We start from the raw sequence: 115,379 nt of genomic DNA on the forward strand, positions 1-115,379 counted from the left end.
GCGGGGAGAAGTTCAGCAGAGATCTCTCGGAGAGGTAAGAGAGAATTGGAGTTTGGGTTCACACAGAGGGTTGCCAGATGAAATAAAGGATGCCTAGTTGAATTTAAAGTTCAGATCAATAATAAATGATTTTTTTTTAGTACACCTTATATCACACAAGATATTTAGGACATATGCATTCTAAAAGAATTGTTTTGAAGTTCAGATTTAACTTGGCATCCCATATTTTCATTCCCTAAATCTGACAAGCCTAATGTACAGCTACATTTTGTAAAAGGAATAAGAAGTACATGCACAAGAGGAGAAGGTGAAAAAGTGATGATCAGGAAGAAACTACAGAACAATTGGCTTAAAATGCTGTCCAGTCAGAAGGTTCTCATCTCAAATATAAGGACATTAAGAAACAATATTTAGGGGCTTCCCTGGTGGCGCAGTGGTTGAGAGTCCGCCTGCCGATGCTGGGGACACGGGTTTGTGCCCCAGTCCGGGAAGATCCCACATGCCGTGGAGCAGCTGGGCCCGTGAGCCATGGCCACTGAGCGTGCGCGTCCGGAGCCTGTGCTCCGCAACAGGAGAGGCCACAACAGTGAGAGGCCTGCGTACTGCAAAAAAAAAAAAAAAAAAAAAAAACAGTATTTAATGTCAGAATTTCTACAGCTTCATGAACTCCCTATGTTATAAGGGATTTTACCTTCTCCATGTTTCCTTAGAAACTTTAAAAAATAATTTCCACAACAGAATGAATGTCATCAATGTCTAAACTGCAAGTACCTGGAATTCTTCTTTAAGAATCTCTAGTAGGATATCTTCCTTTCTTCTCATCTTTATTTAAAATCTGCTTTTTTTTTTTGCGGTACACGGGCCTCTCACTGTTGTGGCCTCTCCCGTTGTGGAGCACAGGCTCCGGACGCGCAGGCTCAGTGGCCATGGCTCACGGGCCCAGCCGCTCCGCGGCATGTGGGATCTTCCCGGACCGGGGCACGAACCCGCGTCCCTTGCATCGGCAGGCAGACTCTCAACCACTGCGCCACCAAGGAAGCCCTAAAATCTGCTTTTTGATAGTTATTTCTAGTTATATTTTGTTTTCTTGGCTTTGTTAAATTACTAATATTGCAGCCAGTTTAGGATCCCATTTTTATCACAAATAGAGAAGATTGGGGGCTACATTACCAGTTAAATGACTTGTGGATGCTGAGGCTGAGACCCCAAACATTCTCAGTATGTGGTCAGCCATCCTTCCCTTGAATAATTCCAGCACAGGAAGTTCACCATCTCCTGTGACATTCCACTCCGTTGTCAGAATGTGTTTTAGTCTGTTTGGACTGCTGTGACAAATTACCACAGGCCGGGTGGCTTATTAACAGCAGAAGTTTATTGCTCACAGTTCTGGAGTCTGGAAGTCTGAGGTCCTAGTGCCAGCGTGGCTGGGCCAGGGCCCTCTTCAGGGTCACAGGCTTCTTCTCGTATCCTCACATGGTGGAAAGGGGCCGGGAACTCTCTGGAGTCTCTTTTATAAGAGCTCTAATCCCAGTCATGAAGGCTCCACCCTCATGACCTTAACATGTCCTAAAGAGCCCACCTACTATTACCGTCACTTCGGGGAGTTAGAATTCAACTTATGAATTTTGGGGGATGCATTCAGACCACAGCAGAATGGGATTGTTTAAAAGGCTCATTTCCTTTGTTGAGCTGAGACCTAGTTCCTGACAACCATGTGTAACAGAGGAAATGACACACTGGACTGGCCGGGCTGGAGGTGGCCAAGGCTGGAGTCCTGGCACCATCACATTCTAGCTATGTGACTTTGACTTAATTACTTAACCTGTCTGAGTCTCACCTTCTGCTCATGTAAAATGGGGTTAATTATTCCTTCCTTTCTTACGGGGTTGTCATCAGTCTCAAATGTGATAAAATGATATAAATGTGCTTTTTAAATAATTTCATTTAAATGGCAATGAACTGACAGGGGACAGGTGAGTTACATCAATTACCTTAATTAATCATCACAAAGTAGGTATTATGGTCCCCATTGTCCGGTGGAAAAATTGTGCTTCATAAAGATTCATGCACATGTACTACAAGATCCTACTGTATAGCAGGAGGAACTATATTCAATATCCTGTGATAAACCATAATGGAAAAGAATATTTTAAAAAACTAATGTATCAATATACATATGTATAACAGAATCACTTTGCTGTACAGCAGAAATTAACACAACATTGTAAATCAACTATGTGTCGATAAAAAAATACTATGTGCTGAAACTGAAAAAAAAAAAAAAATTAACGTGCATGTTAATTTCCACGTAAAGGAAACAGGCCTCAAACTCAAGTCTGTTTTGACCCCCAAGCCAGTAGTGAGGACTCTGCCCCTGCGCTTCCCTCAGGCATGCTGGTGGCGATACCTTCTTCTTATGTCCCATGTGTGTACTTTATCTAATAGGAAGAAGAGGCTGGCGCAACTTTACCAGCAAACCACTTGCTTCTCCTTACTGTGGCAGATCTATAGCTTGAATTATTTTTTTCACTACAAGTATTATTGCCACCTGGCAGCTCTGATGCAAGTGAATACTGCCCTGGAAACTCAAGATGATTTCCAGGTAGGGTATTTTTGTAGCTGCTTTTTACGTTTCTGAATCTCATTTGGAGAGAAAAGCCTAGTGAAAAGCCAATCAAAATTCAAAATCATGAAGATTTAATAAAAACCTTCCAGACTAGATTGTTCCGCTGAGGCTAGCAGTTGTCAAACATTTTGGTCCCAGGATCCCCTTATACTCCTAATAATTGAGGACCTCAAATAGCTTTTTATATGGGTTTATATATTTATATTTTTTATATGGGATCATATATTTTTATGGGGTATATCTGTTGATACTGTCATATAAGAAACAAAAACTGAGATACTTCAAAAATATTTTTTAGAGAAAATAAACCCATGACATATGAACATAATTAACATTTTCATGGAAAAAACTCTATTTCCCCAAACAAAAAATTGTGTGAGAAGAATGGCATGTATTACATTTTTGCAAATACCTTAATGTCTGACTTCACAGGAGACAGCTAGATTCTCAATCTGCTTCTACTTTCACGTCCTTGTAATGTCACATAATTCTCCCTTGGAAAACTCCACATTGTACTTGTAAGAGAATGAGGGTGAAAAAGGAAAATGTAACAGGATAATCCTTTTAAAAAGATAAAATCATTCCCTGGCGGTCCAGAGGTTAGGACTCCGTGCTCTCACTGCCGAGGGCCCGAGTTCAATCTCTGGTCAGGGAACTACAATCCCACAAGCTGCGCAGCATGGCCAAAAAAAAGTAAAAGTAGAAGAACACCCATCAAAGATGTTATTGAGCTCATTAAAGTTAGTGAGAGAACTAGTAAGATGTTACAACTGGTTCCCAGGAGAATTTAATTTATGAATGTATACAAAACTAGTCTAGTCACAGGGCAAGAATAGAATCACTTGTATCCAATGAACATTTCTATTTCTATGAAAAAGAATCATTTACATTATTACCAGTTTCCCAAAGGCAGTGAAAGGCAGAGATATAACCTTGATGAGTGAGCTAGACAGGACACCCACTGAATTTTTTTTGTTTTGGCCCATTTCAAGTTCTTTCACTGTTTTTCCTGAAAAACTGCTACACACAAAACAAATGGTCCACAAAACATTCTCCCTTCTTTCTGAAGGTTTTACCATGCATTGTTATTAACCAGTCCTTTGCTATTAAACTTAAATGGCCAGTTAAAACAAACAGTTCTAAGACTGTTCTTCCACCACTGGTTAAGACTGGGGTGGCAGGTATTGGGGATAACATTCATTTAGCCTTCTGGGCTTTCTGGGCAGACTTGGTGACCTTGCCAACCCCAGCTGCCTTCTTGTCCACTGCTTTGATGACACCCACAGCAACTGTCTGTCTCATGTCACGAACAGCAAAACGGCCCAGAGGAGGATAGTCAGAGAAGCTCTTAACACACATGGGTTTGCCAGGAACCATATCAACGATGACAGCATCACCAGACTGAAGAGTTGTTTAAAGAGTAACCAACTTCTCTTCAATCTCCCTGTTAAGTTTAAAACTAGAGTCCTTAACATTATTTTTGAAAGCAAACAAAACCAAACCAACCTTCCTTTATTGTTAAACAACAAAAGCAATACATGCTTGTTGTAACAATAAATTAAACATCACAGAAATGCATAAAGTAAAAAGTCCCTCAAATCTCTACTCCAACTGCAATAAATAGGTAACTGCTTTTTACAGTTACCCATTTGGTAGTTCGGAATGAATCCTTCCAGGCTTTTTGGTATGCAGTCATATATCCACACATGTAAGCTATTGCTTTTATTTTTCACAAAAATTAAAATTCATATATTTTGTTTAAGGACCCTGTGTGGGCAAAAGGGGCCCTTGAGCTTGTCCTGGATCACGCATTAAATAGGCGGCAGAAACTCAGCTCAGTTTCTGTATCTAAGCCTATGGTTTTGCCAAATGTCCAGCCCCATTCCCAAGCTTAATCAATCCATGTTTACTGGTAGATGATTGGTGATATCCTGGGCTTTCTGCTTCGGGTTCCATCCCAGTCTTGCCCCGTCTCTCCTCTTCTCCTCCACTGCTGCCATTTCAGATCATTAAGGCCTACCTGGACTATTCACTGTACCACCACCTAGCCGGCTACCAGGGCGTGTGGTTCAAATATGAGGTCATGACCATGGAGCACATCTTCAACCTCCCCCTGAAACGCGAGGGCATTGAAATCATGACCTACGTGGCCGATACACTTGGCTATATCAAGCTCCTAATGGGTCACTTGGACTTGGCCATTGACTTAGGTAAGCCCTGGTTGGTCAAGAAAGAACTTGCAGATACAGGTAATGCCCAGAAATATACTGGAATTGTTTTCTTCCCAGGCTCTCGAGCCCACAAGATGTGGTCATTGCTTCATAATCCCAACAGACACTATCTGGTCCTCTGCTGGCTTTGTAAATCCCTCTTCTTGAAAAACAGGTATTTATCTCAAGGCATTTTCCAAACCGGGACCAGAGGCACAGGCCAACTTGGCCTGACTCTGGCCACCCTGATAGAGAGGTCCAGGAAAGAACAGTTTGAACAGAGAGCCACCTTGAGATTTAGGAGTGGGTTTGAAGTCTGTTGAAGAATCATAGTTGGTCCTGAATGGCTGGGCAGGACTGAGACTAGGACTGAACTTCCTTCTCTCTGCACACACTATTTTTTAATCCTACCACCTTTTCTTATCCATAGATACAAGCAACTGATCCAGGTGCTGGGGTGGCTGTGGGATCTTTCTGTAGCAGAAGAGCATATCTTCAGCAAGGCATTTTTCTACTTTGTCTGCCTGGACATCATGCTTTATTCTGGTGAGCATGGCCTTGGAATTTATAAGAAACTGGGGGAATAACACTTGCGTTGGTGTGGTGTGGCAGGTGAAAGGGCTAGGGCTTTGAGACCACTGGGTTTCTGGCTAGAAGGTGCGAGGATTGCAAGGGACCAACAAGCAAGAGAATTTAGAATTTAAGCTGCCAGTTAAAGTGTCAGATCATTTGTCACACAAGTGATAGTGACTGACCTTCTACTAGGGCATTTAATTTTTAGCAGGATAGACTTAGAGACTTCCTGCTTGAAAATGAAGGGTAGGGCTGCTAATGGTGAGGTGAGGGTTCCAGGCACTGGCAGCTGTTGGTGATTTGGAAAGCAGGTTCTTTCCTGATAGCCTTCATGTTACACCAGGTAGGCAGGCCTCAGTGTACATATTAAACCAGAGGGGCCAAACTGGGCATTCTTTTTCCCAGCCATGTTTTCAGCGAGGGATGTGGATATTGCTGCCAGCAAGGGAAGTGTGAATGCGAAGACTGAGAAGTCCCAGGCTGCACTGAGGCTGATTCCTTGGGCTCAAGCAGGGAGGGTTGGTTTAAACCCCACTCCTGCCTAGTTGATATTATGGACTTGTATCTTATACACATAAACTTCCACAAAAGCAGGGGCTCAGCAAACACAGGGCAGTGCAGTCACTTGGTTGTTGTAATCCGTGGGACCCTTTGGATTCATAAAGTAATCAGAGACCGAGGCCTGTCCTCACAGTGGGAAATTCTCCTGGGAGCTATTAGGCCAGAAAGACGACACCCCTCCACCCCCAATCTACCAGCCAAGCTCTCCTGTTTCTCTCTTTTTTAGGCTTTGTTTATAGGTCATTTGAAGAATGTTTGGAATTCATACACCAAAACGAAGACAACAGAATACTGAAGTTCCAAAGTGGAATCCTCCTGGGACTTTACTCATGTATAGCTATCTGGTAACAATGTGTTGCATACCACTAAATTCCCAAATTTGAAAATGTTGAATCCTGGAAGAGTTCTATGAGATTTGAAAAAAGGAAAGAAAAGAAAGAGAAAGTACTTTTAATTTATACCCAAGACAGATTGAAAGCGACAGAGCAGATTTATACTGAAAAACACCTTGGGGATCACCTAGTTCATCCCACTCAACTGAGGCCAGTAAAGCGATGCCACTTCAATTGTACTCAATGCAACAAGCATTTATTGCGTACATAGCGTGCAGTATTAATACAGAGATGAATAAGAAAAGCGTACTTGCTTCTGAGAAGTGTTGGGGGTTTGAGGGAGACTAATAAATAGCACTACTTACCCCCTCCTCACCCCCAAGGTGGAATCATAATCATTGTTAATAGAGCCGATGTTGGAGGATATGGCTTGTACCTGCAGGCAAGCGAGCTTCCTAATATTGAACCCCAGGATTAGACTTACCCATCAGCAGCAGGCAGTTCTAGAAAACTCCACCTCCTCCCCACCCCATTGAGGCAGGAAGTACCATGCTCCCCGTGGGTCTCACTGGCTCTCAAGATGAAAGAGAGCTACACCTGCCTAATTTCTGTCCCAAAGTCACCAGCCTACAAAGTCACCCCTTGTCATTGGAGGAGTGAGTGAGGCAGGGAAAGAAATGTGGAGCTTTGCGCCAGTGGAGCTCCCTCACATGGAAGGAAACCAGGAGGGTGGAAGAAGCAGGCTTCCTGTATCCCCATTAACCCACTGAGCCTGAGGCTTAATCTCTTTAACCCATTACATTTTTTAAACTCAATAAGCCTGTAGCTATGGCTTTAGCTTCAAGGAAGTAGATGGACAGTAAGGCTCCAGAACACTAAATAAATTACTTCCACAGCCATCCCCAAGACCGAAGGTCATTCCCTACTCCACTTCCCATCTCAAATTATATATGCAGTCATGTTGTTCAGTATCTAAAGATTTTGTGATGAGATTTAAATGATAATACGAAGACATTCCTATGTAAAGTGCCACAAACTAGAGCAGTTTCAAATCTGAATAGAAATCTCTTATTATAAAACTCATTGGGAGAAATTAAAATCCAAAAACTCAATTACCCTGGCCAGCTAAAGTCTAAAGAAGTGAAAGTTCAAAGTCAAATTAATTTGCCCTTGTGAGTTAAAGTTCAAGGAATCTAAAGTCCAAAAATCACCCTAATTTCTTATTCTACTCTACCTCACCTGAAGCGTTCTTGCAACAGCTGTAGCTTAGGCCAATACTGCTCCCACTTTATGGGCATGGGAATCATCTGGAGAGTTTGTTAACTCGGATTTCTGGCCCCATCCCCAGAACCTGTCTGATTCGGTAGGTCTGGGTTGGACCAGAGAGCTTGCATTTCTAAGGAGCACTCAGATGGTACTGATGATGCCTGTCTGTGGCCCACACCTTGAATAGTGTCAGCCCAGGCTATCTCTCTTTGAAATCAGAGCAATTTCTTCAAGCCCCAGAATTTATAGCTCCAAGTGCCTGATCTGTTTCATTTTTTTCCTGGCCACACCGAACAGCCTGGGGGATCTTAGTTCCCTGGCTAGGGATTGAACCCCGGGCCCCTGGTAGTAAAAGTGAGGAGTCCTAACCACTGGACTTCCAGGAAATTCCCTCACTTTAAAGAGTCCAAAGAATTAAATGGTAGCTAATATTGCCGAAGTATTCCCCCCAATTATATTCATTTGAAATCATCAAACAATTCTATTCTGTCCTTGCTCCATATCACATAATTTTCCCTGAATAGGCCAGTGGCAGGCTTCCAGAGACCAACGTACTAGGAGCTACACCTCTAGAGAGACCCATTTCAGGAAACCAGCCCATTCCAAGGGTGATGGGGATTTTTCTTATTCTTCTGTGGTGATACAGGTATGCCAGACTTCAGGAGTGGGACAACTTTCACACATTTTCCAACAGAGCCAAAAGTCTAGTGTCAAGAAGAACCCCAGCAGCTCTTTACTACATAGGCCTCAGTAGGTACATGGAAGGGCAAGTTCTCTACCTTCAAAAGCAAATTGAAGAACAATCAGAGAATGCTCAGGACAGTGGAGTTGACCTACTCAAGGTAAGGCCTCTTCTCTGGTTTCCCCGGTAAGTCATGCCTTAAATGGATTTTTCTCTACCTCCTGTGATAATTATTTTCTCTGATTACAGAAGTTACACGTGTTTTATAGTTTAAGTTTTTGAAGGCCACTCCCTCCCCATAATTAGAATATAAATTGCCCACAACCTTACTACTCAGAGATAATCACTTTATACATATTAAGATATCACTTTCCAATTTTTCTTCCATGTGTGTGCATGCATTTCCATTTTTTAAACTAGCTACTAAATAAGATATATTTATGAATAATTCCCTGCCGTTAAATTGTTTTCTGCACCACTAGTTAAAAGGAAGCCTAGTATTTTATCTTATAGATATACTATTAGATGATATTGCCAAATTATTCTTAGATAGAATTTTTCTGTAGTACTTTATTGCTGTTGCTGTGATAAACATCTTGGTAGATAAATCTTTGCACACAGCAATTTAAAACATTCAGCTGATACGTAGTAAGGACCTGGTACTATGTGTTGGGGTACAAGAGTGAGCAAATTAAACCTGGTGCCTGACTCCCAGAGTCTACAGCCCAGCATGGGCAAGCCTCCCTAAGAGAATGAAGGGCTGAACCTCCAGGGTCGTCTTAACAAGTGTTTGCCTTGTTCTCTTAGAAACTGAATGCAGGTGAATTCCTTTTCTACTGCTAGGTCTCCAAGTACACAACCTTAACAGCTTAAATGACAGCACTTCTTTTCTCACCTCCGGGCTTAGCAGTCAAAAGTCTGGACGAGCTTGGCTGGGTTCTCTGCTGAGGGTCTTACAAGGCTAAAATCAAGGTGTTGGCCGAGGTATTTTCTCATCTGGGGAAGAACCTGCTTGCAGGTTCCTTCAGGTTGTTGGCAGAATCTAGATGCTGACAATTTTAAGGCACATCCCTATTTCAGAGATGTTAAAAATGTTTCAAAACAAGGCATCTTGAGACCAGTGAAGAATAGTAGCTCATTTAATCTTCGGAGGCGTTGTTATGGGCTGGGTCTTCTTCACTGCTGCTGGATAGAAAAGTCTTGAATTTGCCCAGGTGGGAGCCCACTCCCTACCACTCTCATAGCACACTCAACCTCAGCATCTCTTCCTGCAATTTGTTCACACCAGCTGACTAAATCGCCGCCTCCAAAAACACACAAGTTCACTGTCATCACTGCTTGGAGGTATGTACTCTTTGACATAGAACATGTATTTATATTTCTGATTCATAAAACATTCTTCTGGCTCTCACACAGTATATGGAAATTGGTGATATAAAACATTTTGTTTTATGTAATTATTATGTATTACATATGACTTATGTAATTATTATGTGTATTATGTAATTTATTTCACGTAATTTGATGGAGCAAATGTCTTTCCTTAAGAAAATTACTTGTGGGGGATTTAAAACATGCTTAACTTCATGTTGTTTTTAAAAAATAGATTTTTACCATCTTAAATATGATTTAATTTATTCCAACATTCTCTTTTTCCTTTCAAATACCAGGCACATTACGTATGACATATGGGTTGACTGTCATTATCACTTTTTTTTTTTTTTTTTGCGGTACGCGGGCCTCTCACCGTTGAGACCTCTCCCGCTGCGGAGCACAGGCTCCGGACGCGCAGGCTCAGCGGCCATGGCTCACGGGCCTAGCCGCTCCGCGGCATGTGGGATCCTCCTGGACCGGGGCGCAAACCCGTGTCCCCTGCATCGGCAGGCCGACTCTCAACCACTGCGCCACCAGGGAAGCCCCCATTATCACTTTTAAATACTCAGTGCTAATAAAGGGGTACCACAATTTTGGCCAACCTGATATATGGAAATCCAGGTAGATAAATTAGCAGCTGGTTAAAAGAAAGCACGTCTTTATTTAATGAGTAGTAAAGTATAAAAGTCACCTATCCCAAAGACAGTACAGGTTAAAAACACAATAGGTGCTATTGGGATTACAACAAAGATGTGTAAAATGTTGTCTTTGTACTCCAGGAGTTTGTGCTTTGAGTTCCAGAAGGGGATGGGGCTGGGAAGCCCAGGAATGAGAGGGAGTGGTAGAGGTGGGGGGTAGAAAGAACACAAGAACACAAGAGAACACAAAATCAAACTTAGTACCTCCCACAGTACACAGAGCAATGCCTTTTACACATGTTACTGAACCAAACTTGTGCTCGTTCTCCCACATGCAGCAAAGCTAATCTACTGACACCAGGTGTGGTGAAGGAAAGTGCAGCATTTACTGTAAGGTGCCAGACAAGGAGTCTGGGGCAGCTAATGTTCAAAAAACCCAAACTCCCCAAGAGGTTTCAGGGAAGCATTTTTAAAGGCAAGGTGAGGGAGAAGATTCACAGGGTATGTGATCAGCTTGTACACATTTCTCTGATTGATGTTGAGGTAACAGGGCAGTGTCACAGGGGTTAACGTCATCAATCCTCAGGCTCCAGTAGGTCTGGGGGCTGTATCTCATGGTCATTAAGTAGTTAGCTTCTAACATCTATAAAACAACTCAGGAAATGTGCAACCCGTAGTGTTATCTAGTTACTTCATGGAGGAACTAAAGATTCTGTGACTGCCATATGGCTGATGTACTGTTTAAATTGTTACTAGTGCTCCTGGCCCAACTGCCATTTTTGTCACTACATGGTCGTATCCTTTCAGTCATTCATTCTTGAGCCAGGCTTCTATGACTCAGGGGGCGCCTGGGAGACTACAGCTCTTCTACAAACAGGAGGAAGGCAGAGGACGTGGTGGGAGCGGTCTGTCCCGAGAAGGCCCCACAGGGTCCTGCTTGGTTACACACGGCAGATGTTTAACTTCGTGAATAAATAATTGATAGAATAAACATGTAACAGGTTAGTCAGGAAAACTCAATGTTTCAATGCATTTCTATGAAATTGAAGTAAACGCAATAAAAGAAAAAGACATTGTATTGTTGACCATCAAGTTAGCAAAGACATGAGAGAAGACACATTCATACTCTGAAGGACTCTCATAAACTTTCTAGAGAGCATTCTGGCAAAATGCATGAATATCTTTAAAATATGCACATCATTTAATTGTCCTCCTAGGAACTAACCTAAGGAAATAATCAGATGGCAAACAAAAATTTATCTATAAAGATGTTGATCTCAGGTTTATAGTATTTAAAAAACTAGGGGAAAATAAAAAGCATATGCCTTTCAAAAATATTGGTTAAGTCAGAAATGGTGTATTTAAACATTGGGATTTATTTTTCTTTTCTTTTAAAGATATTTTATTTACTTTTGGCTGCGTTGGGTCTTAGTTGCAGCATGCGGGATCTTTTCGTCGCGGTGCATGGGCTCTTCGTTGCGGCACACGGGCTTCTCTCTAGTTGTGGCATGAGGGTTTTTCTCTCTCTAGTTGTGGCGCTCAGGCTCCAGAACACGTGGGCTCTGTAGTTTGTGGCACGCAGGCTCTCTAGTTGAGGCATGTGAGCTCAGTAGTTGTGGCGCATGGGCTTATTTGCCCCACAGCATGTGGGATCTTAGTTCCCTGACCAGGGATCAAACCCGCATCTCCTGCATTGTAAGGTGGATTATTTTCCACTGGACCACCAGGGAAGTCCCTGGGATACTTTCACATTAAAAAAAAAATCTGAATTTCTTACTCTTGTTTTAAAAATTGGAGTATCTGATGACTCTAGGCCCCAATCCTAAAGGGCAGCTACTGGCTGGAATTGATGAGGGGTGACATTTAGGGCATACCCTCTTCAGTATGACATAATCCCCTCTGCTTCTTATCTTGCTACATTCAGCCTCTTATTTATGTTTCTTGCCCAGCTGTGTCAGCATTTGAATTTGTGAGATCTGATGTAAAAGAATCATGTCGTTTAAAAGAGCCCTTAAAGATAGAACATCTGCATGTCACTTCAGCTTCATCTCCAGATTTTCTTTAACTCCCTTTACCCAAATCTACTCTTCAAACTTTCAGAACTATTTTGAATTCTTGCAGCAACCATCCACCCTTGTCTAGTGCCTTTATATATATAAATCTGCTTTCTTTCAACATTGTTTGTCTGGCCATGTCTTCTTCCTTCAGATCGCACATCCCTTCCACATCTTTCAGGAGAAATTAAGAAGTTCCTGCTTTGTGTTCTCCCTGAGGATCCTCATTCCCATGTTGCCTGCACTGCATTTTAACTGCTTATTTGAATACTCCCTTAGCTGGTGCTCAAGGGATGGTGTCTTGCTCAGGATAAATCGCCCAGCAAAGAAAAATCCAAGATACCAGCCAGATTTTTACCACAGTTGTCTACGCCGTGTGGCTGGCAGGGTCCTGGTGTTTGAGCAAGTGTCAGGCCTGAGCCTCTGAGGTGGGAGAGCCGAGTTCAGGACTTTGGACCACCAGAGACCTCCTGGCCCCACGTAATATCAATCGGCGAGAGCTCTCCCAGTGATCTCTGTCTCAACACTAAGACCCAGCTCCACTCAATGACCATCAAGCTCCAGTGCTGGACACCCCATGCCAAAAAACTAGGAAGACGGGAACACAACCCCACCCATTAGCAAAGAGGCTGCCTAAAATCATACTAAGTTCACAGACACCCCAAAATACACCACCAGACATGGTCCTGCCCACCAGAAAGACAAGATCCAGCTTCATCCACCAGAACACAGCACCAGTCCCCTCCACCAGGAAGCCTACACAACCCACTGAACCAAATTTACCCATTGGGGGCAGACACGAAAAACAACAGGAACTACGAACCTGCAGCCTGTGAAAAGGAGATCCCAAACACAGGAAATTAAGCAAAATGAGAAGACAGAGAAATACACAGCAGATGAAGGAGCAAGGTAAAAACCCAACAGACCAAACAAATGAAGAGAAAATAGGCAGCCTACCTGAAAAAGAATTCAGAGTAATGATAATAAAGATGATCCAAAACCTTGGAAATAGAATGGAGAAAATACAAGAAATGTTTAACAAGGACCTAGAAGAACTAAAGAGCAAACAAACGATGATGAACAACACAATAAATGAAATTTAAAATTCTCCAGAAGGAATCAATAGCAGAATAACTGAGGCAGAAGAATGGATAAGTGACGTGGAAGATAAAATAGCGGAAATAACAAACACAAGCAGAGTAAAGAGAAAAGAATGAAAAGAATTGAGGACAGTCTCAGAGACCCCTGGTACAACATTAAACACACCAACATTTGAATTATAGGGGCCCCAGAAGAAGAAGAGAAAAAGAAAGGGACTGAGAAAATCTTTGAAGAGATTATAGTTGAAAACTTCCCCATCGCATTTTAACTGCTTATTTGAATACTCCCTTAGCCAGTGCTCAAGGGACAGTGTCTTGGTCAGAATAAATCACCTAATACGGGAAAGGAAGCAGTCAATCAAGTCCAGGAGGCACAGAGAGTCCCAAACAGGATAAATCCAAGGAGAAACAAGCCAAGACACATATTAATCAAACCATCAAAATTTAAATACAAAGAAAAAATATTAAAAGCAGGAAGGGAAAAGCAACAAATAACATACAAGGGACTCCCCATAAGTTTAACAGCTGATCTTTCAGCAGAAACTCTGTAAGCCAGAAGGGAGTGGCAGGGCATATTTAAAGTGTGAAAGGGAAAACCCTACAACCAAGATTACTCTACCCAGCAAGGATCTCATTCAGATTCAATGGAGAAATTAAAACCTTTACAGACAAGCAAAAGCTAAGAGAATTCAGCACCACCAAACCAGCTTTACAGCAAATGCTAAAGGAACTTCTCTAGGCAGGAAACACAAAAGAAGGAAAAGATCTACAATAACAAAACAATTAAGAAAATGGTAATAGGAACATACATATGGATAATTACCTTAAATGTAAATGGATTAAATGCTCCAACTAAAAGACATACACTGGCTGAATGGACACAAAAACAAGACCTGTATATATGCTGTCTACATCAGACCGACTTCAGACCTAGGGACACATACAGACTGAAAGTGAGGGGATGGAAAAAGATATTCCATGCTAATGGAAATCAAAAGAAAGCTGGGGTAGCAATTCTCATATCAGACAAAATAGACTTTAAAATAAAGACTATTACAAGAGACAAAGAAGGACACTACATAATGATCAAGGGATCATAATTCTCAATGGTGAAAAATTGAAACCATTTCCACTAAGATAAGGAACAAGACAAGGTTGCCCACTCTCACCACTATTATTCAACATAGTTTTGGACGTTTTGGCCACAGCAATTAGAGAAGAAAAAGAAATAAAAGGAATCCAAATCGGAAAAGAAGAAGTAAAACTGTCACTGTTTGCACATGACATGATACTATACATAGAGGATCCTAAAGATGCTACCAGAAAACTACTAGAGCTAATCAATGAATTCGGTAAAGTAGCAGGATACAAAATTAATGCACAGAAATCTCTTTCATTCCTATACACTAATGACAAAATATCTGAAAGAGAAATTAATGAAACACTCCCATTTACCATTGCAACAAAAAGAATAAAATACCTAGGAATAAACCTACCTAAGGAGACAAAATACCTGTATGCAGAAACCTATAAGACACTGATGAAAGAAATTAAAGGCGATACAGATGGAAAGATATACCATGTTCTTGGACTGGAAGAATCAACATTGTGAAAATGACTATACTACCCAAAGCACTCTACAGATTCAATGCAGCTCCTATCAAACTACCAATGGCATTTTTCACAGAACTAGAACAAAAAATTTCACAATTTGTATGGAAACACCAAAGACCCCAAATTGCCAAAGTAATCTTGAGAAAGAAAAACAGAGCTGGAGGAATCAGGCTCCCTGACTTCAGACTATATTGCAAAGCTGCAGTAATCAAGACGGTATGGTACTGGCACAGAAACAGAAATACAGATCAGGATAGAAAGCACAGAGATAAACCCACGCACATATGGTCACCTTATCTTTGACAAAGGAGGCAAGATTATACAATGGAGAAACGACAGCCTCTCCAATAAGCAGTGCTGGGAAAACTGGACAGCTACATTTAAAGAATGAAATTAGAACACTTCCTAATACCATACACAAAAATAAATTCAAAATGGATTAAAGACCTAAATGTAAGACCAGACACTATCAAACTCTTAGAGGAAAACACAGGCAGAATACTCTATGACATAAATCACAGCAAGATCCTTTTTGACCCACCTCCTAGAGAAATGGAAATAAAAACAAAAGTAAACAAATGGGGCCTAATGAAACTTCAAAGCTTTTGCACAGCAAAGGAAACCATAAACAAGACAAAAAGACAACCCTCAGAACAGGAGAAAATATTTGCAAACAAAGCAACTGACAAAGGATTAATCTCCAAAATATACAAGCAGCTCATGCAGCTCAATATCAAAAAAACAACCCAATCCAAAAATGGGCAGAAGACTTAAATAGACATTTCTTCCAAGAAGGTATACAGATTATCAACAAACACATGAAAGGATGCTCAACATCACTAATCATTAGAGAAACGCAAATCAAAACTACAGTGAGGTATCACCTCACACTGGTCAGAATGGCCATCATCAAAAAATCTACAAACAATAAATGCTGGAGAGAGTATGGAGAAAAGGGAACCCTGTTGCACTGTTGGTGGGAATGTAAATTGATACAGCCACTATGGAGAACAGTATGGAGGTTTCTTAAAAAACTAAAAATAGAACTAACGACCAGCAATCCCACTACTGGGCATATACCCTGAGAAAACCATAATTCAAAAAGAGACATGTACGACAATGTTCATTGCAGCACTATTTACAATAGCCAGGACATGGAAGCAACCTAAGTGTCCATCGACAGATGAATGGATAAAGATGTGGCACATATATACAGTGGAATATTACTCAGCCATAAAAAGAAACGAAAGTGAGTTATTTGTAATGAGGTGGATCGACCTAGAGTCTGTCATACAGAGTGAAGTAAGTCAGAAAGAGAAAAACAAATACCATACGCTAACACATATATATGGAATCTAAAAAAAAAAAATGATTCTGATGAACCTAAGGGCAGGACTGGAATAAAGACACAGACGTAGAGAATGGACTTGAGGACATGGGGAGGGGGAAGGGTCCGCTGGGATGAAGTGAGAGAGTGGCATGGACATATATACACTACCAAATGTAAAATAGATAGCTAGTGGGAAGCAGCTGCATAGCACAGGGAGATCAGCTCGGTGCTTTGTGACCACCTAGAGGGCTGGGATACGGAGGGTGGGAGGGAGACCCAAGAGGGAGGGTATATGGGGATATATGTGTACATATAGCTGATTCACTTTGTTATACAGCAGCAACTAACACAACAATGTAAAGCAATTATACCTCAATAAAGATGTTAAAAAAAGAAAAGAAAAAAAAAGAATCATGTCATTGGAAAATATTCATAACGTGGTACTAAATGAGAAAAAAATGTTACTGTATTGGTGATTAATTTTGAAACTTATGCACCTCAGATTGGGACTAGAACCCATGTGCCGGGGCTCGAACCCGGCCAAAACCCATAGTCTTACAACTGAGATCACACACCTGGTTTCAGGGATTACTGAAGCTCAGGTTTTTGATGTCTAATCGCAGAAAGAACTCAGTGAGAGACAAAGTAATAGGTAAGAAGTGGATTTATTTAGAGAGAAACACACTCCACAGACAGAGTGTGGACCATTTCAGAAGGTGAGAAAGGCCTTGGAAGAAACACACTCCACAGACAGAGTGTGGGCCATTTCAGAAGGTGAGAAAGGCACCAGGGTATGGGGGTTGTCAGTTTTTATAGGGCTGGCTAATTTCATAGGCTAATGAGTGGGAGGAGTATTCCAGCTATTTCAGGGAAGGGGTGGGGATTTCCAGGAATTGGGCCACTGCCCACTTTTTGATCCTTATGGATCCTTGGAACTGTTATGGTACATGTGGGTGTGTCATTTAGCTTGCTGAATTACAGTGAGTGTATACTGAGTCTCAAGGTCTAGTGAAAGTCGACTTGTCCACCACCTTGGACCCATTTGGTTTTAATCCGTTTATGTCCTGTCCTCGGGCTATGTTATTCTTTCAAAGATTGTTCCCTGCCCCCTTCCCTCCTGTTTCAGTATGATCCCAGTTGTGGTGGGTATGAGTGTGTGTGTGTGTGTGTGTGTGTGTGTGTGTAAGTGATAGGCAGTGTCGACTGAAGAAAAAAACAACGTAAAAGTTGCAAGTTAAATTTTCTTCAGGGATCTTACTGAGGACTATAGCTGTAGCCTGGAGGATGGCCTCTCAGATAGCTTTTGAGTAACTGCTCTGAAGAAGTAAGGAAGGAGACAGCATATATAGGAGTTTTTTCCTGGGAAGAACATCAGAAGATTACTGCTAGTCACAAAGAACACATATCTCAAGTTAATGACTTTAGCACTTTTCTATGTACGGAAGATGCAAGGATCTGGGTTCACTGAAATTATTCCTTAGATATGCATCTTAACTATCTATGGCCAGTATCCAAAACACAAAATGCTTCCTGTTTTTCTCAGGCCCCACCATCGGTGGGTGGCTGCAGTGGCTAATGGCTTGATTCTTGTAGAACTGCGATGGTGGGCAACATTCCCTGTCCACAGCAAAGAAATAACAAAACGGGAGAGTATGTATCCAAATGTGGAAATATTTCTTTTTAGGTGTTATGGTTACGAGTGATTTTTTTTTCTATCCTCATTTTTTCCCTAAATTCTGAGTTGTTTTTTCGTTTTTCCCTTTTTTCCCCCCTCTCCAATGTCTACATTTTTTTTTCAATTGAGGTATAATTCTCTAAATTTTGAAAATTAACTTGTATTGCTTTGGTAATCAAAAGAAAATATTGTGGTTTTGTTGTTGTTGTTACCGAACTGAACTTGGGCCTGCTTGCCCACCACACAGCAAAGCCAATTTACTGACACCAGGTAGTGGTGATGGAAAGTACAGCATTTATTGTCAGGCCCAGCAAGGAAAATGGGTGGCTCATGTTCAAAAGACCCAAACTCCCCAAAGATTTTCAGGGAAGGGTTTTTATTTTTTATTTTTTTAATATTTATTTATTTATTTGGTTGCATCAGGTCTTAGTTGCGGCACGTGGGATCTTCGTTGTGCATGCAGGTTCTAGAGTGTGCAGGCTCATTAGTTGCAGCGCGCAGGCTCTCTAGTTGTGGTGCACAGGCTCTAGAGTGCACAGGCTTAGTTGCCCTGCAGCACGTGGGATCTTAGTTCCCTGACCAGGGATCAAACCCATGTCCCTCACACTGGAAGGCGGATTCTTAACCACTGGACCACCAGGGAAGTCCCTCAGGGAAGGGTTTTTAAAGGCAACATTTTGGGGTGAGAGCTGCAGGGTACATGACTTTATTCTGATTGGCTGGTGGTGATGTAATAGGGCGGTGTTTCAGGAATCTTAATCATTAGCTTTCTGGTTCCAACCAGTCTGGGTCTGTATCTTGTAGTCAGCGTGTAGTCACAGTCCTCTACCTGGGTGGGGGTCTTAGTTCCTGCAGAAGAACTCAAAGATAGGTATCAGTTTGTGATGTATTATCCCTTGGGGAGGAGCTAGGACTCTGTTTTATCACTGAACTATTGTTTCTTGACTGTTTTTCTGCATCCCCTCACTTCCCTAATTAGTAACTGCTTGAGTCTACCCTTTGGAACTCAGGGAAGGCCTAGAAGACCAAAGCCCTTTTCTACAAACAGGAAACAGGGGACACAGAAGGGCTTTTGTATGTGGGAGAGCCCTGCAGGGTCCTGCTTAGTTTCAGTCACCCCCTTTCTTTGATGCTCCTCAATCCTGGGGGGAACAGGGAGGCAGGACAAGAAAGAGAATAAAGTTTTAGATAGAAAGGTTAATCATAAACTCAGCAGGGGAACTGAATTTCAGGGGGACCTAGTTTCATTTTTAAAAAGTGGTGGCCAAAAAGGGTTATTGCGCCCACCCATATCACATTCTTGGTCTGGGTAGGCCACTGGGGCTACTCCACCTGACATTTATCATCTAATCTCCACTACTTTCTATGTATGTCTCTGTAATACGCTTTTTTGCTTGATTGCTTATACCCTTGAAATGACCCCAAATCATCTGAGAAGGAAAAATCTTTCCAGTCAAGGACCCGTTTCTGATTCTGAATGTTGCTTTTTTTCTGTAGAACTTGGAGAATCTGGTGGCTCAAAATACCACTGGGCCTGTCTTCTACCCGAGGCTCTACCACCTGATGGCCTATGTCTGTATACTAATGGGAGATGGCCAGAACTGCAACCTCTTCCTGAACACAGCCTTACAGCTCTGTGAAACACAAGGGAATGTGCTGGAGAAATGCTGGCTGAACATGAGCAAAGTATGTAGCATCAGCTAGCAAGCTGGGGAAGGGGATGCTCACAGGGGATGCGAAGGAGCCCCAGAAGCCCACTGCCCGGCTGGGTTTCACCCGGTGTGAAAGGCCATCAGAGGCTTACTGAAAGGGGTGACACGTCCATAGGTCAGGTATTTGCATCTCCTCTTCCCCTTTGAGTTCTCATGGGATCTTCCCCTCCTGCAAATCCCCTTTAGCAAGATCTCCACCTTCTCGTAGGTCTCACCACATTCCACTTTGTGTTCCATGTCTTGCCTCCCTTCAAGAATGTGAACTCTTAGAATGCAAAAACCACTGGGTCCCTAGCATAGTGCCTTATACTCGGTATTTGTTGAATAAGTGAATGGATGTACGCTTCTACATGTTTATTTAAAGAGTCATGTGTTAGTATCCTAGTTTGGGGGGCAAAATTCATTGTTTGCCTGTGGGTTCGCCTGGTTTTAAAACCTCAGGGACATTTGACCATTTTGGGATTACCCCACTCTTGACCACACAAGCTGAGGAGCACTGATGAATTCTGTGTTCTCTTTGTCTCCTCTTAGGAATGGTGGTACTCAAGCTCTGAGTTAACAGAAGACCAGTGGCTTCAGACACTCTTGAGTCTCCCACCATGGGAAAAAGTTGTATCAGGCAAGGTAAACATGCAGGATATTCAAAAAAACAAATTCCTGATGAGAGTTAATATCCTGGACAATCCTTTCTAACATTTCATGAAGAGAACAAAGATTTTAGTAAGACTCTTTCTCTTGTGATTATCCATTATTAACCTTTCTTTATAGGCAGCACCATCCAGGTTCCTGCATATTCCCTTCTGTTCCAGACACAGAACCAGACCTGTGGGTTTCTCCTCTGTCTGGAGGGTTAGAAAGTGTCGGTACTGTCATGCTTTCCTCTCTCCCAGCTTTAACCAAATTCCCTTTGCCTTTCATGTTGTTTTAGCTTGATCTGTTTATTTTCAGCCCATGCAAAATTGTATCAGATCAAAAAATTTTAATATCAAAATGGTACATGTTGCAACAGATACACTTCTAGTTAATCTATTAAACTGAAAATGGTTATTTTTAAATGTCCAGTTGCTTAATCTTTTGTATATAGCCCAGGATTACAAATAGCAAATTCTCCTCACGGTCTGTAAGGGCAAGATTTGATAAGACACCTATTTGCTGTGCGTGACTGCAGCCTCCAAAGCCCCTCTAACCACATGGATCAAATATCTGTGGAAATACTTTTTTTTTTTTTGGCTGCGCGGCTTGTGGGATCTCAGTTCCCCGGCCAGGGATTGAACCCAGGCCACCGCCGTGAAAGCCCAGAATCCTAACCACTAGGCCACCAGGGAACTCCTGGAAATAAATTTTTAAATGGAAAGGTTAGCAATTTTGATGTATCTTTTACATTCTTAGAGTTGATATATTTCTATATTTAGCAAAGTCATAGCATTCAACTTAATTTCCCAGATGTTGGAGAAGCTGCCCTAGAGCCATCTGTGGTCACTGTCTCTCTTTGTTGGCAGACAGAGCATTTCTCATAGGCACTTTGTGCCTCTGATGGTTCATGTGGAACACGTGTAGATTCATCCCCTCTCTGCGTTGCTGCAGCTCCCTCCTGTTCACTCATTTCACAGACCCAGGTGGCCTCCTCAAGCAGGTGCCCCAGGATTTCTATTTTGTTGACTCTAGTCACCTTTTGATCCTGGAAAGAGGTTCTTCTGATGGACATCGACGTGTCCGACTTTAACGTACACCTCAAATTCTCCTAGTGATTTCCACAGGCAGTGCCCCATGTGGGTGCGTTCTTTCATAGGTCTGTATTTCATTGTCCTTCTGCAAAAGGCAAAGCTGTGTTTTTCCTCCTGGTAATGTAACTGAGTTCTACTAAGGAGGTTGGATAATCCCAGTTGATACCAGGAGGCTAGTCAGAGGGGGCCTGGACCCTGACATGGTGGTAAGGACAGCTGGCTAGGAGATCAGAGCATTAGGTTCCAACATGAGCTCTGCCACAAGCATATTCCTGGGGGCTCATCACCTAACCACCCTATTTCAGCGCTGGGTGTGGGTATCAAGTAAGATAATAAAGTTGTAAAAAGGAATTGCAAAATTACACTGCGACATACAAACAGAAAGTTAGTATTAGACAGATGACTGATTTTAAACAAATGCATCAAATACTGAACTTTGCATAAATATTGTCCCCTTCAAAGCTGTCATCCTGAAAGTTGCACACTTGTCCCATGTGCTACATAAAAATTCCTTGCTTTCTAATTGCCTTCATTATTTTATATAACGTTCATCTTAATCATTCACTTATTTACTCATCCAACTAACATTTTTTTTAACTGATCACCATGCATCAGGCATTAAGTACCAGAGATTAAGACACAAAGACATAAAAGACACAATCCTTGACCTTGGTAAACTCATAGGTCCTGTAGAGGAAACAGACACACAAGTCAACCTCACTTAGCCCATATTTCACTGTAATTATACTAGAGGTGTGTACACAGCAAACAGCATGGTGGAGAGAGTAGCACACACAAAACCCAGACATCTCTGAAGACTTAGCTGAACTGCCTCTGACAGGAAGTCATTTTGATTACCCTGTGCCTTCCAGGTGAGGGTGGAGGGCAAGTGTGGGTGAAGATAGGTGAGTGTGTAAGGGAGAGTGGGTGCACATGAGGAGAAAAGTGAGAGCAACGCTTGGCCTATAGCAGAGAGGTGTTTGACGTGGAGCTTATAGGAGATGTCCTCAGCCAAGCATCTGGGGGTCTGTTCTGCAGATGCTGTGCTGTCCTGGAAGTGAAGTGCCGTCCTTCAAACCCCCCCTACACGCCCCCTCCTGGGGCAGAACCTTTCATTTACATTACCAGCACCTCCCAGATGAAGTCCTCCAGGGAGAAGCTGGGGGCTGGGCTGTGCCCACAATCCTTCATCCTCCAACTTCTTTCACTTTATTTTATTGGCCTCTGACCAAGCCAAAGCAAAGACTGGAGGAGGTCGACAGGGGGAGGGCAGCCTGTTACTAGAAGTACAATGAGGTAATTCCCTAAGGACTGATCCAAGAAAGTGAAAACAGAAGGAAGAAGTAGGAAACGGCCAAACTGCAGTTTAGAGATTTTACATTCCACGTGTCTGAACCCGGAGGAGCAGGCATCAGGCTTTACAGGAATCCTGAACTTGCTTTCTGGCCCCAGCTACACCACAAACCAGTTATGTGACCTTTTCGTCAGTTTCCTCACCTCTAAACTAAACAGGTTGTGACAGGTTCCCATCCCTCCCCATCAGGTAGCCATTCCCTCTTCCTACCAACAGGCGGGGTGTGGGTCTTCTTTCTCCGTGGCCAGCAGATGGCAGCACCAGCTCTTTGCTCTGGCCACGGCCCAAGGAACAGTTTCTGGTCAAGCTCCAAGCTTTTGTCTTCAGCTACACAGCCTCAGCCCTGAACAGTTAGAACCATGTCAGCTCCCACGGTAGCGCCCCTCATTATCTACAGGGAGCTTCCAGCATAAACTTCTCAGGAACATCACTTGAGAAGGTAGATTCTGGCTAGAATTCTTTTTAGGAGAAGGCAGATAATTGATGAAGATTTCAGGAACAGAGAGTAACGGAGAAGTGAAGCCCTATCTTTTCTTTCCTCCTTCCTCCCTTTCTCTCTCTCTTCTTCACTCTCTCTCTCCCTCTTTCTTTCTTTCTCTCTCCCTCTTTCCTTCCTTCCTTCCTGCTTTCTTTCTTTTTCTTTCTTTCTTCTTTCTTTCCCCTTTCTTTCCTTCCTTCCTTCTCATTAGCCTGTGAACTCTCTTCCCCAAGTCTATGAGTTCCTAGAGGGCAGAGGCTCTGTCCTCATTCCCTATCTCCAAGCACTATGCTCAGTGCCTGGATATATAGTCAGTGCTTAGGAAATGTGAATTAGTGATTTGACCACATTTTCATTTGATCATCTTAAGTTAATTCTTACAAGCACTCTTAGAAGTAGGAACCTAGTATTTATTGAATAAGTAAACTATATGGACTTTCAGGGAAATCAACAAAAATTACTTATCATCAAGTCTGCTAGCCAGACTCTGTACTCGGGTTACAATGATGAATAAGAAATGGTCTGCACAGCGGTTACAGATGTCTATTTTTTAAAAAAACATGGACAACCTAAGAGCTGTGAGCTGAGTTTATTCAGTGTCTTACTGAGGACGATATCGCAGGAGACAGCCTCTCAGATGTCTGAGAAACTGTCCCATAGAAGTAGGGGAGGAGCCAGGATATATATGATTTTTTTTTGCTGGAAAAAAAACCAAAACATGTAGTTGAACATAGAAAGATTACTGCTAATCACAAAGAACAGACATCTCAAATTAATGATTTTAGTGCTTTTTTATGTATGGGAAGATGCAAGAATCGGGGCTCTTTGAAATTTTTCCATAGATATGTTTCTTAACTATCTAGGGGCTGGTCAGAGAATAATACCAGCTTGGATCAGAGGGGAATTATTAATACATAGGAGAAAATGTATCAGGCCAGTTAGGCTAAACCTCTTATCGATATGTATTTCTCCAGTTAATGTGATTCCAGGATGCCAAACTAGTGCTTAATAATGGATCAGATGTTAGTCTAATGCCCAGGTCATACAGCGGTGAGGTTGCTTTACCAGGCCTTTGCCTCCACAGGAAGGGATTGCATTTTGCAATGACTTTAATGCATGCCGGCTCCCAGGGAGGAAGAGGCCTGAAGGGTGGCTCTGGAAGAGTCATAATCTAAAAGCTTGAAATTAATTGAAATAGACAGAAAATTTATAATGAACCCAAATCTTTCACTTTCTCTTATGGTATTTTTGAGAGAGGTCATGGAAGGAGGCCAGTTATTTCCATCCTAGTGCTAGCTCTCCTCCTCAGTTTATTTCACTTTTCTCCCTTGGGCTTTTTTCTCTCTTGCTCAACCTCAATTAGCCAACATTCAATCATGAGCTTAGCCTCCTGTCTGAGCCTGGCGTGTCTTGAGGTGTCCTGTGTCAGAGGATTCACCCCGTGCCCTCTGCACTGTGTGCTCCTTCCCGATGATACGGTGCTGGTTCTTATCCCTTAACCCGGGAGCTCGGTTTAGCTGCCTCAGCTAAAGGACACAGAGCAGCGTGACACTTGCTGGCTGCCAGCGCCCCTGTGGTCCACAGAAGTTTTACATTCTTTGGGACCAAGATCCTTGAATACGCTTTTCAGAGCCATTTCCCCCTCTGCCAGACCCACTTCCTTCAGGAATGGCTTGTAGGAACACGCAGCCATGTTATAAACAAAGCCCCTAGGGTTCTGCTGGGCCAGCAAGATCAATGACTGGGTTTTGCAAAATGATCCATATTCCTCTGGGTCCATTGTACATTCTAAGAGATTCCCTACAAAATAAGTTTAGATTTTATGTTTCTTTTGTCTAGTTGAAAGAGACTCTGTAATTTAAGAAAACAAAACAAAACAACAAGCCACCCCCCCCACACACACACACCCAATTCTATTCAAAGCAAGAGAAAGAACCTAGATTGAATCTAGATTCAAAACTCAGTCCCCAGGGTGTCCTTATTGGGGGAAGAGAAACCTCAGACCTTAAGCAAGCGGCCCTTAGCCTTGCCATGTCCCCCGTGCCCACAGCAGAGCAGTGATTAGGTACACATGCCTGAAATTACTTAATGCCCCAAAGGACAAAGTGACCACAAATGTGTTAGCCACACAGCACTCGATGGCAGGGTTCGGAAGCAAATGTGAGAATACTAAACCTGTCAAACTTCCTCTTCCCAGATGTTGGGAGATTAAAAAAAAAAAAAAAAATCCCAGACCTTCCTTACATTCTGGAATAAGAAAGGTCAGATCCATAAAGCCCACAGTGAAGGAAAGGATGGACAATTAAACGCAAACCCTGAGCCAAGAAGGGACAATAGTTTAACATCCTGTTTGCAGGAGGAAACAGACGCTGGAAGCAGCTGTTCCCTGGGACTCTCGGAGCTTGAAAGATTTGTGCTTCCTTCTTGTAAACACAGCCGGGTCTCCTGGAGGTTCTAGAGCTCCCTCCTGCCTTCCGCCCCCAGTTGTTTTTCTTACAACCTGACTCAGTCCGACTTGAGAGCAGCCTTTCGTCAGGATGTGAGGAGGGGAGGGGAGCTTGACTGCCGCCATCATCACCTTCAGGCTTAGGTCCCATTTCCAGGTCCAGGAGGACTTGTCTTTCATCTTGAGCTGCGTTTTCGTGGCTGCAAGAGATTTTTTTTTTTTTTTTTTCCGGTACGCGCGGGCCTCACTGTTGTGGCCTCTCCTGTTGCGGAGCACAGGCTCCGGACGCGCAGGCTCAGTGGCCATGGCTCACGGGCCCAGCCGCTCCGCGGTATGTGGGATCTTCCCGGACCGGGGCACGAACCTGTGTCCCCTGCATCGGCAGGCGGACTCTCAACCACTGCGCCACCAGGGAAGCCCGCTGCAAGAGATTTGAATTTGGCTTTTTTTTCTTTAATAGTTCATATGGACAAACAACAACTACAGTACCACTTGTGATAGACAAAACAAAACACCTGGTTGTAGGACTTTTTTTTTTTTTTGGCTGCACAGCATGCGGGATCTTAGTTCCCCAACCGGGGATTAAACCCATGTTCCCTGCAGTGGAAGCGTGGAGTCTTAACCACTGGACCGCCAGGGAAGTCCCAACACAAGACAACTGGAAACAACCTAAATATCCAGAAATGGTTTACAACTTGATGACACATCTGTTACACAAAAACTGGGTTCACCTCTTGGTGGGTGTAGAGCCAATAGATACAACCAAGCCAAAGATCAGGAGGAGAAAGGATTTATTATTACTTGCGGCAAGTAAGGAGAATACCGGGGATTCTTCTCAAAGCTGTATCTCCCCGAACAGCAGAATTGGAGAAGTTTTAAGCTAAGGGTACATGCATATTTATAAGGGGGCTTGAGCAGAGGAGAATTCAGCATAGAATTGGGGCAAAGGTCGACAGAGTCCAAGCTTTAGCTGATTGAAGTCAGGCAGGTCAACATCACCCCACCCTCCACCTGGGTGGGGGCCTTAGTTCCTGCAGAACTCAAAGATATATTATTAAGTAGGGGAAGGAACTAAGAGGAACTAGGACTCTGCTTTATCACTGCACTGGTGTTTGACTGCCTTTTCTCTGTTCCTGCATTCCTCTGTTCCCTAAAGATCATTAATTACTGAGACCTGTTCAAGGGAAAGCACTGTGGCCAGGCTTAGATCACAAAATGGCTTAGGCCAAAGAGGCTTCTCTTATGGCAAGAAAGCCATTCCTGGTTCTCTTTCTCTGGGGACCCCCTAACCTATCTGTTTACACATCTATATAAGAGAAGGCCCTGCAGGTGTTAATAATAATGGCCTAGTTCTTTCCTTACTCAAACGGACGCTTCTCAGACACAATGTCAAGGGGTGAAAGCAAACAGAAGAGCACTACTGACCCATTTTTCTTTTTAAAACAGGCAAGACATCTTTAGTGGAACCATATCTCTATCCTGATTAGAAGAAACCATTTGGAAAAGGGCCATTTTTGAGACAAGGGGAAATTTGAGTATGAACGGGGTATTAGATGAAATCAAGGAATTGTTCATTTAAACGTGTTTTTTAAAAATGTTTCCATCAAATGTGACAGGACGTTATGGTTATGTAAGAAAATGTCCATATTTTTTAAAGATGCACGCCAAAGGATGTAGAGGTGAACTGATACGATTTGGAGATTTGTTTTAAAATAATTCAGAAAAAGGAAAAAGATAAAAGGGATGGATGAAGTAATTACTGAGGATGGGGATATGGAGGTTGATTTTACTATTCTTTCTTCTTTTGTGCATGTTTGTGAGACAGGAAGGGAGCAGGGCACAACCTTGAAAAGAATGACGGCCATTGAGGACATGACATAAACTGGTTAGAACCATAGAACCACCTAGGTCCAAAATGGCAGATAACTGACTTCCACTAGACCTTGAGCCTCAGCGTACACTCATTGTAATACATCAGCATATGATAAATGACCCACCCGTAGGCGCCATGACAGTTCCAAGGCTGACCATAAAAGGCCAAAAAGTGGGGAGTTGTCAAATTCCTGGAAATCCCCGCCCCTTCCCCCAAATAGTTGGAATACTCCTCCCACTCATTAGCCTATGAAATTATCCAACCCTATAAAAACTGACAACCCCGTACCCTGGTGCCTCTCGCCTTCTGAGATGGCCCACACACTGTCTATGGAGTGTGTATCTCCCTGAATAAACCTTCTTTCACTTTACTATGTCTCGCTCTTGAACTCTTTCCTGCACAATGTCAAGAACCTACACTTGGTGGCTGTCCCGTGGACCAGCCTGAGACCTGGGATGTGACCATCCTCTTGTGCCCCACTTTCTTTCCTGCAACATCTGAAATTCTTCTTAATAAAAGATCTTGAATATACAGGAAAAACGTGTATGGGGGAACCTGCTGTATGATCAGGCCACTCAGGATTGCTGTTCTCTCGCACTCTGCGCTTCCCCTACTCCCAGTCCCTGACTCTATACGCGACTGACCTTACCTCTTAATCATAGAGCCTAATTGGTAACTGCCCATGTGCTTGGCCCCCACCTACTCTTCCTCTCCCCCACCCCCAGCTTGTGATTGTTCTAATTAGGCCAGAAGGGCTCCATCCAGATAATTTATCTAAGGGAAACATCTGCCCCAGGAGGCTATGAGGGACTTGCTCCTCCCTGTTTTCCCTGGTAACCAATGAGCCAACCTGATGTCAATTCCCCCTATGACTGGTAGCTTCCCCCTCCCCCTGGTAGAAGACTGCTGCCTCATCCTGCCTGCTGTCAGCCTTCCACGGTGCAGAGCTGCTCCAGGACCTTGCTTCGGACGTGTAAGCTCCCCGCTCCCATAAATCACTGACGTCTCTGTCGGTGCCTCCAGGCTCCTTCTTTGGTCTTGGGGCTGGGCAGCTACAAGCTTTGCAGGCCTGTGAGGTGCACCCAGCAATTGTCTAGACAGCCAGGAGGCCGGGGAAACTCCCGTGAGTGCTGAGATGTCGGGAAATAAGAATGGGGAATGGAAAGTTACCAGGAAAATCCCAGGGTGGCTGTGCGCTAGCATGTGGGACCCTCTGGTGGCTGTTCTTGATAAATGGGGGCCGCCAAGAGAGTACGGAGAACCCATAGATACCCCTAAGGGTATTGCAGAGCTATTGGCCTCCATTACACTGGGAGAAAAGAAGTTAGAGAATAAGGTAGTGGCTGCAGCTGTGGGCTGGCCGTTGCTTGCTGCGTTAAGAAAGGCCATGGATGGTGAACTATCAGCCAAGGCTGAGGTTAGGCGTCTAGAGGAGGAATTAAAACTTGCGAGGGGCTTCCCTGGTGGCGCAGTGGTTGAGAGTCCGCCTGCCGATGCAGGGGACCCGGGTTCGTGCCCCGGTCCGGGAGGATCCCACGTGCCGCGGAGCGGCTGGGCCCGTGAGCCATGGCCGCTGAGCCTGCGCGTCCGGAGCCTGTGCTCCGCAACGGGAGAGGCCACAGCACTGAGAGGCCCGCGTACCGCAAAAAAAAAAAAAAAAACTTGAGAGAAGGACTTCCCTGGTGGCGCAGTGGTTAAGAATCCGACTGCCAATGCAGGGGACACGGTTTTGAGCCCTGGTCCGGGAAGATCCCACATGCCTTGGAGCAGCTAAGCCCGTGTGCCACAACTACTGAGCCTGTGCTCTAGAGCCCACGAGCCACAACTACTGAAGCCAGGGCACCTAGAGCCCGTGCTCTGCAACGAGAAGCCACCGCAATGAGAAGCCCGTGCACTGCAACGAAGAGTAGCCCCCGTTCACCGCAACTAGAGAAAGCCCGCGCACAGCAACGAAGATCCAACGCAGCCAAAAATAAATAAATTAAATAAATAAAAACAAAAACGAGAGAAAACACTAAGCTGGCCCAAACTGAAACTACAGACACATTAGTGGCTAGATTGAGGGAACAAAATGGGACATTAGAGACATTAGCCTGCTGCGTGGCCTAGCTAAAGGGGAGGCAGCTTCCCTGACAGAGAGTCCAGATGGTCATGGTCTGTCCAAATTGGGACCCCAAAGTATGGGACCCTACAAGAGCACACTGATGAGGAAGATTGGGATGAGGTCATAGGACTCCCTGTCTCAGTAAGGCCAGTGGCTGGCCCTTTGATGACCACCAAATAAAAATATCAGCTCAGAGCACAGAGTGTAGATGACGATCTACTGCCTCCCCCAGAGTGGGGCTAACTGGCCACCCTCAGACACTGCACCCAGACTGAACTAGTTGAACTGGGTGACAAAAGGGGAGGGAATCAGTCGTAGCTTGGTTGCTGCATATCTGGGATGTTGGTGGGGAAGGCATGATGTAAACTGGCCTGGATATGTCAAAGACGGCCTCTGTGACTAGGCACCCAGCCCTCTGGGAGCATTTATATGGGGCCATCGATGAGGGCAAAGTGATTTCCTTGCTCTCTTGGATAATGGCCGCCTGCTGTGCCACCTGGCCCAGTGAAGGGGATGTACGAACTCCTCCTCTCCATTGGCAAACCATGGGAAATCTACAAGATGTATTAAGAAAACTAGGCATGAAACCCACTATATATGCCCAGCACCATCGGGGCCCAGACAATGAGTTATTTACAGCAGGCATGAAGAACACAGTCCTCCAGTCTGCTCCTGGGCAATGGTATGGGGCTCTAGTTTGCATCCTGAGTCCCTTCGTAGGGCACCCACTTGCTTGGGAGGTGCAAACAATAGCAGAGTTGGGAGAAATGGAAAAGATACGGCACCAGGGGATCAGAACCACTAATCCCAAAGACGTGGGAGAAGGAAGTAAGGCTCCTCCTTGTTCCTTCTGGGGACTCACCCGAGTAACTAGAAAACAGATGGGGCAGGACCTAGTGGTGGTGGGGAACCCTATAACCAAGATAGATAAGCAGCCCAATGCTATGTTAGTGGAGCTATGGCAGAAGCTGAAGTCTGAACAAGAGTTTACCGAATAAGAGAGATCCAAGACACTCCTTCCACTCCTCCAGAGGAAGAGGCCCTACCATTGGAGGTGGAAGGAATGTGTCAGCCCCCAAGGCCACTAGATTAGGGGTATAGCCAAGGTCCCAGAAGGTCCCAGGTCACAGTAATGTAGGTTTCAGTGAAAGATCCTGGGCCACAGTAATGCAGGTTTCAGGGAACCAGAGGCCTCATGTAGAATTAACCATTTATTGGTCCCTAAAGAACAAACTATCTTAGCCCTGGTGGACACCAGGGCTGAATGGACATTAATATAAGGAAATGTCAGCTGGCCCTGTGGCCCACTCTCTGTATGACAGAGAGCCCTGGGTATGGCGGTGGAATGGTAAGAGCAAAAAGATGTCACTGATGTTACAAACTGGGCAGTTACCCCCCCACCAAATATGAAGTGTTCATAGTTCCAATCCCAGAATATATATTGATACTTACAATGGATGTGATAGCAGGTCTCACCTTACAAACTAGAGTGGGGGAATATTTCCTGTGTGTGCAAATGATAAAACAGGGGACTTCCCTGGTGGCACAGTGGTTAAGAATCCGCCTGCCAATGCAGGGGACATGGGTTCGAGCCCTGGTCCGGGAAGATCCCACATGCTGCGGAGCAACTAAGCCCATGCGCCACAGCTACTGAGCCTGTGCTCTAGAGCCCACAAGCCACAACTACTGAGCCTGCGTGCCACAACTACTGAAGCCTGTGTGCCTAGAGCCCGTGCTCCGCAACGAGAAGGCACCACAATGAGAAGCCTGCGCACTGCAACAAAGAGTAGCCCCTGCTCGCCACAACTAGAGAAAGCCTGCGTGCAGCAATGAAGACCCAATGCAGCCATGAATAAATAAATAAATTTATAAAATTTAAAAAAAAAGATTAACAGAGTCTTTCTCAAAAGGACACTTATCAGATATCCTTAAGGACACAATAGAACTGAAGGAAATTAACTCTTGTAATCATACTTCCCACTTAAGAAGGGCCTCTACATTGGACTGGTCTACAGAGAAGACTGCTAACCCCAGATGAAATCCACACCAAGAAAAAGATGACAACAGTGGTAGGCAATTGACACAAAAATCTGGACCAGGCCTGTTAAGACCCATTCTACTAATTTTTTATTTATTTTATTTTTTTGCGGTACGTGGGCCTCACTGTTGTGGCCTCTCCTGTTGCGGAGCACAGGCTCTGGATCCGCAGGCTCAGCAGCCATGGCTCACTGGCCCAGCTGCTCCGCGGCATGTGGGATCTTCCCGGACTGGGGCACGAACCCGTGTCCCCTGCATCGGCAGGCAGACTCTCAACCACTGCGCCACCAGGGAAGCCCCAAAATTGTATTTTTAAAGTTCAGATTGTATCCAAGTTTCCTGATTTTTCCTCCCTCCTTTTTTTTTCCTTCTTTTTTCTCTTTCGTTCTTTTTCTTTCTTTTTTTCTTTCTTTCTTTCTTTCTTTCCTTCTTTCCTTCCTTCCTTCCTTCCTCCCTTCCTTTCTCCCTTCCTTTTTAATATCTCAAAGCCACTGCACAAAAAAAAAAATCAAAATTAACTATGGCTCAGGCATCCAGAATAGAGCAGGATGGCCACATAGATGTGATTTTAGACACATTCCTGTATTCCTGAAAACTTGAGGTATTTGAACTGTATTACAGACCAGGACAAAAAAACACAGGCAGGAGTGGAATCATTTTTCATTGTGGTTACTGCTTGTATTTTGCTTGATGGTCATGATCTCCCCTGTGTTGTGCCTGTTAGATGCCTTACATTTCATCCTTAGCCTGAGCAGAGGAACTGGGCAGCAACAATGGTCTCACTGCAAAATGAGTCTAATTGCCTGGTCTACAGCGAGATGCTGTTGGTGTCCTCCTCTGGACTTTCACGGAAAATTGACCTGGCTAATGCAACCATGTGGGGACAGCTGGCAATGTGAGGAAAAGACTCTCACCCTCTTCCTGTCCTGCATGCCAATAGGTCAGAAGGACTCTCATTGGTAAACGTTACTGTAAAACACATTTTACACTTTGCCAGGATTATGGCCTATGAATGCCCCCCGGGCTGTTGTGTGTAGCAGAATAGGCTGGCTCCTGGCCACACAGGTCCAACTAGTGGGATTAACTGCTTTTTGTTTGGAAAGACCTAATGGGTCCGTCCCTAATGGCACCCAACACAACATGGGGTGGCGGACCTGTACTGTGACTGCTGACACTTGGCTGGGCCACCAGAATGTTTCCTTTAAAGCTGGGGTCTTGCCCCCCACCCCATGGCTCTGGGTTTGTGGAAGCCAGAGGTGACCTTTCCTTATGCCTGGACAGGATGCTGCTGCCCTTGACTTCCTCTTCATTGACCGGATAATCTCCTGGCTCCATACTTTGCGCACATCCTAGACAGTTACTGTCTTTAGCATACTAGGTGTCTTACTCTTAATCTGCTTTAGCTGCTGTTGTCTGTATTGTACTTGTGGCATCTAGTTGCAGGGCACCTCTGCATACCTGACCCCAGGGATATCACAGAAGAGGGGAGGGCCAAGATTGTGAGGGTCAAGCAGTGTATGTAGGGGTGGAGTGTATGATCAGGCCACTCAAGATGGCTGCTCTCTTGCTCTCTGTACATCTCCTGTTCAACCAGTCCCTGCCTTACCTACGCCCTAACTCACCTGACTCCCTCTTAATCATGGAAACGAAACAGTAACTGCCCATGTGTTTGCCCTCCAACCCCTGCCCCGAGCTCCTGATTGTTCTAATCCTTAGGCCAGAACAGCTCCACCCTGCTAGTTTATCAAAGGGAAACACCTGCCCAGGACAGCCTTAACCTGAGGGCTAGGAGGGACCTGCTCCTCTGCTGGTCTCCCTCATAACCAATGAGCAAACCTGATGTCAACTCCCCCTATAACTGATATCCTCCCTCTCCCCTGGTAGCCAAGACTGTTGCCCTGCCATTTGTTCTGAAATCTGGTTAGCAATGTAATCACCTAGAGAAGTCAGAAGGGGGCCTGTGGCTGTAAGGGGCAAAAGAGTACCCAAAGTTCCCTTTTAAACACTAAGCCAGCTCCCTTGGGGCTGTAGTCACCCTCAGAAATACGTATGTGTTTGGTTGGTGTGTTTCTTGTGCAGCTTGGAAGTCAGAGTCCCAGCAGAAGGAGGAAACTCCCCAATACTTAATTCTAATTTGGGAGGAACCAAGAGAACTTGATTTCATTACTGCTGCCCTTGTGGGCTGGGGGAATTATCTTTCTTTTTCTGCCACATCACACATGACGCGGTTCACAGGACATACACTCCCACAGGCAGCTACAATGTCTCTTCTCTATATATGTGAGTCTGTTTCTGTTTCATAGATAAGTTCATTTGTGTCATATTTTAAATTCCACATATAAGTGATATCATATGGTATTTGTCTTTCTCTTTCTGACATACTTCAATTAGTATGATAATGTCTAGGTCCATCCATGTTGATGCAAATGGCATTGTTTTATTACTTATTAGTATTCCATTGTATATTTGTACCACATCTTCTTTGTCCGTTCATCTCTCGATGGACATTTAGGTTGTTCCATGTCTTGGCTATTGTGAACACTGCTGCTATGAACATAGGGGTGCATGCATCTTTTTGAATTATAGTTTTGTCCGAATATATGCCCAGGAGTGGGACTGCTGGATAATATGGCAACTCTAGTTTTTTGAGGAACCTCCATACTCTTCTGCATAGTGGCTGCACCAATTTACATTCCCACCAACAGTGTAGGAGGGTTCCCTTTTCTCCACACCCTCTCCAGCATTTGTTATTTGTAGACTTTTTAATGATGACCATTCTGACTGGTGTGAGATGGTATCTCATTGTAGTTTTGATTTGTATTTCTCTAATAATTAGCGATATTGAGCATCTTTTCAGGTACCGATTGGCCATCTGTACATCTTCTTTGTAGAAATGTCTATTTAGGTCTTCTGCCCATTTTTCAAATGGGTTGTTTTTTGTTGCTGTTGAGTTTTATGAGCTCTTTTTATATTTTGGAAATTAAGCTCTTGTCAGTTGCATAGTTTGCAAATGTTTTCTCCCATTCTATAGGTTGTCGTTTCGTTTTGTTTATGGTTTCCTTAGCTGTGCAAAGGCTTGTAAGTTTCATTAGGTTCCATTTGTTTCGTTTTGCTTTTATTTCTATTGCCTTGGGAGACTGACTTAAGAAAACATTGGTACAATTTATGTCAGAATGTTTTGCCTGTGTTCTAGGAGTTTTATGGTGTCATGTCATATTTAAGTGTTTAAGCCATTTTGAGTTTATTTTTGTGTGTGGTGTGTTCTTTCATTGACTTGCATGCAGCTGTCCAACTTTCCCAACACCACTTGCTGAAGAGACTGTTTCCCATCATATATTCTTGCCTCCTTAGTTGAAGATTAACTGACCATAGGTGTGTGGGTTTATTTCTGGGCTCTTTATTCTGTTCCATTGATACATATGTCTGTTTTTGTGCCAGTGCCACACTGTTTTGATTACTGTAGCTTTGTAATATTGTCTGAACTTTGGGAGGGTTATGCCTCCTGCTTTGTTCTTTTTCCTCAGGATTGCTTTGGCAATTTTAGGTCTTTTATGGTTCCATATCAATTTTAGGATTATTTGTTCTAGTTTTGTGGAAAATGTCATGGGTAATTTTAGTAGGGACCACATTTGTCTTTTTAAAAATTAATTTATTTTAATTTTATTTATTTATTAATTTTTGGCTGTGTTGGGTCTTCATTTCTACATGCGGGCTTTCTCTAATTGTGGCGAGTGGGAGTTACTCTTTGTTGCATTGTGCAGGCTTCTCATTGCAGTGGCTTCTCTTGTTGCGGAGCACAGGCTCTAGGAGTGGGGGCTTCAGTAGTTGCAGCATGCGGGCTCAGTAGTTGTGGCTCATGGGCTCTAGAGCACAGGCTCAGTAGTTGTGGCACACGGGCTTAGTTGCTCCACAGCATGTGGGATCTTCCCGGACCAGGGCTTGAACCCATGTCCCCTGCATTGGCAGGTGGATTCTTAACCACTGCGCCACCAGGGAAGTCCTTGCCTTTCTTCTTTTTTAATTAAAAAAAATTATTTTTATTGAAGTATAGTCAATTTACAATGTTGTATTTAGTTTCAGGTATAAAGCAAAGTGATTCAGTTATATAGATATGTATATTCTTTTTCAGATTCTTCTCCATTATAGGTTGTTACAAGATGTTGAATATAACTCCCTGTGCTATACAGTAGGTCTTCGTTATCTATTTTATATATAATATTAATCCAAAACTCCTAATTAATCCCTCTCTTTACCTTTCCTCTTTGGTAACCATAAGTTTGTTTCCTATGTCTGAGTCTATTTCTGTTTTGTAAATAGGTTCGTTTGTATCATTTTTAGATTCCACATATAAGTGATATCATATGATACTTGTCCTTCTCTGACTTATTTCACTTAGTATGATAATCTCTAGGTCCATCCATGTTGTTGCATTCCTTTTTATGGCTGAGTCATATTCCATTGTATATTTGTTACACATCTTTTTTTTTTTTTTTTTTTTCTGCGGTACATGGGCCTTTCACTGTTGTAGCCTCTCCCGTTGCGGAGCACAGGCTCCGGACGTGCAGGCTCAGCGGCCATGGCTCACGGGCCTAGCTGCTCCGCGGCATGTGGGATCTTCCCGGACTGGGGGCCATCGGCAGGTGGACTCTCAACCACTGCACCACCAGGGAAGCCCATTCCACATCTTCTTTTTCCATTCATCTGTCAGTGGACATTTAGGTTGCTTCCATGTCTTGGCTACTGAAATAATGCTGCAGTGAACATGGAGGTGCATGTATCTTTTCAAATTAGTTTTCATCTTTTACAGATATATGCCCAGGAGTGGGATTGCTAGATCACATGGCAACTCTATTTTTAGTTTTTAAGGACGAGCCATATGGTTCTGCATAGTGGCTGCACCAATTTACATTCCCACCAATAGTGTAGGAGGGTTCCCTTTTCTCCACATCCTCTCTAGCATTATTCGTAGACTTTTTAATCATGGCCATTCTGACTGGTGTGAGGTGATACCTCATTGTAGTTTTGATTTGTATTTCTCTAATAATTAGCGATGTGGAGCATCATTTCATGTGCCTGTTAGACATCTGTATGTCTTCTTTGGAGAAATGTCTTTTTATGTCTTCTGCCCATTTTTTGATTGGTTTGTTTTTTGATATTGAGCTGAATGAGCTGTTTATATATTTTGGAAATTAAGTCCTTGTCAGTCGCATTGTTTGCAATTACTTTCTCCCATTCCGTAGGTGGTCTTTTTGTTTTGTTTATGGTTTCCTTTCTTGTGCAAAAGCTTATAAGTTTGATTAGGTCCCATTTGTTTATTTTTGATTTTGTTTCTATTACTCTAGAAGACGTATCCAAAAAAATACTGCTGTGATTTACTGACACTGTCTCTCTAAAAGTGGGTTTAAGATTAGTACAACTAGCATTAACTCATAGCGCTATACAGAATAAGAAATGCAAAGTGCCTGGCACACAGCAAGCACTTAGTAGCTATTATCACGGTTACGCCACCTTCTCTCACTTCTAGTGTGGCAACTCCTCGAGGAGCTGTGTCTTCCTTATGCTTAGCACAGTGCCTGACATAGGATAGTTCTCAAATATAGATTTGTTGACAGATAAATCCACCTATCCGTCGGCCATCTAGTCAACGTTTATTGAACAACTGCTAATTGCCAGGCACTGTTCTGAAGATGGATCAGTGAACAAAACAGCAAAGGTCTGGCCTCCCAGTGCTTATGTTCTAGTAGGGAAAACAGACAAGCACATATATAGTTCGACAGGGAGAAAAAAGAGCCAGGTTAAGGGGTTTAGGAAGAGCCAGGGATGGGTGAAGTTGCTCTTTCACATATCACGGAAGGTCTCTCTGAGAAGGTGACGTGTGGGTAGACACTTAAAGGAAGTGAGGGAGCAAACCATACAAATGTGCAGAATGTGTGTTCCAGGCCGAGGGAACGGCAGGTGCAAAGGACGTGAGGCAGGCACAAGTGTGGTGTTTCTGAAGAATGAGAAGCCTGTGTGGCTGGAGCAGGATAAATTAAAGAAAGGGCTTTGATATCTTCTTCACTTGATTAAAAATGAGCACACAACACAGTCCAGTAATTGAAAAAGATGTATTAAAATATTCACAAAAATACAACAACTGAAAAAGAAAAATTAATGAACTTGATGTTTTTGGTTTTTTTTTACCTAGCTGAATACATTTCCATTGAAAAACTACAGATAGATTGAAATTTTAATCTCAAGTAATCCTTTAGGTGCCCCCTTAGAAAAATCATGTGTAGTTTTAAGAGGTCTCATTCTGCCAATAATCAGACATGGAAAGGACAGCCCTGCCATTTGGAAGCAACCCTGCTGTTGTCATCTGTGTCCAGGGACGAGGATGCTGGGACACAGGAGAAAGGGTCAAAAGATCCACAGGAGTTGGTGTGAGGAGTTTTGGAAAAAGCCCCAACACTGAGGTGCTCCACCCAGGTGTGAGCGGCTTCTCTCAGACAAATCAGTCACAGACCCAGAGTAAGAAGCTGGCAGCTGACCACCCTTGCCCCGCAGAGGAGGCCACGGGGAGGCAGGGGAGGGAAGGCCCACGGCTGTGGTTAGCGAAAGTGAGGGTTGGTGCTCTGGGTGGCAGCTTCACAAACATGCAGAGAAATCAGGGCTCTTGCTATCAGGAGTTGTGAGGAAGTACGTATAGTAGATTCACTGGACCTCTGTGAAAGGATAAGGAGGATCCCCCTTTCTCTGCCAAAAACGACTGTAAGGAAGTTACACATATCAGTGCACACACTTGGTCTCACCACAACGTGTCTTCTTTCCCCCTGAAGTCCCGGATGGCTGTACAATTCTCACAGTGGGAGGGCTCACCAAGAGTATCGTCATCCTGGCATCAGCCTGAAGGGTGACATCCCAACACCAACCCCGCCTTCCCAACACACAAAAATGTCTCCTAAAGCTTCCTGGAGTTTTCACCGTGGAGGCAGAGAAGCCCCAGGGCGCAAGGCAAAGTTGACCACTTTGCAGAACTGTCTCGGGTAGAACGCTCCGCGTCCCTGTGTCCTGCGCGGGACCTGTGAGCACAGAACAGGCAGACGCACCAGAGCCGGCAGGTTTTCTTCCCACGCCGCAACACACGCCAGACACACCAGCTTCGGAGACGGCCGGTATGTGTGATGACAGCCCGCTCCCCGCTCACGTACATATCAACGGAATGTAAGTTGGAGCATCATGTGAATAACAACAAATAGTCCCTCAGCAAATAAAAGACCACACGTATGGGGCAGAGTTCGTTTTGTAGCTCACACACCCTTTCTCTATGTAACCACTTCGTGCACACCTTTAAATCCAAATCCTTCTTTGTCTCCTTAAAACTCAGCCTTCAAACTCCCTCACAAAGATGACAAGATGGGGCGGGGTGGGGGGAGATGGCAGCTCTTAGAGGTCCTCAAAGTAAATGAGAGAAAAACTAACATTACCTGTCATCCCTACTTACCTGAACACATCCTGGGACCCTATTGTCAGTATTCTTCCTCTAACTGTGGGCTTTCAATTTTAAATGAAAAACATTATTAAAAAAAAAATCCAGAAAATGAGGGAATGACAATATAAGTGTTTAATGATTTTCACCATGCTTTTCAGTCTGAGTTTAAAAAAACACATAGGTTTGAGATGGGGTGTTGGGGGTGGTGGTCAATGGGAGAAAATAAATTGAGAAGGATGCCCAAATGGTCTAGATTTCTCCTCATCTCATTGTTTATCAAAAGAACAAAGAAACAGAAACAGAAGAGATTCCCAATGTAGAAGTACTAACCTTGTTTGCTGATTTTAAAAATCTAGACCCTTTTTAGCCTCAAAGGCCTTGGAGGCATCATGAATCTATTATAGAAGCCATGACTGATGCTGCCCCTGCTGGAAGCATGACTGAAGCTTTATATAGAAGATTCTCTAGAAAGCACTCTGTGATACTGGAGACTGGCAATCTAACCATTCCATTTCTGCCTACTTAAAAGGAAATGAAACTCAGCTCCTTCAGGTGTATGGGGACTCTTATTACAAGTACGAAGGACTTCAGCAAAGGATGTGACACACCTTTTGCTCTCCCAATGGTACAGTACTCCTCAAGCCAGGCCTGGGTTCTCTACTTCAATTATATATTGATTATGGTATTGATCTAAAAGTACCTGGAAGGAAGTGACTTCCGGCACTGATCCTTTGCTAATCTTGCTATGATGAATCCACAAATTGAGACAATATGCTTACAGGGTGTGATGTTATAGTCTACACAACACTGAAAGCTAAAAACTGCCCTGTATAATAGCAACAAAATCTCTCACACTGTCTCCAAGTGGCATAGCAAATGGATGCTTTCTAAAAACAACCGCCAAATAGGTGGTACACCCTGGGCTAAAGGCCGCCCTGAACATGCTTCCATCATAGCATCTCCACTCTCCAAGTACAATAAACGCGAAGGCGGGTTAAGCCCTTACATGAAAAGGCCATGTCTATTAGAATACTAAAAGATCTGCTACCATCTCCATTAAGGCAAACCACGTCTAAATGATGGTGATAGGAATGTGTCTGAACTTTCTCAACCGTCAATGACCCTGAAGGGAAGTACAAAGACAGACAATTTACGTATACGTAGAACCATACCATCTCTTCATCATGCAGTACTGGCTCCTCGCATCAGGAAGGTTAAATAGAATATTTATACATATTCTTTATGTACTTCTTTTTCTCCCTCTATGAATAAACGTGTGCTTGTCCGTGTCCGGGTTTCCAAGGCCGCACGTGGTTGTGAGCTACGTTTTCCGCACAGGGGCCCGGTGTGGACGGGTCTCTTGCTCAGGATGTGACTGGGGTCCTCTCAGTTTCTCCGGATGTCTGCGTACACCACGGACTCTGACTTGTTGATCTTGTCGCTGTGATGTCCGCCAGAGTGGTCTAGCTGCGCATATATGACTGGGCCCTAGAGAAGAGAAGTAGAATTAGAGGTTTGGAAAAACTGGTGGCCCCATTAGGTGCAGGGACAGAAGCAACGATTAAAGGGTTCCAGAGCAAAGAGTTCCCTCTTTTGAATGTCTTCAGGTACATATGTTCCTTCTTAGGAACCGTATGTCCAGGACTGACTTTATTTTTTTCCTGGGATTGACTTTAAAACAAGATTGGGGGGGCTTCCCTGGTGGCGTAGTGGTTGAGAGTCCGTCTGCCGATGCAGGGGACACGGGTTCGTGCCCCGGGTCCGGGAAGATCCCACATGCCGCGGAGCGGCTGGGCCCGTGAGCCATGGCCGCTGAGCCTGTGCGTCTGGAGCCTGTGCTCCGCAATGGGAGAGGCCACAACAGTGAGAGGCCCACGTACCGCAAAAAACAAACAAAAACAAGATTGGGTATACTTGGTAATTGTTCAAGCTGGTACATAGAGATTTATTATATTATTCTGTCTACTTTTGTATCTGTTTTAAAATTTCTGTAACAATGTAATATTCCTTCCCAGGAGTTACCCTTATCTTAATACCTGTCACAGAATTCCTCAACTCTTGTAATTGGGAGTCTCAGGACAAAGATGGGCACTTCTGTCAACCCGAGACCCACTGAGATCATGACCTTTAGAATGATACAAGAAACCAACATATTCAGTGCTACTCGAAAATACAATCAATTCGAACTGGTCACTTTATACAAACAGGTACTTAAAAAAAACTTCAAATATTCTTCCACGTACCTACTTATACTATAATTCTGTTAGTCTAATCTTATCATAACCAATAAAAATATTGCTTCTTTGATATCTAAGATCAGGTAACCATTTTTCCTGTTTTAAAATTTAAAATAACCCCCAAAGCCACAATCTGCAGAGCTATACGGAAAAGCCCTAAATGGACTAAAGTAGAAGAGGTCCTCTTCTCACCCTTGGCAGTAAGGAAGAGAGCTGTCAGGGTCCCACCCGGGACAGCGAGGCAAAGTTGCCTGGGCCAGAGCAAGTCCTCCGACTCTTGGGGAAGGAGGGAAGGCCGAAGGTTCAAATATCAGACAGGTGGCTGTGCTTCACAGCCCTTAAAGTCCCTTCCAACCCAGAGATTCTAAAATTGTAAACAGCAACAACAAAATAGGCCTGTTTTACGGGTAAAGAAAAGTTAATATAACCCAAAGTCGACTTCTCTCCCAATCCAGGGATTCTCTCTTTGAATAGTCTACTACTGTGCTCAAGCTTTCAACTTTGAAATCATAAGCTCAGTAGCCAAAAGTATGTGGTTTAAAAATAAACATCCTTGCAACTGTTCTGTATGAATCTGTAATGGTGGATACATGACATATGCATTTGGTGAAACCCACAGAAATGTACAACACAAAGAGTGAACCTTAACATAAACCACGGACTTTAGTTAATAATAATGTTTTCTGTATTAATTCATCAACTGTAACAAGTGTACCACAACAATGCAAGTTGTTAATCATCAGGGAAACTTTGGAGAGGAAGGAGTACATAGGACCTCTCTTTACTTTCTGTTAGATTTTTCTATAAACCTAACACTGCTCTAAGAAATAAAGTCTAATAAAAAGAAGAAAAAAATGGAAATAAACAAACATCCTCACTCCCATCTAGGAGTCCCACAACCTGCATCCTTTAGTGTGTAACATGGGATCCTGTGGAGTTCAGGCCCCCCAACTTCTACAGAAGGCGTATTTTAAAACCCCCAAGCATTAGTTTCTTTATCTCTGAAATGGCACTAACAATAGTATTATACATCCTAAGATGGTTGTGAGAATTAAATGAGATGATATCTACAAATAACTTAAGCGGCGTCTGGCAGCACTCAGTACATATTAATCATTATTCTCATGAACATATTGTTATACAAATATACTTGAAAATATATCGAGGTTACCAGTCAAGTAAATCAAGCAGTCAAAGTCAGTGTGTTTGTCTTTAGTCAGTGTGTGACACTCTCATGCCTGTCACGGGTAACACAACAGATCACGCTGTTAATACTGAATCAAACTGAAACCCTCTATATTCATCTCAAAAAGCGGCAAGTTAAATGTGATTCTACAAAATAAAAAGTTAAAGTTAACTATTTTCTACTTCCAGGAAAACAATGAAAAAAGTGTTTTCTAGTAACTTAATGGATCCTTGGTAACAGCCATTTCCAACAGAACAGATCCTGAAATTAAATTACATAACTTCCTAGACAATAAGACCTCATCCATTAGAAGGCTTAGGGTGTATTCATGGGGGAAGGAGTTTACACCGTGTGATAGATGGTTACAAATTCTTTCCCTTGTTGCATCTACACCCTTACAATATAATGCTGCAGCTCCTCCCACCAAGAGTCAGAACCTGCTTCTTAACCCCTTGAATCTGGGCTGGTCTTATCACTTGCTTTGACCCACAGAATGTGGCAGAAGTAACATGTGTAAATTCCATACCTAGACCTCAACAGGCCTTGCAGCTTCCACTGTCTCCTTGATCTTGGAACCCACAGAGCCACCACCACCATGTGAAGAAGCCCAAGCTACTGCTGGCTGATGGGAGACACACAGCCCAGTTGTCCTGTGTCTCTCTGGCCCGCCAACCGCCTGCCAATTGTCAGCCTATGAGTGAGACCCCTGCCGGCTGTCCAGCCAACTGCAGATGCACGAGCGAGCCAGCAGAGGTCAGCTGAACTGCCCTAGACCAGAAGACCTGCCCAACCAACCCACAGAAGTGCGAGCCAAATAACTGGTGGTGGTTCTAAGCCACTATCTTTTAAGGTGGTTTGTTACATAGCAATAGACAACTGATAAACTGTGCGAGTGGAAAAGAAAGAGCACAGAGAAAGCAACAAAGAAAAATAACAGAATAATCTCGGAATTGGTCAGTAAATGTTAAAACACCAGTAAGGTCTTGCACGTGAGACAGTATTGTCCTTCATGGCAAAAGAACGCCAACGATTTGCTGAAAGTAACTGGGAAAACACTGAGGGATAAAAGGAACTCCTTCCTACTGATGGATTTAGTTTCTTCAAATTGCTTCCCACTATCTAATGTCCTCACTCCCCTTCCCCCTTAGAATGTAATAAGGCCCTCAGGTCAGGGGCTTTGTTAAATGCCTAGAACAGTCTTTGGCAGACTGCAGGTGTTGGATGAAGGGGTGGATGAAGGGATGGATCTAAAGGAGTTCTCACCAGAATTGGAGCTCAGGAATCTCTGATGAATCTAGCTCAATCTAACACAGCTCTCTGAAGTTGGGTTCCGAGGTTGACTTGGCAGCTGTAGGTACCCTGGGTCTCTGTGGGACATGCCTCAGGACTTTGACACTTTGAGGGCCAAGAAGACCACTGAGGACTTCAGGAGGGGTCAGTGAACCAAGATCAACTTGGAAATGTACCTGCCATCGCTAAGATATTCACTTTGGGGTGTTCAAGAGTTAAAACAATATCAACGGTAACACCTATATTAACCGAGCTGGGTTTTTTTTGGTTTTTTTTTTTTGTCTGCGTTGAGTCTGTTGCTGTACGCAGGCTTTCTCTAGTTGCGGTGAGCGGGGGTTACTCTTCATTGCGGTGCGTGGGCTTCTCGTTGCTGTGGCTTCTCTTGTTGCTGAGCCAGAGCTCTAGGTGCATGGGCTTCAGCAGTTGTGGCTCACAGGCCCTAGAGCACAGGCTCAGTAGTTGTGGCGCACGGGCTTAGCTGCTCCACGGAATGTGGGATCTTCCCAGACCAGGGCTCGAACCCGTGTCCCCAGCATTGGCAGGCGGATTCTTAACCACTGCGCCACCAGGGAAGTCCCTTAACGGAGCTGTTTTTACTGTACCTCTTGACACTCACCTTTCCCTCATCCTCCATTTTTTTCTTTTTTTGGCGTTGCCACAAAGTATTACCATAACCAAGTGAAAAATTGCTCTGTACATCATTTTCCCCAACTACTTATTATACAAATAGTCTTCACTATTGAAAATGTTTCAAGAGACTAATTGCTTGACACTAGGTCTATTCTTTTAGTTTCAGTTAGAGATGAAATTACCCCTGAACTCCACTTGCATGAAATTTATTCCAATATAAAAACATACTGGTGAAGGTGTGGGAAGAGGGTCCAGGAAAAGAGGGTTATGGAAGAGCAAGGAGACCTATCTCTGAACAGATATTAATTTCTCAGAAGCTATTATGTCCTGAAGTACACTTTCCATGGTCTCTGTAGCCCTTTAGAATCTGAATCTGGTCCTTCAGGCATTAGGGGACTCACACCTGACAAGCTAGCACAAGTATCACTAAGAGAGAACATCTGTTTTTACCACATGCTCACTGACTGTTCACAAAACACATTTTCAGTATTTATTTCACATCACCAAATATAGATGTGAAACAGATGTGTCTTGTGACATTCTTTGAGATAAATGAAACTGATTATCAAAACGAAGTTGAAAAGAACTGGACAGGTGGGATAGAACAAATACATACCTTAGAGCCACACACAGATCGGGGTCTAATACCAGCTCTGCCACTAACTACTGACCTCGAGCAAGTGACTCAACCTAACTAAGCCTCAGTTTCTTCACGTGTAAAATAGGGACAGTAAAAGAACCTGCCTCATAGGGCTGTTGTGAGGACTAAATGAACGAATGCACATGCTGTACTTCTGAAGACATCACATATCTATAGACTATAGTTGACAAATAACTGTTCCCTCACTGTCCTCCATAAATACTTGCCCCCCCCCTTTTTTTCTGACTGTACCACACGGCACGCAAGATCTTAGTTCCCCAACCAGGGATCAAACCCATACCCCCTGCACTGGAGGCATGGAGTCCTAAGCACTGGACCGCCAGGGAATTCCCACTTGTCTTTTGTATACAAAGCATTAACCATTTCCAGAAAAGGATCTAGAAAACCAACTGTTCGTAAGATATATTCACAAAAATTATTTGAAACCAATGTCATTCAAAGCTAAGTGTTACAAAGAAAGATTTGTACTTATCTTTTCCCTAATGCCAGAATACTCCAGACTCTAGGTAGCACCTGCCTAACACCCTTCCCAACTCAACTTCCCTCTCTGTTTGCAGGAAAAGCCCTAATTTGGTTCTGGTGTGCACCTTTCCTCCGCTCAGGTAAACGACCCTACTCTCCCCTGCCCCCAGGGGTGAAGCCGATCTGTCCCCCTGCAGATGACTGGAAGGGGCATCAGCATGTGACCCACTCTGCCAAGGGGACTAGGAAAAGTTTGCTGGGGAGCCCCAGGTAAAGATTTTCCTCCATAATAAAAATCACCTGGGAGGAGATTCAGCTCTAGGAATTCAGCTCAGGTGCTTTTTTTCATGAGCTGCCTGAAACCATGGCAGTCATTCTGAGGCTGAGGGAAGGAGCCTGAGAAAAAGACAATATGCAGAGGAGGAAGGAATAAAATGGAAAGAACCTGAGTCTTAATGACATTGCTGGGCCTCTTGTGAGTTAATAAACATCTTACTGAAGGTACTTTTAGTCAAGTCTTCTGTTACTAGTCTTCCAATTATAACAAAAATAGTGGCCAAAGACACATGAGTAATATAGTACACTTAATGCCCTGCCCGGCTATTATGTTTCATCTTTTGTAAATTTCCTTCCTGGAGCACTAGTATTCTTTCTCTTCTTCTGATAAAATAACTTTGAGTTATTGATTCATCCAAATAGTAATGACTAATGCTATTAGACTCTCAGATGATGCCTGCAGGTAGAAAATGGAAGGTTCTGGTGATCAGGGAGCATGTCATGATAGAACCCTTGGAAGAAAGTCCCAAGGGGTAGTTTGCAAACATCCCTATCATGCACCCATTTCACAGATCTGATTGCAACATGTGGGCAGCAACTGCCTAAACCTCTCCTTATAAGGCACAGTGTACCATGGACTCTTACAATTAGCAATGGAAAAATGAGAAGGGGCTTAAAGATCAACTTGCCCCAACCCATCATTTCAAAGATAAGGGAACAGATGTTGAAGTTAAATAATGCCCCACAAGTTAACACCATGAGCTGGACCCCAGCGTCAATACTAGTTTGTAACACATCACTAACCCTTAAAACACTAAGATGTCTATTTAAATATGAAGATTTCCTCAAGGCTGTTTTGTCAGGATATATACATTAAAAAATTCTCCATATCATAGAAAAGCCTGAAAATGACCTGAACAACCCAGGAGACTCTGAGGTTCTGGAGGGCAGGGACTGGGTGATACTCATGCCTGCATTTCCCACGTCCAGTTTACGCTGTAAGTATGCTGAGCACTCAGATGTGTGTGGAAGTGATCAAAGAGAACATGCAATGGAATGATTGAATTTTCAAAACAATTGCTACCTTTGCTTGTGCTCAACTTACAAAAAGTACTTAATCTCATAAATTACCTAATAAGATGAACATATCAGGTCAAGCCAGTTTTTCCTAAACCGTGAAACCTTTTCTGCCTCAGTGTGAACAACTGAAGATAGAGTATATCAAAAGGATCCTGGTAAGAACAACTTCCATAAAAACCTCCGGTGCTCTGACACAGAGGTGTTTCTGATACACATACTGAAGACGGCGTGTGATGGCAAGTAAGAGCACACGCCAGCATCACCTGAGGCCCTGTAGCGCTTAGGAATTTTGTGGAGTATCTGAAGCAAATGTTTTAACCCCAGGATAGCAGCCCCTGTTCCAAGTTGACCACTGAATGCAAACCGAAATAAAACAAAAATTGGAAGATAAGTCTCCAAGGGAACCACGCAGTCCACTTCCAAGCCTTGTGTGGACCGACAAAGGCTTTATAAGTTCCAGAAACAGGTAAGGCAGAAAATGTCTTTAACAAGTTGTGTAACTGTAAAATAAAAGGTACAGTATGACTTGATGAAAAATAACCAGGTAAGACAAAGGGTGCTCCAGGTACATGTCACTGAACAGAAACCCTGATTTGCAACATGTTAGAGAAGAGGCCTTCAGGGGCCTGTACTGAGCGCAAAGGAAATAACCTAGGAATCAACCGTGAGGCATGCTGCGGCTTTCCTCTCAAAGCTGACCTGGTGTCATACTGCAAATGCTGAAAAATGATAATATAGATTGACACAGTGCTTGAACTGCTTCTCACTAGCCTCCAGAAAATGCCGCAGAGTCAGGCCTGGGCAGAACCCTGGGGGTTTACTCACAGGAGAGCTGAGCCCATCTCTGACTCAGGGACAGCAGTCACAGCAGGGTGGGGTCTTGTGCTGAAAACAGGGCGGGCAAATCCACTTACTGAACAGGGAGACCTCCTCTCTCCTTCCTCTGCTCCATTCCCAAGCATGGAATCAGAGGATTTCTTTCTGGAGAAATCGACTAACCCAAGAGAAAAGACCTTACCAACTGATACTTAGGGGTCCCCCAGTGAAAGCCAGCCAGCACTTTATACAAACAGTGAAGCCTACTACCCAGTAAGCTCTGTCTCTGCACAAAGAGCTCGTGATCAGATCTGAGTGCCTTCAATACAAACAGATAACCAAGGATCGCTGGGCATTTGAGGAAAGCTTTTAACTTGAAAGACAAAAATTATGAAAGAAAAAAGGGAATTCAAAAGAAACAGCAAAATCCAGTAACAGAAGAAAACATTTTTTAAAAATCATGAAACAGAAGAAAAAATGATATGCTCAGAGAGATAATGCATCCATGAAAAGTATGGGTTATCTGAACCAGAGAATAAGCAATGGCTCTTGAAAATTAATAAAAAGATAGCAGAAATTAAATATTTAATAAAAGTTGGAAGATAAAGTTACAGAAATTTTCTAGAAGAAACTGCAAAACAGAAAAAATTAAGAAAACGGCTTCCCTGGTGGCGCAGTGGTTGAGAGTCCGCCTGCCAATGCAGGGGTCGCAGGTTCGTGCCCCGGTCCGGGAAGATCCCACATGCCGCAGAGTGGCTGGGCCCGTGAGCCATGGCCACTGAGCCTGTGCATCCGGAGCCTGTGCCCCGCAATGGGAGAGGCCACAACAGTGAGAGGCCCGCGTACAGCAAAAAAAAAAAAAAAAAGAAAACGAAAGGACTGCTCTAGATGATCTAATTGCTAACAGGAATTTCCAAAAGAAAGGATAGAAAATGGAAGGAGGAAATTTTCCAAAGAATAATGGAAGACAATACTCTAAAACTGAACAGCAGAGTTTTCAGACTGAAAGAGCCCACTGAGTAGCCAGTACAACGAACAAAAAAGGCCCACAATTTTATAAAATTTCAAAGCATGAGGGATAAAGAAGATTCTAAGAGAAGGGGAATAAAACTGGTCCCACCCGAAGGAGGAGGAATCAGAACTGTATCAACTTCTTAGCATTGGAAGCTACAAAAATCAGCAATGCCTCAATATGCTGAAGGAAAATGATTTCCAACCTGGAATCCTACCCAACCAGATGATCAGTCAAGCTTGAGGGAGGAGGATAAAAACAATTTTAGACCTGCTAAAAACAAATGTATTATCTTACAGTTTTGGAGGTCAAAAGTCTGAAATGTGATTCACTGGGCTAAATCAAGGTATCAGCAGGGCTGCATTCCTTCTAGGGGCTCTAGGGAGAATCTGCTTCCTTGCTTTTTCCAGCTTATGGAAGCTGCCTGCATTCCTTGGCTTGTGACCCCTTCCTTCATCTTCAAAGCCAGTAGAATAGCATCTTCAAATCTCTGGCTCTCACCCTCCTGCCTTCCTCTTATAAGAGCCTTTATGGGGCTTCCCTGGTGGCGCAGTGGTTGAGAGTCCGCCTGCCGATGCAGGGGACGCGGGTTCGTGCCCCGGTCCGGGAAGATCCCACATGCCGCGGAGCAGCTGGGCCCGTGAGCCATGGCCGCTGAGCCTGCACGTCCGGAGCCTGTGCTCTGCAGCGGGAGTAGGCCACAGCAGTGAGAGGCCCGCATACCGCAAAAAAAAAAAAAAAAAAAAAAAAACCCTTATGATTACATTCGGCCCACATGGATAATCCAGGAAAATCTCCCCATCTCAAGATCTGTAATCACAGCTGCAAAGTCCCTTTTGACAGGTAAGGTAACATATCCCATAGGTTCCAGGGATTAGGATGTGGGCATCTTTTGGAGGTCATTATTCTGCGTAGCTACCATACGAAGCCTCAAAATTTGTATCTGCTGTGCATCCTTTCTCAAGAAGATTAAGGAGGCCTCCCCAAACTCTGATGTCTGCCCCCTCAAGTGAGACAGGTGAGCTGTTTCTGTTTTCCCCTCAGCACTGTAGCCTGGAAAATGCCTTGAGGAGTAAGCTGGGACGATCACAGGGCTCTCCTTATTTGTTTCCCTTCTCTTAGGAATCATGGTGCTGCACAACCTGTTTTCCAATGTCCAAAGTCCATTGTTTCTTTTTTTTTCCTCCCAGTTTGTTTTCAACAGGAGAACAACGCCCATGGCACTTCAAGGACAGAAGAAAAAGTTTCCAAGGCTTCTTTAGGTATTATGCCTACCTGTAACTCTAACGCCTTTATTCACAACCCTATTCCCATTCACAATCCAAATTAGTGAACTGAGGTATACTACATAATCCGAGAGAGAGACAGTCAGAGAGACAAACAGAATGAGAGAGATGGACAGACAGATTAGGAACAAGTAAGGAGCCTGATGTTGTGAAAGACAATGCCTAGAAATCTAGGTTCTCGCCCCAATTCTGTTGCTAACTGGGTCTGTGCTTTTAGTAATTTAACATCGCAATGCCTCAGTTTCCTCACCACGTAGGACAACTGTGAACTAAGACTGTGGAATACTTCTTCCACAAAACACTGTTATCCTTTACTTCCTCTTAAATCCACCCGCCCCACTACACCCTCAATCCCGCCTCCTCAGGGCAAAGTTATAACTGGCCACATTCCTTCTAATGCTTTCTACCCCAGAAGACCAGAATTGGGACTAAGCTCTGGAATTTCTGCCATTTATAGTTACGCCAGCATGGCCAAAACACAATATTACCCTCAATGCCAGATTCCACGCTAAATTCCAAATGAAAGTTATTTCTTCTCCGTACTTTCTACAAGAAGCAGAAACTAAAGCCTTTCCTTGTTCATCGAGCCTACTAATTATTCAGATAAATGTTTACTTTCAGTTTCTCCTAAAATTGAATTTTTCAATTGAGGAGAAATCAATTTCTCCTAAAGAATTCATACAAAATAACTTTTCTGTTCTATTACCAACACCAAAATCAACATTTTCCTGTGAATTCCATGGCTTATAGAACACCTCAGTATAGAATCTAGTTCACTAGCTTTATTTCTTTGAGCAACGAAGGAAGAAGTATTTACCTCTGACAAAGTCATTTCCTAATTTTGCTTGGGCCAGTCTGTTAGTGGTGGTTTGGTGGAAACCTTTACTCAAGTCAGATTCTTCCCTACATACCTTCTTGTGGTCCTCCGAAACCAGCCCTTACGTTCCCCTCTGTTTCTCTTGCTCTCTCTCTTTCTGTCCGTTTCTCACAGCTCGGTGTTCTTTCCCACACCCCACAATGTGACAGAGCACCAAACTGCAGAGCGTGGCATGGTGGGCGGAACTGCCATCAGCCATTACCTGGTGAGATCCAGAAGGTAGGCTCTTTACTAGACCCTCTGTGTCGGAGGGGGACTTCCGTGGAGCCCGCTTAACCGGTGACACATTCTCTGATGTACTGCCGCTGATGAGTTGGCAATTTGGAGAATGTAAAAAAAAAAAGGAATTAAAATAAATGGAAACAAAAAATATAGAAATGCAAGTGATGACAAAATGAAGCAGAAGATGTATAAAAACAAAACTCAACAAAACAATGAGTATCAAAACAATCACGTATCTTGAAACTATTTTTTTATCCCTGACACTAATTCTTCCAAGTCGGTGAAGCTACTCCAGGGGAGGTACAAGAATCCAATGTGGTGCAGTCTCTTTGCCCCAGTTTACAACAATGATATCTGCTGGATGGGATTCTGGCTACAATGTACATTTATCCTTTTGCTTCTTTGGCTTTTTCCCCTACCATAAATCCTCCTTTGGGATACAGGTTTAAAGGAGCAAGCTATACCTTCTTGATAGCAATTCGCTTTTGTGATCATCAAAGGCAAACCTCTTCTGAATGTGCTTCCAAAATGACAGATACTGATCCAGGCTCATAGTCTTGGCTTATCTCATTCCTTCCATCCCCTAGGTCCCCACAGTTTGTTTCCCCATCAATTCCGCAACCAAACCCAAGAAAATCCAGGAAGTCATGGATGATAAGAAACTGTGGAATGCCACATCACATGGCCTGAACTTTTTCAGGGGCGTCGGGGTCTTCAACAGCAAGCCCTATCTCATAAATAAACCAGGGAAAGTGAATGCCAGGAGGTAACTCGTTAGGGATTCCCTAATGGGATGTGTCTTCAGCAGAGCTTCAATCCCTTATAACGTACTTTTAAAAAATCTTAGGAGTGTGGAGAGAATCACATTTAAAGTGTCGTTACTAAGACCAAAGCATACAAAGCATTCTGCAAACTGTGCCTTCTCTGAACCGGGAGGCTATATGCCACAAACCAAAATGGTTTGAGTATTGTAACACAAAGAGACTAACTCAGTAATAATACAATTCAAGTATAAAAAAACTAAAACACACACACACACAAAGGCATTTTACGTGAAGAACATATATGTTCAGATGACCATAAAACCTGACAACCCAATTTCATTGGGATGGTACACTCAACATGTTTCTAACACAGACACATGACATATTTGTGGACAAACCATGATAGCTGTTGGGTTAGCTCAGAGCTGGCTAGTTAGTTGTCAACAAGGGAGATGGGCTGAATACATACACATGAATATTAACAGCAACGGCCAATGTGATTAGTTACCATGTGTCTAGTGGGAGTGGAAGAGGAGACCCAGCCCTGTTATAGTCCCAATGTGTCGTCTATGTCAGCTTTTCTTAAGAAGTGGAAGATAGGCAGGATCTGATCCCGGCACACCAAGGTAGAAAAGGCAGGGGAGGGGGAAAAAAAAACCAAAGTAAGAAGAATAGCAGCATTCACGATGCCATGCAGAATTCTAAGGCACACTTTTCCGTGCCTTTATTAACCCAAAAAGCGTGAACTGCAGAGACTGGCGTGTCACCATCCTGGATTAGTTTCATGTCGAAAACCAATGCTTCGGTTACATTTCATCATAAACCACTCACCATGCAAGGGGGCAGGTACAGTCAGCAGAATAGAAACATTCCAAGCAAATGATATCTGAATTTGAACACTTAAAACTCCTTAAAACACAGCACTCCTAAAAAGTAGAGCGGCACAGCCCAAAGCGAGAGGTCCCCACCATCCACCAGCCAGGGAGTCCAGGGCATGCAACCCTCAACCACAGTCCCTTCCGTGCACCGGGGACGCAGCTCGTGCTACATCAACTGAAACCCAGCCTCACTCTCAGTCTTACCACACAAGTTCTACCAAGCTTATACAGGCTAGCTTTCCAGCTGGAGTGGCAAAAAGAGAGGGTCCGTCAATTAGACACACACCCTATGCTCAAACGTGTTGTCTTTGAGAAGCCGCAAACAAAACGGAAGTCTACCTTTCTTTATTGCTGGTATATTTTGATGTTCAACTCTTATTAACTCAGCTTGGCAGCTTGGTTGAGTCCAGCCATGCATTCGAGAATGGTCAAAGCAATAAACCTCCTTACCAAACTACAAACAGGAAAAGCCCTGCATCATCACATCAGGTGGGGGTCATTTATCAGCATACTCCTCTTAATATTATTATTATATTTACCTAACTGAAAAGAAGAACCTTATGAGATTATTACCTAGAGATCAAGTTAAACTCATATTAGGTAAGTGATATCTGTGGCTTAATAATGCTAATTGCAGAGTGGATGATACTGAAACACAGAGCACAGACTACTGAGCGGTCCATTTCACCAAACCTAAGAAAGAAACTGAAACAGGGATTAGTGTCATAGTCTACGTTTAACAGCAGGCCACTGATTTCTGCTTGCCCGTGTCAGAACATCTTCTAAGAAGATGGCTCGATTCTGACATGAAAGCTAACAGTAGCTAATTCTTCACAATTCTTTTCCCATAAAGCATACAGAAGTTTTCCTAAACTCTGATTCCTTCCCTCCACCCTTCCCCCCAAAAGCAGAGCTTCTTACCCGGTGTAATCCCGTTTAGAGTTTTTCCTTCTATAGAGGACAGCCAGAATCATGGTGATGAGCAGAGTGAGACCTAGGACCACAGCAGTAACTATACCCACCACCACCCAAACTGGAAACGCAGGCAAAATCTCTAGAGAGAAAGAACAAAATAGGTTTAAGGTACATTGCGACAGAGAGAAGAAATGGAATTGTATTAAGTTAATAAACAAGTGTCTTCCTTTAGCAATTACCATACCCTATTTTATTATCCAAATTATGAGATCCTAGTACCTAATTGATGACATAGGAACATTAGCTGATAAAGAATGAGCTTTAGAACTAAAAACATTTCTATATACATAATCCCTCTCAGTGCTCTAAAATCAAAGAAAAGCTGGGGATGTGAATTTACCTCAATCTATTCTCCAACAAAGCAGACTTTGTCTCGAAATGAGAGAGCAGAACCTGCATTTCCTGCTTATTCTCCAAAAAAGGTGAAGAAATAGCTATACTGTTTCTGCCAATGTTAAAGCTTTCTCCTGGAGAATATTAAAACAATATTAATCTCCTTCTTTCCCAATACTCACCCCATCCAACTATAATGAATCTGGTCTTACTTCTAATTAACAGTGAAAAATTCATACTCCTTTAATCTGATCAATATGCCCCAGACAGCAGGTTTATAAATGGAGAAATCAGCCACTCCGGTTGGAATGAGCTCCCTGACCCACAGGCATGTTCGGTAGAGCCACAGGTCGATGGAAACAGGGAGCATAACTGTATGGCAGAAATACCCCTTTCAAACACACCCTGAAATGTAACTCTTGTTCTCTAACTAAGCATGAGATAAAGGGGACTGAATCATTACTGCAAAAATACTCAAGGAAGTACCTTTCTCTACAACATAAAGCCTAATGTGTCCTGGCTGGACAACAATGTCAGGCGGATTTTTGACATCACAGATGTAGGTGCCATTGTGTATAAACTGCATATTTTCTATGTTGATTGATGCATCTTTCTTGTCGAGGTCTCCAGCCCAGCTGATTCTGTCCTTAAATGGTGGGTAATTCCCGGCATACACTTGCCCTTGGGAGTAGTGGAAAAACTGCAATTAGAAAAAAAGAACACATGAGCTATTCTCAAAGGTAGAAGTTCTAAACTCTATTATAGGCATGCTGTGAAGTTTTTTTAAAAAAAGACGTCATCCGAGGAGCTCCAATCAAGATGGCAGAGTAGAAGGATGTGAAAAAAAGACTTCATCCAGAAAGAAATGCCACATCATATTACAAATCTCAAGGTATAGAACCTAAGCCAGACAGGGATTTAGAAATCATGGAGTTCAACCCTGTTTCAGTTGGAGAAATAAATGTGTACGTTCTCTCTAAACCTCTCAATAGCCCAGTGGTGTAGCAATTACCACCCACATTTTTATAATAAGGAAATGGAGACTCAAAGAAACCATTTGCCCAATGTCACAATGACAATAGGTGGTGGATCCAGAGTTAAAGTCAGGACCACCTGACTCTTCAAAGCCAATGCTCTGATGGGCACCACAATTGAGCCCAGTGAATCCAAAGGTTTCAGCCTTAACTCACAAAGCTTACCATTAAGATATGCAAAGTCCTCAAGAAAAAGAAGCCTAAATATCACAGATCAGTTAATCTGATGGGTTACCCAGTCTTACTTACTGGTTTCCTACAGAAAAGTCATGGACATGTGAAAGGAACACAGCCCAGACAACCCAAAATGTTCTCGTCCGCCTTTGCAGGTTCAGCCTTTAGCCCCTTTCTCTTTCCACTCTCACTCTCTCCTCAGACCTGCTTTCAGCAAAGGAACTCATTTCTCAAAGTAACTTTGTCAAACCCAGCCCCCTGGAAGTAAGGTCAGGCCTGGTGGGTGGGGATCTATCCTGATATGCGGCTTCAATCCAAGCACCTCTGCTAGGGGCTGGATGTCTGTTCATATTCACAGATGCGGCGATAGCGGGGTTGGGGAGGGTGGTGGAAATGAGCATTAGTCAACCACTGAGCTGCACTGGCAATCCAAACACAACATTTTCAGAACCTTTTGTGGAAGCTGAAAACCCCTGTGCAATCTCATCCATTCCTATGATTTAATGGCCATCTACATTTTGTTAACTCGCAAACCTCTCTCACGCATAGTGCTTCTTGGAGCTCTAGACCCCTAATCCAACTGCCTACTCACGCAGCTGCCTCCACCCTCCAAGTCTGCCACCTTCTCCTATCAACTCCATCTTCTACCTGTGTATCTCATCTTGACTGATGGCTACATGCCAGTCTCCCAAACCATAAATTTTGGAGTTATCGTTAATTCCTCTGTCTTCCTCCCCATCCAATTAATTTCCCAATCCTGGGACTTCCCTGGTGGTCCAGTGGTGAAGAATCCACCTTCCAATGCAGGGGATGCGGGTTCGATCCCTGGTCGGGGAACTAGCATCTCGCATGCTGCGGGGCAACTAAGCCCGCGCTCCACAACTACTGAGCTCACGTGCCTCAACTAGAGCCCGCATGCCGCAAACTACAGAACACACACACCCTGGAGCCTGCACGCCACAACTAGAGAAGAGAAAACCCACAGGCCACAACTAGAGAGAGGCCCGTGCACCACAACAAAAGATCCTGCATACCTCAACGAAGATCCTGCATGCCGCAACTAAGACCTGACGCAGCCAAAAATAATAAATAATAAATCATTAAAGAAAAAAAAAATCCCCAATCCTGTCAATTCCATCTCCTAAGTTTCTCTTTTCTATTTAATTCCCACTGATAATACCTGATTTTCATGTCCTCATCATCTTGGGCTATGACCTCTTAACTGGTCTCAAGCTCCTCTAATCCATCCTCCACAATGCCTAAATGATTATTGGGAAAAAAAAAAATTAAAAACCATTTATCAAATATATACCCTGCGTTTAATATAACTAATGCTTGTTAGGAACTATGAAGGCTCTGAGGTTTTACCCTCCCTGCAAGTCTGCCACAGGTTCACAGATGCTGGCAGAAGACACAAGACTCCTGGGAAGTCTTTGTTCTCATGAAGAAGACTTGGAGACAAAGGACCCTATTACTTACAAACAGCCAGCAGCATGTTTTTATCTGTGGCCCCTGCCCCCCAAGGCCCATAGGGACGGCATGGAGGGGCTTGGGTGGATGCTGTGCGTGCAGAGGCTCGGTATCACAGCTGAGGAGCCCCAAGCTTAGGAAACCCAAATCTTTTATAATGGCCCCAAAGGGAGACATATTACTATCTTGGACAGTAAGCAAACCTGTCCTCTGCTACAGAGGGAGACACCGTCTCTGCCTTCCAAAGCTAGTCGCTGAACAAGAAAGGCAGCCAGGGCCTCCGCTTATAAGATGGGCAGAAATGTGAAGTACCATGAAAAATAACATTCTGACACTCATAACCATGCTGCAAGGTGAGATTCACCTTGCCAGATATTTGGCAAGTGAGGAAAGAGGCTCAGAAAACCTTAGTGACTTACTCAAGGTCACAGGTCTCGGAGACAGAATTCAAAGCTTAAGCTATTTCCATTATTTAATGCCTCTCATGTCTGATCATATCTCGCCTGCCCCAAACCCTTCACCTCTCTTCTTAACCAGGAAATAAACCATAAACTCTTAGCTTAGCAAACAAGTCCTTCTGTCATCTGGTCTCTGCTTTCCTTCCTACCTCATCTACAAACGTCCTCTGAAGCAGCAACACAGACCTACACTACACTCTTTCCCACCTATGGGTCTCCGCAAACCTCTCCCTCATCAGACTGGGTGCCCTCTGAAGGCAGGGTACAAGCTGTATTTCTCTCTGTGCTCCTCCACACTTAGCACATCACAGGAACTGTATATGTTTGCTGAACCGCACTGATTAATAACGCTTTGGTCAAACCAGTAAGAAAAAGAAAAATGAAACAGTAGAAAAACACACACAAAAAGGGACTAGATCTCCTTATCAACCAACATTTATTAAGTAAAAGCCACAGTGTTAAAACCATGAGGGACGCCAAAGGTGTAAGGTAGATCTCTACCCTCAAAATGCTTACATTCAAGATAAAAAAGAGAAAAACTGTCATAGCAAGGGACGTTCTCTCACAGGAGTGGCCCAGATAACATGGGCAGGGAGTTTTTAAGAGCTAAAAAGATCAAAAGAGGTCTTACGGAGGGATCACAATGTGAAGATGGGATACAACTTAAATGGCAAGAGTTCAGAAGTGGAAAAACAAAGCATAAAGCACTTTTTACTAGACTGAAGGAGATCACATGAGAGAATAGAAGTGGGGCTATAACAGACGAGCACTGTTTGCAATGGGAAACTCTGAGGATTCTAACTAGGGCAGTGGTGAGGTGAAAGAACTGTTTTAAGGGGCTTCCCTGGTGGCGCAGTGGTTGAGAGTCCGCCTGCCGATGCAGGGGACACGGGTTCGTGCCCCGGTCCGGGAAGATCCTACATGCCGCGAAGCGGCTGGGCTTGTGAGCCATGGCCGCTGGGTCTGCATGTCCGGAGACTGTGCTTCCGCAACAGGAGAGGCCACAACAGTGAGAGGCCCGTGTACCGCAAAAAAAAAAAAAAGAACTGTTTTAAGACAAGGCACCTGATAGACTGTAGGACTGGGTTGAAAGATGGATAATTTGAAGTGGGGGAATAACCAAGGGGGTTGCCGCACAAGTCCCGGCACACAGTTTTTATCACTTAATGGAGAGCGGAGAAGCAGGAAGGCTGACAAAAAGCTAGATGCCAGAAACAAAGTAGGAAGGGCCAGCAAACGTCCTTATTTCTCAGGGTGGGTGTGAGGAACAGAAGGGAAGAGGTAGTGGATGGGGAAGGAAGGACAGCCCCCGCCCCCACAAAGCTCAAGTTTTAAAAAAAAATAAGGTCCCTAGAAGAACATAAATACCCAAAAAGAACTAGCACAGAAGGGAAACAGAGGGGAGAAAAGATGAGCTCTGTTTTAGACATGTGGACCCTAATTCCATGGACCAGAAAACCCATATCTGGTATGTTGGGCTTGATTTTACTTCTCCTGAAAATCTATAAAAATGAAGAGCGTCCTGCTCATCTTATTAACTATGCCCTGACATTTGGGAGGTAAAGGATCCTGTATCAGTGACTGAACATTCTGGAATTAACCATAATCAGATTGGTGTGTAAGTATAAATTGATTAGCTAAAAACATTAATCAGAAATACGGCATGTTTGGACTTCCCTGGTGGCACAGTGGTTAAGAATCTGCCTGCCAGCGCAGGGGACACAGGTTCGAGCCCTGGTCTGGGAAGATCCCACATGCCACGGAGCAACTAAGCCCGTGCGCCACAACTACTGAGCCTGTGCCCTAGAGCCCGTGAGCCACAACTACTGAGCCCATGTGCCACAAATACTGAAGCCCACGTGCCTAGAGCCCATGCTCCACAACAAGAGAAGCCACCGCAATGAGAAACCCGCGCACCGCAACGAAGAGTAGCCCCCTGCTCGCCGCAACTAGAGAAAGCCTGCGTGCAGCAACGAAGACCCAACATGGCCAAAAATAAATAAGTAAATAAATAAATAAATTTATTTAAAAAAAGAAATACAGCATGTTCTTAATATTAAGGCTTGGGGTATGTAAACCTGCTTTGACCCACATGACAAGAATGTTTTGAGCATAAGTAAAACTGCTCTTTGAAGGAAAGAGCATCTGGGTGTCTTCCTGATGACGCTTTACTTTCTATAGATAAAACAATGTCCTTCACTTCTAGTCTGGCAAAAGATGTCAGTGGGAAATCTTCACAAATTTAAATAATTCTTTGGACTCTCCTGGGTAAATCTGTGTGTTTAATTTTGCATCTACAGGATACATGTTCCACGTTGATGCCATATTTATGGGAAGCAAAAGAATGCCTCTGACTCTGCTTCCCCATGACATTTGTACGAGTTCCTGCTCTCACTCACTCTGGGACTCTTTTACCCAGAACCATACCCAATTGGACCCAGTGAGGAAGTCATATAAATTTGTAATCTCTGACTTTACCTCACCTTTCCTTCCTATTCAGACACAACACCCAAGGGGCCTTCCTTTTTATAAATCCTGAGGGACACATGTCCACTCAAACATCTGGAAATCAGGCATACATTCCAACCCAGTATACAGATAGGTAGATAGAGATATCAATATCAGTATCAATATAGATAAGAAGCTGCATTTAAGAGATGCTGAAGCAAAAGAAGGGCCTTGAAGTCTCTGATAACAAACTCACTCATTTTGCAAGTGCGCAATCAGAAGGATGGATCGTTAATCACACTAGAGCAGTAAAGAACCCCGTGAGGTATGACCAGCGGACAGCAGACAAGCATTCCTACCGACACAGTGGTGTCAGTCCCCTCTGGCTGGAAGCTCCAGGAGACTGAGGTCAACGTGCCGGTCGTGTTAGTTGACTTGAACTTGCATGTCAGCTTCCCTTGTGTCCCATTTGCCACGAAGATTTCTTTTGGTGTATACACCTCCAGGGCCGATACACCAGCAGTCACTGGAGAGAAAGGAACAAGGAAAGCTTAAGGGTAGGATTTAGCATGAATACCACTGTGCATGTTTATCAGAGGACAAAGAAAAGATATAAGAACGTTACAAGATGTATACAGTAATCCATCACCACTGTGTACTATACATTTCTGGCGGAATATTATATAGCCAGGTACTTCCTACAAACTAAACCACCGAGAGTCTGGGATTTTTGCTTTCTAATAAGAAGACATTTTTACTGGTTCAGTTATACCTAATATTTATGTTTTCTTTTGAACTAATAGACTATTTTTCAGAGCAGTTTGAGGTTTGCAGAAAGTAGGGAGTTCCCATATATTCCCTCTCACTTCCCCCAAGCCCGTTTCCCCTTTTATTAACATCTTGCATTAGTGTAGCACTAACGTTGAGAATATTCTATATTTGGAATCACTCAGTAAATGTAGCCTTTTCAGATTGGCTTCTCTCACTTAGGAATATTAATTTAAGCTTCCTCCATGTCATTTTGTGGCATGAAAGCCCATTTCATTTTATTGCTGAATAATATCCTTTGTACGGATGTACTACAGTTTATCCATTCATCTACTGAAGGACATCTCATCATGCTTCTCTGATGTTCTGTTTTTAATGATGTGGAGGCCATATTTTTACTTCTTTAAATAGTTCTCATATTCACCTGCTACATTTCAATTTATATCAAGTTGATCTTTTCTCATCTTCCATATATAAAGCAATTAAAACTGTTTTAGGTAAGAAATCACTTTATTTTAAAGCCATGTTTATTATTTAACTAACCCTTTTCCTGTAAGGTATTTAAGGCAAAAATAACATATCTTGCTTTCATTAGTGAAATCTTACCTACCTCTGGATTTTAGTGTGCTAGATACACGTGTACTCAAGAAATAACTGACCACACTGGGTCACATATTCATTTACTCACTGAGTTTTTTCAGTTAGCCCAAGCCCAGGAAGTAGTAATTAAAATGTCTATCACTTGGCATATAAAAATAGCTCTTTTTCCGAGATCTATCAGAGGCAACTGCAAGAATTATTAAGGATTCCTGCTAAAATAAAATAATCTTCACGCAAAAAGAGACCCTTTCATGGCCTAAAGAAGGTTAGAAAGAAACTTATTTGGCCTAAAAGTGGAAACAATTAGAGCTAATATAGAAGAGATTACAAACACCCATTTTCAAAATAAGGTTTTTTTAAAGAAATAGTCAGGAGAGAATCCCTATCTGCAGTGTTCCAATTATTCCTAGAATGTAACAGACAAGCAGAATAAGGAAGGGTATTGTCACCCAGGACTGATGGTCATATTCAGAATTTTTTCTTCCTGAGGTCTTAACTATGACTCCAGGCTAAGGAGAACAAGAGTACTCCCCCATTCCTCCCAACCATCTTCCAAATGTTTATCCTCACGACACAATGGGCACTTTTGGCCATTCTTCTAAATAAACTGATAGCCACACTGCATCAAGCAGATTTTTTTCTTTTAAAGAGGGTGGATTATTATTATAGGGAACAATGGATTATTCTTCGTGGTCCAAACCTCAAAACAAGCCCTTCTTTTAAACAAGAAGCAAACAAAAGACAGTTCCTTGCTATTGTGGGTAGGCAGAAAAGCAGCCCCAGGGCACTTGAGTTCAAAATGAAGGACAAAGCATAAAACTGGACAATTTGACCAGTTTATTCCAGGGAGAAGCACTGGTTTGTAACCCTTATTTACTCTGTGTGATTGACTAGTTTTCTCCACTGGGATGAGCACTGCATGGAAAGCCACGGTCTTTAAAGTCAACAGATAAAGTTTCTCAAGGATTTTCTCAAACCAGATCCCTGCCACAAGGCCTGGCTGCAAGAACTGTTACCCTGAGATGTTATTTAATGATGCAACTAGGCCAAGTGCCCAAGTTTACAGTCATGGAATTTTGACCAAAAAGACCAACCAAATGCCTAAATGGGCTTTTAGACAATCTATTTAAGAATTTAATTATGCCAAAGCTGGTTAATAAACAAGTGGCTTTTAAAAACAACAACATACCATCACTCTTTGGCTAATTTGGACATGCAGCTCTTAGAGCCAGGAAAATGAATTCCGGCTCCAGCCAATCAGCCAGTTGCAGAAAAATAACTCCATACATAGCTAGTTAACTTCCTCTTATCCCTGGCTCTTTCTCCTACTCTTGTCATAATTCTTGGAGCTTCCATTAGTCATAGGAAGAACCTTCCAAAACCCTGATCTCTTTGTTTATCTTATCTTCTCCAAAGATCTTATCCTCAGGCCTATCCCAGCTGCTAATTCCCATAATCACACCCTAGCCCAGGGTTTCTCAACCCTGGCACTATTGACAATCGGGCCAGATTAGTCTTTGCTGTGGGGCTTGCCTGTGTGTTATAGGATGTTTAGCAGCACCCCTGACCTCTACTAGGTGTCCGTAGCAGCTTTTCTCATTCCAGCTGTGACAACCAAAAGTGTCCTTAGACAATTGCAAATGTCCCCTCCTCAGGGGCAAATTGCTCCTGGTCGAGAACCGCTGCCTGAGACCCTATCATTAATACCTGTTCCCCCTCCACAATCTTAATTTTCAGGCTCTCTGCCCTCTGACTGACCACTTCTGACTTTCCAGAACCCTTCCTCCAATACCCTGATTTTATCAATCCTTCAGCCACATCAGAACCCAGAATCCATCAGTCCTCCAATCCTTTTACTGTCTCATCCCCGGCATGTCTCCACTTGTCCCGCTCGGATTAGATCCACGGTGCAGCACAAGACTCATCCCCTGGCTGCACCGTCAGCTCCCCTGCCTCTCTCTCCCGTCAGCGCATTCGCCCGGCCAGACCTCAACTCTGGTTAAGTCCACTTCTCTATCCATTCTGCATCTCTACCAGGGTGGCTGACCACAGCTGGAGAAAAGCACACAATCCCACTGACTGGTTTTACCTTAAATTCATGACCGCTAACTTCAAAGGGGACTCTTAATGGTGCCCAGCAATCCTCCCACATTTCCCTACTCCATCTAGGCTCCACTCTCCTAAATGACTATTTTATACTTTCCTCTCTAACCTCAACTGTGGACCTCCCCCTGCTTCTCTCGCTCAGCTGATGACTGTGCTTCCTGTTTCCCTAAGAAAACAGAAGCAATCACAAGAGAACTTCTCTGTGTCCCCAACTGCATCCTACCGTCACCTTCTGCATCTGTGCCCTGTCTTCCTATGTGGGAAATGTCTGCACTGCTCTCCACTGTGCACTGGATCTCATCTGCTCTCACGCACCTAGGGACACTGACCCAGCAAGTCTCCCTTTCTCTCCTGAATATTTCATTCTCTACTGAGCTACTGCCGTCAGCCATAGAATTATATACATTTATATCCCAACTTTAGGGGGAAAAAATCTTGACCCTGCATTGCCCCACAGCTAAGATCCCTTTGCCCTCCTCTAACTTGTAAATCTTGAAAGAATTGTCTGCAGTCACTGTGCACAGTCTCCGTCCTCCCACTATCTCCTGAAGGAACCCAGTTCAGGCTTTCATCCCCAGTACTCCACTAAAACTGTTCTTGTTAAGGAATCCAACGACCTCCATGTGGCTAAACCAACAGTTAATTCTCAAATCTCATCTTACTGATCTGCCTGCATTTGATACAATTGATCACTCCCTCCTTTTTTTCCAGTTTGGTCTCTGAAACATCACCCCCTTTTGATTCTCTCCTCATCTCATTACCTGCTCCTTTTCTCGTCCCCCTGACCTCTACATGCTGGACAGTCCCAGATCATCCCTCTGACCTCTTATCCAGTCATTCTCTTGGTGACCTCATCTATATATCTATCTATTTTGGCTGCACCATGCGGCATGCAGGATCTTAGCTTCCCAACCAGGGATGGAACCTGCACCCCCTGCAGTGAGAAACCAGAGTCCTAACCACTGGACCGCCAGGGAAGTTGGTAACCTCATCTAGTTTCAGGGCTTTAAATACCTCCTAAATGCCAATGACCCCTGTACACACACACACACACACACACACACACACGTGTGCATACGTATTCAAACGTTTATCCAGCAATGTCACTTGGATCTAGCTGGCATCTTAAATTTAACAATGTCAAGATTGAACCCCTGATTCCCACCTCCAAATCTGCCCTTCCACGGGCTTCTCCATTTCAGTAAAGGACAACTCCAGATGTCCAGTGGCTGAGGTCAAAGCTCTGGACAACTCTCTTTCTCACAACTTACGTCTAAGCCATCACAAAACGTGTGTCTCTACAAAAAACATATATAGAAGTCGATCTCTCCATGCTCTTTCAGTGCTACCATCTTGGTTCAGGCCACCATCATCTTTCACTCAGGTTATTTCCGTGACTTCCTAAGCTGGTTCTCTCTTCCACCTCATCCACTTAACTGCAGCCAATCCACGGAGAGGCCAGAGAGATCTCGGTAAAATGCAAGTCAGATCTTATCACTCCTCTGCTCAAAACCCTCCAAGTTCCCCACGTCAGCCAGGATCAGGTCTAGGTCCTCACAGTGACCCACAGAGCCTGATGTAAGCTAGCCCCCCGGCCACCTCTCAGACTTCATCTCCTACGCCTCCTCCCTAAACATGCTGAGCAGCCACCCTGTCACCTTGTTGCCCCTCTGCCTGTGATGAGAGCCCCCAGGACAGAGAGTGCTATGGACAAGGAGACAGGAAGTCATGATGACATGAGAGCTGAGAGAAGGGCATTCAACCAAGAGAACTCCTGGGAGTCAGGTGCTCTGCACAGCTGATCTCAGGGCGAAGTTTCAGCAGGGACCTGTACTTAAAACTGCATGTGGTTACCATGCACATCATAGAAGCCCTAAGTGCTTACAGCAGTTTCTGATCAACTGCGATGAGCATGAACGCCAGCAAAGTTTCTCCTATGTGGGGAAAGAGAAGGAAAGCATAGATCTCCCCCTTAGACTACATTCCATGCAGCCCAAGCCAGGGATGAATTCACTGGTTTCTTAAACAGTTGGGAATGGTTTGCTTTGTCAGCCTTTTCTTTTTTTTTAAGTGACTAGGGGTATTATGGAAGTACATAGTAAAATTATTGTGAAATTCAGATGGCTTGTCTTCAGAGTCATAAAAGAGAGTTTTAAGGGGCTAGTTAAAATGGCTAAAGAACGCAAATATAAAGAGCACTGAGATGTAGAGAAACTATTGTTCTAATCCATGTCATCCCATGTCACTGAAGACTGGACTCCCAGTCTGAATAAGATATTACATAGTTTTTTTTTTAAGCCTCAGATTTACAATTATGGTATAGTAGCAAAAATCACTGTGAAAAGTATGAAAACTTTAGTTTAAAAACTCATTGATGGGGCTTCCCTGGTGGCGCAGTGGTTGACAGTCCACCTGCCGATGCAGGGGACGCGGGTTCGTGCCCTGGTCCGGGAAGATCCCACATGCCGCGGAGCGGCTGGGCCCGTGAGCCATGGCCGCTGAGCCTGCGTATCCGGAGCCTGTGCTCCACAACGGGAGAGGCCACAACAGTGAGAGGCCCGCATACCGCGAAAAAAAACCCCAAAAAACTCATTGATGGGGGGTGAAATGTCTGCTGTTGAATCTTGGAAAAACCAATTGCCTCAGGAATAAAAACATAGAAATGAAATGAAATAAAAAGATTAAATGATATACACATGTTTTTACAACCGGCCAACTTTGGATTCTGAGTTACATATTAACTTACAGATAAACTTCAGAACGGTAACAGGAGCTGAGCTTACTTTCTTCCTGGGGAAGGAATCTTGCTAAGTTACACTACAGTTCAAAGGGCAAGAAAACATATAAACAAAAACAACTCTTCTTCTGATGTGCTCTGGGAAACAAATTTCTAAAATGCACCACTTTTGTTGCCCAAAAGTATCATTTAGCAGTGGAGTGATAATGACCCTCAAAGTAGGAGATCAATTCAAATGAAAAAGCCTGCAAAATCATTTGACAAGTAATCAAAAAGTTTGTGCAAGCAACTCACTAAGGGTCATTTCTACAGTAGTCAAATATGATACCCCAAACTTGATATTTTTCCATTTTGGATGGAAACCCAAACAGTTTAGGGGAAAAAGGGGGGTAGGGTGCAAATACAGAATACAAACATCCATCAAAAGCACAAAAAAAGCAAATTCAAGAATGGTTTGCCCAAAGGGCTATTTCCTGACATGATCTATTTCAATATTTTGAATTATTGAAGTAATACAATGTCAATCATGTCTCCCAATGTCAATCATGTCTCATGTTGGTACATGTCAGGGTGACCTTTACGCCAGTAAATTCAAACTCTGATACCACAAAATCATTTAAAATATACTGGAGTGGCATTATTACGAATGAACAAACACTTTCATGGCGTAGTTTAAAATAACAGTGTTTTCATTGTTATTGTTAAAGCAATTCCTTGCCGTGTCACTTCTGGATCCATGTGTAATACACCCTGGTTTGTAAAACCCTTACCCTTTTAACAAACCCTGTTAAGGTTTTCCTTGAAATTGAAAGGCTTTTGTTTTGACTTTTTTTTTTTTAAGTACTTTGATGTTACCAGTATATTCTCCTCTTTAAAAGAGTACAATCAAGCAATTTATTCAAACAGTTTTCCAGGCTATTTCTTGTTTGCTGTTGGTACACAGTGATAATCTGATATTGTAATATCTCCTAGCACAAGCGTAAATGTGACCTTTTAAAACATAGTAAAAGAGAGGGACAAAAGAGAACATTGAACACAAAATTCAGACTAGTGGTTCTGTTTGGAACGGGGCTTATGGAGCAGGATGTGTGCAGCACACACTGTTGGTCGTGTTTAATTTCCTAGGCTAGGTAGTGAGGGCATGGGAGCTTGTTTTTTAATGTGTACCTGCAAAGTGTATCGACGCGTGTGCGCACACACTCGCCCACTCTCTTTCTTTTGTATATATTTTATTTTTCATAATAAAAACTGATGTTTTTTAAAGAGAGAAAGGAAGACATCAGTAGGTGTTAAGAGATTTACTTCTTTAATTCCCGAATGCTCCAGTGAAAGCATCCAGCACATGATTCCCTCCCAGCACAGCTGTGACTCCTATAAACAGGCTGAATAAAGGGAAGCCAATGGACGATGCGTGTCGGTGGAAAAACTGCCGGTGTCTAGTCAAGAGGCCTCACGCCCGCCTCAGCACCAGGCCACTCTGCAGCTGAAGGGGGCTGCTTTCTGCCATGCATCAGGGCTATTCTGGACCTGCTTCAGTTGGGTGGCACAAAGTAAGGGGAGGCTTAAAAAATATACTCTATTCAACGAGCCATAAATATTAATAAATTAAGCTTTTCATTTGTCAGGAACACGCTCTTCCATACGCTTTGTCTAAAGTTATGCTTCAGGCCACAGTCTAAAAATGACTTCCTCCCAGTGTCTGCCCCACATCCCTCACCCTGTGCCCCTTTACATCCTGCCTTTCCCGTCAAGGCACCCTTCACACTCTACGGGAGGGACCTGCTGCCCGGAACCAGGGGAGGGCCAGGGGCTGTGTCCACCTTGTTCACCAAACCAACCTCTTTACCTCGCAAATGCCTGCCCCTGTCAGTGTGCTCGACAAACATTTGTCTGAAAGTTGGAAAAAAATGAATGAATGAAAGGACAGAAGAATAAAAGAGACCAACCACAACTCATTTACGCTCAGCCATAAAAAATTATACTTGCTTCACAACCAATGGCTTCAGCATAATGTCCAACACAAAAGGAATTTCAGAGATTACTCAGGATCAAGTTTGAATGCTGACATCATCTTAGAGGAAGTTTAGATAGGTTTCCTCCAAGAGTCACCTTCCTATTTTGATGAGAAAATCCCAAAGGCAACTTATCTTTTGAAATGTTCAATTAAAATTTTAAAAAAAAGTTATGTACTTTTACTAACACACAGGATTACCAAATTCCTCTCAGAGCTGATTCCTTCTACTCAGGATCGATGGCCAGCTGGCCACATCTTTATCCTTAACCTTTTTGTACCAGCAAAGATCTTTCTGTTTCTCAAATGAGAGATATTCAAAAGGTCATGAATCAGGCTAGTCATTGAACTGATCACTTGACTCCCTAAAGCCCTGGTATTTCTTGTGCGCCCTCCTCTATGTATGTACTGTTCATCTTTCTTTTCTGCTACGGCTTTCCTTCTTTCAATCAGCCATTATCCTTTCAAACCATGCTGGGACTCGGCTTCTGCCCTTAATGGACTGACAGTCTCGTGGAGACAAACGAACAAACATCTACAGTGCAGTGCCTGGCCCCTGGGATGCACCCGGGCTGGTGCAGAGACAGGGCACAGTTTCCACTAAAGACCAAAGTCTCCAATCAAGCAGTGAACACAGACGCCACAGTTGTAGTCAACCTGAATTGTATCATCTGTGTCCAAAGGTTTGTCCCAAACTGTCCAAACATTTCTCATTTCTTAGCAAGGAGATGAAAAGGAGACACTTTTGGGAAGAAATCAGATCATTTTACTTCTGACAGATTGTAGTGAACTAAAATGTTCAGCATAAAGAACATGTTGAAAGCTCTGGGGGCATACCCACGGATAACAGAATAACACTCTCACGTGCTTTATGCTTCCCGGGTGCTGAAATGGCATATCAAAATTTCTACTCAAGCAAAAGACCACTGTACTGTAAATCTGTATTGCCGAGCTCTCAAATTTATTTTATCAGAAGGCCTACAGTATGTTAGAAGATATTTGAACAAAAATGTAATCCAAACCAGAAGAGGCTAATACAAAACATTACAGGAACATCAAAACAAAAGATGGTAAAGTATGTGCCTATGTTCGATGGCAAGAAGGGTACTTCTTGTCTCCAAAATAGGACAAAAGGTAAAGAAGCAATGGACAAGCCATCACTTATTAAGTGCTTACCATGGGTTAAACATTATTAAACTATGGCACATTTATTATTTTTCAGCTTCACTGTTGGGTATTACCTATTGGATGGAAGCTCAGAGAGGTTAAGGAACTTGCCCAAGTGACTTATTCAGCAGCTGTGGAGCCAGAAGTTGAATCTAGGACCCTCAGACTCCAAAGCCTAGCTCTTTTCACTATGCTGATTACCAACCTTTAACAGAGTCCTTTATTCAAACAAAATCTTATGGGGAACCCAATATATAATGGAGATAGAGGTAGTTTTCATATACAAGTCAGACAAGAAGTACTCAAAACTTACAGTAATAAAGTCCCAGAAGTAGAATACAGCACAATGGTTCTCAACCTTGGTTATATTTTGGAATCACCTCGAGAGCTTTGAAAATTAGTGATGGCTACTGAAGCTACTCTGTATGATACTGTGTACTGATGGGTATATGTCATTATACACTTGTCCGAACCCACAAAATGTACCATACCAAGAGTGTACAACACCAAGAATGTAAACGATGGACTTCGAGTGATTATGAGGTGTCAATGTAGATTTACCCATTGTAATAAATGTACCACTCTGGTAGGGGATGTTGGTAATAAGGGAGGCTATGCATGTGTGGGGAGCAGAAGGAATATGGGTGTATGGCTATATGACCTCTCAATCTTTCTGTGAAAAATAAAGTCTATTTTAAAAAAATACTGGACTTCCCTGGTGGCGCAGTGGTTACAAATCCACCTGCCAATGCAAGGGACACAGGTTCGAGCCCTGGTCCGGGAAGATCCCACATGCCACGGAGCAGCTAAGCCTATGCGCCACAACTACTGAAGCCCACGTGCCTAGAGCCCATGCTCCGCAACAAGAGAAACCACCGCAATGAGAAGCCTGCGCACCACAACGAAGGCCCAACGCAGCCAAAAAAACACTAAAACTAAAAAAAAAAAATACTGGGCTTCCCTGGTGGCGCAGTGGTTAAGAATCTGCCTGCCAATGCAGGGCACATGGGTTCGAGCCCTGGTCCAGGAAGATCCCATATGCTGCAGAGCAACTAAGCCTGTGTGCCACAACTACTGAGCCCACGTGCCATAACTACTGAAGCCCGTGTGCCTAGAACGTGCTCTGCAACAAGAGGAGCCACCGCAACGAAGAGTAGTCCCCACTTGCTGCAACTAGGGAAAGCCCGCGCGCAGCAACAAAGACCCAACACAGCCAAAAATAAAAACCAATAAATAAATAAATTTATTTAAAAAAATACTGATGCCTAGGTCCTGCCCCTATCCCTAGGGATTCTGATTTAATCAGTATGGGGTGTGGCCTAGGCATCAGGATTTTTAAAAGGCCCTCAGGTGATTCTACACTTGTAACCACTATCCAGCACACCAATGAGATGCTGAACTCTACTTATGATACTATAATAAAAAAGACCATGCCTGAAGCAGATGAGCCAAGCCTTGCCTGGCATTTGATTGAATGTAGATATAGATATGCTGACTTGTAAAATATAAGTTAGTGCACACGTGTGGACCTGAATTTTTCAAAAGACTGGGGCGATGGTCTACTACCCTCTTAATCAAACGCACACTTACAAGTTTAAACGTATACATAGAAATTACAAAAACGTGCTTTATTCTGAAGAATGCGTTGGCTGCCAGAGTTAACATGGTGGTGTTCTCCAAAGTCCCCAAATCATGAATACAACTTCATGTCTGGCACATTGTTCCTTATTATTATTTTAATGGTTAAAAATATACTTTAGAGGACTTCCCTGGTGGCTCAGTGGTTAAGAATCCGTCTGCCAATGCAGGGGACACGGGTTCGGAGCCCTGGTCTGGGAAGATCCCACATGCCGCGGAGCAACTAAGCCCGTGCACCACAACTACTGAGCCTGCACTCTAGAGCCCATGTGCCACAACTACTGAAGCCCGCGCTCCTAGAGCCCGTGCTCCGCAGCAAGAGAAGCCACCGCAATGAGAAGCCTGCGCACCGCAACGAAGAGTAGCCCCCGCCCGTCTCAACTAGAGAAAGCCCACGCTTAGCAACGAAAACCCAACACAGCCATAAATAAATTTAAAAAAAAAATTATTTTTTTTTTTAAAAAATATATATATACTTTTGAAACAAACAAAATGTACATCAAACATTTGGAAATTCTAAAGCACTGTTCCTGAAATCCCCTGGAAGTCTACTGAAGAGAGCTTGAAAACCACTTCTCCGCTTGGATTTTGAGAAGTTCAGGTTTACTGTAAGTGTGTAAAACCAGCATCTGCTGCCATAGCAACCTGAAATTGGACAAACAGACTAACCACATTTTAACCACACGGGGGAAGTGAATTAAATGAGGGAGGAAATACTTCAACCTTTTTAGGTCCATAGGTACTGTCAGAGCTGATCTTCTACCTGGTAATTCTTTGGACAGGTTCTTAATTAAATGCAAATTTCTAATTTCTTATTTAAAATCCAGTTTAAAAGCTCCCTTATTGCTTCCAAGCTTTTCAAAGTAACATCTCCCCTTTCCTGCTTTACGTTTGGCGAGGGCTACTGCTGGTGAGCTGGTATCAGCTTGCTCTTGCTTCCTTCAACATGCTACGCAGTTGGCATACCTCTGGGCACAGTTTGGAATGAGGCCACCTCTGAAATCCTACAGAATCTCGACTCCACCTAAACAGAACTTCAGGAAAACCCTCCCTGATCTGACCACCTCTTGCACCCCACTACTCAATGTTTCTCGTAAGCCTCTTCAGTAGGCTGCAGTCTACTGAAGCTACAAGTGAGAAGCCAAAGCTTTTTGGTATTTAGCCCTGCAATTGTCTTGAACTCCACTCTCACTTGAGACTCTGAGGGATGGAACCTCATCTTATTTGGCCTGTGTGCGCCGAACACATAAGACAATTCCTGGTGACCAGAAAGCTCTCAAGGAGCATTTAAAGAGTAAACAGACCGATAACAGCTGTGTTTTTAGGATTCCTATAACGTGAAGCTTTGGTTAATGAAATGTATAAGCACCTTTAAAAAAAGAAAGAAAGAAACCAAGTTGCCCTTAAATGGAAACCTAATCCTACTCAGTCAAACTCTCTGGCTCTTAGAAAACTCTGGCAAGAGAGTCCAGATTAATCAGCACCAACTTATCAATGCCCGAAAGAGTTCAAAGTGTAAATGCTCACCTTTGGACAGAAGTAGAACATGAGACAAGAATGGAAATGTGTGCCCCCTTTTCTGTTGAGGTGCAGGCTTTGTTAGAATAAAACAAAAAAAGACAATTATATCAATTAAATAACTTTTTTTTTTTTTGGCCACGCTGCACGGCATGTGGGATCTTAGTTCCCCGACCAGGGATTGAACCCGCGCCCCCTGCATTGGAAGCGTGGAGTCTTAACCACTGGACCGCCAGGGAAGTCCAAATTATTCATTTATTGAATAGCAAATAAGTGCTACAGTCTATGGGGGATGCAGTCTCCTTAGATACTATGCATGAACATACACACACACACACACACACACACACACGCACGCAAGAATGTATACAGCAAACACTGAGTGCCTACTGTGTGCAGGGTCTGGGCACAAGGGAGGACGCGGGAGAACAGCCTTCCAAACGAGGCTTACAGGCTACCCAGTCTGTATTTTATTTCTTGTTTATACCACCTTATCGCCCCTAAAAAAGTTCCTACTAAAGCATCTCCGTAAAGTAGCAAATAGACTACATGTAGTTAATTAATGTTGAAGTTTGAAAAATGAAGAGGTCAGGGAGTGTTTTAGGGGAAATACACTTGAATTTTATCTGGAATGCTGAGAAGAATCAAGATAGGAAGAGCATTTTGCAGAGACAAAAACATGAGATGCTGTTTCCAAATGGATTGTGTAGATTACTTTGGCTGGAGTAGAAGAAAACTTTAAAGTTGAAAAGGTAGGCTGAGAAGTTGGAACTTGATCCTGTGGGGAAATGGGCACCAGTGAATGTTTTTAAGCTGGGCAATAAGGTAAAAGTGGGCTTCTTGGCAGAGATGTGAAGAAACACAGAAAAAGGAGGGAAAGGAGAGGCATTTAGAAGATGTTTTTCCTCAAACAATTTTTGTTTGGTTCATTCTGCCCCTAACACTGGACAAAGGAGAAAAACTTCCGAGAATGACTCATCCCCAAATCTTTCAAAAGCAATAATACTACTAAGAAACCAAATTACTTTTACATTTATAAACCTACAAATTGACTTTAGATATGTGAGGGATATTTTTAAAAACTAAGTACTGCATATATCTAATTTCTTTTAAATAATTAATAATAAGGAATTCTACATGATCATATTTGTCATACGGTTGCCACAAGTTCTTTGAAGTTATTTTTTTACCACCACAACCATTTTGATGAAAATCTTGCTAAAATGTATTATTTTTCTTCTGTCTTCATAAAACAATAATACAGTGAGTGAAGATTTGCAGAGAAACAATATTTACGTAGTTTTGAAGCATTCCTCCACAAGATAGTTATTAATTACAAAGGGAAAAGATAGCTCCTTTACAGTGGAGAAATATGGCAGACACCATCTTAACAGAGGATCAAAGTTAATGTCACTAATAATGGAACCCATTGGTAACGAACGTCTCCTTATATGATGTACTGAGAACAGAACATTACTTCTGCAGTATTCCTGCCAAATGTGCATAACCTGAATCATCAGACAAACCTGATGGAGGGACATTCTACTACGTAACTGGTTTGTACTCTTCAAGAATGCTAATTTAAATTAAGGGCAAAAAGACTCAGGAAGTGCTGCAGACTAAAGGTGACTAATGAGACACGACAACTGGACGAAACACACCATTCTGGATTTTCTTCTGCTAGGGTGGACATTATTGGGGCAACTGGCAACACCCGAATAAAGTCAGGTGATTACACTGTGGTTATATAAGATGACGTCCTTAGTCTTATCTTTCTTTCTTTTGGCCGCAAGCCATAGCTTGTGGGATCTTAGTTCCCCGACCAGGAATTGAACCCTGGCCCACAGCAGTGAAAGTGCCGAGTCCTAACCACTGGACTGCCAGAGAGTTCCCGTGTCCTTAGTCTTTAAGAAATACACATTAAAGTATTTAAGGATAAAGGCAGGTGTGCGCGTGTGCACACACACGCACGCACACACACACACACACACACACACACAGTATTTAAGGATAAAGGACCAGCATTTCTGCTGCTCTCACATAGTTGAGAGATACACACGTGAGGATTAAGAAAATGTAATAAAATGTTAACATTTGAGAAATCTGGTTGAAGGGTAGATGGTATTCTTTGCATTCTTTTGCCACCTTTCTGTAAGTCTAAAATTATATCAAAATAAAAATGGAAAAGAAATAATATACTATTTTGTTGAATTTTTGGCTCTTTGGTAACTCAGGACTTGTGTGGACATCAAGAACATAATATAATTTAGTGATACCTTCTGGGGCCACTCAGATATGTAGGGCTATTTGCCCCTACCTAGCTGTCTCCAGCCATGATTATTTTTGAACTTTTGTAAATGCTTTTCATTTTCTTACAATTACCATTCCAATCAGGTAATCAGTTGTCAGCATTGCTGATGGCAGTTTGCCTTCAGCATCCTCTATTCCACCTCCTAATTAATTGCTCTAATCTATTATGGGCTTGGAAACTCATCTAGTTCATGTTTATTCTACAGATGAAAAGATTCTAATCCAGAAAGGGTAAGTAACTTATTGAAGGTATCCATTATCATCAAGAACAGAAAAAGGATTTGAACAATTCCAAAGTTCTTTTTGTGACATCATGCTAATTTAGTCAGTGTATAAATAAGAGGAAACAGTCTCTTAATAAAAAACTGTTACACTGAGATCAGACTTGTGGCTGCCAAAGGGGAGGTGGGAGGGGGGAGGGAGAGGGATGGACTGGGAATTTGGGGTTAGTAGATGCAAACTATTATATTTGGAATGGATAAACAACAAGGTCCTACTGTATAGTACAGGGAACTATATCCAATCTCCTGGGATAAACCATAATGGAAAAGAATATTAAAAAAGAATGTAGGGACTTCCCTGGTGGTCCAGTGGTTAAGAATCTGTCTGCCAATGCAAGGGATGCAGGTTTGATCCCTGGTGGGGGAACTAAGATCCCACAGGCTGCAGAGCAACTAAGCCTGTGTGCTCTCGAGCTCGTGCACCACAAAGAGAAGCCCACACACCGCCGCAACAAAGAGCCCACGTGCCGCAATGAAAGATCCGACGCAGCCAAATAAATAAATATTTAAAAAAATAAAAACAGTATGTATGTGTAAAACTTGAGTCACTTTGCTGTACAGCAGAGATTGGCACAATGCTGTAAATCAACTATACTTCAATAAAAAAATTTTTTAATTAAAAAAAAGAACTGTGTTACAAGTAAGACTCAGGATCTAGAAGGAATGGACTTTGCCATATTAATCTTAGCTGTCCCTTGGCCTTCTCTTTGCTTACTTTCCAGTGGCCAGATAAGCCTCTGCAGATTATCAAAATGTTGGTGTATTTCAAGATTTTCCCCTAACCTTCTTCTTTATTTAAAAAAAAGCCCACATGTTTCAAAATCTCTGGATACTCTATCACTTACTGAGTGGCTGGCAGAATCGCCCAAAGTTTAGATTTTTACCCACTTACATTCACATACGCAAGACACAACAATGCCACAAAACAGTAAAAGGAGGACACATGCTACTAAGTCATCTGTAACTGACTATAGTTTAAAATGTACAACAAAATTTTAGAGCACCTTGTTCCTCCAAAAGTATTTTTACAGATATTTTCAGATAACTGAAAGAACCTTCTGACTCCTGACTTACTGTAAACATCTAATGGAGGGAAAGCTCTTGAAATAATTCCTTGGGGTCATTCTCCCCAGAGGACTGGCATTTACTCAAAGGCTTCTGGATGGCAAGAATTGCTTAGAGGGCTTCCCTGGTGGTGCAGTGGTTGAGAATCTGCCTGCTAATGCAGGGGACACGGGTTCGAGCCCTGGTCTGGGAGGATCCCACATGCCGCGGAGCAGCTAGGCCCGTGAGCCATGGCCGCTGAGCCTGCGCATCCGGAGCCTGTGCTCCGCAACAAGAGAGGTCGCGATAGTGAGAGGCCCGCGCACTGCGATGAAGAGTGGCCCCCGCTTTCCACAACTAGAGAAAGCCCTCGCACAGAAACGAAGACCCAACACAGCAAAAATAAATTAATTAATTAATAAACTCCTACCCCCAACATCTTAAAAAAAAAGAATTGCTTAGAACAAAAAGTCTGTCAAATGATTGAAACTGCCATTTTGAGGAGGCTGGTATGAAATAACGTTTCAAGCCACAGTACATTTTGAAATAATTTCCAAACCCAAATGTTTATGTAAATTTCCATCAACGGGGAGAGACTGCTTAAATAAATTTGATATATCTGTACAGTGGAAAACCCTGGTATTATAAGAAAGAATGAAGAAGTTCTTTAGTGCTGATATGAAATGATCTCCAAGACATATCATTAAATGAAAAAAGCAAAAGGCAGACACACCATATACAAAAATTAACTCAAAATGTACAATGACATTATGTAAGAGCTAAAACTATAAAATTCTTTGAAGACAACATAGATTTTAGGTATGATATCAAAAGCATGAGCAACAAAAGAAACAATAGGTAAACTGGACTTGATCAAAATTTAAAAACCTTTGTGCCTCAAAGGATACCATCAAGAAAGTCAACCCATAGAATGGGAGAAAATATTCGCAAATCATCTATTAATCATCCAACAATAAAATCATCCAACAATAAATAACAACAACAAAAAATCATCCAACAATAAAAAGACAGACTAATTAAAAGATGAGCAAAGGACTTGAATAGATATTTCTTCAAAAGAAGATATACAAATGACCAATAAGCAAATGAAAAGGTGCTCAAACATTACTAATCATTAGGGAAAGGCGAATGAAACCACAGCGAGATAGCACTTCACACCCACTAGGCTGGCTATTCAAAAACACTCTAACAAGTATCAGTTGGGATGTGGAGAAGTTAGAACTCTCTACATCGCTGGTGGGATTGTAAAGTAGCGCAGCCCTTTGGAAAACAGACTGGCAGTTCCTCCGATGGTTAAACGCAGGGTTACCATATGAGTTAGCAGTTCTACTCCTAAGTATATATCCAAGAGAACTGAAAACATGCCCATCAACTGATGAGTGGATAAACGAAGTGTGGCACATCCATACAATGGAATATTTTTTAGACATAGAAAGAAATAACATATCGATGCGTGCTATGTCATGGATGAACCTTGAAAACATGGTAAGTGAAAGCTGGATACAAAAGGCCTCATACTATGTGATTCCACTTACACAAAATTTCCAGAACAGGCAAACCCATAGCGACAGGAAGCAGACTCTGGGGGCTGTGGGCAGAGGGAAATGGGGACTGACCCCACTCATGAATACAGGGTTCCATTATGGGGTAATGAGCATTCTAAAACTGGGTAGTAGTGGTGGCTGTACTATTCTGTGAATTACTAAAAAACATTGAATTCTGTGCTCTAAAAGGGTGAATTTCATAGTATGCAAACTGTATCTCAGTAAAGCTGCTGTTTAAAAAAAAAAAAAAGCAAGCTGTTGAGCAATAATGTATGGGATACTACCACTTACAGATTTGCTCACATCTCCATAATGTATCTCTGGAAAGATACAATGTTAGAAAACTAACATTGGCTTCCTCCGCAAGGGGACTGGAGACAGAGGAAGATTTTTCATTATGTGCTCTTTTTAAACTTTTGAACTATGTCAACATAGTACTATTCAAAATTTTTAGTTAGAAACCAAATGAAATTAGAAAATGTTTTTAATAGACTAGGTCCTTCCACTGGTTTGACAATGCAAAGCTCTATGCAAAACAATACACTGGGGGGCTGTAGACGGTAATGAGTTACTGAAATTAGCCTGAAGTAACAGAAAAATCAGTAGTTTGCTTTTCTATACTGTTTAAATCTGCTTCCGTTAACTTTTCCCTTTTGGTCTTCTCTCTTTATGTCTCAGTGGCTCTTTGATGAAGTAATTTTCTGTACCTCTTTTATTTGGAAACCCAAACTGAACAAATTTCTTCTATATTGGATCAAATTCCCAAACGTGTTTAAAAAAAAAAAAGGAGCAAAAAACCTATTTTAAAAAAATGTATTATAAAACCTCCCTCTACCAGACATTATACTTTAGAGGAAATTAAGACTAATAAATGACCCTTAATTTAGGAATAAATTTAAGAATAAATGACCCTTAGGAAAAAGTCTAAAACAGTTTCAAAACACTACTTCCTACATGCTCCACTCCTAAATTTCCAACCGAGTGGATTAAAACTGCCCTCTGAAAGCCATTCTCTATTTTTCACCAGCGTTGTCATAGAGCTAGTGCAGAAACAGGTTTCCAAAACAGGACACTGAACCCCAACTCCACTCACAACAGGGGCAGAAGGAAGTAGCCCCGCTTGATGAAGAAGTTCTCCCTTCCACTTAATTCCACACTGTCCAGCTGGAATCACAGTGTAGTTCTGCACTTTGCAGAGTTCTGTACTGTCGATCTTATCTGATATGTTGCTTTATCCACGCTCTTCTATTATTATGTCAATGCCACACACACCCTTGATGATGCCGAGAGCTGCACGGCTGTGTCAATACAGCTTGACTCCGTAGCTGGGCACACAAAGCCCTTCAAAGCCTGGCTGCAGGTTACCATTGTGGCCAGTTCATTACTCTCCCCATCTCACCCCAGATCCTACATTTCTGCCACATCAAACTTCTAGCCCTTTCCCCAACACACTACACTCTTTAACAACAATATGCTTTATACATGCTACTCTTTTGGTCTGGAATGCCACCTCCACTAACTCACTCACTCAAACTGGGTCAATGCCTGTGCTTCCTTCAAGGCAACTCCAAGATAATCACCTCTGTAAAGGCTCCCCTAACTTGGGGTCTAATCGTGGATATTTTTTCTGAAGTTTCAATGAATTTATATTAAAAAGACTTATAAAGTAATAAAAAAATTAGGATATTTCATAAACTTGAAGACACCACTGATGACAAGAAACATTATTTTATGTGTCACTGGGAAATAAAAATGATGGCTCTGACTCACCACTGACTGTAAAGTACATCCCAATGTCAGAGATATTAAAATGTACAAAACTGTCTTCAAATTTTTAAAATGTAGTAAACCACAAAGCTCAAAGGTAAAGATGTTGTCTTCCATCTGTCTGTTTACCTATAACACATCTCTTGATTGTTACAGGTAAATTGTTTCCCAGTCTCTCCCAGACCTTTGGCATCTAAGATTTTGGATTTTACTCACATTTGTTTCTTCCCAATAATTAGCTCAGAACCTAAAACCCAAGATATGCAGTGTAAAATAAGAGTCCAGCTTATTTAAATTTAAAAATAAGAGTTCCTGACATTTTGCCAAAGAAGAAACGCAGATGGCCAACAGGCACATGAAAAGATGCTCAACATCGCTAATTATTAGAGAAAGGCAAATCAAAACCACAATGAGATATCATGTCACACCTGTCAGAATTGCTATTACCAAAACGTCTACAAATAACAAATGTTGGCAAGGATGTGGAGAAAAGGGAACCCTCCTACACTGTTGGTGGGAATGTAAGTTGGTGCAGCCACTGTGGAGAACAGTATGGAGGTTTCTCAACCTCCCTTCCATATGACCCAGCAATTCCACTCCTGGATATATATCCGAAAAAACCCAAAAACACTAATTCAAAAACATGCATGCACCCCAATGTTCATAGAAACATTATTTACAATTGCCAAGACATGGAAACAACCTAAGTGTCCATCAACAGACGAATGGATAATAAAGATGTGAGACAGATACACGTGTGCGCGTGCATGCACGTACACACACACGCACATACACACACACACACAGGACTACGTAGCCATGAAAAAGAACGAAATTTGGCCATTTGCACCAACATGGGTGGACCTGGAGAGCACTATGCTAAGTGAAATAAGTCAGACAGAAAAAAAAATCAATACTGTATGATATCACTTGTATGTGGAATCTAAAAAATATAATAACAAACTAGTGAATATAACAAAAAATAAGCAGACTCACAGATACAGTGGTTACCAGTGGGGAGGTGGGGAGGGGCACATAGGGGTGGGGGAGTGGGAGGTACAAACTAGTGGGTGTAAGATAAACTCAAGGATGACACGGGGAATACAGCCAATATTTTGTAATAACTGTAAATGGAAAGTAACCTTTAAATATTGTATACAAAAAAAAAAATATTGTATACAGGTAAATTTTTTTAAAAACTCAGTTAAAAAAGAGTTCCTATTTATTAAGGATCTGTCTAATGAAGTACAAAAAGAATGTGATAAAACTTAGAAATCATTAATGCCATAAAAATAAAGCTTAAAAAAAAAGCTTCTTGGCTTCCCTGGTGGCCCAGTGGTTGAGAATCTGCCTGCTAATGCAGGGGACACAGGTTCGAACCCTGGTCTGGGAATATCCCGCATGCCGCGGAGCAACTAGGCCCGTGAGCCACAACTACTGAGCCTGCGCGTCTGGAGCCTGTGCTCCACAACAAGAGAGGCCACGATAGTGAGAGGCCCACGCACCGCGATTAAGAGTGGCCCCCGCTCAACGCAACTAGAGAAAGCCCTCGCACAGAAACGAAGACCCAACACAGCCAAAAATAAATAAATAAAATTTAAAAAATAAAATAAAATGCTTTAAAAAAAAAAAAAAAGCTTCTTTGCCCACAGTGACTCAGGCAATACCCAATATTTCAGCATCATTTTTTTTTAATTAATTTATTTTATTTATTCATTTTTGGCTGCGTTGGGTCTTTGTTGCTGTGAGCAGGCTTTCTTTAGTTGCAGCGAGCAGGGGCTACTCTTCGTTGTGGTGGGGGCTTCTCATTGCGGTGGCTTCTCTTATTGTGGAGCACAGGGCTCTAGGTGCGTGGGCTTCAGTAGTTGTAGCGCACGGGCTCAGTAGTTGTGGTTCGCGGGCTCCAGAGCACAGGCTCAGTAGCTCCACGGCATGTGGGATCTTCCCGGACCAGGGCTCGAACCCGTGTCCCCTGCATTGGCAGGCGGATTCTTAACCACTGTGCCACCAGGGAAGCCCTTCAGCATCATTTTTAACCCACACATATTGGAGATGTTAAATTTTTCAGTGTTTTTGAAAGATACACAGGATATGCCCTTGTATCCGGGGTTCCAAAAACATTCTCAACAGAATGTGCTGAATCTTCCATTTGCAACATTAGATTAATGGTGTTTACTCAGTACAGAGACAACATTTTTGCCCCACAATATGAACAACGATAAGCACTTAAAAATATATTTGTAATAGAGAATCTGATGTTTGCTGACAACTTTCAAGCTGTTCCAATCCCCTTTCCCCGAGGGGAAGCTGATAAGAAAACCCAGGTTATCCCTCCTTTGGGCCAGATGGGAAGCTAAAACCAAGCCCTGGCCCGAAGCACAGATGGGAGCTCTGACCTCAGGCCCCATCATCTAATCAAAATAAAAGCAAAGCCAGACTTATTTCCCTGTTCTTTCAAGCCACTTTTGGACCAGCTTGAGAAGCCTGCCCTGCCCTTCCCAGAAAGCCTTATTACATGACTAACAAATCTCTTCATACCTTCTTGGTACGTATGTGGCATCATCAATTCTTATATCTGAACCAAATACGGGGTGTGGGGCTGTTGGTGTCCATCTCACCTCTGTGGAGTGATCACAGCAATATTTATTCTTGAATTGATGGCAGCAGATATTATTCTGTTATGATTTCACTCCCAATTTAAAGTAAATAAATTTAATGATAAAAATGGATAAAATGTTCACCCACTATTGCAAAGTAGCCATAATAAGGACTTTTATTAAGGCCTATATGTAAACTTATTTCAGAGGGAGGAAGTGGGAAAACCCATCTGTAGATGTGTAAGTTCTTACAGAACTCTTGGGGGTAATTCCCTGGCGGTCCAGTGGTTAGGACTTGGCACTTTTGGTGCCGTGGGACTGGATTCGATCCCTGGTTGGGGAACTAATGTCCCGCAAGCCGTGTGGCCAAAAAACAAACAAAAAACACCTCTTGGCTTCATTCAGATATACTTTCTAATGGATCTTATTTATCTTACACTTCAAAAATTCTCCCCCTAGTAAGGTAAGTTTTTTACAAGATATCTACAATTTTTCCTGGGAAACCACCAGTGTGGCTCTGTGGTCTGCAACGCTAGCAGCCAGAGAGCTACCTGAAATAACAAGGAATAATGAAATAACAACCTTGGGCAAAAACCTGCTGGTGCTTCAGCTGCTACTACTGTAAATGTACTCTAATAATAGTATCTACGTCGTAGGGTTATTGTGGAAGTGAAATGAGTTAATATTTATAAAGGGCTTATTAGAGTACCTGGCCTATGATAAGCTCCATACATCTATTTGATAAATAAGTAAGCAGCTGCAAAAACATTTAGGTGTATTTGTGCAATGTGATGCTTCTGGACTATAAAAAGTATCTATCAAAATAGACAATAGCCTCTTTTCTCTGAAAAACTATTGCATTAGTAAGGAGTCTAAAAACGTCAGTCCCATTTACTTCATGCATATTAGTTATCTCTCCAAATGGACTCTAAGCACCTTGAGGGCAGAGGTCATTCCCACAGTCCTCTACTGTACCTGCCAAGCACTTTCACAGTGTCAGGATTCCCAGGTGTACACAGCAATGCTAGTGGACTGGCTAGCTTTGAGAATGGTGTAAACAGTGCTGAAAGTAGAGGACAGAAAGGCTGCCCATTCCGCCTCCATGAGATCTACTTTTTTTTTGAAATGGAAGGTGTTCTAAAGTAATCTCTAAGTAAATAATGGTCAACAGTTGTTCATGCAGAGTCCAGAGACAGAGGCCAAGTTAACCGGAATCAGAGCAATGGAAAATAAAACACTATGACTTGACTACTGGAAGCAAGAGGCATCGTTACTTTCATTTATTTATACTCTGCCTAGTTATATGAAGGAGTTGATGTGGCTTCCTAAAAATACGTATGAACGTAAATATTAAATAAAACATGGAATCAGGATAATATCCATTAAAAGATAAATGCTGAGGGTAGGGTAACAGAACACATATATGCAGGAGATATGGTCTATATACTGGCTAAAACAAAGCTTTTCCTGGCCACCGTCTCCAGGAAAGATTTCACATATAGGGCACCCTGAGTAATGCAGGGGGCACGTCTTCAAGAACAACTTGGAGCAGTCCAACAGTGAGTTTTATAAAGCAGGCTCTCCTGACACCCCTTAAAAAAATGCTGATGACATTACACCACAACAGGATTCAAAGAAAACAACTGTGTAAGGATCCAAAGCATGACTGTCCAAGTACAAAGCTAAACCAAAGACAGGACGTGGAACAGCTACAGAAATAAATGGACTGCATATCACTTGAACAGTCCTCTACAAATATCACTTCCCTTAGCTGGGCTCCTGATAAAAGTTGTTCGGCGAAACACTTCCTGTTATATTCTTTGCCAGTGTGGGTCTGTGTTGATTATCAAAGGTAGATCCACATTCTTGACAGATCAAAGAACAAAGCAGGTTGACTGTAAAAACTGAGGTGCCAAATCAAACCTCTCACCTAGATCTGTGGCCATCTCGCCCATGGGTGGGAGGTGAGCCATGGGAATGCCCCGGGCAAGCAAAGCAGCACTTCTCTTAGAGAATGACTTTGGGATTGCTCCAGTATAAAGTGCAAATGATTGGTCACACTGCCAACTCCAGACCATAAAGCATAAGCAATATGATTTTAGTCCAGAAACTTCCCACAGTACTTGCTAACAGTCACCCTACACAGCCAGGAGCTACACAATTTGCAGGGCCCAAGATAGGGGTGGGAGAGGGCTTGGTACTTGGATCAGGAGGGTAAGAGGACACTGCTGAGTTGCCCACCAAACTCACCAGGGTGCTGCCAGCCCAGGGGGAAGGGAATGGTCACCGTGCTGCTCCACCCAAGGATACCCCAAGGCACCTGGGGCTGGAGAGCAGTGGGCCAAAAACCCATCCCTGGGAGGCAAGGAGGCTGCAGGAGGCAAGCTTCCATGTGAGCTCAGGCTCTGAGCCCCACGCACACCCCACTGCCTCATCAGACTTCACTTACAAAGTACACATTCAAAGATAAAATTATTAAGACTTTCAAGACGGTGGCCTCAGAGCAGTAAACGCCAAGCTGGTTATAAGGTCCTTTGAGTGTGAGGTCCTGCGCGACTGTGCTGATTGCCTGCGTATGAAGCTGGCTCCAACAGCCATAAAAAGATCTGCAGAACGTTCTCACAAAGTGTCTGATTTTGAGTGATAAACCCCATCAACAAACCTATCAACTGAATGAGTTAAAAAAGACATCCCTCTATCACACTTACAACTCTCTACCATATCAAACATAGTACACATTGGTTTAAAGTTACCACTATCACCACCACCTAGAAAACGACATATCTAGAGTTTGTGCGCTAGTTACAAAATGAAACTATCTATTATGACTATGGTAGACTGATAACAGACTCCTTACCAAAATTCCTTAAGGCAATCCATGTATATTTATTGTAAAAGTTGGATAGTATCTTTTTCATTTGAAAGTTACTATTAATATATCTGCCCATACTACTACAATTAAGCAATATACTCTTATGCTTATATTCCAGGCTTTTGACATTATGGAAACAAGAATAATTTGATCAGACCAACAGGTTTTAAAACGTTTCAGGTAAATGACGTGCACTTTAAAATAGTTCTAATGGAGGGGAATGTGGGCAAGCAGGAGGGAAATTCATTAAGAATTTACCGCAAGAGGGCTTCCCTGGTGGCTCAGTGGTTGAGAGTCCGCCTGCCGATGCAGGGGACACGGGTTCGTGCCCCGGTCCGGGAAGATCCCACATGCTGCAGAGCGGCTGGGCCGGTGAGCCATGGCCGCTGAGCCTGTGCTCCGCAACGGGAAAGGCCACAACAGTGAGAGGCCCGCGTACAGCAAAAAAAAAAAAAAAAAAAAAAAATTACCACAATAGTTCTGGGATAGAGCGGTGGTGACCTGGACCGGAGGAGAGAAGATGGAAAGAGAAATGGACAACCAACAGGATTTCTTGCTGATAGCTTAATATGGGAATGAAGAAAAAGAATACACCAAGAATAACTCCTGAGTTTCTGGCCTGAGCAACTGAATAAGTAAAGTGCTTTTACAGAGCTAGAGATTTAACTGGGGAGAAGGAATAGAAATCAACCTGCACTTTTGGAAATGTTAAGCTTGTGATGCCTATGAGACCTCCAGATGGAGTCAAGTAGGGAACTGGATACGCAGGTCTGAAACTCAGAGGTCTGGGCTGTGCATAAATTTCTGAAGTTACCAGCATGCAGGTGGTACAGCACTGAAAACCACAGAAGAAAATGCCATCACCTCAGAAAACAATGTAGTGAAAGACGAGGGTCAGGCCTAAGTCTGGAGGAACACCAGACCCTGTAAGGGCAGGTGTGGAGAGAAGGAAGACCCTGCCAAAGGTGGATGAAAGGGAGCAGATTGGGAGAGGGGAAGAAAACTAGAGAATGGGGTGTCAGGAAAGAAAAGAGAAGAGGAATGGCAGGGGGTCTCAGACGATGACTACAGAAAAGGATCTAGCGAGTCTGGCAACTTGGGGTGCACTGGTGACCCTGACGTGAGAAGTTTCAGCAGTGTGGAGGGGGCAGCCTGTGAGAACGGGTGGGAAGGGCAGAGATGTGCACAAAGACAGGAGTACAGACAACTTTTCAGAAATGTAGCTAAGGAGACTGTGGGACCAAGAAAGGACTTTTAAAGATTAGAAATTCTAGAGCTTGTTTGTATTGTACTAAGAATGATCCAAAGAGAGGCAATGACTAAAGCAACAGATCCTAGAGGAGGTGAAAAGAGATGACAGGGTTGGGGGTTGGCCAGCTGATTACAATGGAGGGACAGAAGGGCAAGGGAAGTAGGGGTATTTGAAAGGGAGTGATTACAACAATGGACCACGGACTCCAAGCTGGAGACAGAGAGAGGAGCAGAAGGGAAGTGACTCATGTAAATAAGAGAGTTGGAAAGAATCATATGTCTTAATCAGTTCCAGAAAGTGCTGCAGTGAGACTGTAAGAAGGAGGTCGCACTTGAAGAGAAGGATGAGATTTTGGAGTTGGTGCATTTTCTGGTGATGACGAGGCTCAGAGAAGACAAAAGGGTAAGAGAGATGGCCACGGTAGATGTTCTCAGTAGTAAGAAACAACTCCTCAAGAGACAGCATGCACCCAGGGACCTCCCACAGGTGACTGTGGTCAACAGGGATATGAAGAATGAAAGGGTAAATCCAGATACTCTCGAGAGTAAGGGACAAACAAGTTCTCTGGCTGCATTCCCCAGGTATACAGCTGCTTAGTGGGCTCCCTGGGGCTTCTTAGGGTGTCATGGCAATGCCTATGGGAAGGCAGCACCTACTGAGAATTCCAGAGCTCAATTTCCACAGTTGTATAAGGTAAATTATACCTTAGAGTTTTAGAGAGTTTTATTGAAAAGTTCAAAAAGCTCTCTTATTTCAAAACTTTCAACTAACAAACTTTAATAAAGTACTATAGCAACACTCTGCCCACCCCCAACAAATATATTCAACAAACACTTACTGGGTTCCCACTATGTCCCAGGCACTTTCTGGGCCTTAGTGGAGATTTATACTCTAGTGGAAGAACCGAGAAAGAAGAAACATACAGTGAAGAAATAATGTATTTTCAGCTATAAACAGCAGGGAGAATACAAACTACAGCAATGGAGACCAGCAAATAATGGGGTTAGCGGTTGTATGCTCATTTTATTTTGTGCCATTGCACTGATAATTGACATGAGTGTTCACCGTGTTTGTGTTCACTTTTGTGTACTCTTGACTCCTAAGTCTAACGTTCTTCCCATTCAACATTAGTATATTATATACCTTGAAATCTGGTATAGAACCGATTACTTAAAGAAAAAAAAAAGGTCTACGAATTTTGCAAGAACTATCAACACCCTATAGATGATGTTAGTCATCTGTAGAGAGAATCCACTCTATACGATAGGCTCTCTGTCTAGGAAAACTCTCAAGATGCAGGAAACTATCAAGGTTTCCAATGAAGGTTTCTAGGCTGTCTCCTCATGTCTAAAGTGTCATTGTCAGTATGCGACAGCACTCTCCAGTGAAGAGGACGACTTAACCAATCCAATGTATCTGCCAGTTATAGGCCTACCATGGAGAGAGGGGTGTTTCAGGCTATCATGGCTTGACGATCATAGCCATCATGGTCATTCAACAGACATCCATTGAGTCGATCCCATAATCCCTGGGCAATCTTGTGAGGACAGTCTGTCTTTGGACAGGGAGAAAAATACATTAACAACTCAATCCACTTAAACATTCTAGCACCCCAGCACTTATAATGCTCACTGAAAATCAATAAGCTGACATGATGTTCTTACTAGATACAATGCCCTTGAGAGCTTGGTTAGACAGTTTCCCCCCTGAGCCATATCACTGTCAAATCCAATGTCTGAACTACAAAACTGACATCTGACTGCTCCCTGCGTCTTGAGATTCCAAGTTCCAGAAGGACCTACCTCCTTATTTTCACTCAATCTCTGCTCTAATGTTTATAGTTCCTACATGGGGTTCAATTCAGCAGTTCACCTAATATCTACTGAACACTTACTACGTTCCAGGTAGTGTGCTAAGTATTGGAGACCTAAAGGTGATGAATAAGGCACGGTTCTGCATTCAGAGAAACAATCATATAAAAAGATAATTTCAGATGAAGTGACAGGGCAGAAGCTTAGAGGCAGGGCACTTGGCCTTGCCTCAGAATATCTGCCGGATGAGCTTGCACTTGAGATAGGAAGGCTAAATAGGGGTAGCCGAGTAAATAAATAGGGAGAAGGGTAATCAGGAGGCAGAGTGAACATACCACACAGAAAATCAAGGAGACAAAATAGCGAACCACGCAGAAACGTTGCAAACAATCAATAAAGCGCAAGGAAGGGAATGGCAGGTGACAGGGCAGAACACATGAAGCAAGCTAAGGACCTGAGCTTACCCTGGAGACTACAGGAAGGGATGGAGGGTCTTAGCAGAGGGTAGCACAATTAAGGCTGCCCACGAGAGATCCCTCTGGCAACAACTGGGAGGGTGGACCTGAGCGGAACCTGACTTGCATTAGAGAGACCGGTTAGGACGCTCTTGCAGTCATCCGGACTTAGAAAGATTGGCACTTGTCCAAGCGCAATGGAAAACAAGGGGTGGATTCAGAAATAGAAGGTAAACATTGTCAGGGCCCTGATGAAACCCATGGAGGTGGGGTGAGGGAAAGGAAGGATTCTAAGATGATGTCCAAGTTCTTGTCTGAGAGAGAGGCAAATGGGACAGTGGGAAACAACAAGAATAATGGCCACTGGAGTGAAGTAGAGGCAGAGTTTGGAAAGGAGAGATACATGGAGTGGAGTTTTGAACATACAAAGTTTGAGGTGCTGCTAGACCTTCAAATGGATATGGGCAGTGGGTAAGAGTCTGCAGTTCAGACCACAGGAGATATATTTGGGAGTCACCATTTATTTAACAAACCTTTATCGAATGCCTTACCTGCCAGATATGAACTGCAGTAAAAAGAACAAAATCGGATGAGGTCACCAAAGACGAGCACACGATGAGACTAGCAGATGGCTGAGAGCAGAACCTTAAAATCAACGTTGGGGCACAGGCAGAGGGAGGACGCTTGGAGCAGACAGGGAAGAGGGATGAGAATCACAAGTAATGTCACAAAGACAAAGGAAATAAGATCAAGGTGGTCAAAAATGTCGAGGAAGCAAAACAGTCCAGGAAGAAAAGACCTGAAATACCCATAGGTCACTTGGTTTGGCAACCTCAGGGGACCTTTATCGAAGTGTCAACTAGGTGAGAGGAGGCAGAAGTCAGATCACACTGACCTGAGGTGTGAACAGGAAGTGCTAAACTAGAGCAAGGGAGAGAACTGTTTACAATCAAGGGAAATCAACAATTTGAGATCTCCACTTATGTCTTAGCTTTTATAATTCATTACTGGTGTGGCGGTTAATTTTAGGTGTCAACTTGGCTGGGCCACCAGCTGGACCAATAATCTTTGTTGAAAGACTACTGTGGATGTTTCTATGAAGGTGTGTTTTGGGATGAGATTACCATTGAATTTGGCAGGCTCTGAGCAAAGCAGATTATCCTGCCTAGTGTTAGGTGAGCCTCATCCAATCAGCTGAAGGTCTTAAAAAAACAAAGACTGACCTCTATGAGAAAGAATTCTACCAGCAGACTGGCTTTAGACTCCAACTATACTACTTCCTTAAATTTCCATCCTGCCAGCCTACCCTGCAGATTTTAGACTTGCCAAGCCGCCACCGTTGTGTGAGTCATTTCCTTAAAATATCTATCTATCTATCTATCTATCCATCCATCCATCCATTTATCCTGCTGGTTCTGGTCCTGTGGAGAATTCTGACTAATACAGATTTTTGTACCAAGAATGGTTCTGGAAGAAGAGAATCTTAAGGATGAGTTTTCTGAATTGGTTCTGGGGTTTCTGGAACTGGCTCTCCACTCTGATGAGACTTAAAGACACTAATGACTATTTCCAGTAGTAAAGAGAGCACTGATAGCCCATGACACAATGTGGTCACAGAGATATGCAAAGCATCACCAGTGAATACTCCTAATCAAACACTTACAAAAGGCAAGGTTCTGGATGACCATGTATATAACACCTTTGAACATTTTTGTCAAACGAATGAGGATAATGATATTGGTTAATTGCTCCTAAAGTCACTAGACAAAGTGGGGAAAGGATGAGCTCAAGGATTCAAATTCCCAGCTCAAGTGTTCATAAATGACCAGAAAACTTCTATGTCTACCCTGAAAGGGACCCTTATCTCCTACAGCCACAGGGCTGAGACTGCTAAAAATCAAATCCAGAATTTCATCCTGAGATTGGCTGAATTACAAAGCAATTTGAATTCCCAACTTCACAGGTGTCTACCGTTAAAGTGAGGGCACTGACTGAGAAGGAGTGGGGACCCTGCTGGGAAGACCCTGATAAAGCTGGGGACATTGAACCCCGAAATATCAGAGTCTTCTCTGTCAGTAGAAGCAGACCCCAGCCTGAGATTAACCCTGCTTTGCTGGAGGAAACCTTAATGGCCTCCCCTGAGGCAGGTGCCTTGAAAGACACTGCTGATTGTCTCGACCACCCATCCCACTCTTTGATTCTAGACTTATCACCAGACTCAAGTCATAGAAGGCCCCTACAGGTACAAAGTGTGACCCATGAGGAGATGCACTACACTGCAAAACAACTACTTGATTTTTCTAATTCACACAGACAGAAATCAGGGAATATGTGTGGAATGGATACTAAGCATGTGGGATAATGGTGGAAGGAACAGAAAGTTGAATCGGGCCAAATAGATCGATAAGAGCCCATTAAATAGATATTCTGCATTTAATGCCGCAACTCAGGGCATTAGAAAGAGCTCTAACAGTTTGTTTTGGTTCCTTGGCTACAACGTGGACCCAAAGTGGCCCACAGTAAATGAACTTGGAATGCCAGACCCGCCTTGGCTTAATGTAGAGGAAAGGATTTTTTAATTAATTACTTTATTTATTTATTTTGGCTGCATTGGGTCTTTGTTGCTGCATGCAGGCTTTCTCTAGTTGTGGCGAGCGGGGGCTACTCTTCATTGCACTGCGTGGGCTTCTCATCACGGTGGCTTCTCTTGTTGTGGAGCACGGGCTCTAGGCATGCAGGTGTCAGTAGTTGTGGCATGTGGCGTCAGTAGTTGTGGCACACGGGCTCAGTAGTTGTGGTGCACAGGCTTAGTTGCTCCATGGCATGAGGGATCTTCCCGGACCAGGGCTCGAACCCGTGTCCCCTGCACTGGCAGGCGAATTCCCAACTACTGCGCCACCAGGGAAGTCCCTAGGGGAAGGGATTTAATGAAGGTTCAGGAAGATTGGAAAGTTAGAGTGGATCTGTCACTTAAGACACAATCATCCACCCTGGGAAGGTCCAGAAGACATGCCTTTCAGCATAACTATGAGAAATAAGTTTGTGACAGGAGCCCCAGCATCTTTGAAGAGCCCCGGGACCACTCTTCTCTGTAAGCCAGAACTTACAGAGGGAATTGTTAACACTGATGTGATGCTTCCTAAATGCAATGGAAGGAACTGGATCCTGGAGTGTCAGGGGAAGTGGCAGCACTCAGCTGTTAAAAGCAAGGCAGGTATAGTTACCATAATGGACAGCAGAGGGAAAGCAGCCAACCAGAATAGTCTGACTCACAGGGACACACAACGCTGGTTAGGTGATCACAGTGTTCCTGGAAGTGATACAGACGGGCAGCCAACTAAATTCTTACTTGATCTACATAAGCAGAAAAGCTCTAGGTCACGGGAACAAAAGTCTAACTTGAATCATAAAAACAAAAAGTCATGTCTCCTCCATCAATTCCCAGACTTGTGCCAGTTTACAGATCTAGAACCCCTTGAATAAAGAGGAGGCCGAGTCCAAAGTAGCATAAATTAAGAAAGGAGATTAAAGGCGATTAAGTGGCAAGCCATTAGCTTTATGTATTAGATGTGTTTCAGAAGGTAGATTTTTTCAGATTTCAGAAAATTAATACAATGCATATACTATATATTATATAAACAGCCCCAACCGGGTATAGGGCAGCATCCCATAAACAAACACATAAGTATTTCTGTATTGAAACATATAATTGGTCTTACCAAGTGGATCACGATTGAAAATAGTCTCTCATTAGTTCAGGTCAAATTTTGCAGCCAAAAGAGTTTGCATTGGGACTTCCCTGGTGACACGGTGGTTAAGAATCCGCCTGCCAATGCAGGGGACACGGGCTCGAGCCCTGGTCCGGGAAGATCCCACATGCCACGGAGCAACTAAGTCCACTCGTCGCAACTAGAAAAAGCCTGCGCGCAGCAACGAAGGCCCAACGCAGCCAAAAATAAATAAATTAAAAAAAAAAAGTTTGTATCAAACTTAGGAAAAAACTTTCAGTTTCAGAGCTTTTGGGATTTTGGAATTGCTGGTAAGAGACTGTGGACCTGTAATTTGAAATGAGAATGAGAAATTGCCCCTTAGCATTTTCTGTTCTGAAATCCATATACAAATCAGCATCACCTCTGCTTATTATTGAAATATTTTCTAATTTCTCTAGTGTATAAAGTTCAGCAAGCCTTACTGGGGTTCTTCTATACTTGCAGTCACTGGGGTGGGGGGGGAGGGAGGAATTAAATTCCAAACAGCTGAAAGTGATCAAGACTGAAAGTCCCTACTAGTTAAGAGACAAGGGCTGGAACTTCTGCTCAAGGTAGGCAGCAAGGCAGCAGGGCTACAGAACCTCTTCCAATGGGGTGGAGGGGCCAGGGAAAGGCGGCCAGTGAGAAGCCTCTGGTTTGAACACACTGAGCCTGTCTGGACATCCTGTAGGGCAAGCCTGCCAGGAGTCTAACTGCAGAAGGATCTGCACAGCCTCCAGGGAGAACTCAGCCCAAGTGAAGAGGGAAGGTTCAGCGGCTTGTCAACATGTAGTGCCTCCTGATGAAGGGCAAGGAAACTTGCTGAGCCTCGTATGGTGTCAGACACTTGGATAAATGGATTCATGCTGTGTCCTTGCCAGAGGGAGCAGTATCAGAGTGAGAAACTACAAGAACCACACCCTTAACAATCCCTGAAGAGCAGTCAGAGCACGATTTTGCATCATTAGTGAGGAGGGCTTCAAGGCGCGCAGCTTCATCCCTCTAGGGTGGAGCAAGCAGCATCTAGGCATGGGGTTCTCAGCACAAACATGACCACAGAGATGAGGACATTGGTGGATGCCCTGGGACAGTTAAAAGACTCTTTGCAAACATTTAAGACATCCTGGAAGCCTCCGAAAAAGTGGTTAGAAACTTTGAAGGAGAAATTCTATAATAATGCAGAGTGGTTGCAAATATATGCTTTGGAGTTTTGAGTCCCAACTCTACCATATATTAGCTGTGTGATTTTGCACAAGTTACACAACCTGTCTGATTCTTAGTTTCCTCATCTGTAAAATTAATAAAAATAATGATTATCACACAGAGTTGTAAGGAGATGAGATAATGGATGTAAATTGATTAGCAAAGGCCTGGCACATGGTACACACTCAATAAATGAGGGCAGAACAAAAGAAATAACATGAACCCAGTTTTATATCCAAACTTCTAAGTTATACCTGGCTGAAAAGAAAAAGATATATATAAAGATAAATATATATATAAAATCTGTATCTATATCTAGGCAGATAGATAGATAAAATGTGAGTTAATTAATTCAAAACTTCTCCCTAACTACTCACTTTCTCTCTGCCCTTCTTACCATTTAGGAGATTTCAAATATTTGCATTTTAACACATTTTTCTCTTAGGAAGCTGAGTCCTTTGCTTATGTTTCCTAGCAACACCCTTCAGAGGAAGGTAAATAGCAATTATGACCTGGATGTGAGTAACTGTAGGAAACCGTCTGCCACAGGGTCATATAAGTTCTTACTGAGGCTTAGTCTACAATATGGCACCTTCATCTTTTAAAGTGTTATCTGGAAGAAGCACAGGATTACGTTAAACTTGCATAACTGCACACTGGGTTCTCTAACGTTTGGAGAGCAAAGAAGACATTTCTTAATTCTGATAAAAGCATTTTTAAAATGGTTTTAAACTGCACATAACGAACTCCCCAGATCCCAAAGTAGAATATCAGAGTCTCAGTATAGAAAATGTTCATTGCAAATTCATTGACATTTGCTCAGCTGGTTACAAGTTACAGCACAGTACTAGCAAACTCAAGTCAGGGATTTCATTCTAAGGGGCAATCTTATCTATAATAATAAATAACTCAGGCTCAACAAAGACATACTGCCTCTCTAACACCAATTAGTTAAACCTAAGAACTGGGTACAACACATCACAGTTGTTAGAAAACTATTCAAGCCACAGGCCCTGACAGTAGATCAAAGGTATTACAAAGGATCACAATTTCTAAAGAGAATTTGAGTTTGGAAGGGAAAAAAAAAAAAGAATAAATCACTGAAGAAGAATCTATCAATGAAATTATCCTTTTCATAAAGACCTAATGGGACCAAGGGAAAATTATAAGTGAAAAAAAAAATTACAGCAGTCCACATGCATTCAAAAAGATAATAAATAAATAAAGAGGTTTAAGGGCAAAGATATAAAGGTCCCAGGAGACAACTGCAATTTCTCAATTCAGGCACTACAAATGGTCACAAAGCCAACTGACCTCTGCCTTCTTAGCAGCCAAAATTCCAGTGACTTTGGTCTAGACTCTAGGGCATTGCTAATGTCAAGCACTTGGCAAAGAGTGGAAAAGGAAGAAAGGACTATCACTCAAGATATACTAAGCCTTCATACCTCACCAGCCTTAGGGATCGAGACCCAGAGCCATCTGATACTTGAGACCTCAGGCAATGCTTTTAGTTCTTCTAATAATTAAATTTCCTTTGATGGAGGCTAAAGACCAAACTAACCTAAAATGAATTCCATGTCAAAGCAAACCATTTATTCTCTTTTTTAAAATGACACCAATGGTCTTAGCAAGATTAAAATCTTTGCAAGGTTTAGGTACACGTGAGATGCATGTCCTACACAGAGAATCTAAACTCTCAGATAAAGATACAATTCAATAAAAACACAACTGGGCTCCTGTTAAAAGATTCTAATCATCCAGGAGAAATGTGATTGTGGCTGCACTAAATCAGCCTCAGTGGCGATAGAAAGGAATGTGAGAAATATTTAGCAGGTAGACCAGCATTAACTAGGTGGAGGGGAGGCAGCAATATTTCTGAAAAACTGTGTGTATTATATTTTGTTTTTTGTCTTTTTTTGCGGTACGCGGGCCTGTCACTGTTGTGGTCTCTCCCGTTGGCAGAGCCGCGCAGGCTCAGCGGCCATGGCTCACGGGCGCAGCCGCTCCACAGCATGTGGGATCTTCCGGGACCGGGGCACGAACCCGCGTCCCCTGCACGGGCAGGCGGACTGTCCACCACTGTGCCACCAGGGAAGCCTTATGTTTTTCCCAATTAAATCACATTTTAAACTCAGTAGGAAAGAGCAACCATTAATGAAATCCCACAATGGATCCTTTGAAAGTTAAAAAAAACATCTATTTTGTAATGCCAATAGTATTCCCTCTCCCTCTTTTTTTTTTTTACCGCAGCCTTTCACAATAGGTGAATATCTTAAATGTGGTGACTGTCAGGAATTTAAACCGTCCTTTGGTGTTCATTATTTTATTTGAATAGTCTGTCACCTCCCACTAGAATCTAGGCTCCCCGCTGCATCCACGGTACCTAAAACAGTGCCTGGCACCCAGTAGGTGTTCATTTGGTTGAATAAGTGAATAAAGACTTTGTGAAAACACAAATTTGCATTTTATATACTTTTCACATATATCTCTCTTTCACTTAATAGTGTCTTTATTTCTTTTTTTGGCAGCTTCTGAGCCTAGTGAATACCCTGGAATTAGGGTAAAAATGAGTGGTCGAATATTTTTTAAAAAATACAAAACTAAGTTTTTGTTTTATTATCTCAACTAGTAAATAAGGAGTAAAAGGCTGTGGGAAGTGGTAATTAGATTAGTGGCCTTTCAACTGCAGGGATAATATTTGAAGTCTACATTTGGTCAACAAACATCAAAAAATATAAAAGTTTTATTGATAAAACACTTAGATACTATAACAAACATGATAAAACAATTTTGGTATATAATAAGTAGTAATTCCAAAACTATAGTGCTTAAAGTGGTTGAAGAGTGTTAATTCATTCCATACATTTCTGAAGAAATATGAAATAGTACTCAAAGAGTGACAATTATCAGATAATGTATAAAAATCACACTTGGAAAAAATATTCCTTCTTTCAACAAACATTTCTTGGATACCTACTATGTGCCAGGCTAAAAATACCTACTATGTGCCAGGCTAAATCCTAACTACGTGTGGCAAACTACTAACAAACTGTTATCAAGACACACCTACGCCTCCTTGCCGTTTAATAAACATTTATTAGTATCTATCATATCCGCTACGCTAAGCACTAGGGATACTTCTATAAGCAAGCCCAACACTATCTCTGTCCTGGATTCTAGTGGAGGAGAAAAGAGAAGAACCACCAAATAGTGAGGAATTACAATAAGGACATAAAGGGCCAAGAAATGATAACAGGGGACCCCACTGGATAGGGTGGTTGAAGAAGGCCTCTCTGAGGAAGTGACGTTTAAGCTAAGGCCTCACTGATGAAAAGGAGACAGCTCTGGGCAGTTTTGGGGAAAGAGCACACCAGGCAGCAGGAAAAGCAAGTGCAAAGGACCTGGGGTGGGAATGAGTGTCTAAGAGCAGAAAGATGGCAGCATGGCTTGAATATAGTGAGCAAGGGGCACAAGTTGAAGTCAGAGAGGCAGGCAGAAACCAGATCACATAGACAACTATAGGCCATGGGGAGAAGTTGGGATGTCATTCAGAGTGCAATGGGAAGCCATTAAGAATTTTAAATGAGAAAGCAACATGATCTGATTTGCATTTTTATAAAGTCATTCTTGCAGTTGTGTGAAGAATGGACTAAAAAGAGGCAAGAGGGGAAAATGGGGAGACCAGCTGGGAGGCTATCACAGTATCACAGGCAAGAAATGACAGTGATTTCGACTAAAATGCTAGGAGTGGACCACAGATAGAAAAAAAGTGGGTGAGAGAAAAAAAAAAAAAGAAGTGGTTGATTCCTAGAAGTATTTTGGAGATGGGAGAACTGACTGGATGTGGGGAGTGAAGGATAGGGCATTATCAAGGGCAGATCCCAGGTTTCTGGGTTGAGCAGTTAGATGGATGGTGGTGCCATTTACTGAAATGGGTGATGCAAATTAATGAGATTTATTCTTCATATACTGTGTGTTCATTCCTACCTAAGGGTTACCAAAGACATTCCAATTGCCACATTCAGTGAATCCTTGAAGTACTCACTCTCTCTTCATCTGACACAGTTAAAACTTCTTCCTTAAAACTTCACTCTCTCTCAGTTTCCAAGACACCACACTCTTCGGGTTCTTCATTTACTCAACGAGCCTCCTTGTCAGGCTCTGTATACCCCAAGACTCTGTCCTTGGCCTTCTGCTATTTCCTTCAATACACTCTTCCTTGCTGACCTCATCCAAGCAATCCATAGCTTTAACTACTACCCGCATAAAGCCTCCCAGCTCTCTATTTCCTACCAGAACTTTCTCCTCACCTCTAAAACTATCTACCTAAATGTCCCATTTCTACTGAGATATATCAGCAGCATATTAAACTCAACATATCCAAAAGTAACTTTACCATCCTCTTCTTCCAACACTCCTTTCCCCTCATCCATAATCTTCATCTGTAAAAAGCCCTACTTTCCAAAACTATGCCCAGCTTTCCAAGCTCAAAACCTTAGGGTCATCTTACACTCCTCTCTTTCCAGTCCACATCAAACTGATTTCCAAGCCCCACCAAATTCACTTTCTAACAAGCTCATGGATATGTCCTCTCTTCATATCCCACTGCTTTAATTCAGGTCTTCAATCCTCCTCCTCTGGATTGTTACAATAACCCTCTGGTTTCTTCAGCCTCACACCATTCTATCTCACACTTCACACCTCGATAAACACAGAAATCCTTCACAGGCTCCCCACAGCCCTTAGGATAAAATTCAGCCTTATGCATGGCAAACAAGATCCTTTAGGAGTTCGTGCCTCTGGCTGGCTCTCCTGCCTCAATTCCCACCATCTCTCCTATACACACTCCAACTTCTCACGACACTGACCTACCAACAGGTTCATTCATGACTCTGCCTATACTGTTTTCTCCCAACACCTACTTAGCTTAAGCATCCCTTTCTCTAGCAGCCTGAACTTCAGTCTGAGATGATGACTCTCCTTAGTGCTCTCACAGCAAACCATTAATGAAAGACTTCTCATATTGTTTATCACACTTTGTTTCTCCCACTGAATGATACATTATGTGAGGCCAGGGACTGTCCTTCCTAGAATACTTTTGGTGCTTAATACTTAAAAAATGCTTAGTAAATGTTTGCTGAATACCTGTATCTAGATCAAACTTGAGAAGACTTTCTGTCAAACATGAACTGCTATGTACAGTTATTCATGATAAGACAAGGTAGCTTGAAAGAAGAAACATTCAGTAGTTTTCTAAAATTAACCAATAACACCAGCTGCTGACTTTCACGTATCAGCATTCATCCTTCATTACGGAAGAGCTACGTATGTCCAAGGTGTATATAGATGTAATTCTGATGATCTTTTTGTATTAGTATCCATTAATATTCAGTTTTTCAGTTCTGCTACTTTTTAATTCCTTGAGTTTAATTAAGATTACTCTGACTGTTCTTGTCCTCAATAAAGATGGGTGTCTGCCTCTTATGCATAATAATTCTCTCTGAACACACAAGATTTCTGATACACCTTAGTTTTAAGCTATTTCCTACTTCTTCACTTAAAACGTGAATATTACCACCATCACCACCACCAAAAAACCCCCATGCTTTTTAACCCTTTTTTCCCCCCTCAGGAGAGATATTTATACAGAATGGACTGTCTTATATATACAAAGTATATATTCATCTGTCAACCTCCAGAGGGTGGGGGGGCTTTTACGTTTATACTTTACAGCTCCTGGAATCATTCATTAAATGGTATTTTTCCTGGCTCCAAAGATTACATTAAGAACTTTTCCATGAAAGTAATTACTGAGTATACTCATGTTCAGATATTGTCATGCAACTGACATTTCGCAAAACAAAAGAAATGAACAAGTCTCCGTGGTTTTTTAGGAGTTGGCTCTCTTTATGACCATTACTTAACCACATTCTGAGACAGCAACAAGTACTCTGCCTTGAACAACACACACAAAAAAAGTCCTGTGGCAGACGCCACTGCAGATGTCCGTAAAACAACTCATCCAATTCAATAAATCCAGCCTGAGGTTTACTTTATGTCTCACTCATGAAATCTGGCAAGGAAAAAAACGTGATTTTTTTTTTTAAAGAAAAATGAGCCTTTTAATGTCCTATGTCTTGTCAAACTACGGTGACTAGGACTGTAATTATTATGGATTGGACCAAACTCTTTTAAGCCAAGTCACTCCAGTGGTATTCCCAGCTCTTTGCATCCTAACACAGAAGTAATGTAAATTTCTTCCTGGTGCTCTGCGGACGACAGAGATGAGACAAATGAGACTCCGGGACCCGTCTATCTCAGAGGCTTAAAAAATGCGCTGGAGAGCACTGGAAATGGAACTAACAAGGTAAAACAAAACGGTCGCTTAAAGGGAAACAATCAACAAAGGCCCTACAAATGAAAACCCTGCAACCTTCCGCCACCTCCCAAAGGTGGAGAACGCCAGAAGCCCGGGTTCCTGAACCGGAATCCCAAGCGGGCCTGGGCGACCCAGAGTCGCCAGGCGGAGACGGTGGGCGACTCAGCGAGGGCGCAATGCGGCCTCCCGCCGGGCCCGCTCCCCAGACAGCCCCCCAGGAATGAGCAAGGTGGGGAGTTCTCCCCGCCTCCTCCACACGCAGGGATCCAGGAAGAAGAAAGAGGCTCCGCGCCTCTCCAGCCCGTCGCGGGGTCCGCCGGCTCCGTTCCCCGGGCCCCAGGGCGTGCAGGCCGCGCCCCCTCCCCACCTCGGCACCCCGCGCGCGCAGGGCCCGCCACCTGGCCCCGCCGCCCCCGCCATCCCGGCTTCACTCACAGAGCCCGAGCGCCACCGCAAGCACCGACCACAGCCAGCGCCTGCGGTCTGGGGATGCAATCAGTGCCCCGGCCCCGGCGGGCGCTGCCATCGTCCTCCGGCCGCAGCCGCCGCGGCTCTGGGCCCCGGTCCCCACTGCGGTTAGCTCGGCTCCGGCCCGGGGGCTCGGGACTCGCCGCCGCCCGCGTCTGCTAGCACCTCCACGCCGCAATCCCCGCTCGCGGCCCCAGCCGCTGCCAGCCAGCCCTCCGCCCAGACCTCGGCCCCGCGCCGGCCCCAGCTGTCCGCTCATTGGCCTGCTCCGCGCACTTTGAAGGACCCGATTGGAAGGCACCGACTGTCCATCACTCCCTCTCTGCAGGCGGGGCCCCGCCTTTTCGGTCCCACCCAGGCTCCTTACGCCGGCGTTGGAGGTCCCCGGCTGTCCGAGGCGACCGCCGCCAAGCCCTCTGCCTGCCTGCCTGCCTGCGTGGCTGTCCGCTGGTCTGTCCTGGCCCGCCCGCCCCCCCTGCCAGCGTCTCCTCTGCCTCTTTAAGGGTCCAGTCCTCCAGATGTATTCATTGTCTGTCTTCGCCTGTTTCAGCTTTTCCCGGTTTCTCTGAGCCTTACCTAAAGGAAAAGAAGCAGTTCGTTTACAAAATTAAAAAAAAAAAAAAAAAAAGAACGAGGGCTACGATGGGGAGAGACTTCTGATTCAGTCGTTCAGATAGAACACATCTCTCCCCTTGTCCTGTCTCTAAGGCCTGTCCGTTGCCTGGATCAGATAATTTATGTGTGCATATTGAGAAATCTACTAGCTTAAAAAGAAGTCTCCATCTTGTCTGAATCTCCTCTTAGGAGACCCCTGTTTTGGCTTAAAAAGGGTTGGGAACGGGGAACTCTTTCCTACTACCTGGAGCACAAATGAATGGGGTTTTGTTTGTTTTGCTTTTGTAAACAAAATATCCCTCGATTTGTCAATAAACATTGTCAAGTTCCCCACCCAGACTCTGAAGTGCCGTTCTGAGCCGGCTCCACTTGGCTACCTTGGCCCAGAACGGTGTCTGCCACTTACTGGTTGCCCAATAAATTCTGGAAAGTGTTTGGAAGAGTCCTTATGAGAACAGCCCACAAAAGGGAGAAACGGAAGGACAGGAGCACAAGAAAAATGAGGGTGAAGGAAAAAAAGGAAAAAATCCAGATGGGAGGCCAATAGTGTGAGAGAAGGAAACAAGTATTAGACAATTAGGATGAGAGTGGGAGAAGAGCATGGTGAGAGCACCCAAATGCAGCCCCTCATTTCAGGGTTTTGTCTCAAGTCAACCTTATGAACACCTTTCCTGATATTTTAGCTATTTTACCCTGCTACCCTTATAGTTCAGCAAACTCATAATAATTACTTTAGCACTAGTGAGGGAAAACGAAAAAGAAAAAGAACGATTTCACTCTATTTCTCTCTCAGCAAGATCCTCATGAAGTGTTTCTGGAATGTCATAGGTTGGAAAGAATACAAATGCATTAAGTGAGCAATTACTATGTGCTGCAGATGTAGAATACCTAGACTTTACTCTCAAGAAGCACAGAGTCTACCAGTCAGTGTAGCAAGCAACTACTGAACTAAATCTTTTTCAATGCTTGAAGAGAAGGTCGAACAAAGGAGAAACCGTAAGGCCAACAGGGACAGTGGTTCTCAAAGACACATGTTATGTTAAAAGCTTCTCCACTGACTGTGATGTACCTCAATACAGCTACCTCCCTCTTCTGAGAACCACTGGCCTGTGAGGTGTCTGGAAAAGATGCACAGAGGATGTAGCATTTGAGGTGGATTTTAAAGGCTGAATAAATTTTCACCAGAGAGAAACAGGAAAAGCAAACTCAGAAACAAGAAAGCAGTATTGGGTGCAAGGAATAGTGGGTTAATCCTGTGTGGTTTGGAACTTCAGGGGGAATGAGTGAAAGAGGGGAAAGAGAGAATGCTGGAAAAGTAGGCTGTGGTAATATTTTGAAGAGCCTGGGGTTGTCTTTATCGTATAGGCAGTGGGGAGTGATGAGAAGGAAGTGACAAGTTCAGATCTGTGTTTTAAAAGGATGACTCCTGCAACAGACAAGGCAAGAGTGAAGAGAGCATGAGATAAGGTGTTGGCAGTGATGGTGGAGAGGAAGATGAGGACTGCGGAAACATTTCACAAAAGGAATGACAGGACTGGGTATAAATTAGATGGGAAGTCTAATCAAAGACAGATGTGACCTCCAATTTCTAGCCAGAGTGGTGAATGATGCTACCAGTTAACTAAGACTAAAAACCCAGGAAGAGAACCTGGTCTGTGAGGAAAGCTAATGAGCTGGGCCTTGAACACAGCTGAAAGAGCTGAGAACACCCAGACGGTCAATCAGAAGGCAGTTAGATATCTAGGTGTGGAGCCCAAGGAAGCAACAGAAGGGCTACTGTGAAATCGGAGCCTGCTGGGGCAGCAAAGTGTTTCCACGATAAACAATATCAGACCATCAGTAGATACTTAATAAATATTTGTTGAATGAATAGAAGAATGAATGTTTATTGAATTAATCTAGAGAAGTTACAAAGAAAAAATCATGTGAGGTTGATTTTAGCCATAGGCCTTGTATTGTAGTTTCTGATTCTTCTGTAGAGATAGTAAATGGAAAACAAACAAACAAACAAAAGCTTTGGATTTCAATCACTATTGTGAGCCTGAAGGTCTCACTCAACAAACCTCCTCTTCAGATACCTCCTTCTTCCTCCTGGAAACTCCTCTTTCCAGCTCAATCAGTCCAGGCATACAGTCAGAATCAACTGAAGACTTTCCATCAGATGAGAAAAGTCATTTTTAATGGGCTGCCTTGCCTCTAAAAAGAATGGGCTCCTTGGGGAGAATTTTCCCCACAGAGTCAGTAAGAAGGAAAATCATGTGCAGAGTCTTGTCTGATAATAGTTACCTATGTGCAGATCCATTGGCCTCAAAGACTTCCCGCTCCACGCACTGCACAATAAATGCACTAAGGAGGGGTTTTGCCTTGGGAACATCTCAGGGCGTTAAGTCTTCTCTTAATAGAGATCAGATAGGGGGCACCCAGGAGCAACTAGTGATGGCAAATATATATGGACAGAATTTTCTAGAGCTGGAATTAATGGGAGAAGTAGGAAGAGGGTGTCAGGCACCAAAATTTCCGACATCTCTGTGATTGTAGTAGAATTCTCTTCCACCCGCTGTACTCTCACTGGCGTTCTCTCCCTCCTTGTTTTTTAAGGTCTGTTGCCAGAAGAAAATGGAATGCTGTGATCTGTGGGTGGTGATAGCAAGCCATTCCTGGATGACTGAGATTTGATGAATATCAGATAGAGTCAAAGATGAATCCCAGGCCACACTGAGAAAGATTTACCTGGCGCTAAACCAGTTTCATGAACATTTCTACAGAGAGAATGTCTCAATCCAGGAAAGAGGTTGCATTTTTCTAGGAACTTTTTGAAAATCTGAAAATTCGAGTGTCCCTGGGCACCAAGTTGGGGGAACATGGGTAATGGGGTCTTTAGGGTTCATTGTATAGAAGGATATGTCACCAGGCTTCTTCATTTACTGTGGCTGGAATAAAATGTTCTTCAAGCTCCTCTGTCTCCCTGTGCCTTGCTGCCACCTATGTACTACTTCTGCTTCACCTATGAGGGGAGAATGTACCTTGGAGAGAGAGCACAGGCATTCCTCTCACCAGGATAGAGACATTTCTCACTGTGAGTTGGGCAATTGATATCCTGAGTTTCGTTACCGTCAGTCTTCCTGTATCATGGTTGGGAGGGCAAATGTGATACCCTAGTGGCACCTGCAGAGTAAAAGACAAACCCTTTCAATCACTAGAGAGAAGTAGGAGTAAGAAAAAAAAAAAGCCCTAAAATGATAATAACTGTAGTAAATGCAAGTAGGAAAGATGAGCATAGCGACAGACCTCTTGGTAACTGTAGAGATGGAGGTTTCCAGAAAACTGAAGTGGTTACATTATTTTACCTAACGAGTTATATTTTGTAGTTTCCTCATTCTTGGGAGAAATAGAAATTTCTTAAGTGTCCAGGGCACATTTTTTTCCAGTTAGGTTCTGATGTATAAACTCTGCTGGCATCTAGAACTAACGAACATCTTAAAAGGTATTCTTATTCTCCTTGCCTTGGGCCCTAAGGAGGACTGAAGACTCAAGTTGGGACAGTTTCCAATAAAACAAAGGGTGGGGACTGAACGTTAGAGCTCCAGAACTGCAATTTACTCGTATCAAACCATAAGAAGAAAGTTGACAACCCAGAGTCTGGCACATAGCGCTTCTAAATGTTTGTTGAACGAATGAGCAATCAAATGAATGAATAAACTGGAGAATGAATGTTATATGACATAAAATAAACAAATAGGCCTGTTCAGGATAGTCACCCTGTCTACTTGTAGTTTCCTATCTGGTTAGTTATTTGCTAAAGTTGCAATTCACAATTAGTGATTGTCCAAATACCAAAATTTGTATTTTTAAGGGATTTGGAACAAATGGTGGTCATTCAGAAATTATTCACTGAGCACCAGTTTTGCCAGCATAAGCCTCAGTACTAAGTATTTAATAATTCAAAATATAGTAAAGAAGCCACGCGTTAAAGATATTGGGCACCAATTATATAACAATTGGTTGTCAATTATACAGTAGAATTCAGTGTTGCTGTTAGTCTTGATGTCTTGTCCTCTAATAAATAATGATTAGAGGAGACAAGACTGCAACCCAATTATATACCACATAAAATTGGTTTTAATATGTTAAAGGATCTTTTTCTGAGAAGGTCAGAGTTTGGGATTTATGGAAAAGAGAGAGAGAGACAGATTTTCCAGCTGAAGAAAAACAGTTTGAGTAAAAACACAGTGATGGTAATTTGCAAGGTTGGAAAGGTGGTGCTTTGAACACTAGGATGAAAGGTGTAGGCGAGAAACGGACAATTTTACTACTATTGGAAAGAGCAACATCCTGAACGCAGCAAGGGAGAGAATCTGGAATCCGCCTGCCACAGGGATATTGCCACACACTCACTGCAACTTATCAGCCATAAATATAAATGGAATTGTAAATATGCCATTGGTAGTGACACTGTTGTTTTCTTCTCTGTCATTGATTTTCAAAGATCAAGAGAGAAAAGAAAGAAAATCGAAAACACAAGAACGCGAAACAGCTGAAGGATATAAACATATTACACGGATAACCACTTGGGGGCGCGGGACTAAGTAGTTCCTCCTTCTTTTATAATGACGGGAAGCCGTGAGACACGACGGCTCGTTGGTCTAGGGGTATGATTCTCGCTTAGGGTGCGAGAGGTCCCGGGTTCAAATCCCGGACGAGCCCGCCTTTTTTCCTTCTTCAGGAATTAATAATTTCTAAAGAAATTAATTTTAGAATAGATTCATAAATGTAATAAATACACGTTGGTGGAAAATACAAAATTGAGACTTTTTGAACTTAGAACACACTTTACGTTCAAATACCATTAAAAGACGTAACATGAAAACGTAGAAAGTTTGCTAACCATGTAATACTTTGAAAATGCTTGTCCCCATTCCTGCCAGTTTCGGAGTCGAGCGCTTGTGTTAGGGACTGAGTTCCGATCTCGGTTGCCTACAGGTGCGGTTTAAACTTGCCCAGGCCCGCGCATGTCCGCACGCACAGCGACCGCTGGAGGAGGACAGCGCGCTCCATCACCCTGGTCCCGCTAATCCACGGCGCCCCCTGCTCACGTTTGGAAGTGTTCGAGGGGTGCCCAGGAGTCCGCACGAGGCTTGTCTCTTTTCCAAGTACGTGTGTTTTAAATGGTACAAGCATTTTCATACCTTGCCCTCAGACGTACAAAGACCACATACTGAACGAATTGATCTCATCCAATCCTTTACTTCCTAAAGCGAAGACGATCAAGATTCGAGCTCAAGGGACCGGACTACTTTCATTTCAGCCTCTAAATGAGCCGTGTAAGAAAAAGAAACTGTTTTTTAAATTTTAGGCGTAAACAGAAAAGGTTCGGGCTCGTCCGGGATTTGAACCCGGGACCTCTCGCACCCGAAGCGAGAATCATACCCCTAGACCAACGAGCCGCTCTCCGCAAAAAGGCTCCCAGCGCCTCTCTTCAGCCTTGCCTCGCCTCTGGCCGCACTGCCTGACTGACCCCAGCCGGTGACCCTTCTTTTACTCCCCAGGTCTCTGGTCAAAAACCCTCCTCGCCACCCGAAGGAGCGCCAGGAAGGGACGTGCACTTTGCCCAGCGGGGCCGGTGGTATCACCCAGCGCCCGGGCTCTGCGCCTCGGCCTGCGGCCGTCCGCCCTCGATCCGAGAAGCCGCCTCCCCAGAGCCAGGACGGCCCCTGCAGCGCGGTGGCTGCTGGGCGCTGGGAGCCCGAGCTAGGAGGGCGCGGGCAGGGCCCCTCGGACATACTGGACGCCGCCGGGTGTCCGCCGCCCAGCGTCTCCACGCTGCCAGTTTCGCTCCTTGAGGGGAGCTCCCGCCGCTCTTCGCTCAGACCATCCTCAGAGCACTTGGCTGTGTGCCGCGTGCCCCACCCCCGTCCCCATCCCAACCCCCTGTGCTGCAGCGGGACGACGCTTGCGGGTGGGCGGGGCGGGAAATAGCGCGGAGGAGCGGGCGAGAGATGGGAAGGGATGCGCCTTATCCCTGGGAGGGAGTGATGGGGCGAAGAATTTGCAAAGGAGAGAGTATTAACAGCTAACTTATTTAGAACGTTCATTTTGAGATCCTGCACTCTTTTAGGCGTTTTACATGTACTGAACTCACTGCATATTTGTAACAATTTTCCCTTAGTTACTACTGTTATCCTCATTTTGCAGTGAGATAACTCAGGCCACACGGCGGCAAGGAAGTGGTAGCGCAGGCACAGGAACTACCGAGGTCGTGGAAGGTGGGGTTAATAGCGAGGGCCGTGGAAGGGGCTGGGGAGCAAGGGGGCAGAGTTGGGTGCCTTGGTAGCTTGGAGGAGTGGAAAAGGCTGTGGTAGTGGGCAGGACCTTCGCTCTGGCGCCACCCCACCTCCATCCCCTACTGTAATAGGGAAGAACAAATCTGACTCACTGGATCTGTATCTTTTACTTTAACCTTTAACCTTTGTATTCTATTGCTTTTGTTACAAGTTAATTACTAAAGGGCTGTTGCCTGTAGCTTAAAGTACACATGATGGCCCATCTCTGGTAACCCTGCCTCCCATGCCTGAAAGTTAAGCTAAAACACATTTGTCCTGACCAGGGCCACCTGTGAATGGCTGCAGGAAAGAAGGAAGTAACACATCCGTTCCAGAGTCTGGCCAGAACCAGGAAATGTTTGCAATAGCTTCTCTCTCTCTCTTTTTTTAAACGTTACCTCTTATATGTTCTGGTATAATGTTATAAGTCATAATTCTAGTTATTACTTTAAAATGTATATCTCAGAAATAACTAAATTTCCTTGTCAATTCCATTATTATGAACTTTCATCAAATCTTTAACCGTGGTCATTTTTAAGTCTTTTGTCATTTACAGAAAGTTCTGGGTGTACTCTGATGCTTTTGCAGAAATGTTCCTATAAAAGGGTTTCATCTTCAAGGAATTCACGGAAAAGACTCTGACAGGTACAGGTTTCTGGTAACTGACTACACTGCTGAACTGAATGAATGAGCATTTTCAGAACTCTAATGGAAAACTGATGAATTCATAAAAGTGCTAACAGAAGATCAAGATGAAAAAAATAATTACATGGGACTGAGTGAACTGATGAGGATGATTATAATTTTTGCGACTTTCTGTTTGAATAAAAAAAAAAATCCCACAAGGACTCAGAGGCAAAAAATATACAAATCAATTTTCACTGCAAAGTAAAGGAGCTGTTACAGTGGAGGATTCCTGGACTGAATGTCAATATTATGACATAGTGTGAGTGTGTTTCGTGTTTGGTAATTGCAATCATTGTTGCTTTTGTTGTGGTCATCCATTAAAACAAAAAACAAAAAACTTTACCTCCTCACTTCCCCCTCTTTGTTCTATAAAAGAAACAATCATCCAAACCTGGGCAAGATGATTCTTTGGGACACTAGTCCACCATCTTTTCAGTCTGCTGGGTTTCCAAATAAAGTTGCTATTCCTTGCCTCAGCAACTCTTCTCTTGATTTGTTGCCCTGTGGAGGAGTGAGCGGTACCAGCTTGGACTCCTTAACACGACCCCCCACACACACTTGTGCCACATAGTTTGAGCCTATCCTAAGGCCCTTAACCCCGGTGGACCAGGAGTGCAGGGTCTTAAGCTAGCCTTGCCTGCTTTTGGCCTGCACTCCCCTCTCCCTCCCCAACACCCTTGAGTTGGTGGTTGGGTTGCAGAGGCTTCTCATTTCTGAAGCCCTCTTCCATCCTTAAGGTACCTTGAATTTGGGGGTCACTGGAATACTTTCCTTCGAACCCTGGTCAGACTGTTCTCTGAGGGTCCAGGTGGTGTTTCTGTCCTCTCACCCTTTGACTGAAAGCTCTCCATTTGCACCAGCTTCTCTGCTCATCCCGTGATCCCTTCCTTCCTCCTGATGCCAGTGGGCTGTGGGGGTGCCACTGAATATAGAAGGTCAGGACCAGAGTTCACACCCTTGGGGAGTGTGACAGGGGAAATACAAGTGAAAACACTTCAAAACAAAGAGTTAAAGCTGGAAAACCTTTCTATAACCCATTCTGGCCATGCAGAGAGATCCCAGAGCCATGCTGCTCCCTGGAGTAGAAGGACATGTGTAGGGTGGGCCACTCTAAGCCTTCCATTTGCTTTGATAGTATGTAAATTTTAAAAAATAAATAAATTTATTTATTTATTTGGCTGCATTGGGTCTTCATTGCTGTGCGCATGGTGGTGTGTGGGCTTCTCATTGCGGTGGCTTCTCTGTTGTGGAACACAGGCTCTAGGCATGTGGGCTGCAATAGTTGTGGCTCACGGGCTTAGTTGCTCCGCAACCGGGGCTCCAACCCGTGTCCCCCGAATCAGCAGGCGGACTCGCAACCACTGCGCCACCAGGAAAGCCCCCGATTTTACTATTAATCCACTCTTTTGTAGTCTGAGAATGGGTTCAGGAGGGTGAGGAAGGAGTTCTCCTCAGGCGGAGTCCTGAGCAATCTAGGTTTTGCCCTCCCCTTTCAGACTGTGCCTTTTCGAGGGCTCCCTCTGCCCTGCCTGAGCTGTATCTCACTCACTCACCAAGGTGCCATGAAAGATGGCAAGACTGGAGAGCTTTCCTACCTTTGCCAGTGTCCACTCTCAAGGTTTTTGTTGTTATTGTTTTTCAATTTCCCCATGCCTGTTTTCCCATCCCTTTAAGTTGTTTGTAATAATTTTATACTATTCCATCAAGACAATATAGCATACTTTTCTTTTTTCTTTCTTTTCTTTTCTTCTTTTTTTTTTTTTTGGTCACACCACATGTCTTGCAGGATCTTAGTTCCCCCAGACCAGGGATCGAAACCAGTGTCCCCTGCAGTGGAAACACAGAGTCCTAACCACTGGACTGCCAGGGAATTCTGATAGCATAATTTTCTTAATAATTCTTCTACTGTATAATAAATCATTGGTGTCCAACATTTCACTGATATAAATATTGTTTGGCCCATTTGTGTATATACTTTCCCCACGTATTACATGATTTCCTTAGGATTTACTCCCAGAGCTGGGATAACCGCTTTTGTGGCTCTCCATGTAATTCCATGCCAATGAGCTGGGCTTAGCTGGTTAGCAAGTAAGATGAAAACTGATGTGGAAGAAGAGGACCAGGGGCTTCCAGAGAACTTTAAAAGCCATGATTAAATATTTTAATTTGATTTAAGGGATTTGGTGGCATTAAAGCCTTTGAGAATGGTGGTATGTTAAAAGTACTATTGAACATAACAATTTTGACTTGGGTTCAGCTGCATGTGAGGGCAAAGATGAAATGAGAATAAGAAGAGGTCCATTAGTAGATGATTAGAATAACTCTAAGATGATGTCATGGTTGATGCCTTGAAATTGTGAATGGCTTTTACAAACACTTATGGTGAGGGATTTGTGTATTTTGCCACTAATGTTTGCTTGCCACTGAATTCTGACACAGTTTGGGCTTAAGTGGAACAGACTTGGCTCTGACTTGGAATGGTCAGCCCTTGGAAGTGAGAATACAATTTAATTGTGTGGGTCTGCCATTCGAAGGAAACCTCTGGCTAACTTGCCCCACAGGACTGGCCTCAGGACAGTGTGCTGCGTCTTATTTGCTGCCCGTGCACTTAAGTGCTAACTGGCTCGCAGGCCACCGCCGTTGTCATGCTGGTAGGTTTGCTTCGTTCACTGCAAGCCATGTCCTGACCCACACAGCAAGTGGGATCAGATTGAACATTTGTGCCTTTTCCAGACTCCAGTCCAATAGCCTATAATAGCTTCAGCTAGTTTTTACTACAAACATTTCTTTGTGCTTTCCCTCCAGTGATCCTTTTTCAGAAACTTATCTCATGCCTCCCTCTGAATTTTGCAATCCCTAAATAATTAGGAATGATATTTTGGAGTTGCCTCAGCCCTTTGATTTTTCATTCAAATGTTTTCACTTGTTTTAAGTTTTGAGAGTGCATGAGGCCATAAATGTGATAGGAATCTAAGATATAGACTGTGAAAAGAACTGCTTTCCACAACACCTGCGTTTCCACCAGGGCATATTATTACCCCTCTTTTATACACATTTGATCTTACTCCTGATGTTATTGGTTGAATAGAAGAAGACAAAAGTGTACAGTTTTCATGATCAAAATTGTGATTGTTTTGGAAGACATGCTCTTGATGGTATGTTACAGAAGAGAGGAATACACAGTTGCACACAGTGAGATCCCAGTTTTGGAACAACAACGAATTAACAACAAAACGTAATACACGCATTAAAAAAACTAGAGGAAAATCCATAAAATATTAACACTAGCTGTCTCTTAGTAGTGGGATTATGAATAATTTTTATTTACTTAAAATATTTTTTCTCCACAAATGTTTAAAAATAAAGGTGAAAAAAAAATAAAGGTGTATTGCTTTTATAATGAGAAAAAATAAAGATAATATTTTTAAATCACAGAGAAAACAGGGCTCCTAAAACTACGTGTTTCCTTTTGCTTGGTAGAATGAAAAGAGGCACAGAATTAGAGGTGATGCAGAGCAGGCCCTTTTGCCCTTTCCCATCCCAGCTGCTTCCAGAAGTCGTCAAGAAGGCCGCTACTGTTGCTCCTGAGGGGCCAGGTTCGGCCGTGATGGTGAGTGCCTGGCACCACCCAGCACCCATGGGTTCCTTAGACGATCCAACAGTAGCGACTAGTGTTTGAGGTCCTATTATTTTCTTGGAGCAGAAGGAATATCTGCCTCTTGGTAATACCATCCTTTGAGTACCAACTATATAATCATTCTAGAATCTTGCTTCTGAATTTTGGCTAAAGTGCAATTCAGTCCACTCATGATTTAAAACAGAAGCAGTTGATAAATGTAATAACTGGCATTACAGGTTTGCCTAAGTCATTTTTTTCACATTTTCATTTAAAACTACACCATCAAGGGTCAGGGTCTCAGGGTCGTTACCGACAGGAGTGTGCAGCGGGGAATCCTAGCCTGTTTCGACCTCTTCCTTCTACATTCTGTTTCCTTCATAGCATCTCCCTGGCTGTGCCTAGGCGTTGCAGGTCCCATGGAGAGCCCAGAACTTTCCAGGAGGAGGAGGAGGAGAAGAAATCCCTTTGCTCCTGTTTTTGAAGTGGGTGGCTCCCTTTGTGCTGTGAGGCATTTAACACATTCACCTCCTCTCCCTCTGCAGAGGATCAAAGAACCACAGTTTCCTGCCCCATTTGACCACAGTGGGGCCTCTCCCACAGCTCTCCTCGAATTTGAGGGCAGAACTGGAGTAATGGTTTTCTCAGCCTCCATAGCCACTCTGGTCAGGACATCACTGGGCTAAATGGGAAGCTGACTTACCCTAAGCAAGATGGGGAAGTCAGGAAAGTGTGTCAATTTCCCCTAGAGTTTCACGTACTTTGCTCTTCTTTTTCAACCCCTTCTGGGAAGGCTTTCTAGAACCAACTCAACTCAAGATGTGACGACCGAACTTCCCTGGTGGTGCAGTGATGAAGAATTCGCTTGCCAATGCAGGGGACACGGGTTTGAGCCCTGGTCCGGGAAGATCCCACATGTCGCAGAGCAACTAAGCTCGTGCGCCACAACTACTGAGCCTGCGCTCTAGAGCGTGAGAGCCACAACTACTGAAGCCCGCGTGCCTAGAGCCCGTGCTCCGCACCAAGAGAAGCCACCGCAATGAGAAGCCCGCGCACCGCAACGAGGAGTAGCCCCCGCTCGTCGCAACTAGAGAAAGCCCGTGCGCAGCAACGAACACACAAAGCAGCCAAGAATAATGACCTCCTTTTAAGTACCTCCCCTTAAGAAGAAGCCCATCATTCCTCTAACTTACCTCAAGGAGACAACAGACCATGGGAAAAAAAAAAAGATGTGATGACAAAGGAGGCCTAAAATATTACCTCTCTCAGGATACACGTTTTGATTGGGAAGAAGACTAGAGCCAGCGGAATCAGTTGCTAACATTTCAGGCATCTGGGATCAGTGAGGGAGTTTTTGGGCAGCGACAGATGTTGAAAATAATCCTATTCCAGCTCTGAAATCAGTTTAATCATTCATTACTTACCAAATGTTTATTGAGCACCTATAATACATGAGGCACTGGCACAATGAACTACACAGACAGACTTGACCCTCATGGAGCTCCAGGCTGGCTCTGGACACAGTGATACATTATTACATTTAAAATGAGACTGAGTTTTCTTTGGTGGCTTAGGAAAACAAATTCCGTTTTATCTGAGTAGCACTCGAATTTTGCTCAGAGCTCTATTGTTGTTGTTGTTTCTCCCACACAGCATCATATCTTTTGGTAACAGCACTCTGATTTTACCTTGAGGCACCCTGTTGCTCCATTCACAGTCCTTGCAGATGAAATAGAATTAACTCACCTAGCCCCTAACTGCAGGAGAGTGACAGAGGGCCGGCCAATCTGATCTCTGCATCTCCTTGGTCATAATGATTGGCTCAGGTATAGATATAGGATCCCCACCAAGCCTATAGAAAACCTTTGCAGGATTTTTTCCCACAGTTACTGGGAAAAAATAAGCTCTTTCCATTGGGTTTGCAGGCTGGGAAGAGGCTGCCTGAGAATATGGCCAACACAGAGGAAAGCAGAGACCAATAACAGAGAAAGATTTCTGACATTGCTTAAGTGCTTGTATTCAGGTCTGTCCATGGATTGTGAAAACATATTATTCAGTGTATAGAAGGAGGGAGGGAGAGACGGACAGACAGAGAAAGAGAGAGAGAGAGGGAGATTCATAGATATAGCTGTTTTATATCAGCCTGTTTGAGTTGGGTTCCTTTCATTAGCAACTGAAGGTCCTCATTCATTCAACTGTATTAAAGTTTTACATTCCCAAGAGTACCGAATCAAAAGAAGATGATGAACTGGTTGTCCACTCCTTTATTCCCTTATCTGACATTTTATGGAGTGACTAGTCAGCTGGTCACAGGCCAAAACTGGTCTGGCAAACAGGGTCCTGTTGAGGGTGACCTCAGTGGGGAGAGTGGACTTCTGAGGCCCCTGAGCTCTTCTTCATGGTCATATCTGGTTACCCAGTTCCACATGCAGCCCCCTTTTCAATATTGGCATATTCCTTCAAAGCATTCAAGTTTTCTTCCTGCTCCCTCTCTGGAGAAAGGAAGGACACAGTTTAATATTCAAGCTAGATTACAAAGGTAGGGGAAGAATGATTCTGATTCTTCTCTTCAGCCTTGTAGCTGTGAAGAATCAGTGTTTTCCTTCAAGCCTATTAAGGAATCCTGATGAAAGTCTTCCTGGCCTGGTGATGACTCTGTGCCATCTAAGACACAAATGGATTTCTTCAATCCACAGTGTGAAATCCCAGTCTCAACCATGGTGTTGCAACACTGAATCATGGTCACTTCGAGAAAGGAGAGCATTAAACAGCCAGGCTGCAACTGCAACATCCAGGTCCTGCCTTTGCTTCACGAATTCCCCGCCAAGAACCCCATCACTAATAACAACGCCTGCGGTGGGGCCTTTGTGTTCTCACAAAATAGATCAAATAATGTGACTAATAGGGAACTGGGGAGATTTTTGGACACCGTCATACATGCTCCTTCAGTGTCACATTCTTATTTTTTATCGCTCCTTCTTCATCTGCTACTGTAAGGTATGGACCCTCCAGAAGAAAAATAGAGTTTTATTTTTACATCTACATCCCATCTGTCCCGTTCCTTTTTCTAGTAAGAGAAGTGGCAGATTTCCCCTTTTCATTGCACAGTCATGCTCACGTTCTCAAAACTCTTGCCCAGATATGTGCACGAATATATAAACAGCCCAAAGACATATATAAATAAATCCATGTATTGTTTAGGGGGTATACTTCTCTGTCAATAGACAGATAGATGATAGGTTAGATAGATGATAGATGTTATACAGATCTCAAAATAACTGACACACATATCTCCCAAACTCTGCTAAAATACAAAGCTTATTATGGTATCAGTCTTCACTAGATTACAAGGTTTAGAAGCTGCATTTGATTTAAAAATAGTTTTTGAAAAAATATATATCCCAAATATTAACACTATCCTGGAGTTAGAAAAACTGTAAATTTAGAAAAACTGTAAATGGGGTGATAAACTGAGGTACCAGCAGTGAGATAAGGCCTTTTAAGTCTGGGAAACTACTTTCTGCGGTCAGAGTAGAGTGTGGTCTAAGAGACCTCCAGAAAAATGACTGCTCCAGCTACCAAGTCAGCATGTTGAGATACTGAAATACTCAAATCTGAATAAGGGCCAACCCTTAAGATTAAACATTTATTTGGACGAGCATCTTTCAGCAGGAGTGTGGGAAGAGGGGAGAGGATATGTCAAGGAAGGGGTATCAGGCCCCCTGTCCCCGGCGAAGCCTCATGCACTCTCCGAACAGACCGATAAAGCAAGAGCTACCCAGGAGGAACAGACAGAAGACCCGCCCCACCCCTCCTGAGTCGGGGAGGAGAGCCTGGGTTTCCATTCAAGTCAGGGAAGCCAGGAAGGATGTTCTCATTATGTAGCTTGCACATCACGATGCTCAAAGCACTTCCCAGGAGATATCTAATCCGTGCTCGAGGCTCCCCCTCTGGAAGCACAAACTTCATCCTAACCAGAGGGCAGGCATTGTCCAGGTGTCACTGCTCCGCTTACAGGATGAGGAAATGCAGCACAGAGA

General features: G+C 43.3%; 2 protein-coding genes and 2 non-coding genes across 4 annotated transcripts in view; 2 read left to right on the forward strand and 2 right to left on the reverse strand.

Annotated features, from left to right (window-relative positions):
* Positions 1-20,440, forward strand: part of ADCY10 (adenylate cyclase 10) — a 96,321-nt gene extending 75,881 nt beyond the window's left edge. The window contains exons 25-32 of the mRNA XM_029229372.1: positions 2,446-2,602; positions 4,632-4,836; positions 4,915-5,011; positions 5,267-5,382; positions 6,197-6,314; positions 8,215-8,410; positions 19,533-19,721; positions 20,279-20,440. Of these exons, the coding sequence (XP_029085205.1) occupies positions 2,446-2,602; positions 4,632-4,836; positions 4,915-5,011; positions 5,267-5,382; positions 6,197-6,314; positions 8,215-8,410; positions 19,533-19,721; positions 20,279-20,440 (1,240 nt within the window). The remainder of the gene's footprint in view (positions 1-2,445; positions 2,603-4,631; positions 4,837-4,914; positions 5,012-5,266; positions 5,383-6,196; positions 6,315-8,214; positions 8,411-19,532; positions 19,722-20,278) is intronic.
* Positions 20,441-40,441: 20,001 nt separating this feature from the next.
* On the reverse strand, positions 40,442-100,360 carry MPZL1 (myelin protein zero like 1). Its single transcript, XM_029230093.1, has 6 exons — positions 100,069-100,360; positions 60,163-60,329; positions 54,706-54,919; positions 53,833-53,965; positions 51,250-51,352; positions 40,442-40,722 (listed from the first exon to the last, which is right to left on the reverse strand). Exons 1-6 carry the CDS (start codon positions 100,358-100,360, stop codon positions 40,621-40,623), a joined length of 1,011 nt encoding a protein of 336 aa, XP_029085926.1. The 3' UTR covers positions 40,442-40,620.
* Positions 100,361-105,348: 4,988 nt separating this feature from the next.
* TRNAP-AGG lies at positions 105,349-105,420 on the forward strand. The gene has a single exon. It is a non-coding gene; the product is annotated as a tRNA-Pro (tRNA).
* A 668-nt stretch (positions 105,421-106,088) lies between these two features.
* TRNAP-CGG lies at positions 106,089-106,160 on the reverse strand. Its single transcript has one exon. It is a non-coding gene; the product is annotated as a tRNA-Pro (tRNA).
* Positions 106,161-115,379: the final 9,219 nt, after the last annotated feature.

The sequence above is a fragment of the Monodon monoceros genome, unplaced genomic scaffold, assembly GCF_005190385.1.
Source record: "Monodon monoceros isolate NGI ecotype Baffin Bay Population unplaced genomic scaffold, NGI_Narwhal_1 Super_Scaffold_18, whole genome shotgun sequence".
NCBI lineage: Eukaryota > Metazoa > Chordata > Mammalia > Artiodactyla > Monodontidae > Monodon > Monodon monoceros.

What these genes read in the sequence shown, in the direction of transcription:
- MPZL1 (XM_029230093.1), bottom strand. Translation starts at nt 100,360, where the DNA reads ATGAGCGGACAGCTGGGGCCGGCGCGGGGCCGAGGTCTGGGCGGAGGG. An exon ending in TGCGGTGGCGCTCGGGCTCT is followed by an intron (nt 60,330 to 100,068) that starts GTGAGTGAAGCC and finishes CTTTCTCTCCAG; the next exon opens with TGACTGCTGGTGTATCGGCC. An exon ending in GCTTTATGTTGTAGAGAAAG is followed by an intron (nt 53,966 to 54,705) that starts GTACTTCCTTGA and finishes CTTTCTCTCTAG; the next exon opens with AGATTTTGCCTGCGTTTCCA.